The following is a 144,179-nucleotide window of genomic DNA, read 5'->3' as shown; positions in this document are numbered from 1 at the left end:
GGTATGAGTAAAATGCCAACTGTTTAAATTATATTTTTTTTCGAGTTTAGGATTTTTTATTAGATATGTATATGCGAAAATGAACTGATGAAAGTGGGAAATATTTTCAGGATAATTATGTAAGAAATGAAATGTATTTTCAGTATATAAACATTAAATGTTGGTTGACTTATTTTACAGGCAGTGTATGAATTTTATTACTAAATTGTGTGGCATGAGTAAATAGAATGCTGTGTGGAAATATATGTTAAATGTATGAGATGCAGGTTAAGTAAGTAAAGCAATGAGAATAAAATATGATATGGACAATGTTGTCTATGTATGTTAAATGCAACCATGTAAAGCTAAAAGCCGGGTTAGCAGATTCTAGCGCATTTCTATGTGGATTAACTGATGACAGCTAAAAGGAACTGTGTTAGCAGATTCTAGCGCATTTCTATGTGGACTAACAAATGACGGCTAAAGAGCGGCTGTAGTACAAAGGAATGAAATGAAAATGTTATGAAATGAAATGATAAGGAATGACAATGTAATGAAATTAAATGTGAAATGTGAATGATACAAATGGGAAAGAGTCACTTAAAGTGAAACGAAATGCAAAGTTAAGTTATGAACAGGAATGAATGTGCATAAATGTATAATGACAGAAAAGAATGATGTATTATGATATTAGAAGTATATATGTACGTAGAACATGTTATGATTGGGCGAGGTGTACCTTTCACCTGAGGGCTTGCTGAGTAAGGCGAGTGCACTAGTAGCTACAGATATGGTAGTAGCTGCATAATGTACTAGGGCAGAGGGAACCTACTTGTATGAGCGGGTAGATTTCTCTATCCTTAGGGCCTTTACCGGTAAACTTTTGTATGAACTGTGTGAGTACGAGATCAATTTATCAATTGAGGGCTTACTGAGTAAGGTGAGTGCCCTGGTATGCTTTAGTTGTGACCTTTGGGTTGTCAAATGTATCAGAGCAGAGGGGTGCTACTTGTATGGGCAGGTAATCACCCCTATCCTCGGGTAATCTCATGGATTAAATATTTGCATGTGTTTGATTAGGATGAGGGAATGATTTCGGAAATTATGTTAAGAATTTTCAAATGTTAAATATTATGTTATATATAAACTCATGTTGGCCACACATATGTTATATATAAACTCATGTTGGCCACACACTATTTTAATATATGGTTTCTTCCCTTACTGAGATGTGTCTCACCCGAATATGAATTTATCTTTTTCAGGATATCCTCAAGATCGAGCTTTAAGAGCTCAAGGTTTTTATAGTATTATTGGGGAATAGAAAAAGAAAATGGTATATTTTTATGCTAATTTTGGGATGTATAAAATTTATATTTTATGTCTTTATGTTTTAAGCCAGTTATGAAAGGAATATTTGTGAACATACTAAAATATTTTGGAGATGTATGTATGTATGGAAATGCAGGTGATGGTTGATTTATTATGGATTATAGTTAGAATTAGTAAACTCTGGTATTATGGTATATGTTATATGAAGATTATGGTTTATGTTTTTCGCTGCGTATATGTTGATTATGGATTATTAGGTATAATGCACCGGACCCGAATTTAAGGGTTTGGGGCGTTACACACACCCAATGAGTAAAAAATATGGTTTGACGTGTTGCACTCTCACTTCTTCTTTTTTATTAATGATATACATTGAGATTAATATTCTTAGGTCAGTTTTCTTACCGTATTCACTTTTTATTTTATGTAGATATGTGAGTCTTTCTATGAAATACTATGTGCATATGTAGTATGAATAATGTAGGAAATGCATTTTCATGTAGGTGTATGCATGTATTTAGTGTAAAAAGTATGTTTTGTATAAGTTAATATATTAGCAAGTTAATATGCAAATATAAGTGTACACATGTGTTTAAGTTTTCACAATGGTAGTATGTGTACAAATGTAGAATAATGTGTGTTTACATGAGTAAATGTGTTTATATATGCAAGGTTTCATCAATAATGGCATGTGTTAAACGCATGATAGGACGTAATTATTTGCATAAAATTTGTAGAAATACAGAGTTCCATGTCAGTCAACCACCACCAGATGGGGGTTGATCGGTTTTGACAGAAGCCTCAAGTGGTCGACCATCCCCTAAGGTTTGATCGATCGACCATAATAGAAATGGACATGTTGGTTCTTTTCTCGATTTTTGTGTAATTGCATGTTTAGATACTTTTTTATTTGTTTATATACATTTGTTCTTGTTTGCTTATGTTAGCATATATAATAGGTTTTTACAAGATAGACATGTGTGTGTTTATGTGATTTGTATTTGTTTTTGTACATGTATTTATTGAGCTTCGTAATGTTCTTTTCTTAAAAATCTAGAAAAAAGTATTTTGCGTTTTCATAATGAAAACTTTAGAAAATTGTTTTTTTTTTAATTTTAAAAAATTAGTCCTCTTTGAATTTCCCAAAATTATTTTTCCCAAATTTGGCTTTCCTAATTTAAAAGTATTGTTATCTAAATTTAAGAAATTTTTTTTCTAAACTTCTAAAAATGTTGCCTAAATTGAAAATTAGTCCTTTTGGATTCCATAAAATTTGCTTTCCCAACTTGGTTTTCACAAATTCAAAGGATATTTTTTCAGGATTTAGAAGAGCTTATAAAAAGATAATGTAAAATTGAAGAGGTGTTTTTTCTTTTTTTAGAAAATAAATTAACTCTATTTGGCTTTCTCCCAAAACGTTGGCTTTCTTCCAAAGAGGATTGTTTTTTTAAATTTGAAAATTGTTTATTTTAAATAAATATTTATTTTTTTTCGATTTCTAGGAAGCTGGTTTTTCCAAATTTGATTTTTCCAATTAAATATTATTTTCATAACTTCGTGGATATTTTTGAAATTTAGAAAAAAAAAATGTTTTCAAGGAATGAAACTTAGTCCTTTCTTTCATATTTCCCCAACTAGGCTTTCCCAGTTTAAAATGTTGGTTTCAAATTTAGGAAATCTAAAAACATAATTTTTTCTTTTGAAAATTCTAGAAATTTTAGTGGGACTTTCGTATAGGTTTAACAAATTTTTAAAGGAAAATATATAAAAAAATTGGAGACAAATACAGACATGTAAACACAATAAACATTCTTTGAATGAGTGTCATTAGTGGTGTTAATTGAGTAATTATCCTTTATGTGGTTATTCAATTGCCTTCCCTATACATAAATATACTTTTGAACTCAATAATCTCATTTTTTTTATTATTAGGTTATTTATTTATTTATTGTCTTTTTAAATTAAAAAATAAAGTGACAACTCCATTTATTTCAAATTAAAAAAAAAATCTGGCAAAATGCTCAGGCGGTCAATTGCCCTCAAAGGGCCAATGGACCAGCTTTGGCAAAAAGGTGGTCCAATCATCTAGAACCCCTAGGGTGGTCCATCGACTTTCCTCTTTTTGCCTTTCTTTTGAAATAATCATCTCCTGTCAACATACTAGCTTGAAATTCAACATTGACAATGATTAAAAACAAATATCTCAAAATGTTGCCATAATTTTAGAACTTATGCATCAACTCAACTTGTCAATCCAAAACATATAATATTCAATCATCAAAATGTCACACCAATTATAGCATAGATAAAATACAATATTGGCCTCAGTATAATACAAAAAGGTATGATCATTAACATAATATAAACTAAATTTCACTCATTCTTCTTAGCAACAAAAAGTAAATAGGGATACATAGCCGGCATGTAAAGATGTATATACATTCCTATAAAATGTTTAAAATTCTTTGAACAAAATTTAGAAAAAATGAGCATCACTCCTATAGAAGGCTTGAGATTGGAACAAAGCTTTATTTTGCCTTAGTTTTTTTAGTATACTACCTCCAAATGTACTACTCTTATAGCCAAGAAATCTTTCTTCTCCATCACATACATTTTTCTTTGAATATCCTAGATATAAGCAAAAATGTATTGGTGAATTGCAAAGGATGATCTAGTAGATGGTATAGGCTTTTTAGATTCTTCTTTTCTATCCAACTAGAATTAGTTTTTACAAACCTCCTTAAAATGAGATAGTGAGCATTAACTCTGACTCTCCTAAAATCAACTTTCATTTCTTTGAGCATCTTGGTGATCAAATGTCCATAAGGCAATGTGGAATATTTCTTAGTAATAGCAAATGTCAAATGATTCAACATAAAAACCCTGAAGCCATCTTGTTACTATCTATAGAATCATTCTCAACAAACTATTTCTCTATATTTTCAGTAAGAACATGAGGTTAAATCTATTGAGATTAAGGAATTTCGACCGAATTCTCATTTTTTTTCCATAAGTGATTTATTGGAAATTTTAACAATACTAGCATTTCGTCTTTTAGACAATCCTTCTCCCAAAGATCTACTTCTCATGATTTTCCACCTCTTACTTTAAGAGCCATTTCAAAATATGAAGAACGAAGAGAGGAGTTGAACTATTAGGGTTCAAGTGAGAGAGATGGAGTAAAAGACGTTTGTTGGCGCTAACTTCTTCGAAGATTGCCTACATTCTCTCTCTTTTAACTATCTCATTTCCAAAATTTCCCTTTTTAATTAAGGTAGCACATTCCAAATTCTCCATGGATTTTTGTAAACTTTTCTTCTAATAACACCTTATTGAAAATGCCTGCCAACTAAATTTGAGTATTCACATACTCTCTAATGATATTTCCATTGGAAATATGTCCTCTTACCTCGTTTGTAAACTTTTCTTCTGATAATGCCTCAGTGAAAATGTTTGCCAACTAATTTTGAGTATTCACACATTCTTTAGTGATATTTCCATTACTTCAGTCTATACTCAATTTATGTCCGCAACTATTCAAATTTAAATTGTTTTACTAATGATGTTTCAGTCTATACTCGCAACTTAAATTTGTATATAATCTTTTTTCTAAACTAATGATTTAAAGTTGTCATTAGGAGATTTTTGAGGCATTGTTTTCCTTCATTATTTTCTATTGATATTGGTGCATGGGCTCTTTTAGTGGAATTGATTTTCCTTCCTCATTGTCAAATGAGCCGTTTTAGTGTGCCTGAAACAACTATAACTCTTTTGTGATTTCATGATTTTTTATTATTGCATTTTTGTGTGTGAATGTGTTCTTCGCAAGTTGAAAATAGAGGATTTTTCTAGCTCATTGAAATAATGTTGGGAGGAACACTGCACATTTGATGATTATCTTTTTTCATTTTATGTAATCTCAAATGCTAGCACATATATAATGGTACGTCAATTGCTAATAATAATTTCTTGGATTTGCTATAAAAGAGGATTTAACAAACATCATTTTACATATTTGATTTAAGATATCAAATGTGAATCACTGACTGACTTTAATTGTGACTTTTTTAGATTGGTTTGACACTTTAAATTATTTGCTATGTTTAGAAGCTTTGAGTATCAATTTTTAAAAATCGAATTATTATTATTATTACTACTACTACCACTATTATTATCATTACACAATTACTAATAGTAAATAGATAATATATAAAATTATATTTTAAATCAAAATGCCTTTTCTATCTAAAATTATGATTTTTTAATAAGTTTTAAATTTTTTATTTTTTAGTAATTTTATTGTCGAGTATTAGGTTTAAAAAGTAATTATATAGGCAAGGGCACTAGTTGCCAAATTATCTCTATTTTAGTTTTTGCTAGAGTCTTTCATGCTAATAAAATTAAGGGTAAAATATACTGATCTTTCTTGGGATTTGACAAAATGATAATGATATTTTTTGAGATTTCAAAAATTTTTCATAAAATTTTAAAAATATCATGAACTTCCCTTTAAATTTGTTAAAAAGATATAAACATCCCTTTGTATTAATTTACAAAATAATAATTTTTTTAAAGAAAGTATTTGTATGTTTCTACAAATCTAGGTCTATAACATTTTAAACATTTTGAAAATAGTTTATGCCGTTTTTAATAAACTTTTGGATAGATTTTTAAAAATTTTAAAATCTACCCCTCTCTTTGTCAAACCTAATCTCTCTTCCAAGAATTAAAATCCAATTCCAACCAACAGTTCACTCCCAACGCAGCTCCCCGCGTCCATCTCACGTGACAGAAATGACGACTTCGGAAACTTTTCAATGCAAATCCTCTTTTTCCACGAGTATCGCCTGAAGCCGCTGCGCTGTTAGGGTTTGGCGGTCACTCCAAAAGTGAAAGGGGGCCAAGCCAGTTGAAGCCGCAGCCCGAGGGAAGGTCTCCGCATCTCTTATCCCTTTCTCTTCTTCCCTCTCTCATCCTTTTTGTTTTGCGAAGACCAAGACGCCTGTCGGTGGTCAGCTCGGCTCAGCTCGCGGCGGTCCCAACCCACCCGCGACCTACGCACAGCAGTCTCTGAACCGGACTCCATTGTTGGACATTGAGATTCCGTCATGTGAATAGTGCTCAGAAGGAGCAAGGTGCCCTTTGGCTTTTGCATTCCTGCGGAATCCAGAGGGATGGCATGAACTCACTGCCAAAAGAGGGACGGAATCGTTGAGAGTCCAGTCTCCTGCTTTTCTCTGAGTTGCTTTTGTGGAAACTTGCATGTGAAGCGATCTCTTCTTCACCGCGTATTGGTTTGGAATTCAATAATAAATATTTTCATGAGGGCTTCTATCTGTTGATCTGTTTGCTTCTTCCTCTAGATCTTCCCTCTTACGCCCGCTTTTGCAGCTCAGATTCCGTGAATTGTATCTGTCTCATTTAAGCTTCGGTCATGTCTCCTGTTGATGCGGTGGCCTTAAATCTCTGGACATTTAGAGAGTTTCCAATTCTAATTGATGCTTATCGATAGCTAGTGGCCTCTTTAAAGCTCTTTGATTTTAACTTTCATACTGACTGCTTAAGCAGAGTGGGTAGTTTGTTTGCTCGATGCTAGTGTAGTGTTAGCTGCTTTTAATGATGGAGGATATAGGGCTGTTCAAGCAGGGTTGGAAATGGGTATGCTCTCAGAAACACGCATACTCGGGTGCTCGAACTGCCCTCAGCTGGTCCAGAGACAAACTTGCAGCATTTGTAGAGCGTCATTGGCCCACAGTGTGCAGTGGTTGTGCAAGACTGGGAGAGTTTCTACTGTTGTTGTTATGTCATTGGAGAGACTGCATTGTTCGAGGTTCCCAGTCATTTGTTGGGCTGGGTTCGGCAGCATTGCTTGTTGTAATGTGGAGTTGCTTTCTTAGTCTGACTTCATTGTCTTGCATTTTCTATGTACTCCTTAGCATGGTATGCCTTTTCATTTCACATTATTGGTTGTTTACTTTTTTCATATTCATTGATTTCTTGCTCTGTGATTCTTTAAAATTCCATGATCACTTTACTTCCTTATCAGCAATATTGAGATTACAGTTTGAATTCAGTTTAAGATGTTCATTGTTCTACAATATTCTTAAACCCCTGATGATCTACAATTTATTCTCTCAATGTTTTTGAGTTTGATGGACTTACATACCATCAGAGTTCTGCATATTTTCTTTTCTCTTTTTTTTTTTTTTTTGGGGGGGGGGGGGGGGGGGGGGTGGGAGGCAGTGGGGGTTGGGGGTGGGAGGAGGTTGGATTGGATAGGGGTAGGGTTGGAATATGGTGGCTATGTATGGGTTTGATTGGCATAGGTTTGCAAATTCATAATAGGGTTTGATCTGTCTGGGCATCATATATAGAACTATTAGAACCCTGCCGACTTACTTCTGCAAGGCTCCACTGACTCCTTGGAAATTCAAAGTTTGCACATTATATCCTGTGGGGCATATGGTGATTAAAAAAAATTGGAGGCTTAGTCATCTCCTCTGCCCCTTTTTTTTAGAGTGTATGGTATTCTTCTTCTTCTTCTTCTTCTTCTTCTTCTTCTTTTGGTGTGCTTTCCAGTACTATACTAGTGTTGTTGGAAAGGTGATTCAATGTTGAAGTTTGTTGATTCGTAAGCTTGGGCTGGTTGTCTGGAACATGTGCATCAGGAAACATAATGTTCTGACTTCAGCTTCACTCATGCCTTGGGCCAGCTTTTCAAGAATGATGGTTTTGGAGTCCTCTCGTAGTTCATACAATAATTGTGGATAAGGGTGTTTGCCTGCGGCCAGCATTATTCCCTTCGATTAAGGTGTAGGATTGAAGTTTACTATGCTCATATAATTTTGTGTTCGTGGAATTCCAAGCTTTGCCAGCATTGGCATGTCATTGAGGATAACTTCTCAAATTCTTTGCTTCAATGGATTAGCTAAATTGAAGTACTGCAATCCAAGAGTAGAACTGCTATCCAGTCCTTGTATCCTCCTACAAAGTTCTGAACAAATTTTATTATTAATGATAATTGTTAAGTAATCTCCATGCATTTTTATGCTTTACAATGGAGCTCCTAGAGACGTTTGACGAGTTAAGTTTTTATCATATTTCAAGTGCTTTCAAGTTCTAAGAATAATTAAAACTAAGTACATCTTAATGAGTAACATATCCAGTGTGTGGCTTTAATAAAGGGAAGGCAAAAGTGAACCAATATAATCTTATTGGGCATGGTTGTTTTTTGAGAGTTTTTGAGGATGGCTGTTAGTGGATGAACGTAGGGTTGGTATTAGTTGGTTAGGTGGATACTCAACCTTTAAGCTTGATTTATATTGTGTAGTGTTTCATGCATTTGTAAATTCCCATTAATTTCTGTTTCTGTTTCGGGGTCATTAGCTATATTTGTGACAATTGTTGTCTGTAATTCTTTTTATGGTGTAGCACATTGTTTTTGAAAACTAGAGACTAAACATTAAGATATATATATTTGTTGCGACATGGGGGGTGGTTTTGAGGTTATGTCATTTTTGCTGGGTAGAAGAAATGTTGCTAGTGTTACCACTAATGATGTTGAGATTCATTAACAACTTGTACAATTTGGTTGGGGGCTTGATTCTTTAAAATTTGTGTATTTATGAATGACCCTATGCCTGCCTACCCTGATGTAGATAAAGTAAGGGCAGTGGGAGCAGGTTGTGTGGTTTGCCAAAGAGGACTCAAAAAGTAAAGATATACTGTCACTGAACCTCGAGGGCAAGGGTGGTGAGGACTTAGTCGAACACGTGAAAATAGATCCTATGACTGTCGCAACATGGAGAAATTATAACATTGCGCAGCAGTGGATGTTGGCAAGGATTGTAGATCAATCCACAGATTACTGAAAATGGGAAGTGAGAGAAATTACTGCCAAGAATTGGTTGACCAATCCAGAGATTATGGCTGATTGGAAATGGAGAAATCTAGTGATTTTTAGACAATGGTCTTGCATAAGCATAATACTGAGCTTAAGATTTAGCTAGTGGACAAGCAATTCTCTAGCTGTAATTCTATTTATTGGCAGAACCAGTGCCATGATTATGGCTATGTTATGCTATTGAAAGAGGGTTCATTATTGTTGCCTAGCAAAAATTCTCATAATATGTAGGTAATTGATATTTTCCAAGATATGAGATTTATGTTTATAATATCATTAATTGCTATACTCCCTTCCCCAACTTTGTTTCTTGGAACCACATTCTTTGGAGGGCTAAGGTCCCTAGGAAGATTTGGGCTTTTAGTTTGACTGTGATCCTGGAAAGGATTACCACGTAGGTTTGCTTTAGAGGAGAAGGCCTCATAAAGCTCTCAATGCTAACATGTGTTTTATGTGTCATGCAAGCAATGAAACAAATGCCCATCTTTTTGTGCATTGTAGGGTAGCATTGGAGCTTTGGAATGCCTTTTTTTTTTCTCTTGCGGGGAAGAGTGGCTAGCCACAAGAAAGTTGGGAGACTTGTTATTGGTCAACTTTAGGGGTTCTGGAGAGAGAATAGAAACGGAAGAGCTCTTTGGTATGTGGCTGTCTTTGTCATCCTTTGGACCTTGTGGGTTTGAGAGGGATGTATGATTTTTATGGTTGCTTACGCCAATCACGGTGTCTTTGGGATAGGGTGACTTCCTCGCATGCCTTTAGTTGTAGTCTCGTGGATTTTCTTGGTGATTGCTATTGTTTGTCTTCCTGAGAGATTGGAGCTTGTAATTGATACTTGTTCTGTTTTTTGTGATTCTTTTAGTAGTTTATAGTTTTTGTATCTTTTGTTGTCCAAGGAGGACTCTTTGTCCTCCATTATTTAATTTGTTTCTTAGTTAATAAAATTGTGTTCTATCCAAAAAAAAGTGTCTAATATCCATGTGGACAAAGCCTTTGCTCTTCCATTGTGAAATCATTATTATAATATACTTGAAGTTGTGAATATTGTGTGCTTGTTATGGTTGTCATACATTAAATCTAAAAGAAGAAAGATGCTTGAGGCAATTGATTCAATTTTCTTTTAGCATGCATAACAAGATTGTGACTTCATGGTCACTATGGGGTGTAATCACTTGCATGATGCCTTGGACAATGGTAGGAGTTCGTTTTGGGTTCCTTGAACTTTACATACAATGTACACTTATTTATCCGCAGTCTCTCCATTGCACTATTGATTTGAAGCAGGAGCAGGATTGTGGCAGCTCCCTTCATTGAAGATTTGGTGTCCTTGCTATGATAGGGATCAAACTAACAAACAATCAATTCGATATCAATCCAAAATCATGACTAGTCATGGTCAACCCCAAAACATCAATGTGGTAGTGGGCCTTGGTTGGCTTTGGTACTGTTGAAGTATTGGCAAAATTGGAATAATAGGTCTCTCCCACTCTTTATAATAAGTGTTAGGTATATAGCCATGACCATATTATCCCTGCCAATTCACACACTTAACTCACGCTTACTAACAATAACTCATAGCAGTAATATTACATAACTATAGGACTAGTAACACACACCAAGTTGGAGTAGGGGTGTGCAATTGGTCGGTTCGGCCAATTTGGCCAATTAACCTAATTAACTGATTTTTTTTCGATTTACCCTACCCCATAACCGAACCGACCGAATTGAGCTCTTTAACCGAACCGTACCTGACTGAACCGAATTGTTGGGTAATTCGGTTAACCGAATAAAATTAAAATTAATTATAAAAAAGAATTATGAATGTATAATTTGAATGCCGAAATGGGAATGTCGAGATGGAGATGGGAATGCCGAAATTCAAAAAAATATGAATGTATAATTTGTATGCCGAAATTAAAATTAAAATTAAAATTAAAATTAAAATTAAAATTAAAATTCGGGTATTTCGTTTAACCGAATTACATTTTCCCCATAACCGAACCGAAAACCGAATACCTGAATTTACCCCATTCTGAAACCGAACTGAGCTGAACCGAACCGAACTACAAATTAATTGAACTGAACTGACCGAATTCGGTCGGTATTCGGTTAAAACCGAATTATGCTCACCCCTGAGTTGGAGCATAGATATCAAATGTTCCAACTTGTTACAAAAGGATTTAATTTGATTATCCCCATGGCGTTAGTGAATAAAAGTTGGAATTCAGACTTCAGTCATTGTAATGGCTTTTGCAAAAATTCCTTTAAAACAAGTGACAATCAACTTCAATGTGTTTTGTATGCTTATAAATAATTGGTTGGAGGTAGTATGAGTTACAATTTGATCACCACAAATCGGTTCTATAGGTCGAGAATGTGGAAAACCTTGTTCTTATGGCATGTTCTTTTGCTAAAGCAGCTCATATGAAGTGTGAGACTTGACCCAAAACTTTGACTTAACAGTCGACTGAGCCACCTCAATTTTTTTCTTAGTTTTCTAGGATACCAAGTTACCACCAACATAAACACAATACCTAGTTGTGGATTTCTATTAGAAGGTGATTGCGTCTAATTTGCACCTGATATCCCTGAATATAAGTGTGACTTTGATGTTGATATAAGAGTTCTCTCCTAATTGCCCTTTGAGGTGTCTCAAGATATGAATGACTGCATCCGACAACTTGCTCTTAAGAGTATCAAAAAATTGGCTCAAAAGACTTGTTAAGAAAGATACATCGGGTTGAGTGATTGTGAGATAGTTCAATTTTCCAACAACCATTGTCCTCTGGTGTCAGTCAACAAATCATCCACATTTGGCACTATTTTGCTGCTATGATCCGTGTGTGTATCAAAAGGTTTGGATGCATCTCATCTAAAAGGTCTAGGACATACTTCATATGCAGTAAAACGGTCCCCTACGAGATTTGGATACTTTTACCCAAGAAATAGTTCAATGGCCTATAATCCATTGTTTTGAATTTAGTTTGTAGAAAATGCTTCATGTGTTGAATAATACCTCCATCATCATCACCAATAATCACAATATCATCAACATATGCAATGGCCAGAATCTTACTATATGCAGTAAAGTGACAAAATATAGGGTGATCTACTATTCATCGTTAATGTCCAAACTCAAATACTATGGCATTGAATCAATCAAACCATGATTTGGGAGAGTGCTTTAGACCACGCAAGGATTTCTTGAGATGACACACTAATTGTGACTCCCTTTGTGTAACAAATCCATGTGGTTGCTCCATATAGACTTCTTGAAGATCACTAGAAGCTAATGACACGTGGTGGCGATGGAGATGAACAAGCAAACTGAGGCAAGATCTGCGATTGGGGAGAATGTTTAGAGTAATCCAAACATAAGATCCGCGATTGGGGAGAATGTTTAGAGTAATCCAAACATATTACAGACACTTGAATGTATTCCTTAGCAGCAAATAAGGCCTTGAAATGAGCCATGGAACCATCTGGTTGACTTTCATGGTATACATCGAGCAACAACCAATCACATACTTATTAAGAGGAAGTACTAATTTCCAAGTATCTGTAATGTATGCATCTCTTCAGCCATTGTATTCCTCCACCCAAAATGGGATAAGGCTTTAGAAATTGATTTTGCAAGAGCAACAAAAGATGGGGTAGGGGTGAAAAGAAAAAGTTAGAGATTAAATGCTAGGTACAAGTGCATCTACCTTTTGGAACAACAATAAAAAGATCAACATATTTGGACATAGGATCAATAGATGAGGGAACTAAAGGCATAGAAATAGAAGCTACAGGAGGTTGTCCTCCCTTGAGTTGCCATTGTGCACAAATGCAAATTAGGATGATCTAAATGGCGAGAAGGACTTGGATGAAGATACAAGAGGACTGGCACGATAGGATAGGCGAAGAAAGGACTCATCAAGATTGACTTAAGGAATTGAAGTAGTATGACATAGACTCAAAGAAGGTGAGACAAAAAATCAATGTAAAGTAGGGCTATAATATTGATATCTCTTTTGAGTACCAAGTAGCCTAGAAAAATAAACTAGCGTGAGGATCCAATTGATCATTCCTATAGCCACATACATGAGGAGGAAGTGTGAACAAACGAGCCTTTGTGAAGATTATTGAATACGAGGTTTTACCACCAAGTAAAGAGGATGACATTTTATTGATGGGAGAGCAAGTAATGATCACAACATCATTCCAATAAGCTTTGGGGACGACCACAACATCACTCCGATAAGCTTTGGGGATATTCATTTGATACAATAGGGTATGGGTGACATCGAGTAAATGTTTCTTTTTCTGCTTTGCAACTCCATTTTGTTGTGGAGTGGGCACGAGAATTGGGTATTGAAGTACTTACCATTATCACTATGAAGTATCCTAACTCTTACACCAGAATGAGTGCTTATTAAGAACAGAAGGCACAAACTATATTAAACAAATCTTTCATTAAATGCCACCAAGTCATCATGTAGTAGTCATCAACAAATGTAACAAAGTATCAACAACAAACAACAACAGCAGCAAGAAGCCTTAAGTCCCACTATGTGGGGTCGGCTACTACATGCCTCTTCCATTTCTGAGCATCCTGTTTTCCCATAGTTCATTGTACATTCCAAGCGCTTTAATTCCTTATTGATATCCAACTTTCTGGTATTGTCTTTAGGTCTTTTGTGATTACTTCTCATTTCCTCTCTTCTCTTTCTTTCTATATCCTCAAACAATTGTAAGGCTCTGTCCTCAAAACCCTTCGAAGGTCATCCCTATGGTTTTGCTTACCAATTTCAACTTTCGAAGAACCCAAACAGATGCTTGATTCTTGAAGTGAGAGCTGTTTGAGTTCACGTCATTCAAAGTTTCAAAATTGGGTCTATCAATCAAATCCTCAAAGTTAGGATTGACTCACAAAGTTAGCCAATATAAGGGGCTGGGACAAGGGCTAGTCTTCTAGTATCATTAAGAGAATTAGGGGGTTTTTGCTCCAAAACCATCTTCTTTTGAGTTGCAGCTCCTGTGAGGGGAGGTCGTATAGTGCGATAGCCTTGCCAAAGTGGACTAATGTTTTGGTAGCTCCAGAAGGACCATCATGTAGCTTAAAGGGAGACAAGAGTTGGGATTGCACTTTGAGTAGTCAAGTGAGATTGCAAGGTCGAAATGATCCCTGTATCTGTAGCTCCAAGGCCAAGTTAAGGCCACTTTGACATCCTAAAACGAGATGAAGGCTTTGGACTGCCTTTATAATGCTTATGGAAATCCAAGGAGTTGCTTGCTGCACTATTCTTCTCATCCACAACACTTGCGAAGGATCACATTTGTTTATTGTCTTCCCCGCTACCTGTGTGTTGGGTGTCAAGACACCACTCAGTAATAGATTCAAAGGCTTGCCATAATAAGAGCAAGGGCACAAGGGAGCCGATTGGTTGAGAATCGGGTTCAAATCCATTTGGGAGGCCGTCGGCTTCTCCTCCACATGTTGAACGACTGAAAATGTTGAGCCTTTATTTGTGGGGGAAAAAATATGGTGCCCCTGCTCGACTGTTGAGGAGGAGATCCTCACCCATCCCTTGGATTCAAACCCCCCAAATGCAAGGGTTCTAGAATCACCACTGTTTGTCTCCATAAGGGCAAGGCAGTTCCCAAACTTGTTTGAGTTCAATTTCAAAGTCTGGGTTCTATCCTTCTTCCTTGTTCAACAAAACCAAGAATTTGCTTGGGGTACGGATATTTTTAGAGCCTATAATTCCTCCCAAGATTCAAGAAACCATATGAATTCAACCATCTCTAGGGAGATGGAGATCCTTCTTCCCCTGCGGTATTCTGTGATTCTAAGACCAGGTCAAATGACTTCCTCTCGACCACCACAATGCTTCCCATCTCTCGACATCGCGTTAATACATAAAACAAATAGAGAACCAAGTTTGCGAGAAAGTGAAAGGACCACTAGAGAAAACGCCTTCCAACGAACAGCTAGAGGCCAACTTTGAACAGGAGGAACAAGGAGAATGTCGAACAAGAGGAACATGGAGATTGTGAACTAGAAAAGCTTGTGAACCATGAGAAAGCTTGCTAATCTAAGGAAACTAGTCATAGAATCGACCAGTGGGGATCAAGCTAGTACCAAAAAAATTACAGAGAAAGGTTGAAGAGGAAGGCCTAGAGTGAGAGGAACGACATTGAAGAGGTCTGCTCGGACTAGGACTTACGGAAGGAAGATGATTGCTCGAGTTAGAGGGGAGTCTCGGTCAAAAGGTTTGGTCGAGGAAATAGTTGGATATGGAGGCCTAGAGCGTGACAAATGACACCGAAGAAGATTGCTTGAATTAGGGCTTGTGGCAAGAGGATAAGGAGAGGACTGCTCAAGCTAGAGAGGAGTCGAGGTCGAGTGGGTTCTCCACTTTAGGATGAAACACGAACAAAGAACCTCCATTCCAGAGAACCAGTCCCTTTGCCTAGTAGATGTCTATTACTCTCTCTTTATTCCTTGACTCCCATTTAGAACAAATTCTTCTTATAGTTTTCTTTTCTGCATCAATATTCTTTGTATCACATCCGACGAACAATCTAAAAATCACTGTAATAGCCAGAATTGTTAACGTTCCTTATTTTTTTTATTTCAAAAAATATTACTTTTTGTGCCGCTGTAGCAGTTATTATAATGCAATCTTGTTCAAGTTAATCCAGCAGACTTTTTTAGGGCCTTTTTGTTTTTTCAGATATTTTCTTTAGGTTATTTTGGATGGTTGAGTTCTAATTTATGTAAAGTGGTAGTTGATATTTTTTGTTTTCCCTGGTTTTAAAATCCAGAGGGCCAGTCTCTTTGCCGAGTATTTGATGTCTATTACTCTCTCTTTATTCCTTTATTCCCATTTAGAACAAATTTTTCTTACAGTTTGCTTTTGCGCATCAATATTCATTGTATCACAGCTGACGAACAATCTAAAAATCACTGTAATGACCAGAATTGTGAGAGTTCCTTCTTTTTTCCTTACAAAAAATTACTATCTATGGCACTGTAGCAGTTATTGTAATGCAACCTTTTTCATGTTAATGCAGCAGAATTTTTTAGGGGCTTTTTGTCTTTTTCAGCCTTTTTTTTTATTTTTTATTTATTTTACATTGGATGGTTGAGATTTATCTTCCTATTAGAGTTTTATGCTATAAAGTATTCTAATTTATGTAATGGGTAGTCAATATTTTTCGTTTTCCCTGGTTTTAAAATCCAGAGGGCCAGTCCCTTTGGCAAGTATTTGATATCTATTACTCTCTCTTTATTCCTTTACCCCCATTTAGAACAAATTCTTCTTACAGTTTGCTTTTCTGCATCATTATTCTTTGTGTCACATCTGACGAACAACCTAAAAATCACCATAGTAGCCAGAATTGTGAGAGTTCCTATGGGTTGAACAAGCCCAAAAATCCCATTTCACTCATTTACTGGCTATATGCAGACATGTGACATCTATATTATCATTTTCAAATATTATTCGGTAATTGAATGTTTTTGTGTGTGTACTTCTCCTTGGGTTAAATGGAAATCTTTTTGATAGTGAATGCTCATTGACAGCTTTTAGTTTACCTACATAGGAATAAAAAAAACAAAAAGACTTTCTTTCTTTTGCTATCTGTGCAAATATGTGGTATTTTGAATTTTTGCTGCCTTGTTGTTTTGCAGACGTATTTCATACCTAAAGCAGGCAATGTAGCCTGGTCATCCTCCTTTGCTTCTGCAAAGTTTCTTGAATTTTTTATTCATAATTTCCTACTGTTTTCGTATTAAACCATACTATATTTGGTTTCTTAAAAGATCCTGGAGTTTCTGAATACCATTGAATCTCAGCATGTGTATTTTCCATTATATAGTGAATATGATCTCCTTAAAGTTCAGTTTTGATGTGAGTCTGCTTGTCAGTTGATGTTTTAATGGAGTGTAATTGCTGAGCAAGAAGTTTCAGATTTAGTTTTTAAGAAATATTTTTTGAATCATAGAATCATGCAGGCTAGGGATGATGGATTCTTGGGATAACATTTTTTTTTTTTGGGGGGGGGGGTATGTCATTATCATTGGTATATTTATGTATCTTCATCCTGACTGGAGGCCTATATCAGATTGGCTTGTTTCTTTTATCTTTTTCTCCTTTTCTGGTGCGTATAATGTGTTAAGACATGAAGAGTTGATATCATAGGATGCTTTCTTTCTCTATTTGTTTAGGGTGGAAACATTGTGGAAAAAAAAATTGAGGTAGATGCTTAACACATTTAAATGGTGATATTTTGAAAAGAATAGAAAATCAGAAATTCTTTATCTAGAACCCAAATCTCATAAAATACACATGTTTGAAAATCTGGATATTCTGATTTCATTGCTTGCCGGTTCTTTATACAATCTTTAATTATGTTTGATCAGTTAAAAATTTTTCAGTCTTTAACTTGGATTTGGAGGAAAATTTTAAAGGCTAGTGATGAGATCTTTCCTTGTTTTATGATCTACGTGGGAAATGGAAAGGATGCTTTCTTGTTTTTTAATAATGGCATCCCACTGGGTCTTCGTTGCAGAATTATGAACTTCCAATTGTTCAGGATCATGGGCCCCCCACAGAAGTTAAGGTAACTAATGGCTGTGCTACAATAATATACTCCTCATCCTATGTCCTTAAAGATTTTTATTCCTAGTTGCCAGCTGAGCTTCTCCCTATTGTGAGTGCAAAGGATCAGGTCTTTTGGGAGATGCTTGAGGTGTTTTTACTGTAAAATCTGCCTGGAATCATTTAAGGGCTGAGGCTCTGCTAACTCATTGGAGGAATGCTATTTGGTTTCAAGAGGGCATTCATAAGCATGCTTTTGTATGATCTCAAGCAATTCTAAATACTAAATAGTATACCCACTCTTGAGAAGCTCGTTAAATGGGGTTTAAGGAGTACTTATGTCTGCATTCATAAGGGTCTGTATTTATTGTTTTGTGGTTAAGAGGGATAATTTACGGGAAGCTGATCCACAATGGATTATTGAGATTAGTTCCAACTGTACTTGTCATTATTATGTTTGCAGACTTGTTTGGGTTGCTACTATACCATATTTGGAGGACAAGAAATCTCATACTTCATGAAAAATGCTCAACCTGATGCTGAGACTACTGTTAGTGGAATCCTGGTTGATGACAAGGTTAGGGTATTGGGTTCTAGGATAACTGGGTGTAATATTAGGGTTTTGGCTAAATGCCTGTTAATTGTGTTGTACCTGCCTGATTATCTCTTTGTACTTCTTTTGAGTTCTTTCCTTGTGCTACTGTATTCTTACTGCCTGCCTCCACAACACAACCCCCCTCCCCACCCCCCCAAAAAAATAAAAAAAAAACAGAAGGTGTTATTCGCAGAGCTAAGCTATGTTTGGTTGAGAACTAGGAACTAATTTGTTTTGCTTGGATGTTTGTCACCTTGTTTTGCATGTGCAAGAGGTTTTTTGCAATGGGCTGTTGGCTGCTGATTCCATAATTTTCTTAAATAAATGAAAGTGCAAGAAAATGATTAATTGATTCAAGAATATAGCTTCTATGGTGAGTAGATTTGAGGATGAAGAACAAATAAAATTAGATTAAACAAGTAAGCCTGTCCGTCGTGTTTCTATGATTGGTTTCTTTGGTTTTGGCTCTTATTATTGTCTGTTTGCACATAAGCTTTTCCTTGGTAATGTAGATGGGAACATTCCTGTGGTTATTGTTTTTCTCAAAATGACCTTTTTTTTTTTTTTTTTTCTGTGGTTTTGAACTAAAATAGCAGAAGCTTATCTTAAAATTTTAAATTTCCCTCAACAAAATTTTAGAATAATGCCACTAATGGTTGGTTCCATCACTACAGGGAGCTGCTGGAGCTGCTGTTCAGTACTTGGGTTACACATCTGGTCTTTTTATTGTAGGGTTGTTTGCAATATTGGTTCTATGGATGTATGCTAACTTTTGGATAGCAGGGACGTTGTTCATAGTTGGAGGTATGACATGGTTTCTTTCCCTTTTAATTCAAGTACAAGAGATATGATGGTTCTCATATATTTTACTTTCTTTCTGCCCTCTATTCCCAATAAAATAAATTTTTTATTATTTGCTCTGGAATCATTTGCTGATATAACCAAGTTAGTTTATCTAGCAAATGAACTTTGTGGAAGTGGATGAGTTATGAAGTTATGGTGGAAATAGAATTATGATCCAAGAACTAATTAATAAATTAACTTTCTACTTTAGACACTTTCTTTTAAACTAAAGAGAATTGGAGATGTTATGCAGGAAGAAGGGCAAAATATGACTGAGAAAGTCAAATATTTTAAGTTCTTAGAGGGGATTTGCACTATGGGAAGACCATGGGTTAGGATTTACAAGGGAAACCACATATTATGTTTCATTTTCATATATAAATTCCCATAATTTAAATTTAATGTTTGTTTGCCTTACAGATTGCTTTTTGCAGTATTGGCCACTTATTGGTTGTCATTTGTTTAGACCCTTCTAAACATTCAGCATCCACCACTGAAGTCTTCCTTTAAGAGAGATGCTGCGTTGAACTTGATGGATGCCCTCCTGAGTATCTGGGTCAAGTATTAACTGGAGTCTTTTTTAACAATTATGATGGCCCAGTTAATTTTATTGTCTCTAGGCTGCCTGGGGTTGGAGAAAGTTGTAAACTTTAGTTTTTGCGATTGGGTGTCCTTTTGGAGTGGTCATTGAGGATTCTCTACCAAGTTGGGGATAAGGGCTTGTGCTAATGTCAATTCCTGGTTTAAAACATATGCCATTTTTTTTTCTTTCTTTTTCAACAATATATATGCCCACATTTCCAGTGGGGAAATGGTTGAGGTTTCCCTTAGAAACAAACTCTCTAGGCAAGGTCATACGAGTAAATGTGGTCTTTGTCTTAATTGGTGGCATGTCAGAGTAAGTATTTATGATGCTTCTGCAAGTCCTTGGTAAATTTTCTTTCAGATATGTCACTTGTTTTTTTCCCTCATACTCTGCAAAAGATTGGTAATAGTAATACTCTGCACAAGGTTGGAGAAACTTCTTTGTCAGCCCAAGCTCGTTGTCTTTTCATGCTTCCTTCCTTGCATAATGTTCCTAATGCTTATTTTTGTCCTTTGTAGGGTGGCTTTCTTTCATAGGAATTTCATTTTTTTAGAATCTTAATGAAAGAGAAGTAAATTGAGTTTGTAAATCTATTTTATGTTCTAGATTCTTTTGTCCCACAGTTAAGGTGTGACACTTGTAGTTGGCTTGGGGAAAGTTCTGAAAAATTATCCACTAAATTCTTCTTTTTAAGTTCTAATGTATTCATTGAAATGTCTGACTCCTTCTCATTTCCCTATGAAGAATGCAGTCTGAAGGTTCTTTCTGATATCAGGGCGGGCATTTGCTTGGGCTGTACTAACTACTCATAATACTTGTTTTGCGAGATGACCATGTTGTCTCTGGCTTCAACTGGGAGAATTGAGCATGTTTTCTGTCATTGCCGGGAAGCTAGGTAGCTTTGGAGTAGGCTCTTTTCCTTGGGTAGTGTGGAATCAGGCAGTGTATGACATGATAAAATTTTGGGGGTTTAGTGAAAGCAAGAATTGAAAATACTGTGAATTGCACCTTGAATGCTATTGTTTAACCTTATGAATGGAGAGGAATGTTAGGACTTTAAGCGATCAGGTCACGCCTTCCAATTTGCTACTGGATTGTGTTGCCTTTCTTGCTTCTCTCTGGCCATTAGCTTCTGGGATGTTTTGGGGGGTTTCATTGGCTGAGTTGCTGATGGATTGATGCCTGCCCTTTTTTGATTGTTAATATAGCTCAAAATAATTCTTCTTCTTAGAAATTATTGACTATGACATCATTGTTTGCGAAACCCCTTTTCCTCTCCTTCCTACGATAGATGGTGCATGATGCTTCAGCCTGTAGTGATGATGACTGTAGTCCATGAAGGTAGAAGGTATCAGAAGATCAGCTCAGAATGAAGGTTTTGCCTTGGATCTGAGACTGGACAGAGTGGGTAAAGGTGAGTTTTTATTTGTGCCCTAGTGTCACCCAAGGTCTTAAATTTCAATTTCGACTAAAATTCAGAGCTCCAAAAGTACAGAAATTTTAACGGAAATTTTGATTTCGATGTCATTTTCGAATTCAATTTGGAAAAATAATGGAAGTCAGTAGTAAAGCATGGAATTCTTTTATGAAGCTTTAGAAATGATTAATAGACATACTAATGTAAGTTTTAGGACTAATATATTACAAATAAATACATCTATGCTGTGTATGAGGTGGAGAAGTTGTAATATAATATGTGTATCAAACATATTTGTAAGATAATGTACATTAAGCATATTTAGTGATCAATTAATACAAATGAAATTCATAAATCATTTAAATAATACTTATTATACAAATAATGATAATTTAGACATGAATGGTTAAATAAAATGTTGTTGTAGGTTTATTTTTTCATATAATTTCAAAATCACTTGTAATAATATTTTGTTTTGATAAAAATAAATAAAATAATTTAAGAGAAATTTCACTTCACACCTAAATCTCTCATTTGAATTTCGAGGAAATTTCATTGCATAATTCAAATTTTAACAAGTTTTGCTAAAATTTTGAGATTTCAATAAATTTCGAATGATTCATTGAGATTTCAATGGAAATTATGCAAGACAAAAATCGACTGCCATTTCAATTTCGAGGGTCAGAGAAACCGGAAATTTTGACCGAAATTTTGTCATTTTCGTGTAAATTTAAGACCATGACTGTAACCCAAATCAGAATCAATGGGTGAGCTTGTCTTCATCATTGGTGCAATGGTTTGTGGAGGGCATTTGGGAGGCGGGAAAAGGGTTATGGAAGCATGCTGATTGGTAGTGTCAGGTATTGGCCTGTGATTCAGTTAATGAAGACGGGGACTTCTTGGAGTTAGGGTTGGATGGAAAGATAAAATCTTTTCGGTTTTTGTTCCTGGTGAACCTAAAGGAGATGGGTGGCAAATGTTTGTACACGAATTTTATGCGTTGGCTAAGGAATTTACTCTGATGGCAAAGGATTTTGATTAAAGCGGCGTTGGTGAGGGACTGCAGATCAATATTTGACTGTGGAACCAGGTTGTGACAGCAGGAAGGAACTAGGTATGTGACTGATGTGGCTGTGCGATGCAGCTGATGCTGCTCATGACATCATCTCTTGCTACGTGTTTGGAGGGGATGATGATCACTCCAGAGGCAGCTAGGGTTTCTGTGGAGAGTGGCTTTGTGAAGAAGATGGAGTGGAATGATCAGCATTCATCTTTGAATGAGGTATAGGATGATAACAAAGATCCTAAGCTGTGCTCCTCTTCAAACAACATCCTTAGTGGGCATCAGGAGGGATGTTCCAGTAACAGCAAAGAGCAGGCGATGGAAGTAGGAAATCAAGCTGTTTCCCTTGGCAGGAGAAGAATGATAACAGGGGAAGTTTCAGGGCTGAAGGGGGGGATTATGGTTCTAAGAATCTTAATTCTTGGGAGTTTGAAAACCAGTACTTCATGTTTGGGTCAGTTGGAAATATTGATGGTAGGGGAGTCAGTTTGGTTAATATGGGAATTGGAAAGGTTTATGCCTGTCGTAAGGAAGTGCAAATTGGTTTTGAAGAGGACACATAATGGAGATATGCGAGATTTGTCAGGGGAGAAAACACGTAAAATTATTAAGAGAGATTTCAAAGGTGTTCTAAGTATAGTGGAGGAGCCAATTGGTGAGAGGGCCAAATGGTGCAAGATAATAAGAGATGGGGAGATGTTGCAGATGAGGATAATGTAGGGAGTTGTGATTTTGAATGCGAAAAAAGGTTTACTTTTCGACTCCGGGATCAATATGGATGTTCCTCTGATTCTTCTATTGATCGCCTTGGGGATTTATCTTATTCATGCCTCCTCCTTTAGAAGGCTTAGAGGGAATAAATATGTTTGGCGATGAGGTTAGTAAAGTTGAACATAGGGTTAAGGATGGAATTCTGCCTACTCCAGTCCAAGAAATCTCTTGGAAAGACGGTGAAACTCAGTGTTTGTTGGATGATTTGGGCCTTAAGTTGTCTGATCAAGGAGGAAATGAAGTTAGTCTTGATGGGGGAAAATTGAAGGTGAAGAAGGGTTAAAGGGAACTAGTTAATTTGAAGTGTTCAGTGAACTATGATGGGAAGGATTAAAGAGGGGTTTCCTGGGCTGATAATTTTCTTTTGTTTTGCTTTTATTTTTTCTTATTCTTTTTTTTTGAGTTTTATTTTGTTTTTTCTCTTTTTTTTTTAGAGGATTTAGTATCCTCGTTATTTATGTACATCATCTTTCTTAATATATTTTCTTTTGTTAGTAAAAAGAATGAATTGGGCCTTGCAAAAAGTGGGCCAAGTGAGTTCAAGGGGAATGACATGGGCTTGTAATGGGGTGGGCTGGGTATTATTAATATTGTGTTGCATTAGAGTCTGATCTTGGGTATTTAAAAGATTCTTTTATGGGTCATGGGCAGGTTTTGGTCAGCCCAGCTCATACAGGACTGGTGGACATACTGCCTGCTATTTCCAATAGTGTTCAAGCCCATAATAAGACTAAGCAGCTGAGTTTAAATATGCAGATGATTGAAAGACTTAACCCCTCTAATAAGGTAGCTCCTCTTGCTTTGCAGATGAATTGCAATTCAATTCTTCCTAAAAAGGGTGCTATGCAATTGGTGAAAGAAATTTGTTACAGCTTCTTCAAAAGGGAGGGACAATGGGTCCGTGGGTCTTGGTTGGAAGATTTCAGTAAAAGAAAGGAACGGCTCAGGGAAATCTGGAAATTCTGCTGATGTATCTGCTTCTGTAGTGGGTGAAAATTGTGATCTTGATGAGAGATTTGCTGATGTGCATGCTTCATTCTAGCGTTGAGCCTAGGGATACAAAGGTTAAGGTGGTTTGTGGGGATGATGACCAGATTAAGCAGGAGTAAGGGAGTCAGCTTTTGTAAAAGAAGGGGCAGCAAGGTTTATTCTTGTTGGGCAGCATTGCAGGTGGATGTAAATAGTCAAAAGAAGGATTCGAATGAAAAAGTTCGTGTAAATAGAAAAAACAATCAGAGGCTTGTTGGAGGATGAGAGTGTTGGTGACGGTGAATTTGCTGTCATGACAGTTTGTTGTTGGATGAATTTTGGGAACTAGTGGGTATATGTCTGAATCATTTGATTTACTTGTGGACCTGTGGTATGTGCCTCCATGTCCGATGGAGTGATTGGAGGGAACTCCTATTTTAGAGGAAGATGGCCTGGGTAAAGAGCGGCAATGTAAGGATGGGATTTGGGCTATTATTGTGGAGGAAATTACTGGGAAGGATGTAGAAGCCCAACAATTATTGTATAAGATGGGATCTTGGTCTTTAATTTCCTCAAAATTTTCCAAATTTCTGTTTTTCGTCACCCATGAAATCGAAATGGCAGTCGATTTCTATCTTAAATAATTCCCTTCGAAATCTCGACAAATTATCTGAAATTTATCAAGATTCGAAATTTTAACTATAGAATGAAATTTCTTTGGAATTCAAATGAGAGATTTACGAGTGAAGTGAAATTTCTCAATTTATTTTGTTTTATTTTTTATCAAAACAAAAGTTTATTATGACCGCTTTTGAAATTATATGAAAAAATAAACTTAAAACAACATTTTATTTAACTAGTCATGTCTAAATTATCATTATTTGTATAAATAAAATTTAAATGATTTATTAATTTCGTTTCATTTGTATTAATTGAATATGTTTAATGCAAATTATCTTATAAATATGTTTGATACAAAAACAACAACAACAACAACAACAACAACAACATCAACATCAAAACCAAGTCTTAAGTCCTACTAGGTGGGGTCGGCTATATGAATCCTTTTCTGCCAATTTATGCGATCATTGACCATTTTTTTTGACAGATTCAGGGATATTAAATCATTACTCACTATCTCCTCTCAAGTTATTTTAGGTCTACCCCTATCCCTTCTACTGCCCCCCACAATAACCAACTCATCCTCACTGGTGCACTATATGGCATACGCTGTAAGTGTCCATACCATCCGAGTCGTCCCTCCCTTATCTTATCCTCTATAGGAGCTACACCTAACTTACTGTGAATATGTTCATTCCTTAATTTATCTTTCAATGTTAGTCCATGCATCTATCTAAGCATTCTCATATCAGCAGTTGACTTTTTGAGTTCTATCCCGTTTTGGTAATAACAAATCACATGTATCTCATTTTTGCATTTAGTGAATGAACATGTTTAAGTTTTAGAGCACAAATGAAAGATGCAATATGGAAGCCATGAAGCAATTAATCGAGAGCAAATCCTTGGCGTATTCCATGGGAATTCAGAAGAGCAAAGCTTGAAGACTTGTAATTTTTGAGTTGTAATGTTTATAGGTTTAATTTGTTCATGCATATCTTATGATTTAAATTGAAGCTCAATACCGTCCTTAGATTGACCTTAGACACTCTATATTTTATGGAAAATCATTTTACAAATGTGCAAAAATTATTTCAAGTTAACTTCCAGCAGTGAATTATCATGGCAGGGATTTAAATGGCGGGTTTTCTTATTTAGATTTTGTTACTTCTTTTTTTCTTCTTTGCCTTTTTCTTTATTTCTTTTGGCCTTTTTCTTTTTGAGGGTTTCTTGCCTTCTCTTAGGTAGTAAATTCTCTTTCTTCTTACCTAATACATATTTTTTTTTCTATCAATATATAAATATATACGTATGCGCGCGCGCGCGCGCGTGCAACAAAAACAAAATCAACAACAACAACAACAATCCGTAAGTCCCATTAGGTGGGTTGGTTATATGAACCCTTTTTCGCCAATTCACCTTATGAAGGGCACTTTTCCTGCTAGCTTAAGAGCTATAAGATCCTTTCTCACGACCTCATTCCAAGTTATTTTAGGTCTATTTATGCCCTTTCTAGAACCACTAACAATAACTAACTCCTCACTAGAGCACTACTTGGCCTACTCTTGAAATGCCCAAACCATCTAAGTTGCCCTTCTCTTATCTTATCTTCTACTGGAGCTATGTCTACCTTATTGCGAGTAGGTTCATTCCTTAATTTATCCTTTAAAGTTTCACCACTCAATCACTCACCCACCTTAGTATTCACATTTATGCAACTTTTACTTTTTGGGTATGTTGTTTCTTAGTTGTCCAACAATATGATCCATATAGCATGATTGGTATTATAGCCGTCCTATAAAAATTTCCTTTTAATTATAAGGGTATTTTGATCCATATAGCATGACTGGTATTATAGCTATCCTATAAAAATTTCCTTTTAATTATAAGGGTATTCTATGATCTCATAACATGCTTGAAGTGTCCCTCCATTTTAGCCAACTTGCTCGAACTCTATGTATTGCATCCTCTTTTGATCTCTCCCTGCACTTGCATGATAGATCCAAGGTATCGAAATCTATTAGTGTTATTAATTTCTTGATTATCAATTATAATCTCATCTACAATATTCCCCCTTACTTGGCTAAGGTTACATTCCATATATTCTATCTTATTTCTACTTATTTTAAAGCCTCTAGACACTAAAGTTTTTCTCCAAAGTTCTGATTTGTGTTCTACTCCATTTCTACTTTCATCAATTAGAACAATATCATCTGCAAACAGCATAGGTCAAGGGATCTAATTTTTGATATTCCTAGTGAGTTCATCAATCACTAAATATATATGCATGTATGTGTGTGTATATATAGCTTCATTTGTTGAACACCTTTTCCTCTAGCCTTTTCATTGAATTATTTATTTTTTCAAAATGGATTCATAGATAAACCCGCTCACTTATGAACTCTTTAGCCAAAATGGGGCTTTAGGGCCTATTCAGTAGCCATTTTGTTTTTTGTTCACCTTTACAAAAATGGAAAAAGGAGCTGAGTATTGAAACAGTGGATAAAACATGTCTTTTATGCCATTGTTGAAAGTTCTTTCCCCTGAACATATTTGAGGAAAAAGATCATTTCAAGAAACGATAATGAGTGATGAACTGTTGAAAACAATCCAAAAGTGGAGGTGTCCTGCCACTTTTTAATTATATCCAATTTTTTGAATTAAAAATGAACTCTGAAGAGTCTGAACAAAATGAGCCCTTAATTTAGATAGTTCTTGTTATGCTTGGTTAATTTGTAGTCCCTTGGATTGGTTTTGTTTTCTGTCTTTCTTTGTATTTTTGTCATTATGCTTGATATCAGGCAAATTTACTTGAATCAATCAACTAGTTATTTATTTATTGATATATTTTATCATAAAAATAGTATCCTTTCTACCATGCAGGGCATGATTCTAACTCATTTGCCTGACTGTCAACTGACAGAAAGTTTGAAGTTTTATTAGTTGGATCATGTTCTGAAAGTATTATTTGTTGCATCGAGGCTGAGCTCCATAGGCATTTTTTCTGATTTTGAAGCTCCAAAGATCATGTTTTGATTTATTTAACCTTATATTACATCATTTCTTGTTTGCAATAAACTCCTAGGTATGTGTACATCTAGATGAACCTACAGTAAATTTTTTAATCAAGTAATTCTACTGACAAATATGGGAGTCTGCTGCTTTTCTCTAAGTTAAATATTTTAATCAAGTAATTTATTTATGAGTGCAGGTTATATATTCTCCCTAAATCATGCGCGGTTGGTGATATTCATGGCAACTATGTATTCCATTTATTGTGTCAAAGTACGAGTTGGGTGGCATGGAGTTTTTATCTCAATAAACCTTGCATTCCTTTCAAATGATGTATTAAATTACTTTCTCCAATGGTGTGACAATGTGAGTGTGAGCTCACATGCTGAAGAACCCAAGAAATCAGAATCAGTAACAGATGATGACTTTTCTGGAGAGTGTGAGTGCACCATGCCGACTGATGAAGATGACAAGTTGTTTTCCTGTAAATCATCAAGTAAAGCATCTGTGACGTCATCTGTTGTTAACAACAAAACTGTCTCTTCTGTGAGAAAGGTGTTCAAAGAAGACACAAGTTCAGTGGTTGAGATGAATAGGATATTAAAGTGCATTGATCATTACGAAGCCCTGGGATTTCCTCGCAGTAAGAAAGTTGATGCAATAATGCTGAAAAAAGAATATCGAAAGAAGGTGTGGAAATTTGGTTGTATGCATGGTGTGGTTTTTATTAACGATTCCCCCATTTAAAAATTACTGCATTAAAATTGTATAACAATTTAGCTTTGTTGCTGCCAAAAATTTTGGAGGCCTACCACTTAGATAATTGCTCCTGTTTGTGCATCCCAAATAATACAGGGAAAATGTGGTATCTATGGTTAGATCAGTGCACAATCTGTTCATTAATTCAAGTGTAGGAGAGTAAACTATGTGCTGGCGATTAGGCATCGGTCGCCAAAGGAAAATATTATGGGACAACTGAAGCATTTTTCTTTTTTGTTGAGGGGCGCCTGGGGGTGGGGAAGGATTTTTTGTTTTTCTTGCATTCAAAAGATATGACAATGCCAATTACATCTGCGTCTGTACCTTGAAGTGAAATGATTAGGACTGATGATATCCTGTAGGGTATATCCATTAAACAATCAATGAACTGGAGTGATTACATTTTAATCAAGAGGCGTGGCTTATATTATATTGTTTTTTAGATTATATTAACTTGTATTTTTTCCATATTTCTTATCTAGTAGTTTGTCTTCATAATGCCATCGGTTTAGTTATCTTTCTTTTTTCTGTCCCTGAAATGTTTATTGCTCTCCTTTTTTGTGCAGGCAATGCTTGTGCATCCTGATAAAAATAGGGGAAGTCCACTTGCAAGTGAATCATTTAAAAAACTTCAATGTGCATTTGAGGTATTCATAAAAATTTAGTTTTTCCTCTAGTTAAAATGTTGATGTGGCCCTGTCTGCAACATATAATGCTTAAAATTTTTAGGTCCTTTCCGACTCTACAAAGAAGAGAGATTATGATGAGCAATTGAGAAAGGAGGAAGAATCTAAGACCGTTTGTCAGAAAGCTCATGCTGCTTCTCAAAAGGTATTGTTGTCTCATTCTGTAGCTGATATATTATGGTTCATCACCAATTCTTCTGGGGTAATTTTATAATTACTGATACCATGATTATGCTAAATAGGAGAGAATGATGAGGAACATATATGAACTTAAAAAGAAAGTGTTTCTCTTGGAAATGTGCAATCTTTGTTTTTGATTTTTCTTTTCACATCATTGACATCTTTGTCTGGACTTGTTTGTCTACCGATACGAATCCTTTTCTGTTTCATGGTCCTATTCAATGATTTTGTGCTAGTTTTGCAACATGTGGGTCTGACACAAAGAATTTAGTTTGTATTTATGCATTCCAATTTAGAAATATTATTTTATGAGTGAAGTATAATTAACTGGGTTAGGATATGGAGGTTGACTTTTTCTTAAAAAAAAAATAGGAAAAAAGAAATTTAAGGAAATAAAGTACCATAAAGGATGAGTAGTCCACCAAAAAAAAAGCGCAGACAACAACCAGAGTGGAAACAGATGGGAAAACTAATTAAAAAACCAGAGCTTTACAGTTGTATATGAACCCTGAAAAAACACCTGTGTGGAAGACCTCAATTATCCAAAGAACACTACTCTCCTTTAACAATTGACAAAGTTAGGATCAAACTCGTCACTGAATATCCTGGCATTTCCTTCCAGTAAAATACACATGACAATAGCTAATAAAGCACATTCCACTAGATCTTAGACGTCACCTATTGGCCAAGACTGTAATGGAAACTGAACCACCAGCATGCTAAACCAAAAACTTCGTAACCTCTAAATAATTTTGCAGGAAGCCAATGCAAGCAGAATAACAAAACTAATTCCCGTATTTTTTGAAGCAAAATAGAAGCATTGGTCTCATTTTTGTATAATACACATGCAGAAAAAGGATGGGCCTTGCAAGAAGAATAATGAAACTAATGTCCATACTTCCACTGAAATAATTTTCTCAAATTTCATTATTCTGCTAGCAATTTTCCTTTTTTCCCTTTGGTGGAATTTCAACATAAGAAACCTTTGTAGCAACCGTTTCATTAGACTTGTATTCTTTTATTTTTCAATGCATTTACATGTTTCATTAATGGAAATATTTTGATGTGGTGAGCAGTAGGCACTGGTTCACTGTTCAAGCAATCTTATTTGGGCGGTTCATACAGTTCATGCATACTATTTTGATCTGCAATTTGATTTATTCAGTGTTTTGGAAATAGCAAAGTTGTTATTGCCTTTCCACATATCATCATGTGTACCATTCTCACACTTGCACAGATACTGTTCACGTGAATTGCCTTAATGGTAGACAAAAATGGGGCATGCCCCTAAGAGGATGAATTCATGCACTCCATTCCTCTCCTACTTTTATTTTTGAAAATCCTATCTGTAGCTTTAAGGTAGGTATGGTGGCAAAGAGCAGAGAGGTACTATGCGTACTTTATGGAAACCTACTCCATGGTTTCATTTGATGTCCCAGTGAGGCATGCTAATGTGGTATTATATGTTTCCTTTAATCAATTCTTTAGCTGGCATGAAGTTCTAATCCATTTAACTGAATTCATTTATGATGAGTGATAAATGAATTCTTTAACATGAATGTACCTTTACAATAAGCAGGATAATTCTGATTACTGCTCCGAAGAGTCAAGGTGTATTCATTGCACGAAGTGTGGGAATTCACATATATGGGTGTGCACCAACAGGTCTAAGGCCAAGGCAAGATGGTGTCAGGTTTGTCTTATGAACGTGTTAGTTCTCTCTCTCTCTCTCTCTCTCACACACACACACACACACACACACACACACACAAGCACACATATGCACACATACCCACCCAGACATTCTTAATTATGAGACTAGTTTTGGCATCAGGACTGTTGTCAATATCATCAAGCAAAGGATGGTGATGGATGGGTTGAATACAAAGGCTCATTGGTTTTTGAGAGGCCTCAAAAGGTAGTTCCTGTTTTAGATTAATGAACTTAAAATTTTATGTGGTTTCTTTGACCAATTCATTTATATAATTTAATTTATCAAATGGTTCATTTGGTGATTTGTCTCGTCTGGTTAAGGAAATGTGCTGTTTCCAGTAATGTTTGGTTTGGAAAATATTTAGTGATCTGATTGCTGTCTAGACCAGTTTACTGCGTGATTTTGCAATTTTCTTAGACATTATGCTCAATACAGCAAACAAAAGAGAACATAGAGTACTTGTTTTCTTCAAGCAGTTAAAGGTTCGCATTGAAAATGCTAGAAGTCTTTTTTTTTTGGTTACCATTGTTGGGTTGGTCGCAGCCATGGGGGATGGGGCACAACTTACTCAAGTGATAAAATAAAATAATGATAAAAAAGAAAAGGGACATGGGTGTTTGGAAGTTTTGAAGCTTGCACGGGGAATGCATAAATGACTTTAATATTTGGTTGACATGGGCATGATTTCTGTGCGAAGCAGGTTTTCAAGATCAGTTATGCATTAGTTGGGGCTTGTCTTTAAGGCATGCATGGTTGGCTTTCGTTGCTCAGTGTTTCTTATTTGAGGACTCCTAGTGGGATGATGTGCACGTCTACCTTTCCCAAGCGTGCAAGAGTATATCTTTTCAAAACCATGGGCTGAGCACTTCGCAACTTGTGATGGGCCTTGCGTTTCTTGTTGTAGGCTAGTACTCTTGCTTAACTAGTCAACCAAAAGTATATTGCGGTTTCACCTCATAAACAATTTCTCGAACATCGATTACAAAGTTAAGTGGAAGGATTAAACATGTATGAAAGTAGACAAGAGTCATGCGATAAACATAAAGCAACATAATTCATCATTAATACCTTTTTAGGCTATATATATTTAGGAGGGAGGCAAATAGGCCTAACATGTTTACAAAAGCTAGTGAGTTTTACAATGATTGATGAACACTCGCCTTCCCTTGAAGAGCTGTCTAAGCTATTCTATCTTTGGTACTAGGAAATATTAAATTGATTGGGGAGTCATACTCCCATTTTACACTAAAGCATTATCCTACTCAAAGAATATGACCAACACTGCTATTTATATGATGGTTATCCATCCCTTGTACACAAGACATGTGGTCACAAGCAACCATAATGCCTTGAACAAGCTTCGCTCGTGACAGCATGTGGGTTGTGTGTCTTGTGGAGTAAGTTCTAGTTAGAAGAGAGTGAATTTGGAAAAGGGTTCATCTTGGGTTCTTCCTCCTTCACATTTCTTTTCTTGGGTTAGGAAAGGGATATGAGCTTCTCTATACCTAGATAATAATTGAGCTTCTGTCGGATTGCTTGTGGACGTGGGCCAAGTTCCAAACCACGTTAACTTCTTGTGTTGTTGTTGTTCAATTTTCTTTTATTTCTTGCAATTTTGTCTTGCCTCTTTGTGAATGGTAGTGTGGGTTATTCTTGTGGCCTATCAAGTTGGGATAAAAGTTGTGGTTTTTATTAGCGAGGAGTTTGAAAAAATTGCTTGGAAGGAAAAGATTGACAAGGTTGTGAGCAATCTATTTGATGTGAATAAATTTGATGACGAAATAACTTTGAACTATGGAACTTAGAGGTCCATGACTTGTTGGTACACCTTACGCGATACAAAGCCTTGCTCAGTGAGGGAAAAAAATCCAAAAAAGATATTTGATGACGATTGAGTAGAAATGGACATGAAAATGACTGTTACAATTTGTTTGTTTCTATCAGATGATATCTTTTTCAATATAAAGCTAAGAAAATGACAGCATATTTGTTGGTAAGATTGGAATGTCTATATCAATCTAAATCTCTCTTCATTCAAATTATCTTGAAGGGGAAGCTCTATTCCTTGAAGATGAGTGAAGGTGGGGAATTCTTGAATCACTTGAATGTTTTCCATGACATATTAAGTCAATTGGAAAGCATTGTGTGGTATTGCAAAATGAAGACAAGTCCGTGACTTTGCTTTCTTTGTTGCTGGATAGTTTTGATGGTCTTGTCATGAACTTTAGTTGATTCAAGGAAAACCAACACAAATGGGAAGATGTGACGACCACATTATTGGCCAATGAACTTTAGAGGAATGCAATTGTAGAAAGTTTTGGGTTCAGCAGAAATGAAGCTCTTGTTCTAGAGGATGGTTGAGTGAACATAGAACATCGTCAAGAAGTTATTGAAAAACTCGGAATGGTTGACTTGTGTGTTGACATTTTGGAAAGAAAGGACATGTCTAAGAAGGAACGTGGAGTGAATGTCAAGAAAGAAAGCTGGTATTGAAAGAATCAAGACAACAAAACAAATCAAGTATGAGAGTTTGATACCTCATGAAAGCTGGATTCTTTATTTATTTTAGATAGTAAAATAAGGTATATTAGATTGAGAAAGAGAAGTTACAACATAAGGGGACAAGTGCTCCACCTAAAAAAATAAAAAATAGAAAAAAAAACAAAAAATAATAATAAATATGAAAATTATAAATAACAAATAAAAAATAAAATTAAATATAAATAACCCGAAAAGCACTCTGATCCAAGAAAACCACTTTTCAATCCCTTTTAGTCATAATTCACTGAGCACTTTAAATTTGCATGCTCCCTTTGACCCTTCTTCGCTTTGTTCTTTGCCCCCATCAAAGTGCACTTCAATTTCACTGGCATCACACATTTTAAAATCCAATTTATCCATTATATCTTGTGTTTCTAGATCCTTCCTAGAAATCACCTCCACTCGTGTAGGTAAAATTCGATAATTGCACTGCATTTCATTATCCAACCCATCGTTCTCAAAAAGACGAACGCCCTCCAATCCTCGAGAACATCACAAAAGTAAGAAAACATGTCCATGTTGTTCGCAAACCTCATCCAACAACAAACTACCACCACAGTCAAACTTGCTGATGTCATCACTATTGTTATTTGAAAAATCCCACCATTTCTTAGCCTCCTTTCCTTTGCTAACTCCATAATTTGCTATATCCTTCATCTTAGCAAGTGTATCTTCCACAATGCTCAACTCTCCTTCAGAATATCTCCTTATAATCTTTAGCTTTATCTCACTGGAATGTTTTCTTTCTACTTCAAATAATTTCTACATTTTTGCACCCATCATTGTAGCCTTTTGACGAGCATACACCTTAGGACCCTTAGATTTTTCAAAATTAAATCTTGAAACACCAGATTTCCTTCCCAATCCAGCTTCTTTTTTATTAATCTCGTCGATACCAACCTCTAATCCCTCTTCAAAATCAGAAACAACATCCAACCTGAAACTTCTATTATTATCTTTACTTTCTTCACAAACTGAATTCAAAACCAAATTAAAATCATCTTTATTACACTCTAAATGTTGATCCATTCTACTCTTATTTTGGAGAGCTGGAGAAAGATTTTGTATTTCATTAACATCTTGTTGAATACTCACCTCACTCGTATGTAAATTTTGGCTAGGAAAATGTGCTTGTTTAGAAATAGGGTTGTGCAAGGGAAGGGCCTGAACACCCATATCCTTCCCCTGGGCCTTTTTAGAAACGGGGCCTATTTATGAAAGCCCCTGTTTATAAGAGATTTCTTTTGAATCCAGAGAAAGTCCCAAAGAATTCTTGTCAAAACATTGGGCCCATTCTATTAAATGGCCCAACTTTGTTAAAAAGGAAGCCCCACCTTTGTGAAAAACTAGGCCCAAATCTAGGATGAGTACTAGACGACTAGGCCTAGACTTCGACCTCTCATTGTCCCCTTTCGAGGCCTTAGGCACCTTTGCAAGATTAGTAGCAACCACCAAAACCCTAGTTCCCTGCACCTTATGGATATTCACCTCTGATTGAGCGGTGTTGTAATCTGGTAACGACACCCCCGATTCCTTCATTCGTAGATAAGCCCCGCAACTAAAGTACAATTTTTTTGATTGTAGACTACTTGAGCAACCTTCAGCTATCTTTCCTACCATCACCAACTTACTCCATGATCTAGTTATTGGAGTGCTTGCAACTTGCTCCTTCAAAATTGTGCCTTATTTTGTTTTCAAATTAGCCGAACTCTTTCGCGAAGCTTTGCCATCCAATTCCTTTTCACTTCTTGAAATGAACATTGAAAAATTCTTACTTTTCCCCTCTCAACTCTAATTCTAAAGATTTCCCCACCCTCGTCCACCTAATTGCCATCCATTGATGGAAGTTTTGCTTGTGAATGCTTCTGGAGCCCCTTTCCAATTGAACTAAAGCATATAGGCCATAAGAGAGCTAGAAAGTTGCCTCCTTCGTGAAGTTAACCCACCTATTTTGGGAAACGTTATTCTCGAGCACGAACAATAAAGGGGTCTCCTCCTCCTTTTACAATCTTAATCGAAGGATTTTCCTTTGATCTGCACTTAACGCTTTAACATCACCTCTTGCTAACTCAACCATGTTCATGTTTGCATGAGGGTGAGAGAGTTGTTACGCGAGAGACAAAGAGACCCATCCTTCTAAGGCTTAAAGAGGATTAAAGCCTTCCATGAAATGACATCTGGCGATGGAGGCTGCATCGTTGTACTGCCGGCACTGGCTAGGGTTTGAAGGCTACAATGTACAGCAATGGCTAGGGTTTGAAGGTCGTGCTAGTTCAAAGTTGGATTCTTGATAGTGATGCAACTTATCATATATGTTCTCATAGATCATGGTTTTGTTCTTATGATATATGTGAGGATGGTTTTGTGACAATGGGAAACAACTCCAAATCCAATGTGGTAGGAATTGGTTGTATTCACATAAAGATGTATGGTGGTGTTGTGAGAACTCTTCAAATTGTTATACACATAATGAACTTGAAAGAAAACTTGATTTCGCTCCACAAATTAGATTCGAGAGGGTATAAGTTCACCAGTCAAGGTAGATGTGTCAAAATAATGAAGGGTGCACTTGTGGTGATGAAGGCATCTTGAGTAAGAAACTCGTACAAGCATTAGTACCATATTAATGAAAAAAGTGGGTGGTTCAAGTGCATGGAAAAAGGAATTGCTTTCCAAGGAAGTGAAAGGTAGTGGAAGCAACAAACTAAAGTCTAGTTCAAGAAAAGGTAGAGGTATTTCCAATAGAAAAGGATAGGTGTCACGGTCCAACTATTTTCACACCCTTGTGAAGGGCCGTGCGGCGCTAGCTAAAGCACTCTTACTTAACTAGCTAGCCTATTGTTTACCAACATTCATTCACGAAGTACTTTCATTAACATTCATTCAAATAGTAGCGGAAACAATTATCAAATCATGAAAGCTGTGGCAAGCAAGCTGTAAACATTGACGCAAACATAATTCATTAACAACACCTTCGTTGACATGGTGTGTTTAGTGAGGGAGGCAAGTAGGCTAAACATGTTGACAATAGCTAGTGAGTTTTACAATGACTGATGAACACTCATCCTCCCCTAAAGAGGTTTTTATGTAATTATCATCCTGGCACTAAGAAATATCAAAGTGATCGAGGAGTCATACTGCCTTATTTGGCATACAAAGACTACTAGCAGAAAATAACCCTACACTAGTATTTACATGATAGAAAGCCATCCCAAGCACATGAGATAAGCGGTCACAGGCAAGCATAATGCCCTGAACAAGCTTAGCTCGTGGCATTCTCCCCCACTTATGCAGTTGACGTTCTCGGAGACTTTGGTGGTAGGTACAACGGTTGACTATCTTTCGTAGAAATCCAGCTGATTTCTTTGTCATCAAGACATTTCCACTTCACTAGGAACTTCTGCCGCTTCTTCCTTGAGGATATGGACTTTCTATCTGCAAGGATCTCTTCAACTTCACGTCTGTCAGGTTGCACTATCTTCAACCCTGCTCTGTTTGGCTGACTTCTGCTCAGGTCATTGGTGTTGGCGTTGAACGGCTTGAGGCAGTTGACATGAAACTACGGTCTTCTCCCCTGATCTGCCCACTTCTTCATCTGCTTAAAAGCTTTTTCCATATGGGTTTGGGCAAACTCTACATTCTGTCTCCATTCACTGGTGAAGATGTACGCCCTGGGACTTTTTCGTCTGTATGGCTCGCCCACTGTGTGAGGTAACAACGGCAGCTGGCCTGTAACAAGCTAAAAAAGACTCTTCTTGGTTGTTGAGCTTCTTTGGGCATTGCCACAGAAGGGAGCCACATCAAGTAGTTGCACGCCATTCTTTTGGTTGTCGTTGACTAAATGGCACGAGTACTTTTAGTAGCTCTATGAATCTCTTCATCTGTTCGCCTGTCTGTCGTTGATAACTCGAAGAGGTGTCAAGGTGTGACCTGAATATCCTGAAAATTTTTATCAAGAAGTTGTCAGTGAACATTAAATCTCGGTCACAAATAATAACTTGAGGAACACCCCAATGTTTCACAACTGTCACAAGGAACAATTGTGTCGTCTCCTCTGCCGACCAATACTTTGGTGCCGCCATGAAAGTACCATACTCTTTCTGCTCCCCCTTGTCTTGTTGGCAAGTGAGACAAGTTTTGGTATAATCAACCACATCATCCCACGTGTGCGGCCAATAATACCTCCCCAGTAGTCCTGTCATTGGAGTCATTTTTCGCGAATACCCCTCAACGAACTTCCTGCAATATTTAGTAAAGCCAAGAAAGGAACGCAACTCTTTCACTGTCGTGGGGATCTTCCGTTCTTGAATCATCTTTACCTTCTCCATACCCCTTTGGATACGACCTTGTTCAACCACATGATCGAGGAATTTGTTGCTCCGTAGAGCGAAAGAGCACTTCTCTTTCTTCACATTTAGACTATTTTCTCTCAGCCTCTTGAATACCTTCCGTAGATGCTCTTCATGTTTCTTTGAAACAACACCGATGCTCCCAACGGTGTTTTGGAAAGGCGAACACATCTCGGCTCCAATTCATCAAGTTGTTTCCCCAACTCTACTATCTCTCGAGGCACAATCCGACATGGCCCTTTAGCAAGTGGTTTCACTCTTGATAACAACTTGATCTCATACTCTACAGTCCATCGTGAAGGCAAATTGTGAGATAGCTTATCCAGCAACACCTCCTTATCCTCATCCAACACCTCTTGGATGCTCGTAGGCTTCAGCTCTTGGCCTACTTCTTTGTCTACCACCACCGTGGCTAGACGTGTTTGCTCACCCTGACCCAATCCCTCGTTGAGTTTTATGGCTGAAAGTGACTTCCCGTCGTCTCCTTTCATCGCAATGACTTGCACCATGCACGAGTGATCTCCCATCAGACACAGGGAACCAGCCGAAGGCATCAGCACTGCCGTCGTCCCCCGTAGGAACTCCATTCCTAGAATGACTGGAAAGTCATCCAATGGCACCGCTGTGAAATTCGCATGACCTTTCCACTGTTGAAGTTTTACAGCCACTTGCTTGGCTACTCCCAGAGTAAGCTGGGCTACAGAGTTAACTGCTTTCATGCATCCTGTATCCTTCTCTAAGGATAAGTTGAGTCTCCATGCTTCCAACTGCGAAACAAAATTATGAGTAGCCCTTGTATCCACAAACATTAACCCTTTTGCTCATGTAACTTTCAGTGTTTTTGCCTGCTTTTCCAATGCGCTCACCAGCCGCATTGAACCCACCCTCGAGGCATTATCCTCTTCCTTGCTTTCCAACTCTTTTCCCGAAGTGGAAGCTTGTAAGGCATTAAGTAATCTCTTGTGTTGACACTCACTCACTTTGTGAGATCCACCACATAAGTAGCACGAAATTTTACTCTTCCCCTTTCTATTGGGTGTGTTGAACCCTTGAGACGACGAAGCTTTCTTTGAGGTTGATGATTTAGAGTCGGCTCCCCCACTCTTGGGTTTGGCTTTCTTGAAAGACTTTCCACTGTTTCCCTCTCCGTCAAACTGTTTGGACAAGGTGGTATCATCACCAGTGTAGTCAGTCAAGCGTTCTGCAGCAGCTTGTGCAGTTGACAAGTCTTGAACCCTTTGCCTATGAAGTTCAGTTCTTGCCCACAGTTTCATCCCCTCGAGAAAGTAGAACAACTTGTCCTTCTCTGACATATCCTGAATATCCAACATTAAAGCAGAAAATTGTGTTACATATTCCCTAACCGACCCCATATGCTTGAGATCTCTTAGTTTTCTCCTTGCATTATACTCAACATTCTCAGGAAAGAATTGGGTCTTGAGCTCTCTCTTCAAGTTTGCCCAATTATCGATTACACAGCTTTCATTTTCCATTTTCAATCTCTTGGTACTTGGTACGCCACCATAGTTTGGCATCACCAACCAAGTACATGGTCGCAGTATTCACCTTTGCCTGTTCTGAGGCCATCCTCATAGCGCGAAAGACTGCTCCACATTAAATAAGAAGTTCTCCAACTCCTTGGCATCTCGGGCACCCCCATACGTCCTGGGTTCTGGTACCTTGGTCTTGCTAACTCCCGGAGTGTTGGAGTTCCCCATAGCAAGAACCATCAGATTCACCTTTGCATCCAGATCACCCATCCCCGACTGCAAAGTTTCAACTGTGTGGCGAAAGTCCTCTGACATGTCGCCTATCAAACCTGCTTGATGTTTTTGTGATCCCATCACTTCATCAACCAGTTCTCTCATCTGGGCCACCTCTGCGGTCATAGTGTTGGTTGTTGTCTCAACTTGTGCTTCCAGCATGTTGATCCTCTCAGCATTGTTTGGTGCCATGGTCACTTACCAAAGCTTTCCAAATCCAACAACGAAGGCAATCGAATTCACGTAGCAACTCAACCTTGGGCTTTGACCAAGTGTCACCGACTTGGTTCTGATACCAAATGTCACGGTCCGACTATTTTCATACCCTTGTGAAGGGCCGTGCAGTGCTAGTTAAAGCACTCTTGCTTAACTAGCCAGCCTATCGTTTACCAACATTCATCCACGAAGCACTTTCATTAACATTCATTCAAATAGCAGTGGAAACAGTAATCAAATCATGAAAGTCGTGGCAAGCAAGCAGTAAACATTGAAGCAAACATAATTCATTAACAACACCTCCGTTGACATGGTGTGTTTAGTGAGGGAGGCAAGTAGGCTAAATAGGCTAAACACGTTGACAATAGCTAGTGAGTTTTACAATGACTGATGAACACTTACCCTCCCCTAAAGAGGTTTTTATGTAATTATCATCTTGACACTAGGAAACATCAAAGTGACCGAGGAGTCATACTGCCTTATTTGACATACAAAGACTCGACTAGTAGAAAATAACCCTACGCTAGTATTTACACGATGGAAACCCATCCCAAGCACACGAGATAAGCGGTCATAGGCAAGCATAATGCCCTGAACAAGTTTAGTTCGTGACAATAGGCCATGCGAAACTTCTCTATGTTTCAAGCCAAGGTGAATTTGGTGGTATTGGTGGCTGGCAAGTGGTGGTTTTTATCAAGGTGGAGGTTATAAGCTTTGTGATAGCCCCACATTTGCATGAGTTGGAGATTTGTTGGTTTGGTCCTTGAGTTGGACCCAATTTATTCAATGACAAAATAAAATAAAATAATATAAAAGGGAGAAGGTGTTTGAATTTGAACCATGTATTGGAAATGCATAAATGACTGCATTATTTGGTTGACATGGGCACAATTTCCATGCCAAGCATGTATTCAGGACCAATTAAATAGCCTTGGGTTTGTTTATGCATTACGGGCTTGCCTTTTTAAGGCATGCATGGTTGACCTTTGTAGCTTGGTGGGTTCTTCTTTGAAGGACTCCTTGTGGATAATGTGCATGGCTACTCATCCCAAGCTTGCAAGAGCATATCTTTCCAATGTCATGTCTTGGTGTTGGGGACAATTCATTGATATTGTAACGTGGTTATTGTTTGGTGGTTGATTATTACATGCATGTGGGGTCTATATAAAGAGTGGGGTCTCATGGGCATGTGAGGTGTGTCTTGTGGAGTGTAAGTTCCAGCCAAAGAGAGTGAGTTTGTAAAGGGTTCACTTTGGGTTCTTCCTCCCAACACATTTCTTTTCTTGGGTTAGGAAAGGGTGTGGGTTTTTTGTTTTTATAATTATTGGGAGAGGAGTAATAAACTCTTCTTATATTTATCTCTACACCTTGATACTAATTGAAGTCTTATTTTGCTGTCTATGGACATTGGCCTAGTGTAAATCCACATTTAACTTCTTGTTTTTTTGTTGTTCAATTTTCTTTTATTTCTCACAGTTTTATATTCTCTTTGCCAATTGTGCTGTGAGTGATCCTTGTGGCCCAACAGCTATTCTTTCTTATAAACTACTCAGTCATCTTGAATTGTTGAAGATTCTTAAAAAGAGGTCAATCATATTTTATTCATGTGCTACTATCACAGTTGTTACCTAACATGAATCAAATTGGCTACTGAAGTGGGGCACTTTGGGACTGTTAGGGTATATTGACTTGTTCCAAACTTTGTACTCACTGTGAAATTTTTTTCCGCTTTTTGGAATGAGGTTCAATTTGATTTGGAAAATATATGCCTAAAGATGACTGCATTGAAACAGCTGTTACTAAATTGGCTTCCACTTGTATGTAATATGGTGAAGTGTGAGTCCCCTGCCCGGTCCACACTTTACCTAGAAGTTGATTAGTCCCATACATACATCCAAAATAATGATTTGTAGCCCTTAAATTTTAAGAACTAGCACAAGAAATCTAAAGTAGAAAGGGTGTGACGCACGCTATTTAACTTAGATAGGTGTTACTTATCAAAACATTTTGGAGAATTTTTATTTCCCTCTCTTTAGCTCTGTTATGTTATGCTGCGCTTATTCTTGAGCATGTATGGTTTAGAGATGAAAATACTTGATTTATCACATTGCATATTTATTAAAGTAATGTTGTCCATCCCTTTTGTATTTATCCTTATGCACTGGATGACATGTTTGTGTCTCTCTATCATGTTTCCTTTTGTCATGCAACAAGTTCATGTTCATTTTTCTGAACTGTTTAGTGTTTTGCGTTTTAGGTTGAAATACCACGTGCTTTTGTTTGTGCCGAGAGCAAGATTTTTGATGTGTCAGAATGGGCTATTTGTCAGGTTTGTGATTTCTTTTCAACACATCATCTGAATTTTACAATAAAATTATGCGAGAAGTGCTGGGATCAGTTTAACTTGTTAAAGAATGGAGATGGTTTTAAATAAAGGCCGTGACCGTTACATAACGCCGTTACGTAACATTTTTTTGGATTACCAATACCGTTACACACCAGGAAGTCAGTGGGAAGAAAAATCACAGCTGTAGAGGCCGTTACGGACCTTGACCGTTACGTAAAGGTCGCTACAGCCGTTACGTAACCGCTACAGGACTGTTATGCTAGAAAAAATATTTTATTTTTTACTTTTTCCTCTCACATTTTCCCTCCATAATCATTCTCAATATATACCATGTGGCGAGAGGGCGAAAAGATTATAATGAGGATGACAATGATACAAAATTTACTATTTCTTTAAATGCTCACAAGAGATGCATTAATTAACAATTTGAAAATACTAACTTGTTGGGAAAATATTTTATTTTGATAATATTAGTAAGGTGATATTTATGTTCTATATTTTTCAACTTCAACCTTATTTGTTTTCTAGTTTTTTTTTTATATTTGTATTATTTATATATCCTATATATCTAATAGATTAATGGAGCGTATAATGTATTTTGTTTTATTAATTAATTTAGCACACATAAGAATTTATCATAAATAAGAACAATTAGAAGTATAAATACGCATACACACGTAATTTTTCTATTAATAGTGGTTTAAAATAAATGTAAACTTGTTGCTCTAACCAAATAATTTAGTTAGTCGAACTAAAGGATTCAAAATACACTAAAACTCTTTCTACAAAGGGCTAAAAGCTTAAAACATGCAAATGCGCTAATATGCACAAGTTTGTGTGTGCTTCAAAAAAATTCTCGGCCGTTACACCCGCTTTCCGTTATGTAACATCTGCTACTCCCGCTTCCTGTTACACCCGTTACCGTTACCTCACCTGCTACCGCAATTTAAAACCATGAATTGGAGAGAGCAAATGGTCATAAGGGTGCGGGCTAAGGACTTATAGGTTTCTCAGGCGAAAGCTGTGCTGAAGGGATGAAAGGAAAATCATTTGATAAAAGAAAGGTGTTGTAGCCCAAGCAGTTGTGTAATTAAGGTACTTCCAGCAATTAGGAACACGGCTCTTCAACTTGCCATTGCAGCAACTGTTTTGAGTTCTTGATCAATATTCTGAATGATTAGTGTTAAAGGTAGTGTTAGAGGTTATTTATCTCTTTTAGTATTATTATTATTGGGTGTGTTAGTATGTTAATTATTGAGAGTTAGTAAGGGTATTATTGTCATTAGAATGTATTTAATTTGTATTATAAATAGAGGGAAGGACCTATCTTCAAGTGAGGTCATTCATTTTAATCAAATCTTAACACAATATCAAAGCATGATCCAACCTAAACTCCATTCCCCTCAGCCGTCGCCGGAAAACACCATTCTTGCTGATGTCCTTCCCAAATCCACCTCCATCCCACCATATTATTTCCCAAAATCAACCATACACCCATAAACAAACCCCAACACCACCACCCCCCCGCGGCCCCAAAACCCCATTGCTGGAGGACCCCCCACACGCTGGCCAAATGCCAACAGGGCCAACCCCACGCGTTGGCACGTGAGTGAAGTTCCAGCCACTTGTTTTTTTGCCTCTGCCATGCTCTGATTCCTTCTCTAGACTATATTATCAAACTGTTAGGCTAGTTCTTTGCCAAAAAATTCATCCTTATTCAACTATGCGCTCGGGGCATTTTGTTAATTTTTATTCAAGGTTTGTGAAGGGTTCTTTGTGAATTTTTTGGAACCATGGCAGCATTCATATGTTTAGTTGTGAGGCTGTGGCAGTGCTATATCCGTCAGTAAGTTGTTCACCTCATCCGTGGTTGTGTTAATGCTTCACATAGTTTGTGATTGTCATGATTAATTTTGATTGTTTTTTTTTTTTTTTCCGGTTCGGTATGGTTGTTGATTTGTGAGCATTGGGATGGAATCTATGAATCCCAAAAAATTGTTTCCTACATCGCTGCCACAAAAGTTGGATGGAAAGAACTATGCTCAATGGTCTAAGGCTGTTCGTATTTATTTAGCAGGATTAGGGAAATTTGAGCTCTTGCTCCAATCTAATCCTTTTGATGCGAAGAGAAAAGATGTGTGGGTTCAAGAAGATGCCTTAATTGTTTCCTTTTTATGGAATTCGATGGAGCCATAGATTGCACGGATGTAGATGCATCTGGACACATGCAAGGACATTTGGGATTATGTCAATCTTTTACACTTCAGTAACATTACACATATGTATGATTTATCCCAGGAGAAAAGACGTGTGGGTTCAAGAAGATGCCTCGTTTGTTTCCTTTTTATGGAATTCAATGGAGCCATGCATTGCATTAGTGTATATGCATCTAGATACATGCAAGGAGATTTGGGATTATGTCAAACTTCTATACTCTAGTAACATTACATGTATGTATGATTTATCACAGGAGAAAAGATGCGTGGGTTCAAAAGATGCCTTGATTGTTCCCCTTTTATGGAATTTGATGGAATCGCAGATTGCACAGATGTATATGCATCTATATGTGCAAGGAGATTTGGGATTATGTCAAACTTCTATACTCCAGTAACATTATATGTATGCATGAATTATCCAAGGAGTGCTTTAGTTACAACAAGGAGATAGGCAGATTATTTTGGAGAGATGAAGTGTACTCATGAGGAGCTTAATGTCGTGCAACATATAACTTTCAACGTTCCTGAGGAGCAGATGAGAGGACAATTTTTGTTGTACAGGGTGATTCTAGTTCTCTACCAAACAACTGCAAAAATTATCGCAGTGGTTCAAGTGGTCGTACTGGTAGAGATGAACGAGGTAGAGGTACTCCTCACAAGTGCACTCAATGTGGATGGAGTTATCATACTATTGAATAGTGTTGGGATCTTTATGACAGACCTTCACCTGCTGCCAATGCAGCCACCACTGACTTCACACCCTTGAGGGCAGCCAATGTAGCCACCATCGACTCCTTGCCCTTGGGGTCGAGTGGGGGCCAATGTATTGTATCCATGTCAGAGGAAGAGTATTCCAAATTTCAGCAATATCAAGCATCACAACAAGCTTCAATTCCCATTGCATCTCTTGCCCAAATAGGTAATCACATAGTATGCCTGTCATCTAGTACTTCTCGCCCTAGCCCTTTGGTCATAGACACCGCTGCCATTAATCATCACATGTATACCTAGCTTTTTCTCCACTCTTCAAACAACATAAAGCGAGGGATCTCATTTTGAATATTTCTAGTGAGTTCATCAATCACTGAAGCAAAAAATAAGTGCTTAATGTAGAATGTTGACGTACGCCTATTGTGAGTGGAAATTCTCTGGTCTCCTCCTACAATCCTAATGCCAGTCGCTACTCTCTCGTACATTTCCTTAATGACCTTAGTATATCTATTGCATACTACTTTTTTTTCTAAAACCACCAAATAACTTCCCTAGATACTTCATCATAAGCTTTTTCTAATTCAATAAAAAACCGAATGAAAGTCCCTCTTCTTTTCCCTAAATTTTGCCGTTAATATTTTTAAAAGATAAATAGCTTCAAGTGTCAATTTTTTAGGCATAAAACCAAATTAATTCTTTGAAATCCTTGTTTCTAGTCCTGTTCTTTATTCAATTACCCTTTCCAGAGTTTCATCATATGACTCATAATCTTAATTTTGTAGTAGTTATTACAATTTTGAATATGAATTTTGTTTTTGTATAAAGGTATTAACGTGTTTTTCATTTATTCCTTTGGCATTTTCTTGGTTTTTATAGTTGTGTTGGATAGATTAGCTAACCATGTACTTCCTTTAACCCTTTAACATTCCAAGCTTCAATTGGGATGTTGTTCTCTTTGATATATTTCCCACTTTTCATATTGTTTAAAGCCATCTTAGCTTTAGTGACTCTAATTTTGTGAATAAATATCTTATTTTTTAATCTTTTCCTCATTTGCCATTTTCAAGTTTAAGCTTTCAATTTAATTTTCATTGATCAACTTATTGAAGTATCATTGCTCCCTCTCTTTGCTGTCATCTTCTTTAGTTAAGACGTTATCATTATCGTCCATTATACATTTTATGTTACCTAAATCTTTGCACTTTCTTTCTCTAACTCTAGAAAGGTTATATATGCCTCTTCTCCTTCTTTTGTATCTAATCCAGTATATAAAATATCATAAACTCTATGTTTAGCTTCACTAATGACCTTTTTTTATATTAGTTTCTTTTTGTCTTTATGACTTTTTGGACATCTTGATCCCAGCACCAACTTTCCTTATTGCTAGAGTATCTTCCTCTGGATTCATTTGAAATATCTTTTGCTATATATATATATTTATAGAGTTAGCCATCTATTCCACATAATGTTTGCATCTACCTTATCCACTATTGTTCAAACACTCTTTGTGATAATTTTATCTTTGAATATTATTATATTTTCTCCCTTCAAGCTCCACCACCTTCTTTCCTTGTGTTTGATTCATGTTGCTCTTAGGGTCTATGTGATAACTTTACAACCCTTACATGATGGACGACCCCTCTTCTTAGTTAAGAAGGAATCTATTGGTTTTCATTTGCCCACTCTTTAAAGTTACTAACTGTTCTTCTGTTTTTATAAAGTAGATATTCAATATAACCAAAATGTAAGACATGGAAAAATATAAAATTGCATCACCAACTTCATTTTACCTCCATATCCATGGCTTCCGTGTAACCTCTCATAAACTATATTGTATTTCCCAATGTGTCGATTCAAATCAGCTCCTATGAATGTTTTCTTTTTTTTTTTTTCCGTAAAATTTTTAATTTTTCTAGGGCCTAGCATCCTTTATGTAACACTATCCATATCTTCCCAAAATTTCCTTTTTAAGGTTTTGCGAGGCCTAGTTGGGGAGCATACACACTAATGACATTTATCATCTGATCCTATCTCTTATTCTTTTAACATTTACTACACTGTTTTTCAGGTCATTATCTACAATGACTCCCAACCTGTTTTTTTGTTTTTCTTTTCCTATGTACCAAAGTTTAATACCAATTTTTCAATTTCTCTAAAGTCAAGTGAAGTTAATTTTCCTTATCATTGTATCCATGATTTCCATTGTCTTTCCCATAAATTTTCCTATATTATGAGTTGTTAATCTAATCCTAGTTTCATGTGCTAACTTCTTAACCTTCTCCCATTTAGAATGACTTGTTCTAGTCCACCCTTGTCCATTTTTCCCCGCATCCTAGTGGTATAACTGCAATGTGTTGCTTGTTGGGGATGACCTGGTGAATATTTAGTAAAGATTCATGTCATAAGGATTTGACAAGTTTTATGCTGGCCTTTAGCTACTTAACACAACCCTGCTCTTTTATCCGGGTTTGCCACCTGCTGTGTGAAAAAATATAGGCAAATAGTGTGACACAATCCTCAATCATGGATGCTGTCTTCAAGATCTATTCCACATTTTGTAGCGATAGAACCAGTAAAAAACAAGAAAATATCTGTGTATCCCCGTGGTTATTTCCATTAAATACTAATGTATAACTTTAGATCTTAAGGATACTTGATGGATCAAGAAATAATCAGTCTGTCTTTGGAGTTTTCTTTTGCTGTAAGTTGAAGTCATCCTTCATTTTCAAAGGAGTATCAAAGTATTGTTCCAGACAAGGCAGTACAGAGTAAGGTGTCTCATTTCAAAAAGAGATGGCTCACTTCAAAATGGACTCGTATCAACGTCAGTTTCAGGAAGGAGGGGATATCTCTCAATTGCAGAGAACATTTCGCTTGAAATACCACTGTTGGTTTATTCTTGTAGTGTTCCTGTTATTGGAGGTGCGGATGAGGTGCTGCTAGGGTTACCTGAAAAAGATAAAGTGCTGCCAGGGCTCTGTTGGCAGACGTGTAGCTTTACATTGCAAACAAGGCCTCTGCCCAACATAAAAAAAGGGTGAAAGTGAGAAAAAGAAAAAAGAAAAAGAAAAAAAACAAGAAAAACAAAAACAAACTGAAAATAAGAATAGAAGATATTTATTATTTTTTCGGTTAGCTTTATCATTATATATCTTTGATTGTTCAGTTTCATATTTTGTATACATTTCAAATTTGTTGTGTACAGGGAATGGCTTGTAGGCCTAACACCCATCGGCCGAGCTTCCACGTGAACATGGTTGGATTGGAGAAGACTCAAAGATCCAACTCAAGGAGGTTTCCCTGGGATTTGGATGCCGAAATGATTGACGAAGAGGAGGAGTTTGAGCTGTGGCTGCAGCAGGCGCTAGCATCTGGCCTCTTCTGTGAGACATCCAAACGTAGAAAGAGCTGGAGCCCCTTCAAGCTGCAGCAAAAGAATGGGAAGAAGAAATGGCGAATGTCAACTTGATGACAAAGTGGAGGCTTGTTACTCTCCCACAACGGATTACCCACCCCTTGAAAGAGACTGAAATTGTACATTATTGACCAGTGTAATTGTACATTATTGACCAGAGGTTCCAGTCTCATCTAAAGGCAAGATGAGATGAGAAAAGGTTGGGTGGTGGTTGAGGGAGAAATCGAGTTTCCTTTAGTTTTCTTGTCTGTAAATAAGAACCGACTACTTCTTTCAGTTCTGCCCTATTCCGTAGTCCTTTCCCTTTTGGGAATTCTAGTTTTGAGGTTCATCGTTGGGGGAACAAGACTCACTTAAATACCACATGGATGTCACGGTTGCACAGGAACTTGCTGCCCGGCGGCAATAAAACGGGAAAGTCTTCTGTAATGCATTCACCAAAGGTCTGTCCATCTCCCTCAGCCTGAAGTTGTGGATGATGCCACGTGTTTTGTACACGTTTATGTATTACGTTTATGCTTATTAACTTGCCATGTAGGGCGTTCTCTTCCTGAATTGACACAATTAACTTAAAACACAACTTGTATCTTTTGTGTGAAAAAAAAAAGCAGCGAGTTTAATCGGTGTTGTTATTAGTTTCGCACCCCTCAAGTCTTCGTTCCAGAGGACTTTTAAAAATAGAAATAAAATACTCGTATCATTTAAAATAAATTTGTGCATAGAGTTATTCGGTATGTTGGTATTGATTATAGCTGATTATATTTTAAAACTTCACTAACAATTATAGATGGGTTTATGCCACCTTTTTAGGTGTTATTGTTATACTTTTAATTTGACCGACAAATTAACTTTTATGAAAAATGAAGCCTTAAATCCTACTTAGGGCTACCTAAATGAATTTTTTCTTGTTCATTTAAATTATTTTAGGTAATTTCTTAGAGCAATACAAGAAATATTAAATTTTTATTTATTATCTCATTTTAAGTTTTTTTAGATTCATTAGTACTATTAATAATAGTGAGTTCACTCACTTCTGTACTCATTTATCTTCTATAAATGTATGCATAATTTATTATGAGTATGTTTATTTTTTAATTAGTTTTTTGATGTTATTCATTTACCTTGACATTTTCATTTTGTCAACTTTTATGTAGATGGATTGTTTTTTAGTCATCTAATGTGATGAATGAAACTTTCCTTTGATTTTAAGAATATTCTACTTTTGATAACGCCTTTAGTACTTCATTTTACTCAACTTGCTTTTATTATATATTAATATCGATAGACATTGAAATCTACTAATTTTATTAATTTGACCTTTCTCAAATATTCTTTGTACCACGATTGAAATTGTATTTCATATTTTGTCTTATTTGTATGAAGCTTCTCTTCATAATAAATTGGTAGACGCAAATTCGTAAACTGATAATATATTTTTTTAATTAACAATGCATAAATCTTGTTTAAATCTTGGGAGTCATATATTTTTAAGAATTTTTAATATAGTTCATTTGTTTTCACCTATATGTTATCAAAATATGTAAATTAATTTTAAAAAGACGTTACCCAAAGATTTTATATAAGTGTTTTAAAAATAAGTTAAATATTTAATTGTGCATCATTTATACTTAAAATTATTATTTAATAACAAAGTATATCTAACGATAATTTAATATATTATTATAACAACATTTAGTTTACTAAATTATATAAATAAAATTTATACATAAATTTATTTAATTAAAAAAAAGAATTGTAAATTATATTGTAGTAATTTTACAATTTATATATTTTAAAATCAAATCAATAACATATTGTTATAATTAAATCATACGCTTTAGTGAATTATATAATTAAATTTAATAGGTAACTAATTGTAAGAATTAAAATTAAAATTAAAATAATTCATATATTTTTAATCACATATAATTGCACTTAACTAGTATCTCTTAAAATTTTTTATAAATTTTTATATTTGTGTATGAGACTCGCAATTTGTTAAAGGAAGAAATATATGAAAATTTATTTAAAATTTCTACTTATTATAAACAATGGGAATTAAGTATTGCTTATTTTACAAATATTCATAATCAGTATTTATCTTTCGACAAAACAAAACAATACTTGTAACTTTCAACACATATCTAATTTAATATTTGCTATCAATATTTTTTTTTAAAAAAATTTAACACTAGCAAGTAATTCAATCCCTAATTTTTTTTGTCCTATTGTACCTTCATATTCTTGTGGTATTGGTATAGTAGGCTAAACTTTATCTTCAATTCTTATGTTACAGTAGTCAATTTCATATTACCATTTTGGGGCAATTTTTGTGAAAGCATATTATTATTTCCTATAGTTATATATATATATAAAGAAATTTTTGGTAGGAAAATAATAAATGCTCATTAGATTGCTCAGACTTGGGAGAATAATAATTTTCCCCATGTGCCTAATGTTGGTGATTAATTCATGCTGAACTCTTATGTGCTATTACAAATTCACGTGCTTACTATATGATGGAAGCAACTAATTTCAGCTTGAAATTTTGTAACAATCAATATGAATTTTAATTCCATAAATCTTCAATTATATTTCTAGCAATTAACTAGTATCTCTAGTAATAAAAAAAAAAAATGGGCATCCATAAATCTCCAATTATATTTCTAGCAATTAAGTAGTATCTCTAAAATTTAAAAAATGGGCATGCATTAATTTAATGACAGTCGTATGACAATACAAGGAATGAAACAAGAAAAATAAAGAGTATGATGTCATGTGTGTTCTAAGTGTAAATTTATAAAATTATTCCTGAAGTTGAATGCAAATCACAATTTAGCCTTCACAATTTTACTAACCCATATTCAAAAGAAGATAAGAATACTGAGCTTCGATTTGACCTCATGTTCTTAGGTTCCCTCCTCATGGGCTTGTTTGGTATCATTTTTATTTTTGATTTTCTATTTTCGTAATTATGAAAATGAGTTTGTTTACAATGTTAATTTTCTATTTTTGTTGACAATTTTATTCTATTTTAAAAAACTAAAAAAAACAAATTTTATGATTTTTAGTTGTTTTGTCAACCTCTTATCAAAATATTTAATTTTAAAAATTAACTTTTTTGGATTAAAATATTCATTTTTATTCATAATTTTTTTATTAAATTAAAATAAAAATATTATATGAATTGGGCGTACTCCCAGAAGGGAGACGATTAACAAATCCTGGGTTAAATGCACCCATGATCACTAAATTTTTAACTAAAATTTTCGATAGCACTAAACTTTATTTTGGTGCACTAAGGTCTTCAATTACAAATTCATTATAAATTTTTTTTTTTTGTCCAATTTAAATGACTCTCCATTCTCGTCTCTCTCTCTCTCTCTCTCTCTCTCTAGATTTCTCGGCTGTCTCTCGGCCAAATCGAAAAACAAACACCACTACGGGGTCCTAGCGACAATCCTTAACAAGTTAGCCAGAGTGAAATCGTTATTTGGAGATCCTAAGCATCACTCCAAGGCTAAAATAAGAGAAATTTATTATGTCGGTTGTTTTCAAAGATTAACCGTTTAAATTGAAAAATATAATTATATGAATATTATGTTGATTTTAATATGAGTATATGAGATTAATTAAAGTATGAATTATTGTTTAAAATGTGTGGCATGAGATTAATTCAGTTTATTGTATAAATTAAACTTGTTGGGATTTTCACGGTATGGTATTGGTTATAGTAAGATTTTATGAAATGATATTTTATTATATATCTATGGCAATTACGTTATGGTGATAAACTGGTTTTTGGGAAATGAAGAAAAAAATGCATTATATGGTTTAAGAACCCTGATGGATCATATCAGTATCAGTGCAGCCGCACTATTCAAAACAGTGTTGGTATGGAAAGTCGGTTTGGCCAGCGAAAGGGGTTAAGTATGTTCCTGGTATACAAGGCAGGTTTGGTAGGCAAATCAAACTAACAGATGAGTTACTTTGACTTAGCATTGATGTACCAAACTAAGTCTAACATTCGGACTGCACAATCTGTCATGGGGGTTACACACGTCGGTCATTCATGCAGGGAGGTTCTTTTACTCATATTTGCAGATTTAATGGGAAGCATGTATTTTCAATTATGAGTGTGAGTTACCGTTATAAAATGCAGTTTCATTTAAAGTTATATTAATAGGTATATTTGTTTCCACAAAAACTCATTTGCCACACATTGATAATAATTTATTCCGTTTTACTAATAGGTGTCTCACCCCATCATTATTCAATATTTTTTGGATGCCATCAGTGTAGTAACACAATATATATATATATATATATATATATATTGGAGGAGATAAATAAATAAATAAATAAATAAATAAATATAATAATAAATATCTCGGAGGAGATATTTTTAGATATTTATAGATATTTATATATATAAATATTTTGAAGGAGATATTTTTAGATATTTATATATAAATATCTTGGAAGAGATATTTATAGTTACTTTAGAGTTAAGTTATGTATTTTTTATATAACTCTCAACTCTCTCTTCCTCTCTCTCTAAAATTAGGGATTTCGATTTTCTCTCACTCTCTAGTTGTGGGAACTCTCCGTTAGTGCTCCTCTGTTCTCTCTCCCTTCCCCCAGCTCATAGGATCTCATTGTTCTGTCGGTTCAAAAAGCTAGGGTTTCCAGTTTTCGTTTGTTTCGAGTCATTTTTCAGGAAATAGGTAAGGGGATTAGTTTACATCAGTTATTTTTGAAATCTAAATCGGTATAACTGTAATTTAGGTTTATATGTATGATATGATTGCTTATTTGGAAAATTTCACAGGATAGAATTGCTGGTTTTTCGATTTTACAGTTTTGGTAAAAACTAGGGTTTTGAGTGTTGACCTTATAGGTTATACCTGGTTTTGATAATGACAAATACTTAGGTATTTAATGTCTATCAAGTTTGTGTGTAGGTCTATATGAGCAGATCACTTGATGACATATGAAAACTTAAAGACTAAAGACCCAGAAGATTCATTTTTGTTGTAATTTACATTATGCTTTATTCGGGTTTGTAATAGTAATATAGGGAATGGCCTGTAATAATTAATGTGCATCATGCATGTAGGAACTATTAAGCTCAAATGAAAATAGACAGACTTCGGTTGACTGACACTAAGTTTTTAGGCTTAATTGAAAAGCGTAGACCTTACAGAGACCCTAGGTCCCTACACTTACACTTAGGTTAGTCCCCAATATCACATACACTATCAGGGGAATTAATTGAAGTAAAACTGGATTTTTAGGGCAAAATTGTGAGGTTTCGGGGACCAAACCCCTAGTGTTCAAAACACTTTGGGTGACTGAACCTTTGACCAGTCCAAGTGTTAACTTGGTTTCGGGTGACCGAACCATTACTCTGACTTTTCCCACCAACTCGGCAGCCCGAACTTCACGTTCAAATTTGCCTTAGGCTACCAAATACATGAGTTCAAAAAATCGAACTCAGAACCGGGCGATCGAACTGTTGTCTTTTGAAATCGCCTTCGGTTCAGCAAATCGAGCCCATATTCGGGGCACCCAAACATTCAAAAATGACTTTTTCTGTTGTGTTTGTTCGGGCGACCGAACTTCAGGTTAGGCACCCGAAACTCTTGGGTTGCTTAATTTTTAACACAGTAACTCGAGTTAATTACGGGTAAAATGGTTTAAAATAAATTTAATTATCCCCTCTATGTCCTAACGGTCATATTTTTGGTAGAGGCTATATATATATACCCACATTTGCAATAATTAGTATGTGATTAGGAATTTTAATAAGAAAAAATTTCTTTGAATTTTAAAGGGCCCTATTCCTTCATACAAACGCCATACACTCATATACTATCCTTCTCTTGAGAAATCAAAGCCTTGTGAGTGTTTATATATTGTTCTACATTGCTAGAAACTCTCATTACATTTGTTGATATTTGATTTTCATATTGAGAGTTAAGCAAAAATTTTTCCACTGATTTAATTTGATAAATTTGAGTGTGGGAAAAATCTTATAGTTAGGTGGGTCTTTGCATTGTTATTGCAAGACTCATTTGGGCTTGTATTTTTGGTTATGCAAAAATATTTTTACAAGATTATTTTTGAATATCTCCTCGTGCGTGAATTGTAATAACTAGAGGAATTTTTTAGCATCTCGTCGACGAACACAGGGGATTCGTTGACGAGGATATAAAAGGAGCTCGTCGACGAGGACATGTTTCGTCGACGAGAAAATACCGAGAGAGATTTTTGGGCCAGTCTGAAATTCATCGATGAGGGAGAAAGTTCATCGACGAAATTCCTTAAGGACCCGTTGACGAGATGGCATGTCTCGTCGACAAATTTGGGGTTAGAAATAGTGAAAACCCGAATTTTTCAGCAGAAAATTGGCGCAAAAACTTCCTCACACACTCTCTCTAAAACATCTCCCACTCCTTCTCTCTTCGATTTGGGGTTCGTTGCTCATCGAATTGAAGATCTAAGGCCACCACGAAGCTCCTGACAAAGTTCTCACAAGTCTGCTAGAGTTGATCGTTGGTGGAGTTAGTTTGGAATTCATCCCAAACTCGAGGTAATATGTTTTATTTAGAATATGCTTTCCCTGCAGTTATAGGAAATGTTGTATGTAGGAAAATACTGATATTTTGTTATGGGGGATGTTATTTTTAGGGTATTGAGTGGAGAACCCTGCGGGTGTAGGGCCAGAGTTCAATGAAGGCTTTTCAAAAACTAGGTAAGGGAAATATACTATGCTAGGAAATTTGAATATATTAATAGAAATTTTACAAAAATGCATGTATACCAGTATTTATGTAGTTTTACAGAATATCTGATTTTAAAGTATGTATGGCCTGAGTAGATATTATTTGATATGGAGTTTTATACAGTTTTTTAGTATATCAAGTTGTATAAATATAGTTAGATATTTATAAATTTTATACAGATAGAGTGTGTATACATATACAGTTTTTATTCAAATGATTACATAGATATATATACATATATATATGACAGTATACAAATGTTTATTCAGATCAGTATATATAGTATTTACAGAATGTTATGTTTTTCCTAAATGCCATAACACTCAAAGTATATAGACAGATTATACAGTTATAGCATCAAGATGCTAAAGATATTACATTATTTACAGTATAGAATTATAGTGTTATGGTTATTTTGGAAATATGATGAAAATAGTAAATATATATATATATATATATATAAATATATAGTATCGGATCCCTGTGAAAAGATTATAGACAGATACAGATGTAGAATACACAGCACGGTATCGTTGCTAATGCAGATAGAGTGCAACCACATATCTCAGATAGTGTATGGGTACCGTAAACTATGCTCGGAGAGTATGCAGCTCCCCAGTTCGTTGGGTTGAGGGGGCCAATTTGAAGAGGTAGCAATCAGTCCCGTGCCTAGGAGAGTATGCAGTTTGGTCGGGTTGAAGTGGTGTAGAGTATAGTAACTTTCCTAGAGGGCCGACCAGGTTAAGTCCCGCCTACGGCCGCTTAACCCTGTCATGAGGAGTCGAATCATGACATACAGAGTTCTAGGGATAAAACATAGTTATGTATATGTATACAGTTTTACGGTATTTGATAAATATAGTATGATATTAGCAGTATGATGTATACAGTTTTACGGTATTTGATAAATATAGTATGATATTAGCAGTATGAAAAGTAGAAAAACTCAGATAATACAGTTGAGTTTTAAACTGCGAAAAATGTAAGATATGCTTTATAGATTTATCATTTTATTACAGCTTAGATTTTATTTAAAGTATATATATGTAACTTAGTCGCCACACACTAGTAATAGCATATTTCCACTTATTGAGTGTCGACTCACCCTATTATTCCAACATTTTTCAGGTGAGTTAATTAGGCGAGCGGATCAGGCTTGCGGATAGAGATTTCTTGGTTACCCTAGTTACAGGGTAAGATGGTGTATAGTTTTGTATTTTTTTTTGAGATAGATTTTACTGGGGGGAGATGTATTTTATGACTATGTGATGGAAATACTGTGTTCTGGTATTGTATGGTATATGTCGTTGTATGATTTATATTTCTGCTGCGTAGGTATGATTTTTGTATATAGGATTACCCTAGTACCTTCTGAGGCTTGAGTTTCATAGCAGGGGGTATTAGAATAGTTCAGATGTAAAAAAAAAAAAAATGATATAAATTTTGAGGTCGTTACATTTTTGGTATAAGAGCCTAGATTGTTAGGTTCCGCAGAAACAAGTGTGTAGCGGGAAATAATACTATAGGAAAAAGGATTTGAGGTTTTGTTCTATGATCTGGATACATGATTTCGTGGTGGTTTCTGTGTTTTTCCTGGGGTGACGATTTTAGGAAAGCCATAGTAAACTATCAATGAGTTGTGTGTTTGGGTTGCAGGATTGGATTTTGGGATTAGGATCAAGAGGGATGATTAATAGAGGATTTGAAGTTTTAGTTAAATGGAATAAGTTAGGTCTATATGGGAAATAGGATTCTGAAATGGTGTTCTACATATTTGCAGGATGGACCCAGGAGGCGGTAGCGCTCACGCCAGTGGTGATAATGGAGCGGGTCCTTCTGGCGCAAGGGGTGGAGATTCAGATGCTGTGCTATGTAGTGTGGCTTAGAAAGTTATGGTTGAGATAGCACAAAGTTCTAGAGAGCAGGGAGGTCCATCTCTAGTTTAGGGATGTACCATAGAGAAATTTATGAAGATGAACCCTCTAGCGTTCTCTAGAGTAGCTAACTTTGCAGTTGCAGAGAATTGGTTGTAGGAAATGGAGAAGATTGTGACAGTACTTCACTGCACCGATGAGCAGAGAGTCTTATATGTTATGTATAGGCTGACGGGGGAGGTCGAGATATGGTGGTCAGCCACCAGACTGTTGGAGGAGTAGAGGGCGATTCCAATACCGATGACCTGGGCACGATTCAGGGACGTGTTCTTCGATAGATATTATCCTGCCTCAATCAGAGAGGCTCAAGTACAGGAGTTTTTGAGTCTGTCCCAGGGATCATTAACTGTCCAATAGTATGCTGCAAGATTTATCGAGCTATCGCGTTTCTGCCCCTATATTGTCCCATATGAAGTGAAGAAGGTGAGAATGTTCGAAAGGAGCTTGAGGCAAGATATTTACAAGCAGGTGGCAGTACTGAGGATCCAGGATTTCTCATAGTTGGTTGTCAGGGCTATTATAGCAGAAGAAAGTTTGCTGAGGGGGACTGAGATGTAGAGTTAGAAGAAGAGGATCGCACCCTCTAATTTTTAGGCAGGTCCTAGTCGAGGCCCTTGGAGAGGAGGTAGATCTGGCGGAGGCCAAAGACAGATGGTAGAGCACGGCGGATTTCAGGGCCGACAGTTTCTTGCCATTTGTCCTAGATGTGGACAGAGACACCCAGGTGAGTGCCGGCTGGGGAAGAATGTCTGTTATCATTGTGGGAGGCTTGGACATATGGTTCGATCATGTCAAATGCCGTCGAATTATGTACTGGCTCCTAGGCCGTTTTCGAGGCGGATATCAGGCACCCTGCAAAGGTCAGTAGAGAAATGCCACGCCAATGAGGGTTTATGCGTTATTGCCGGGAGACACCGAGATGGCTAGAGACGTGGTCATAGGTACCCTTACTGCTTTACCATATAAAATTATTGTTTTTTTTGATACAGGTGCCACCCACTCTTTTATATCGGTGTGCTATCTTAGAATAAATGGGATAAAGACCCAGCTATTAGATGTAGAATTATCTGTGGGTATGCCAATGGGATCAGTGGTAAAATGCAGGAAGGTGCTTCGAAATTTTCCAGTAAGTATTTAGGAGAGAGCATTATCAGTTGATCTCATGGTCCTAGATATGCAGGGGTTTGATATGATACTGGGTATGGACTGGCTAGCTACTTATCATGCTAGCATTGATTGCCATCAGAAAGAAGTGATTTTTAGACCCTCGAGTGAGTTAGAATACAGATATGTAGGATCACGCGTACGTGCCTCACCACAGTTGGTGTCAGCTATTCAGGTGAGGAGGTTGCTTTAGGATGGTTGCCAGGGGTATGTTGCATACATAAAAGAATTGCTGAAAGAAGAATTGAGACAAGCTGATATACTAGTAGTGAGAGAATTCCCAGATGTCTTTCCAGAAGAATTGCCTGGTTTGCCGCTTGACCGTGAGATTGAGTTTACTATAGATCTGTTGCTGGGATCTGCACTAGTATCTAAAGCACCATATTGTATGGCTTCGGTTGAACTAAAAGAATTGAAAGATCAGTTACAGGAATTGCTAGATAAAGGGTTTATCAGACCCAGTGTGTTGCCTTGGGGAGCGCCAGTTTTGTTCGTGAAAAAGAAAGATGGAACCATGAGATTGTGCATCGATTATAGGGAGATTAACAAATTGACAGTCAAGAATAAATATCATCTCCCTAGGATTGACGATTTATTTGATCAACTCCAGGGGACCCAGGTTTATTCTAAAATTGACCTGCGATTGGGTTACCATCAAGTGAAGGTTAAAGTAGAAGACATATCAAAGACCGCATTCCGTACCAGATATGGGCATTTCAAGTTTCTAGTGATGCCATTTGGGTTGACTAATGCACCAGCAGTATTCATGGATTTGATGAATCGAGTGTTCCATTCGTATTTGGACCAGTTTGTAGTTGTATTTATTGATGATATACTGGTCTACTCGAAGACTTTTGAGGATCATGAACATAATTTGAGGCTGGTGTTGTAGATATTGAGAGAGAGAAAATTACATGCAAAATTCAAGAAATGTGAGTTCTGGTTAAGGCAGGCTACTTTTCTCGGCCATGTGATCTCTAAAAATGGAGTATCAGTTGATCTGAATAAGATAGAGGCTGTGGTGAGTTGGGAAAGGCCAGAAAGTATTCAAGAAGTCAGAAGTTTTCTGGGATTGGCAGACTATTACCGATGCTTCTTGGATGGCTTCTCCAGGTTGTCTAGTCTGTTAGCATGACTTACAAGGAAAAATGTAAAATTTAATTGGACTGATGATTGTGAACAGAGTTTTCAAGAGTTAAAGTGGCGGGTTAGTTTCAGTTTCGGTATTAGTTATTCCATCAGGAGAGGATAGGTTTGTAATATATAGTGATGCGTCATTGAAGGGTCTTGGGTGCATATTGATGCGACACGACAGGGTTATTGTGTATACATCTAGACAAATTAAAGAATATGAGAAGAATTATCCTGTACATGATTTGGAGTTAGCTGCTATGGTATACGCTCTCAAGATCTGGATGGATTAGCTATATGGTGGAAAGTGTGAGATTTTTATGGATCACAAGAGCCTGAAATATTTCTTCACCCAGAAAGAGCTGAATATAAGGCAAAGAAGGTGATTAGAATTCATTAAAGACTATGAATACACCATTAGTTATAACATAGGGAAAGCGAATGTGGTAGCAGATGCTTTGAGCAGGAAATTAGTAGGACCCGTACTGACAGCTATGGAGATTCAGCATTCAATTTTGGTGGATTTGGAGCAGCTTAGCATAGAGTTAATAGAGGAGAGTCCTCGGGCAGTCATTTCCAGTCTAGTGGTTAAGCCTACACTATACGAGAAAATTAAAACAACTTAGGGCGATGATGCAAAGTTGGCAGAGGTAATGGCTAGGGTACGAGATGATTAGGGTGAGGAATTCAACATATCATATGGCTGAGCCCTGTGGTTCCATACTAGGTTGTGTTCCTGCTGATACCGAGATCAGGAGAAATATATTAGAGGAGGCTCATAGATCCCTATACACCGTACATCCAGGTAGCATTAAAATGTATCGGGATCTGCGGGAGTACTTCTAGTGGAGTGAAATAAAGATAGAGATAACTGAATTTATACAGCAGTGTTTGACGTGCTAGCGAGTTAAAGATGAGCACTAGAGACTAGCAGGACAGTTGTAGCTATTGTTTATTCTAGAATGGAAATGGGATCACGTTTCGATGAATTTTGTTACGGGATTACCACCAGCATGACGGAGGTTGAATGTGATTTGGGTAATTGTTGATCGTTTGACGAAGACCGCTTATTTCATTCTGATTAAATTCGGTTATTCCATAGAAAAATTGGCAGAAATATATATATATATAAATATATATATATATATATATATTTAGGAGATAGTTTGCGTTCTTGGTGTGCCGGTATCTATAGTCTCCGACTAAGATCCTCGGTTTACTTCACAATTTTGGAAGAGTTTTCAGGAAGTTATGGGTACACAGTTAGCATTTAGCACTGCGTTTCACCCCCAGACAGATGGACAGACCGAGAGAACAATTCAGACCCTAGAAGATATGCTTCGTGCTTGTGTGTTTGATTTTGGAGGTAGTTGGATTCAGTTTATGCCATTAGTTGAATTTTCTTATAATAATAGCTATCAAACTAGCATCGACATGGAACCTTACGAGGCATTGTATGGTAGGAGATGTCGTTCTCCTCTCTTATAGGATGAAGTAGGTGAAAGGCAAGTGTTGGGTCCAGAGATTGTACAGCAGGAGTGTGATAAGGTCCAACTGATTAGAGAAAGAATTAATACTGCGCAAAGTTGGTAGAAAATTTATGCAGACTCACGTTGTCGAGAATTGGAATTTAAAGTGGGGGACCGGGTATTTTTGAAAGTAGCTCCCCTAAAAAGAATCATGAGATTTGGGAAGAAGGGCAAGTTGAGCTCTAGGTATATTGGTCCTTTCGAGATACTAGAAAGAATAAAGGTCAATTGCCTATAGGCTAGCTTTGCCGCCAGCTCTGGTTAGAATTCATGACATGTTTCATGTTGCTATGTTAAGGAAATATGTCCCAGACCCGTCCCATATAATCAGCTATGCAGATATAGAGCTTAAAGATTCACTAGCTTATGAAGAATCGCCAGTACAGATTTTAGACAGAAAGACTTCGAAACTGTGCACGAAAGAGATTCAGTTAGTAAACATTTTGTGGAAAAATCTTGATATAAAGGAAGCTTCTTGGGAGCTCGAGGAGCAGATCAGACAGAGATACCCGTAGTTGTTCCAAGAGGATGGTGATAGCAGGTAAAGTATAAATAATTAGGTAAAGTTTCTTTTGCAAGTACATGTATTAAGTTGGTTAGTGGGTAGTCTTTTAGTTTCATATGTGTAATCTCCCAGAACTTAGATTGTAACCATGGTATTCCTCCGCCATAAGTGAGGGTAAGTAATAAAATAAGTAGACTCTTTACCTTTATGAGATGGTAAAGTGTATAATGGTGTTCAATCAAGATGGTAAATTTCGAGGACAAACTTTTATAAAGAGGGGAGAATGTAATAACCCGAGGAATTTTTTAGCATCTCGTCGATGAACACAGGGGATTCGTCAACGAGGATATAAGAGGAGCTCGTCGATGAAGATAGGTTTCGTTCTACGAGAAAATACCGAGAGAGGTTTTTGGGGCAGTTTGAAATTTGTCAACGAGGGAGGAAGCTCGTCGACAAAATTCCTTAAGGACTCGTCAACGAGATGACATGTCTTGTCAACGAATCCGGGGCTATAAATAGTGACAACCCAAATTTTTCAGCAGAAAATTGATGCAAAAACTTCCTCGCTCTTTCTTTAAAACGTCTCCCACTCTTTCTCTCTTCGATTCTGGGTCTGCTGCTCGCTGGATCGAAGATCTAAGGCCACCACGACGCTTTTGACGAAATTCTCTACAAGCGTGCTAGAGTTGATTGTTGGTGGAGTTAGTTTGAAATTCATCCTAAACTTATGATAAGATGTTTTATTTAGCATATGCTTTCCCTGCAGTTATAGGAAATGTTGTATGCAGAAAAATACTGATGTTTTGTTATGAGAGATGTTGTTTTTCAAGGTATTGAGTGGAGAATCCTGCGGGTGTAGAGCTAGAGTTTAGTGAAGGTTTTTCAAAACCTAGGTAAGAGAAATATGCTATTCTAGGAAATTTGAATATATTAATAGAAATTTTACAAACATGCATGTATACCGATATTTATGTAGTTTTACAGAATATGTGATTTTAAAGTATGCGTGACCTAAGTAGATATTATTTGATATGGAGTTTTATATAGTTTTTAAGTATATCAAGTTGTACAGATATAGTTAGATATTTATAGATTTTATATAGACAGAGTGTGTATACATATACAGTTTTTATTCAAATGATTACACAGACAGATATATATATATATATATATATATATATATATATATATATGATACTATACAAATGTTTATTCTGATCAATATATATAGTATTTACAGAATGTTATGTTTTTCCTAAATGCCATAACACTCAGAGTATACAGACAGATTATACAGTTATAGCATCAAGATGCTACATCTATTACAGTATTTACAGTACAAAATTATAATGTTATAGTTATTTTGAAAACATGATGAAAACAGTAAAAGAGTATATATATAAATATATAGTATCGGATCCCAGTGAAAAGATTACAGACAGATATAGATACAGAATACAAAGTATGGTACCGTTGCTAATACAGATAGAGTGCAACCACATATCTCAGATAGTGTGTAGGTACCGTCAACTGTGCTCGGAGAGTATGCGGCTCCCTAGTTCGCTGGGTTGAAGGGGCCAGTTTGACGAGGTAGTAACTAGTCCCGCGCCTAGGAGAGTATGCAGTTTGGCCGGGCTGAGGTAGTGTAGAGTATAGTGACTTTCCTGGAGGGCCGACTAGGTTAAGTTCTGCCTACGGACCGCACAACCCTATCATGAGGGGTCAAATCATGACATACAGTTTCAGGGATAAAGCACAGTTATGTATATATATATATATATATATATATATATATATATATATAGTTTTACGGTATTTGATAAATATAGTATGATATTAGTAGTATGAAAAGTAGAAAAACTCAGATAATACAATTGTGTTTTAAACTGCGAAAAATGTAAGATATGCTTTACAAATTTATCATTTTATTACAGCTTAGATGTTATTTAAAGTATATATGTAACTTAGTCACCACACACTAGTAATAGCATATTTCCACTTACTGAGCGTTGACTCACCCTATTATTCCAACATTTTTCAGGTAAGCTAGTTAGGCGAGCGAATCAAGCTCGCGGATAGAGATTTCTTGGTTACTCTAGTTACAGGGTAAGATGGTGTATAGTTTTGTATTTTTTTTTAGAAAGATTTTACTGGGGAGAGATGTATTTTATGATTATGTGATGGAAATACTGAGTTCTGGTATTGTATGGTATATGTGATTGTATGATTTATGTTTCTACTGTGTAGGTATAATTTTTGTATACAGGATTACACCAGTACCTTCTGAGGCCCGAGTTTCATAGCAGGGGGTATCATAATAGTTCATATGTAAAAAAAAAAAATGATATAAATTTTGAGGTCGTTACATGAATATTGAGAAAATATTGTTTAGAGATATGTAGAATACTCTTGGTAGAAATCTTTGAAACCGTTAGCTTGTTATTGAGATATATTTTTATACAAAGTTCCAAAGATTAGCTTGTTGATGCACTCTTGGGCTTGATTAAACATTGATATTAGATTGAGTGTTTTTGCACACGTATTGCACTAACCTTATAGTTTCTATCTGTTTGAGGTGCATTGATTACTGCTTGTGCTAAATCAGTACATAGTTTGCTTTGTGTAGAAGCATATTTCTGTGTACACAAATTTTTTTATCTGTTGTATTCCAGTCGTGGGCCTGAAGAGGGAGACTACGTAGAGACCTAAAGAATTATTACAATTAAATAATAAAAGGAATGAGAGAAAAATAAATTTCTAGGGGGACTCAGTAGGGTCTCGTTGACGAGCGCAGAGCGTTCATCGATGAGCAATCTTCTTGGGCATATCGATGGGGACACATGTCTCGTCGATGGGAACTTACTGAGAGGGCTGATTTCAAGGCCTGAGATTCGTTGACAAGGGTTATTTGTTCATCCACGAACCTCTTTCTTGGACTTGTCGACGAGGTGTCATGACTCCTCGACGAGGCCATGTGACCAGCCACCTATATATAGCCAAAAATTCATTTTCATCGAGAAAAACCCATCTCTCTCTCTCTCTCTCTCTCTCTCTAGAAAACGAATCTTCTACCTTCTCTCTAGATTTTCAGCTCCATTTCTCCCTGGTTCAATGATAAAAAGCTACCACAGTCATCCTGAGAAGATTTTCTACAACCTAACCGAAACTGAATGTTGATTTGAGAAGTTTGGGCACCACCCTAATTTTAGGGTAAGTATATTATTTGGTATTTCCAGTATTACCAGGTTTAACTGAGGTCAGATTTTGTGTTATATGAGAATATACTGATTTTTTGTGAAGTAAAAATTAGGGTGTTATGATTTCAGGGTTAAGGTGTTTTGGGACCTTACAGACATGGTGTAATGACCCAAAAAATTTTAATGATTAAGTAATTAGGAAAATGATAGATGGAATGGAAAAATAAGGAATAAAGGGAAAGGCGAAATTTTGGAAGAAGGGAACAGCAGACCTCATCGACGAGATTCATGTCCTCGTCGATAAGTTTCATGTCCTCGTCGATGAGTGTTTTTCTAAAGATCGTCGAGAAAGTTCAATTCCTCGTTGACGAGAAGATCTCGAATGAGCAAATTTTAGATTTTAAGACTCGTCGATGAATGAATCTCCTTGTGGATGAGGTTCCTTCTGTGACTCATCGACAAATCCTCTCTACTCATCAACAAGGCCACGTGGCAAAATCGAGTATAAAAAGGATTTGGAAAGCTTCTTGGCGAAGGAAATTTTTTTTTCTAAATTTCTATCTTTAAACATCTCTCTGCATTCTCTCTAACACTTTGGCCCAAATTCAGCCCGAACCAATGATTGGAGACCGTTACGGTGTTCTAAGGAAGATTCTTTGCACATCTAGCGGAGCAATTTTCTAAACTGGACTTTTCGAGAAACGCTCCTAAGTTGAGGTAAGGGTTAGGATTCTTACTTTTTGGTTTTTGAAGGTTTATTTAAGGTTTATAAGATGAGAAAATGTAGAAATAGTAGTTTAATTGGGGTTTATAATTAAACTAGGGTTTTTAAATCCGGGTCTGGTGAGCGTCACAGTCATCTTTTGGGGATTCTTGTTGGCGTAGATCAAGAAAACAGGTAAAGGCGATATATATAATCAGATTTTTATGAATTAATTGGAAAATGAAGTATGCTATGAATATATATATATATATATATATATATATATATATATATATATGCATAAGTTTTCTTATGGGTTAAAAATGCCAACCGTTTAAATTATGATTTATGAGCCTAGGGTTGTTTTATTAGATATGTATTTGAGAAAATGGAGTGATGAAAGTGAAAGATTTTTCAGGATAATTATGTAAGAAATTAAAGTTATAATTTCAGTATAAGAATAATAAATGAGGGTTGGCTTATTTTACAAAACATATTTAAAATATACTGCTAAATTGTGTGGCATGAGTAAAATGGAAATTACGTGATGAATTATGATATGTACATTTATGAGATGTTGGAAATACTGAAATGTGATAAAAATATGTGTTGCATGTGTATTGTTTGATATGACATGAGATCCACGTGATGTGGACTTTACACGAGATCCACGCAATGTGGATTGTTACAGATGATGTATGTGACATGAGACCTACGTAATGTGGAATTTACATGAGACTGACGTAAGGTGGACTTTATACAAGATCCATGTAATCTGGACTGTTATATGAGATCCACGTAATGTGGACTGTTATATGAGATCCACGTAGGTTGGACTTTACATGAGATCCATGCAAAGTGGACTTTCTATGAGTTTTATATAATGTGAATTATGAAAGTAAACTACGTAATATGAACTATCGAGAACATGAAAAGATGTATATAAAGAGATAATAGATACCGAGTAAAGTAAGAATGAATTGTATATTGCAATATCAGTATTCATGCTATTATGATATATATTTATATGAGCAGGGCAAACTCTTTTGCCGGGGACTTGCTGAGAAAGGAAAGTGCCCTAGTAGGTATTAGATGTAGCATTAGGTTACATAACATACTAGGGTAGAGAGAAACTACTTGTATGGGCGGGTAGATTTCCTTATTCTCAAGAGCCTTTGCTGGTAAACCATTGTATGAATTGTGTGAGTACGAGATTACTTCTTCACCCGAGGGCTTACCGAGTAAGGTGAGTGCCCTGGTATGCTTCAGTTGTGACCTTCGAGTTGCCTAAAGTATCAGAGGAGATGGGTGCTACTTGTATGGGCGGGTAATCATCCAAATCCTTAGAAAATCTCATTGGTAAAATACCTTGCATGTGTTTGATCAGGTTCAAGAAAGGATTTTAGAAATTATGATTAAATGTAAATGATGATTTTTATATGTTATTTATAAATATCATGTTGGCCATACGCTGATTTAATATATTGTTTCTTCCTTTACTGATATGTGTCTCATCCGAATACAAATTATTCTTTTTCATGACCTCCACGGGATCAAGCTTAGAAAGCTCGAGGTTAATATAACATTTTTGAGTTAGAGAAAGGAAGAAGAAGGGTATAAACTTGATGATATTTTGGGTTGTATAAATTTATGTTTTATGTTTTATATTTTAAGTCATTTGAGAAATGGATGAATGTGAATACTGGAAGTTGTGATTTATGTTTTTGGAGTTATGAATATATGTGGATACAGGTAGATGTATGATTTATGTTGGAATGTAGATAGATGTAGAAAACTATGGTATTATACTGATTGAGGACTATAGTTATGTTTTCCGCTGCGTAAATATTAATGGTATAATAGGTACGGGAAAATAAATGACGTGGGACTCGGGTTCCACAAGGCGGGTTCAGGGGGTCACAAAGCATGATTAATTAGGTATAACGCACCAGACCAGGTTTTTGGGTTCAAGACATTACAATTTGGTATCAGAGCAATAGATTTTTGGTTTTGCGAACTTGGGGATGAGTTATACTAGAGTATAGGAATTAGTTAGGATAAGGATACTAGGTGGATAGGTTAGGTGTTAAGACGTATAAGATTTTGTTTTGTAGTTTAGAGGTAGAAATACGTCGACGATTTCCTGTGATTTTTATGAAGCAGTCGACGGCCTCAGAAAAGCCACGGTAAACCTTACATGATTTCATTTTTGAGCTGTGAGATTGGTCCTTAAATGGAGAACTTGGATGTATATTAGATTTAAATTATATAATTGTGTTGTTGGGGTTATGATATGGAATTCTTATCTCTTTCCTGACCTATTTTTAGGATGGATCCTAGAGATGAGGATGTAGAGGCAGAAGGAAGACATGATTTGGTGGCTTCAAGTGACGAGGAAATTGATACCTCCACGATGTTGCAGGGTATAGCCTGTCGGGTTTGGGCAAAAATGAGGAAGGAGCCTAAAGAGCAGAACTGTCAAGTTGCAGATTAGGGCAGTGGCATCAAAGAGTTCATGAGGTTGAACCCTCTGATGTTTGAGGGAGGACCTGATCCAGTGACTTTAGAGAATTTGATTCAGTAAATTGAAGAAATAATGGAAGTACTTGGCTGCACGGATGAATAGAAGGTCCTCTTTGCTGCATTTAAGATGACTAGAGACACGAAATGCTGGTGGCTTTCTATGAAGCTGCTTGAGGGACAGAAGCCTAGGGCAAGTTCAAAAGTCAAAAAGGGTGGGGGGGGGGGATATGGGGCAGTGTCCCTATGTGTATAGGTCCCTCAAAACATCACTCATAAATGTTCTTAATTATTTACCTTTACCCCCCGCCCCACATAAGGCCTTTTTTGATTTAGGATTCTCTCAATTAATGCCCTAAAGTTTTGAATGCTTGACAACAATTGCAAGTGCCCGCATGCATGAACATGCCTTCAGCGAGCTAGAGTGGGAAAGTTACAATATTACCACAAGCACAAACCCCTTTTTATAATTATGAAAAGAGAGAGAGAGAGAGAGAGAGAGAGAGAGAGAGAGAGAGAGAGAGATGAATGATGGCACAACACAACAATTTGGAAAATAAACGAAGCTTGCCTGCTCATCACCATCCAAACTCCCATTGTTTATGATTTCTTCTTTAACCCACGCAAATCTTGCACGTGACTCTCGTATGCTACCAGTCTAGCATGCTACCTACGCTCCCCCACTTGTGGGTTTAGTGGATCATGGCGCAAGATTTTTTCTTCTTTTTCCTTTTATGCTGCGAACATGAATTTCCATTCTTGAATTTAGAATTGGATATATTAACAATGCATTACAGTTCGACACAGAAGTAAAACCGTCGACAGTTTAGTACGGTTACACCAAACTATTGACGGTTATACCAAACTGTTGACGGTCATATTTGTCCGCTGCAAATTTAAATGATGAAGATTCAAGGAAAATTATCATAATAAAGACTAGGGAGCGTCAAAGATTCAAAGTCAATGTCTGAGGGTCATATATGCTAATAAATCAGAGCATATTGATTAAAAAAAGAGGATATATGGCAACAAAATAGATTTTATCTCAAATCATGGGATTTATAATTATTACCTATATCATATAATAGTATATAAATACCCTTACTTGTATTCTCTCTAAAGTATGTAGTGTTCATGACTCAGTTGTTTGAATAAAATATCGTTGTTCTTCGTGTTTCAATTTTTTCTTTATGATATGGAAAATTTTTAATGCAATTTTATATTATATCTTATTTAAATTTAATACAAATTCAAATCCAAATTTAAGACCTCTCCAAACATAGGGTTTTTTTAAATTCTTTTTAACGCTAATTAGAAAAAAAAAAAACTTACATTTAAAACATATAAACTTACGTGATTTGGTTGGCAAGTCAAGGCTTGTTCATCAAATATTATTGTTAACATTTTGATTAAGCGAGATCTTTGATCAAATTAAGGGTTAAGTGTTAAATTCTGAATGTAACTTCAAAATTGGGAATTGGGTTTTGAAATATAAAAAGATTAATTTCTAAATGTAAACGTTGAATTATTATGATTGTATCGTAAGTAAACTAGATATGCGTGTGTATGAGAGAGAGAGAGAGAGAGAGAGAGAGAGAGAGAGAGAGAGAGAGAGAGATCATGATGATGGATCATATCAGATTATGATGGATCTGGAGAGGCTGGGAGTGGAGGTGGTGGATAAGGATCCACAGGCGTTCATTGCCAATTTAGTTATTCAACCAACTTTGCAGGAGAAAATCAAAGTTGCTCAGAAGGAAGACACAAAACTGGTAGAGGTTATGGAAGGGGTTCAGGATGGTTTAAGATTTCAATATCTCAGATGATGGGTTATTGAGATTCCATATCAGGATTTACATACCAAATGAAGCCAAAATTAGGAGGGTTATTCTAGAGGAGGCGCATTGTTCGCTCTACACAGTACATCCGGGGAGTACGAAGATGTACAGAGATCTCCGAGAATCTTTCTGGTGGTCTAACATGAAAAGAGAGATTACATGTTTCGTAGAGCAGTGCCTTACATGTCAGCAGGCTAAGACAGAACACTAGAGGCCAACGAGACCGTTGCAATCACTTCTTATTTCTAAATGGAAGTGGGAGCACATCTCCATGGATTTTGTCATGAGGTTGCCATCAGCACTCCACGGACAGAATACGATTTGGGTTGTGGTTGACAAATTGACGAAGACAACCCATTTCGTCTCACTGAAATTCAGTTATTCCATGAATAGGCTGGTAGAGCTATATATACAGGAGATTGTACGACTCTACGACATCCTGATTTCTATTGTTTCAGATCGAGACCCACGATTTACCTCTTGTTTCTGGAAGAGTTTGTAAGATGCTTTGGGATCACAACTCACATTCAATACTACATTCCACCCACAGATAGATGGTCAGTCAGAGAGGACCATCTAGATATTAGAATATATGTTACGGGCGAACATACTGGATTTCAAAAGCAGTTGGATCAGATATCTGTCATTGGTTGAGTTTGCCTACAACAACAGTTAATAGGCCAGTATAGAGATGACACCATATAAAGCTTTGTATGGTTTTCGATGTCGGTCTCTATTATATTGGGATGAGGTAGGCGAGCGGCAGATTTTGGGACCAGAACTGATTTAGCAGACCTCAACAAAGGTCGAGCTTATCAGGGAGAGGATCAGAGCAGCTTAGAGTCAACAGAAGAGCTACGCAGATACACGTTAACACAAGCTAGAGTTCAAGGTAGGTGATAATATATTTTTTAGGATTGCTTCGATGAAAGGAGTGATGAGGTTTGGTAGGAATGGCAAGCTGAGTCTTGGGTACGTCAGGCCATTCGAGATTCTAGAAAGAGTCAGTTCGGTGGCGTACAAGATAGTATTACCTCCCATTTTGTCTAGGATTCACAACGTGTTCCATGTGTCCATGATTAGGAGGTATATACCAGATCCTTCGCATGTGATCAGTTACAAGTCATTAGAACTCGGGGACACGTTAGTATATGAGGAGATACCAGTTAGGATCCTAGATCACAGAGAGTAGGAGTTACGTACGAAAAGGATTCCTCTAGTAAAGGTACTGTGGTGTAATCACACAGTAGAAGAGGCCTCATGAGAGTTAGAGTCAGAGATACGTCAAAAGTATCCTCATCTTTTTAGAGACGCTCAGAGCTAGTCAGATAAGTAGAGTAGCAGGTAAGTGGTTTTATGTATGTATGTATGTTTTGTTCATATTTAGAGTATGTATGGTCTCTGGGAGAGTTTTGTGTGAATATTGTAATCTCCTGAGGCATTATATGTAACCATGGTATTCCTCCGCCATAAGTGAGGGTAGGTAATAAACTTGGGATGGGGCTACTATGTGGGTGGCCACTGACTCTTCCTAAAGTCGGCTCAGTAGATCAATAGTAATCTATTGGATGTAATTGGAGTTAGTCAGCAAATTTCGGGGATGAAATTTTTAAAATTGGAGTTAGTCGGCTCAGGGGATTTTCTTACATTAGTTATTTTTAAAATCTAAATCGGTAGAACTGTAGTTTAGGTTTATATGTATGATATGATTACTTATTTGGAAAATTTCACCAGGTAAAATTGCCATATTTTGGGGTATGGTCTCCATTCTTCTTAAAACTCCTTTATTTGTATTAAAATTAAAGTAGGAGATGCTTGAAACCCTTATTTTCAATTTAAATGATATTTTACGAACTATTTACTATACTTTTGCATATTAAACCAAATGAGTGTGACATGAGATATTAAATGTAAGTATACTGAACTGAGAAATATGAGTATGAGATAAAGGAACTGGAGTTCCAATTTGTTATCAGGAAATTAATAAAAGAGATACCGATTAATCACCGAAAGATGTATTGCAGGGTTAAACTGAGAGTTGTGTGTGCTAGTTTATACCAAAGAAAGAAAGAAAGAAAGAATGAATGAATGAATAAAGTTGTGAAAAATACTGGAATTGCTTAAATGCTTTATGGAATGAAAACTAGTTACAATGCTTTTGTTATAAATTATATGTATGATATATGAACCGCCTTAGAAAGCTTGTACTAAGAGAGCACAATACCGTTGCTAGAAAGAGAGATACAGTGCAACCACATGTTATTCTTGAGTGTGGATATCTATGTGTAGTCCATTGGTGTGATGGACCACTGGTTACGTATCGGGATGGTGAAGGCCAAGTTGGGCTGGAGGAAAAGTACGTGACTAGTGTGGTGGCCACCAGGGCTAGTCAGGTTCTACGGACCGCACAACCCTTGTCATGGGAGAAGTAAATGACGTTGTTATGATGTTTCAAAGCTAGGATGAGTTCAATATGCATATACATAATTTAGAAACTAAAATGGGCAAAGTCATAGTGACAAGTACTGAGTAGAGGGTTTGTACAGTGTATGGGCCTGTACCTTACCCTGACCTCAGGAACTCTCGCTTGTAATGAGCCGAACTATCTTTAGCAGGAATTGTATATATATATCCTATAGTACAGGATTGAGAATGATTTAAATGTATAACTGTTTTCTAATGGAACAAACTCATGTAGTCAGACACTGATGTAATATGATCTACCTTATTGAGAAGTGTCTCACCCCAATATACAAATATTGTTTCAGGTCCTGCAGGAAACCTGTCCTAGACTGCTAGAGGGATTCGGGGGTATAGTGTTTTGATAGTTTATGTAAGTTCATATATATGTATTGGGCTTTGGCCAGGTTACCTTTTTGGGGTTGTAATAACATATTATGTTTTTAGTATGTATGGATGTATAGAGGAAACAGTTAGAAACTCTAGTAAGTTTGTAATAGATGTTTATGTTTTTCCGCTATGTATGATTATGCAGATCAGTATGGAACACTTGATTCTCCCTTAATTGGGCGGGTTGTATATGTATGGTATCAGAGATATGCATATTATGTATGTATAGTAGCACTTCGGGCCCACCTAGAGGGTCGATGCGTTACAATGAGGATTATAACAGTAATTGGAGTGCGCAGTGGAAGCGTGGGTGGGACTAGATAGAGAGGTTTAGATTAATTGTTAATCGTGTTATTCTAGTTTATCTTGAAATTCCTAGGGATGTATTAAATTGATATTGGAGATATTGTTGATATTTTATTTATGTTTTTGATAAGTTCAGATGTAGAGACCTAGAAAATATAATAATAAAATATATAAGAAAAAGAGAAGAAGGAAAAAGGAATTATATTAAAGGAGCATCAACAGACATTCGTTGACGAACCCAGAGTTCTCGTCGATGAACATCCTTCTAGATCTCATTGACGAAATACATGTGTCTCATTGATGAGAAGATACCGAGAGCAGGGAATTCAGACCATTAAGGGTTTGTCGACGAACTCATTATCTTCATCAATGAACACCCTTCTGCGACTCGTTGATGAGTACACGTGTCTCATCAATGAGTACACGTGTCTCGTTGATGAGGCCACGTGGCAAGTAGCCTATATATATAAATATATATATATATATATATGCAGAAATTGGATTTTCAGCATAGGTTTTCAGTTTCTCTCTCATTTTCTCTTTCTAACTTCGGTTTCTCCCCCTTCTCTCCTCCGATCCGGCTCCGTTTTATCCCGTTTCGATGATCAAAAGTTACCATGTTGATCCCGGGGAAATTATCTACAACTTAGTCGGAGCAGAATGCTGATTTGGGGTTCTTGAGCACCATTCCAAAATCAGGGTAAGTAAGTACGTTTAGGGTTTGTGTAGTTATTTGGTATAAGTGAACCTAGGAAAGGTGTTAGACGATAACATAGTGGGGTTTGAGTTGATTAAACTAGGGTTAATGCGATTTCAGGGTTTGGAGTTCTGAACGCCACAAGCGTGATTTAGGGTTTTCTACAGGCTTCTCAGGAAATGAAGCAAGGGAATAGACTAAGTTAGGTATTTTTAGAAAATTTAATGTATATTATACAATATTTGTTCCATAAATTATGTGTATGAAATAATTAGTCTTAGGAATACTGATGTTGAACTAAGAAAAACCTTGATTTCAGATTTAATATTATTTTGTCAGAAAAATATGTTTTCCAAGTCAGATAATATGACCTAGTAGTACTCACTTGTGTGGCGTGAGTATAAATGATTTTACTGCAGACTTATAACATGATTAGAATATTTAATGTTTTCACTGAAAAAGCATGATTTGACCATAGTTTTAGAAAGACAATGATCAGTATGGAAATTAATATATTTTTCAGTATATTATGATAATACAACCAGCGTAGATGTCGTGATATGATAGCCGACGCAGATGCCATGATATGATAGCCAGCACAGATGTCGTGATATGATAGTTGGCGCAGATGCCACTATATGACAACCAACGCAGATGTCGTGATCAATTTTAATATGACAGTTTATTTAGAAATTATGAAATTATAGCTTTTATTCAGAAACATGTAAAAGTCAGAGTTTATTTCAAAAATATGAAAATATTATTTATGAATAGAAATATATTATGTGAAATGTATTATATAGTAACAGAACTCGGATGGTTACGTATGTTAAGAGCATGGTACTGTAGCTAGTTAATCAGATCGGTGTAGCAGGATACCCACTAAGTGCGGATCCCAGAGGTTGGTGAGTAGACTGAGCGGACCAAATTGGGTATAGAAAATCCATTATGATATATTATGAACCTGTTTAAAAGTAGAGATTTTCATGTATTACCAGTTACAGTTTAAGATGCATTACAGTTATATAATTTGCAGTATATGTTTATAGTATAATAAAACTCACATTGCCACACACTGATATTAGTCTATTTCCCTTACTGAGAGGTGTCTCACCCTAACATTACAAGTATTTCAGGAAATCCCGACAGACGAGTGGAGCAAGCTCCGTGATAGAGGAGTTCGTAAGTACTACCCAGTTGCACGGTAAGTAGTCGGGTCATACTCATGATGGATTTTTGGGGTATATATGTGAATATGTAGGAATAGTGAAACACTAGTAATTTATATATGTAAAGTGTATTTTGGTTCCACTGCTTAGGTAATATGTATGTATAAACAAGTATTTTGGTTCCACTGCTTAGGTAATATGTATGTATAAACAAGTAAATCCCCCGTACTTACGGGGCTAGGTTGACTTTGACTGTGTATTATGGTATTAGAGTGCTATTAGAGTAATAATATTTTATGTAAAAAAAATGGTTCCAAAGTCAAGACGTTACCAATAGTATGTGGAAAAATAAAATAAAATAATGTAGCAGAAATTTGGTGTCGTTATATCATAACTTCATTGTGATACTGAGATTTTTATTGAAATAAAGGATGCTTTTTAGGTATTCTAGTTATTGTAATGGAGATCTTCCGCTGTGTATTTATGTGGTATCAAAAATTTATTTACAATAACACTTTGGACCCCAGTTTTGGGTTTGGGGCGTTACAAGGTCCCTCCCACCCACGTTGCAATGGCACTTCATTTCCTTTTAAAAAAAAATATTTTAAATTTTATCATATTATCTTACATTATATTATTTATTTTAAAAATAAATCCTAAAATAATTTCCCCTCCCCTCACTTATTCCTTTTAGTGCACACTTTAAGGCTTCCCCTGCCACGTGCTCCCTTTTGTCCAATGCCACCACCACCAGTAATCGGCTCTGCCTTATCACCTTCAGAACTGGGGACACACACACACACACACACACTCTCTCTCTCTCTCTCTCTCTCTCTCTCTCTCTCTCTCTCTCTCTCTCTCTCTCTGAGTCTTTAAACCACAAAAGCCCAAAGGGTTCCTAAGCTCCCATGGCCACCCGACACCGAATTGCATGTCCTTGTCAACTTCTACCTCCGTCGGTTAGATAAGCCACTTGTGTCATTTAGCACAATGTCCATCCTTGAAGGTGGCTCATATGCTTGGGCTTTGAGAATGGCTTGGTCATCGATTCCTGCAACTGAAGACTGGAGCTTGGTCTCTTTTATATTGCAAAACTCGTAAAGGCAAAAGTAACAAAGTGTTAAGGAATATAGTACAAATATATTAAAAAGAAATTTAAAATAAAAAATGATTCAGAACTAGGCTTAGAACGAATATCTGATTCTCTTTAAAGAGATTCAAGCCCTCTGGATTTTTTTTTTTTCGGCTTAGCCTACGAACCACTGTAGCATAACTTTTCTTTGACTTGTCTATCACAAGGTTCAACAACTTGCTTTGAATGTATGAGTCTTTCCAATTTTGCACAAATGTAAGAATCCAAAGCTCCACAAAGAGCACCTTTCTTAAGTTGTTGAACTCTTTATTCATGGATGGTAGAATAGTATGATAAAGAGTGATGTGAAGGGAATTGTATGTAGATATTATATTTTAGAGCCAATGCTTTGCAGTATTTATAAAGGTACAAAACCTAAAAATAAGGTACACTAAATATATTAAATTTAAGAAACACAAAAATCAAAACTTAAATAATTAGATATCTTACTATAATGTATGTGCTCTATCCAAACACACAATTGAATAAGTGTCTAACTTCAAGGTACACACTCGTTCCAAAGACTCAAATAAATAAAAATCTAACAACAAGATATATGCCCTTTCCAAAGACTCAAATAAATTATAATCAAACTCTGAAATATATGCCATCTCCAAGATGTTTAATAAACTTTGATAATATAATATTAAAATAAACTAACAAATCCCCCTAACCTTATTTTAATATTATGTATGCAACATGCTTGTAAATAGTTTAACAACCAATAAGGGATAATTATACATAATGAAGGCGTGCTCTGCATTGAACCTTCACTTAGTAAATAAACAATAATCTTTACTCCAGAGTCAGTAGTGATCTCAAACTTGAACTATGACTGCTTAAGAAAAATAGAGTATTACTGCTCCCAGATTATGATCTAGATGTTGATATGAGCTTTAACAATCAGCACGTTTTGGATACCCACTGTGTTACTAACCCGTTAGAGCTTTGACGGTGTAGTAGGATGGGTAGGCCATGATGGGTGGGCAATCGTGCATAGATATGTTATATTTGACTTAACCTAGTAGGCCAACCAGTATTAAGTCCAGCCTATGGGCCGCACAACCCAAATCAAGAGGGGTGAATCCATGATATACAAATTTACATCCAGGGTATAATTCAAGTAATATACAAATTTAACAAATGATTTAAATGATACGATAATTCATTATGATATAGTAAGATTATGTTTATAAGTACAGATTTTCATGCATTACCAGTTACAACTTAAGTTATACTACAATTATATTATTTGCAGTATATGTTTATAATATGATAAAACTCACGTTGCCACACACTGATATTAGTATTTTTCCCTTACTGAGAGGTGTCTCACCCCAGCATTGCAAATATTTCAGGAAATCCCAACAGGCAAGTGGAGCGAGCTTCGTGATAGAGGAGTTCGTTGGTATTACCCCAGTTGCAGGGTAAGTTTTTGTGTTGGGGCCATGATGGATTTTTGGGATATATGCGTGAGTATGTAGAATAGTGAATCTCTGGTATTGTATATAAGTTGAGTATGTTTTAGTTTCGCTGCTTAGATGACTTGTATGTATAAACAGGTAAATCCTCGGTACCTATGGATTCTGGTTGACTTTGACTATGTTTTATGTTATTAGAATAATAATAGTGTGGAGACTCGAAAAAATTTAAATTATGAAATTAATAAAGGAAAAAAAAAGAAAATTTTAAGGGGAAACTATAGGGTTTTGTTGATGAGTGCCCTAAGCTCAACGAACTGCCTTCTTTAACCTGTCGATGACCTGCCTTCTTTGACCCGTTGACGAGGACACATCTCTCATCGACGAAGAGATATAGGTTGCAGGGTTTTAGAACTTTTAGGTTTGATGACGAGGTTCATGGGTTTGTTGACGAACTCCTTTTTTCGGTTCATCAACAAGTCGACGTGTCTCATCAATGAAGCCACATGGCCATCCGTCTATAAATACGCAAAACTCACATTTTCAGCGAGGGTTTCAAGATTTTACTTTTTCTCTCACTAAAATTTCGGTGCTCCTACCTTCTCTCTTCAAATTCGGCTCAGTTCGTCCCCATTTCGATGATCAGAAGTTTCCACAATGATCTCAGGGAGATTCTCTACAACTTAAACGAAGTAGAATGTTGATTTGAGTATCTTGGGCATCATCCCAAAATCAGGGTAAGTAAGTAATTTTAGGGTTTATGTGCTTATTTGGAAATTTTGGAACCCAGAAAATGTGTTAGATGTTAATATACTAGGGTTTGAGGTAAGTGAACTGGGGTGAATGTGATTTCAGGGTTTGGAGTTTGGAATGTCGTAGGTGTGTTTCAGGGCTTTAACAAGCTTCGTAGGAATCAGGTAAGGGAATAGATTAAGTCAGGTATTTTTAGGAATTTATTTATAAATTAGTGTATTTTTCAGAATACTAGTGTTGAACAGAGGAAATAGGTTTTATAGCATATTATAGTATAATACAGAATAGTGCTCACTTGTGTTGTATGAGTATAAATTTAATGTAATATCAGTATGTCAGAAATGTTATTATTTTAAAGAATATGTATGGTTTTTCAGTAATTTTTAGAAGATCACAGACAGTACATATGATAAAGATATTTCCAATATATTATGATATGATAGCCAGTGCAGATGCTGAGATATGATAACCAGCGCAGATGCCAAGATATGATACCCGGCGCAGATGTCGAGATATGATAGCCGGTGCAGCTGCCGTGAACAATTTTATTATGATGATTTATTCAGAAATTATGAAATGACAATTTTTATTCAAAAATAATTTAAAAGACATTTTATTACAGAAATATGAAAATGTTATTTATGAATAGAAATATATTATGTGAAATGTATTATCTAGTAACAAAACCCAGATGGTTATGTATATTAAGAACGCGGTACTGTAGCTAGTTAATTAGATCGGTATAGTAGGATACCCACTGAGTACTAACCCCCAAAGGTTGTTGGTAAGTAGGCTGGGCGGACCAAATTGGGAATAGGCTATAGTGCAACCACACTGTTTAGGAAGTGTGGGTTGGTAGCCAATTAGCTCGGAAGTGTAGGCGGTGTAGTAGGATACCCACTGTGTTATTGAACCCTAGAGGTTGTCAGTGTAGTAGGCTAGGCAGGCCAGGTTGGGTGGGCAATCGTGCAAAGTTATGTTATGTTTGACTTAACCTAGTAGGCCAACCAGCGTTAAGTTTAGCCTATGAGCCGCACAACTCGGATCATGAGGGGTGGAGTCATGATACACAGATTTACATCCAGTGTATAATTTTAGTGAAATACAGATTTAACAAGTGATTTTTAAAGATATGAAAATCCATTATGATATAGTATAAACCTGTTTAAAAGTAGAGATTTTCATGTATTACCAGTTATAGTTTAAGATGTATTATAGTTATATAATTTGCAGTATATGTTTATAGTATGATAAAACTCACATTGCCTCACACTAGTATTAGTCTATTTCCATTACTGAGAGGTGTCTCACCCTAACATTACAAATATTTTAGGAAATCCCGACAGACGAGTGGAGCGAGCTCCGTGATAGAGGAGTTCGTAGGTACTACCCAGTTGCAGGGTAAGTAGTCCGGTCAGACTCATGATGGATTTTTGGGGTATATATGTGTATATGTATGAACAGTGAAACTTTGGTAATGTATATATGTAAAGAGTATTTTGGTTCAACTACTTAGGTAATATGTATGTATAAACAGGTAAATCGCCGATACTTATGGGTCCAAATTGAGTTTGACAGTGTATTATGGTATTAGAGTATTATTAGAGTAATAATATTTTATGTAAAAAAAAAAATGGTTCTAAAGTCAGGGCGCTACATTTTGGTATCAGAACTTAGGTTGTAAGGTTTTGTGGACTTTAGTGTGTAGTGGAAATAATACCAGAGTATAAGAATAGATCAGGAATTTAGAGAGTCCATGTTGGGAAATTAAGATGAGTATTTAGGATTTTGTTTCGTAATCGGGAAGTAGGATTTTCATAGTGGTTTTTGTGTTTTTTCCTGGGGTTACGATTTCAGGAAAGTCATAGTAAACTATTGTTGGGTTGTGTTGCTCAATTGTTGGTCTAAATCTTAAATTGAAAGGACGTTAAATTAAATTGATGACATGAGATTTTAGTTAAATAAATATGTTAGTTATGTTACGCACACATGGTCCTCAGACTATGTTTATCTTCTTTTCAGGATGGACGGTGGGGGTAGCAGCACTCACGCTAGTGGTGATGATGGTGCAGGTCTCTCTAGTGCGGGTGGTGGTGATTCAGATGTAGTTCTGAGTAGTGTGGCTCAACAGGTTATGGCTAAGATTACACGGAACTCTAGGGAGCAGGGAGGACTAGTTGCAGACTAGGGCTGCACTATAGAGAAGTTTGCTAAAATGAATCCTCCAGTGTTTTCAGGAGGAGTTGATCCTACAGTTACTAAAAAATGGATGTAGGAGATTGAGAAAATACTCATGGTGCTTCATTGCCACGATGAACAGAGGGTCCTATATGTCACATATAAGTTGACAGGTGCGGTTGAGAGATGGTGGACAGCCCTAAAATTGCTTGAGGAGCAGAGACATGTACCAATAGTCATGTCATGGAACCAATTCAAAGAAATTTTCTTTGATCGTTATTTTCCTCCTACTGCTAGAGAAACTAAGATAACTGAATTTATGAATCTAAGACAAGGGCAACTGATGGTTCAGCAAAATGCAGCAAAATTTATCGAGCTGTCACGCTTTGCTCCCTACATCGTTCCAGATGAGGTGAAGAAGGCAAGAATGTTTGAGAAGGGTCTAAGACATGACATTCATAGATAGGTGGTAGTACTAAAGGTGCAAGATTTCTTTAAATTAGTTGATAGGGCCACAGTGGCAGAAGCGAGTAGCCAGAGGGATATGGAGACGTCGAGTTAGGGGAAGAGGCCCATGCCTCCAGGATTCCAAGCAGGGTCTAGCCGAAGCCCTTAGAGGGGAGACAGATCCGACAGAGCTCTGAGGCAGGAGACAGGGAGACAGGAGGTTCAGGGTGAGCAGACATATCTAGTTTGTCTTACATGGGGAAAGAGACATAAAGGAGAATGCCGAGTAAGGAGGAATGTCTGCTACTGATGTGTTGGACCACGTCATGTAGCACGACACTATCGTATGCAGTATCGTATTGCTCCTGCTCCTAGACCATTTGGAAGGAATATCCAAGAACCTAGGGGTGGCGGACAGCAAAGGAACACAACTCTGGTGAGAGTCTATGCGTTAACATTAGGAGATGTTGAGGCTGTAGGCGACGTCGTGACATGTATGATTATTACTTTATCATATAAAGCTGTTGTTTTATTTGACTCAAGTGCCACCCATTCATTTGTGTCATTTGGGTATGTCAAATCAATTGGAGTTACAACACAGTATTAAATACTAATTTGTTAGTAGCCATGCCAATTGGATTCGTAGTGAGATGTGGAAGGGTGCTTAGAAACTATCCAGTGGCCATTCAGAAAATATTACCAGCCGATCTTGTAGTATTGGACATGCAAGGATTCGATATAATATTGGGTATGGACTGGCTGATAGTTAACTACGCCAGCATTGATTGCCATCAAAAGAAGGTAATTTTTAAACCCTCGGGAGAACAGGAATTCAAATTTGTGGGTTCGTGTGTGCGAGTCTCGCCATAGGTAGTGTAATGACCCGAAGAATAATGATATTTAAATAATAAAGAGGGAGAGAAATGGAAATAGAAACAGAAGGACGCAGCAGGCTTTGTCGACAACATTGCACTTTGAATATAATAACTCAGAAGATTTTTGCACAGGGCCTTGTCAACGAACACAGAGTTCATCGACGAGCGCATAAGTAGGCCTCGTCGAAGAAGCCATGCCTCGTCTATGAGAAAATACCGAGTGGTTTTTGGGGCAGTTTGAAATTCGTCGATGAGGGGAGAAGTTCGTCAACAAAATTCTTTAAAGACTTGTCAACGAGATAACGTGTCTCGTTGACGATTTCGATTCTATAAATTGCTAAAACTCAAATTTTGGATAGAATTTAAGTGCAAATCTTTCTTCTCTCTCTTTAAAACGCACCCCTCTCCTTCTCGCTTTGATCCCGACCCCGTTCACACCGTATCGACGATCTGAAACCACCACGATGCTCCTAGCGAAGTTCTCTGCAAGTCTGCCGGAGTAGATCGTCGGTGAAAGAGGTTTGGAATTCATCCCAAATCCACGGTAAGGTATTTTATTCAAATTATGTCTTCCTTGTAGTTATAAGACATGTCATAGGTAAGAAAATACTGATATTTTGTTCTGGAAGATATTGTTTTCAGGGTGTTAAGTGGAGAACCCCTCGGGTGTAGGGTTAGAGTTCAGTGAGAGGCTTTTCAGATTTAAGGTAAGGGAAATATGTTATACTAGGAGATTCATTTATTTTATTAGAAATTTTATACATTTATATATATGCATGTATACCAGTTATATTACAAAATATAAATTTTTAAAGTATGTGTGGCCAAAGTAAATATTACCTAATATGAAGTTTTGTACAGTTTTCAGTACAGCAAGCTATACAGATATAGTTAGATATTTTACATATTTTTATATAGACAGAATATGTATACATATACAATTTTACTTAGATGATTACACAGAAAAATATTTAACAGTATACAAATAGAACAGTATATATGGTGTATATAGAAAGTTATGTTTTCCTAAATGCCATAACACCCTGAGAGTACAGACAGATTATATAGATAGAAAGTACAGACAGATTATATAGATAGAAAGTACAGACAGAGTATACAGTTATAGCATCAAGATGCTACAGATATTACAGAATTTACAGTACATAATTATGATGTTATGGTTATTTTGGAAACATAATGAAAACAGTATAAAAAGTATAGTATATATATATATATATATGATATCAGATCCCTGTGAAAAGATTATAGACAGATACAGTACAAATACAGAATACAGAGCATGGTACTGTTGCTAATACAGATAAAAATCAACCACATATCTCAGATAGTGAGTGGGTACCATCAACCGTGCTCGGAGAGTATGCAGCTCCCCAGTTTGTTGGGTTAAGGGGGCCGGTTTGACGAGGTAGCAGTCATTCCTGCACTTAGGAGACTATGCAATTTGGCTGGGCTGAGATAGTATAGAGTATAGTGACTTACTTGGAGGGCTGACCAGGTTAAGTCTCGCCTACGGGCCGCACAACCCTGTCATGAGGGGTCAAATCATGACATACAGAGTTCTACGGATAAAGCACAGTTATGTATATGTATACAGTTTTACACCTTTTGTTGTATATAGTATGATATTAGCAGTATGAATGATAGAAAGTTCAAATGATACATATATTTTAAACTACTGTACATGTGATATATGAGTTTTACAGATTTACCAGATCATGCAGTATTACATACTATTATTATAGTTTTGCGACTTGGCTGTCACACACTAGTAATAGCATATTTTCACTTACTGAGCATCGTCTCACCCCATTACTTTATCATTTTTCAGGTGAGCCAGCTAGGCGAGCATATCAAGCTCACAGATAGGGAGTTTATTTGATTACCCTAGTTGTAGGGTGAGTTTTTGATAGAGTTTTGTATTTTTGAGGTAGATGATACTGGACGGAATTATTTTGTATGGTTATGGTCTATATATATTGGATTTTGGTATTGTATAGTATATATGGTTATATGATTTATGTTTCCGCTGCGTAGGTATGAATACTGTATAGAGGATTACCCCGGTGCCTACTAAGGCCCGAGTTTCATAGCAGAGGGTATCAGAACAGTTAATATATATATATATATATATATATATATAATAAGGAAAAAAATGATGATCATGATGTAAATTTTGAGGTCATTACAGGTAGTGTTAGCTATTCAAGCGGGGAGGCTACTTTAGTATGGTTGCTAGGGGTATGTGGCTTATATAAAAGAGACATCAGAGAAAGAAATGAAACTTACTGACATTCCAGTAGTCAAGGAATTTTTAGATGTGTTTCCAAAGGAGTTACATGGTTTACCACCAGATTGGGAGATTGAGTTTGCTGTGGATTTACTTCCAAGAACAGCAGCGATATCTAAGGCACCCTACAAGATAGCCCCAGTCGAGTTAAAGGAGCTGAAAGGCCAATTGCAGGAGCTGTTAGATAAAGGGCTCATCAGATCTAGTGTGTCGCCTTGGGGTGCACCAGTGCTATTTGTAAATAAGAAAGATACGACGCCAAGAATGTGCATCGATTATAGGGAGAAAAATAAAGTGACGATCAAGAATAAATATCCTTTTCTTAGAATTGATGATTTATTTGATCAGCTTCAGGGAACCCAAGTCTACTCCAAGATTGACCTTCGGTCAGGATATCACCAGGTGAAAGTTAATACAAAGGATGTTTTGAAGACATTTTTCCAAACTAGGTATGGGCACTACGAGTTCTTGGTAATGCTATTCGGATTAACTAATGCACCGGCAGTATTTATGGACCTAATGAATCGGGTGTTCCATCAGTACTTATATCAGTTTTTTTTTTTTTTTACCTTTATTAATAATATACTAGTTTACTCGAAGAGTTTTGAAGAGCACGAAGATCATCTAATACTGGTACTGCAGGTACTGAGAAAAAAGAAGCTATATGCCAAGTTCAAGAAATCTGAATTCTGGCTAAGGCTGGTCACTTTCCTTGGGCATATGATCTCTGAGGATGGCACATCAGTAGATCCAATCAAATAGAAGCAGTGGTGAATTGGGTGAGACCGGGAAATATTCAGGAGGTCAGGAGTTTCCTTGGTCTAGTAGGGTATTATCAACATTTTGTGGATGGTTTTTTTTTTCATAATATCGGGTCCATTGACATGACTCACCAAGAAAAATATGAAATTTGAGTGGACCAACAAGAATGAGCAAAGCTTCCAAGAGTTGAAACAGCGGTTTGTCGCTGCACCGGTATTATCTATTCCATCAAGAGAAGATGGATTTGTTATATATAGTGATGTGTCCCAGAAAGGACTCAGATGTGTGTTGATGTAGTAGAGGAGGGTTATTGCTTATGCTTCTCGGCAGCTTAAGGAGTATGAAAAGAACTACCTAGTACATGATTTAGAGTTGGCTGCAGTGGTGTATGCTCTAAAGATCTGGAGGCATTATCTTTATGGTGGGAGATGTCAGATCTTTATTGACCATAAAAGTTTGAAGTATTTCTTTACCTAGAAAGAATTGAATATGAGACAGAGGAGATGATGGATATAGTGTAAAGCAGACAGGGGGAGGAGTTTAATATTTTAGATGATGGAACTCTGAGATTTCGAACCAAGTTATGTATATCTGCAAATACTGAAATTAAGAGGACCATTCTAGAGGAGGTGCACAGATCTCTTTACACAGTATATCCTGGGAGCACTAAGATGTATCGGGACCTCCAAGAGTATTTTTGGTGGAGCGGTATAAAGAGAGAGATAGCAGAGTTTGTGAAGCAGTGTTTGACATGCCAGTAGCTAAAAGCTGAGCACCAAAGACCGGTGGGACAGTTGCAGCCACTCCACATTCTTGAGTGGAAGTGGGATCATATAACCATGGATTTCGTTATAGGGTTACCACCGGCGTTGCATGGGTAGAATGCCATTTGAGTGGTTGTAGACTAGCTGACAAGGACTGTTCATTTTCTTCCTATTAAAGTCAACTATACCATAAGTAGGCTGGTGGAACAATATATTTAGGAAATAGTTCGATCTCATGGTGTGCCGGTATCTATAGTATCATATCGAGACACACGATTCAGGTCAAGATTTTGGAAAAATTTGTAGGAGGCTTTGGGGTCTCAGTTATCATTCAGCACTGCATTTCATCCTCAAACAAATGGACAGATGGAGAGGCAATCCAGATACTAGAAGATATGCTCCAAGCATGCATGTTGGATTTCGAGGGTAGTTAGACCTAGTATATGTCACTGGTTGAATTTGCGTATAATAACAACTACCATATCAGCATCGGAATGGTACCTTACGAGGCATTGTATGGTAGGAGATGTCGTTCTCCACTATACTGGGATGAAGTGGGTGAAAGGTGAGTTTTGGGGCTAGAGTTAGTGCAACAGACATATGATAAAGTCTAACTTATCAAAGATAGAATCAGTGCGGCCTAGAGCTGGCAAAAAAACTACACTGATACTCATCGCCGGAAATTGGGGTTTGATGTGGGAGACTATGGATTGTTGAGAGTAGCACCATTGAGAGGAGTTGTGAGGTTTGGGAGGAAGAGTAAGCTGAACCCTAGGTACATTGGCCTATTTGAAATACTTGAGAGAGTGGGTCCAGTTGCCTATAGGTTAGCTCAACCATCAGTACTATTCATGATTCATGATGTATTTCATGTTTCTATATTAAGGAAATACTTCTTATATCCCTCCCACGTGATCAGCTATGAGGAGTTGGAGCTTAGAGATACTTTAGCATATAAAGAAGTACCAATACAGATTCTAGATAGGAAAGAACATGGGTTGCGCACTAAGAAAATTTTACTAGTGAAAGTGTTGTGGAGAAATCATGCAATGGAGGAAGCTTCGTGGGAGCTAGAGGAGGAGATACGACAGAAGTACCCATATCTATTTAGGTAAGAAATCATGCTAGTAAATAGAATTTGAATTTTGTGTAGGTTAATCAGTAATATGTAATAAATTTTCTATTTTGGGTTGGTTTTGGGAGAATTTTTGGTTGGTTATTGTAATCTCCTAGAACCGTAAATGTAACCACGGTATTCCTCCGCCATAAGTGAGGGTAATTAATGAAATAAGTAGCGAATTTTTCTTCAGAGGATGGTGTATAACATAGATGACAAATTTCGAGGACGAAATTTTTATAAGAAAGGGAGAAAGTAGAAACCCAAAAAATTTAAATTATGAAATTAATAAAGGAAAAAAAAAAGAAATTTTTAAAAGGAAACAACAAGGCTTTGTCGACGAGTGCCCTGAGCTCGTCGACGAATTGCCTTATTTGACCCGTCGATGAGGACACATCTCTCGTCGATGAAGAGATATAGAGAGCAGGGTTTCAGAACTTTCAGGTTCAGTGACGAGGTTCATGGGTTCATTGACGAACTCTCTTCTTCGGTTTGTCGATGAGTCCATGTGTCTCGTCGACGAAGCCATGTGGCCATCCGTCTATAAATATGCAAAAATCACATTTTTAGCAAGGGTTTCACGATTTTATTGTTTCTCTCTCTAAAATTTCCGTTCTCCCTCCTTCTCTCTTCAGATTGGGCTCCGTTCTTCACCATTTCGATGATCAAAAGTTGCCACAATGATCCCACGGAGATTCTTTACAACTTAACTGGAGCAGAATGTTGATTTGAGTATCTTGGGTACCATCCCAAAATCAGGATAAGTAATTTTAGGATTTATGTGCTTATTTGGAAATTTCGGAACCTAGAAAACGTGTTAGATGTTAATATACTAGGGTTTGAGTTGAGTGAACTGGGGTGAATGTGATTTCAGGGTTTGGATTTTGGAACGCCGTAGGCGTGATTCAGGGCTTTTAACAAGCTTCGCAGGAATTAGGTAAGGGAATAGATTAAGTTAGGTATTTTAAGGAATTTATTTATGAATTAATATATTTTTAGGAATACTGGTGTTGAACAGAGGAAACAGGTTTTATAACCTATTATAGTACAATACAAAATAATACTCATTCATGTGGCATGAGTATAAATTTAATGTAATATTAGTATGTTATAAATGTTATTATTTCAAAGAACATGTATGGTTTTTCAGTTTTTTAGAAGATCATAGACAATATAGATGATAAAGATATTTTCAATATATTATGATATGATAGCCAGCGCAGATGCCGAGATATGATAGCTGGCACAGATGCCAAGATATGATAGCCAGTGCAGACTGTGAACAGTTTTATTATGATGATTCATTCAGAAATTATGAAATGACAGTTTTTATTCAAAAAATATGTAAAAGCCAAACTTTATTATAGAAATATGAAAATGTTATTTACGAACATAAATATATTATGTGAAATGTATTATCTAGTACCAGAACCCAGATGGTTACGTATATTAAGAGCATAGTACTGTAACTAGTTAATCAGATCGGTGTAGTATGCTACCCACCGAGTGCTGACCCTCAAAAGTTGTCGGTGAGTAGGCTGGGCGGACCAAATTCGGTATAGTCGACAGTGCAACCACACTATTCAGGAAGTGTCGGTCTGTGGCCATTAGCCTGAAAGTGTAGGCGGGGTAGTAGGATACCCACTGTGTTACTAACCCCTAGAGGTTGTTGGTGTAGTAGGTTGAGTAAGCCAAGTTGGGTGGGAAATCGTGCAAAGTTATGTTATGCTTGACTTAACCTGGTAGGCTAGCCAGCGCTAAGTCCAATCTACAGGCTGCACAACTCGGATCATGAGGGGTGGAGTCATGATACACAAATTTACATCCAGGGTATAATTTTAGTGAAATACAGATTTAACAAGTGATTTTTAAAGATATGAAAATCCATTATGATATAGTATAAACCTGTTTAAAAGTAGAGATTTTCGTGTATTACCAGTTATAGTTTAAGATGTATTATAGTTATATAATTTGCAGTATATGTTTATAGTATGATAAAACTTACATTGCCTCACACTAGTATTAGTCTATTTCCATTACTGAGAGGTGTCTCACCTTAGCATTACAAATATTTTAGGAAATCCCGACAGACGAGTGGAGCAAGCTCCGTGATAGAGGAGTTCGTAGGTACTACCCAGTTGCAGGGTAAGTAGTCGGGTTAGACTCATGATGGATTTTTGGGGTATATATGTGTATATGTATGAACAGTGAAACTATGGTAATGTATATATGTAAAGAGTATTTTGGTTCAACTGCTTAGGTAATATGTATGTATAAATAGGTAAATCGCCGATACTTATGAGTCCAAATTGAGTTTGACAGTGTATTTTGGTATTAGAGTATTATTAGAGTAATAATATTTTATGTAAAAAATTAAGGTAAGTGAGTTATTTTGAAATTTTCTTAACGAATATTGTCATCTGGAACTTAAGAAATATTAAATGGGTATTTTTATAGGATTTGAGTAAGTTGGGGTTTTTGGAATACAAGGTTCGGGTAAGCATCACAATCATCTTTTGGGGATTTCTATTGACGTAATTCAAGGATTTAGGTAAGAGAAAATTTATATATTAAATCACGTTTTCATGAATTAAATGATAAGGGGCTATGTTATATATATGTATATATGTTTTCATTTGAGTATAAAATGTCAACCATGTAAATTATGTTTTCTGAACTTAGGACTACTTATTTAGCTATATATATATATATATGAAAATGAACTGATATAAGTGAATAATATTTTCAAGATAATTATGTAAGAAAAGAAAGGTATATTTTTGGTATATGAACGTTAAATGTAGGTTGTTGACTCTACGAGTCTAATCTTGTTTTGATAATGACAAATCACTTGGTATTTGATCTATGCATGAAGTTTGTGAACAGGACTTACATTAAGCATACATGGAAAGATAACGAGTCATGCAAGCCTTCAAGTAAAGCTTACAAATCTTAGCAAAATCCATGGAACTCAAAGAGTACGAGAATCGAGATGCAAGTGGCAAAGTTTAAGAACATCTTGGGAATGGGTATTTAGAAATCATGTATTTACATTGTCATATGATTTAATTTGAGACTCAACACAACTTAGAATGATTTTAGGATTCATGCATTTCATGTACATCATTAAGGAACTTCCATGAACTTAGAAATGTTTTTAAAATCATGAAAAATTTGTTTTATAAAAGACTCAAGAAAAGAAGTAAAGCAGAATTTTAAACTGGAAATGAATAATTGAGAAAAAGGGAACTTCGGTAGTCTGAACTCAACCTCAGTCGCCTGAAGAATTTCTTCGATTGCCTGAAGATTAAGTTCGGTAGCTTGAAAAATTAAATGGGAAACACAGAACCTAGCAGAGGTACTTCGGTTGCTTGACCCTAGAACCTCAGGCGCCTAAAGTGACCACTTCGGTTGCCTGAACCCCACTTTGGTTGTCTGAAGTTGCGGGATAGTCTAAAAATCAGAATTTTATTAAAAGGACTCGCGAGCTATTTTATTGATCCAATAGTTGAGATCAATCCTAAGGGTAATATACTATATATTCTGAATATCTAAACTCTAGAACACAAAAGATAGACACATAAGAAAGAGAAGAACACACCTTGTTGAAAGAACGTTGAAAATCTACTCCTAATGCTATACGATTTCCTACACTTCAATCTCTAATCTTTGAGCTTGGGCAAATCAACTCAGGTTCTCAAAGGAAACTTGTTACTCAACTGTATTTTAATCTAGTATTGAGGTTTGATCTTTCAAGTTATCATTTTTAAGAACTTCTCATCTTATCTTATCACGTGTTGTTTGAATATCATTAGAAAAATTTTGATCTTGGGTGTGCGTAAACCTATAAAAATTGATTGTTGAAAAGATCATTACTTGAGAACATTTTTTGTTAGATCAGCTGATTGTTTTTTGATTCAAGGATATATAAATATACATATATATTTTTCATAGACCTTATTATTGAAAAACCTATTTTGATTAAAAAATTGATCTTGAAAGTGCCTTTACATATACATTGTTATTCTAAATAAGATCATTATTTGATTTAGGATGTGTGATTGATTGAAAGGTTTGATTCAAGTGTGTGTTTGCTAAAGGATCTATATTTTAGATATATTAATGTTTTATTAAATATCCTTAAAACTTATAACTATACATTTTATTGAAGGATATTTTATGAAAAATAATATACTCAATTTGTGATTGAATACTTGAGATAAAACTTTGTAATTTTGATTCAGTTAATATTCAAGACAAAGTTTTTGTTAATAAGTTCACATCAAACATACTTGTGTATTTTTGCAAAGTGAACCAAGAACCCTAATTTACTCCAAAACATTTGAATATATCTTTACTTGAGAGTTTTGGTTAAATAGGAATTTGTGTGTTGAAGCATATCGTACATAAAACGATTGTATCGTTTTCATATATTCCTGAGCTTCAAGTTATATCATATATTAATGTATTAGGAAATTAAATTGTACTCACCAGCTTTTTTTTTTTCAGAAACATTGTTTTGAGTGTTAATTTTCAGATTCTATTGTATACATGGTTTGGTATGTGAACCGATGTGAGAAGAGAGAATTGTATCTTTTGTAAGCAGTGGAGTAGGAGGAAGTTGTGTCTCTTGTAAGTAGCGGATTGTAAGGGAAGCTTCATCCCACTTTAAGGAGCAAGGTTTTACTGAATCCTTTAGTGGATGCTCAAGGCGAGGACGTAGGCCAAGTTGGCTGAATCTCGTAAAACTGTGTTTTTCTTTTCTCTTCCCTTTACTCTTTATGTTTCAGCACTGCATTTAAATTGTGTATATTGCATGTATAGATTGGATAGCCTTACACATACATAATTAAGTAACAAGAAGTTTTGGTAAATATATAAAACAAGTTTAAGAAGTAAATAAGTGCCAAAGAATTTTTTAAATGCCCAATTCACCCCTCCCCCCTTTGGGGATTATAGCTGATTCAACATAGGTTGACCTATTTTATGAGGAATATATATATATATATATATATATATGAGTTTCACTGTAAAATTGTGTGACATGAGTAAATGTAAATTCTATGAAAATATATGTTATATGTATGAGATGCAAGCTATGTAAGAAATGCACTGAGAATGAAAATGTTATAAGAATCATGTTACTTGTGTTTGATAATGCAACTATGTATACAATGACATCTAAAAAGAGTTGTAAACTAATTGATGACAGCTAAAAGGAGTTGTGTTAGCAGGCTAGCACATATCTATGTGGACTAACTAATATACAGATAAAATGAGTTGTAGTACGAATGAATGAAATGAAAATGAAAATGAAAATGAAATGAAATGGAAATGTGAATGAAATTGATATGAAATGTGAAATGTGAACGATGTAAAATGTAAAGGGTTACGTAAAGTGAAATGCTATGAAATGTTAAAGTTGAGAACATGAACAGATGTGAATTACTGAAATAACAGACAGAATAATGTATTATGGTATTATCAGTATTTATTCTAGTAAAACATGTTATGTTTGGGCAGGGCAAACTTTTCGTTCGAGAACTTACTAAGAAAGGCGAGTGCGATAGTAGTACCAAATGTAGCAGTAGGCTACATAACGCACTAAGGTAAAGGAAAACTATTTATATGGGCGGGTAGATTTTCCTATTCTCGGGGGCCTTCGTTGGTAAACTTTTGTATGAACTGTGTGAGTACGAGATTTATCTATCACTTTAAGGCTTAGAAAGTAAGGTGAGTGCCCTAATATGCTTCAATTGTGATCTTTGGGTTACCTAGAGTATCAGAGCAGAGGAGTGCTACTTGTATGGGCGGGTAATCACCTCTATCCTTGGATAGTCTCGTGGGTAAATATTTTACATATGTATGATCAGGTTCAGAAAATGATTTTAGGATTTATGTTAATGGTTTGCAAATGATATTAATAGGTTATTTATAAATCTCATGTTGATCACACACTGTTTTAATATATTATTTTTTCCCTTACTGAGATGTGTCTCACCCAAATATGAACTTATCTTTTTCAGGACCTACACGAGATCGAGCTTAGAAAGCTCAAGGCTGAGAGCATTTTTGGGTTATAGAAGGAGAAAGGGTATAATTTTGTTCACACTTTTGGGATATATAAAGCTATGTTTTATGTTTTATATTTTTAAGTCTTCTAAGGGATGGATAGTTGTGAATACTGGATCTTTTTGGATATATGTATATATGTAAATACAAGTGGATGAATAGTTATTCTGGATTATAGATAGATATAGTAAACTCTGACATTTTTATGATTGAGGATTATAATTATGTTTTTTGCTACGTATTTATTTATGGATTATCAGGATTTTTTCAAGTATAACGCATCAGACTGGATTTAAAGGTTCAGGGAGTTACATTTGGTATTAGAGCAATATATTTTGGGTTCTGTAAACCTAGGAATGATTTATACCAAAGTATAGGAATTAGTTAGGATAAAGATACTGGATGAATAGGTTAGGTGTTGAGAAATAAGTTTGATGTTGAGAAGTATAAGATTTTGTTTTGTAGTTTAGAGGCAGAAATACGTCAACGATTTCCAATGATTTTTCTGGAGTAGTCGACAGCCTCAAAAAAGCCACGATAAACCTTAGATGATTTCGTTTCTGAGTTGTGAAATTGGTCCTTATATGGAGAACTCGGATGTATATTGGATTTAACTTTAATGACTGTGTTGAGTAGGATATGATAATGGAATTCTTATCCCTTTTTTGTTCAATTTTCAAGATGGACCCTAGAGATAAGGATATAGAGGCTGAAGGAAGGGAAGGTTCAGATACTTCCAGTAAAGATGACATTGATACCTCCAAGATGCTGCGAGGTATAGCCCGCCAGGTTAGGATAGATATGAAGAATTATCCAAAAGAACAGAACTGTCCACCTGCAGGTCAGGGCTGCAGTATTAAGGAGCTTATGAGAATGAATCCTCTAGCTTTCGTAGGAGGACCTAATCCAATGGTTGCAAAGAATTGGGCACATGAAATAGAGGAGATCATTGATGTACTTGACTGCATGGACGAACAGAAGGTCCGTTATGCCACTTCCAAGATAACCGAGGAGGCGAAACGCTGGTGGCTTTCTGCAAAGCTACTAGAGGAACAGAAATTGGTAAAGATAACTCTTACCTAGGAGAGATTCAAAGAGTTGTTCTTTGACAGATATTTTTCTTCATCTGTCAGAGAGAAAAAGATTGAGGAGTTTACTAATCTGACCCAGGGGGATATAACTGTTGCGAAGTATGCAGCAAAATTTGTGTAGTTTTCTTGTTTCGCACCATTTTTGATCCCGAATGAGGCAAGGAAGGCCAAGAAATTTGAAAAAGGCCTTAGGCGCAAAATTTATGAGCTAGTGGTGGGGTTTCAGGTTCAGAATTTCTTAGATCTAATTGATAAGTTTTTGGTGCTAGAAAAGAGTATCCAGAGCAACACAGAGCCTTTAAAGCAGAAGAAGAAGTCTGCACCATCTAGTTTTCAATCTAATGTCAATCATGGGTCAGGAAAGAAAGAAAAAGATGTTGTGGACTCTGTATGCTAGAAATGTAATAAAAGGTATAGGGGCAAATGATGGTTTGACACTCCAAATTATTTTAGATGCGGTAAGACAAGGCATATTAAGAAAATTTTTCAGGAATCGTTGCCTACAGTATCGGCTCAGAACCAGGATCAGGGAAAAGAGCAGGTACCACTTGGAAGATGTGCACCAGCACGAGTATACTCATTGATTCAGGCTGAAGCTAATTCCATAAGGGATTCATGTATGAGATTATATTTAAAATAATGATAATTTTATTTAATTATAGATGATGTAAAGTTTTATATGGTTATATATACATTGAACTGTATGAGTTAATGAATTCTAATGATGTGAAAAGATGAAGAGTAGGTAAAATTTCGAGGACGAAATTCTTTAAGGAGGGAAGAATGTAACAACCCAGAGAATTTTAACTATTTAAAATAATAAGAAAGATAATAAAAGAAAAAGGGAAAATAGAAGAAAGGGAAAAGAAATTTTAAAAGGGTAACAAGTAGGTGCTCGTCGACGAGAGATCTTCTGAGCCTCGTCGCCGAGCATGCATGTCTCATCAACAAGGATTAATTGAGAGGGTTTGAGATGTTCTGAAACTTGTCAACGAGCTCATGACCTTGTCGACGAGTGTTCTTCTTAGGATTGACGACAAGTCCACATGTCTCATCGACGAGACCCTACCTATAAATAGAGTTGCTTTCATTTTTTCAGCGAGAAATTTTCGGATACTCACTCACTCTCTCTCTAGAAAACAAACCTTTAGACTTCTTTCTTTGATTTCGAGCTGGATTTGACTCGATTTAACGATCTGGAACTACCACGAGGTTAGTAAGATCTTTCTCTACAAAGTTGTGAGAGCTGATCGTTGATTTAAAAGGTTTAGGAAACATCCCAAAATCAAGATAAGTGAGTTATTTTAAAATTTTTTTAACGAATATTGTTATCTGAAACTTAGGAAGTATTAAATGGGTATTTTTCTAGGATATAAGTAAGTTGGGATTTTTGGAATACAGGGTTCGGGTGAGCGTCACAGGCATCTTTTGGGGATTCCTATTGACGTAATTCAAGGATTCAGGTAAGGGAAAATTTATATATTATATTAGGTTTTCATGAATTAAATGATAATGGACTATGTTATATATATGTATATGTGTTTTTGTGAGGACCTGCTTAATTTCCACATCTTTTTATAATAAAATTAATATCACAAATCCCAACTCAGCAGATTATAATTCGCCTGAACTTATGAGTACCAGGGATACATCAAAACACATAACGAAAGCCTAAGCAGCAGGAAATATACAATCATATTATTATGAATACGAAAATATTTATCACATTACCATAAATACCAGAGTCATTATATCCACTGTAATTCAGTATGTACATTTCAAAAATAAAATCTAGAGACATTTCTCACAAAATCCAACTGTCACTACTAAAACTTACCCTTCAAAGAGGGCAGACAGACGACACTAGATCAGCGGGGCTTTTCCCGCTCTTCTATCTGGGGCTCCTGAAAAGTTTATAAAATTTTGGGATAAGATACCTCTCAGTAAGGGAAATAAACTAATACCAGTGTGTGTCAACATGAGTATTCCGTGTTATACATATATCAAACAAAACATATTCAGTAACTGTTTTGTCAAATTTGGGAAATCATATATATCATCAAAACATGACAGAACATACTACATTTTCATAAACATATTTCATCTTATGTAATAATAATAATACAAAAATATTTTTAGTATGTTAACTGACTGTTGTCATGTATTACCCCCACATAATTAGGTTGTGTGGCCCGAAGGCAGGACCTGACAATGGTTGGCCGACCACTACCAAGTCAAAAGTACAGTCTGTAAGTCTGATGGGTTTACCAGACCTGATCCGTACACCAGGGGCGCTCACACACTTCTTAAAAACCACATCAACCATCTAATCTCACACCACTTCGTACAGTGGCATTAATACAGATATCATGATCATGAAAACTATAGACACATAGTAACGGAACCGTGCAAGTGTTAGCCTAGATCAAGCCAACCAGGTTCTGATATCATATAACATATACTGAAACTGTGATACATGGATATTTCATATCATTAATTATCAAATCAATTATATCATTTTGCATATATACTTATATCATGAAAATCATCAACTTGTAGGTCGATATTACACATTTTACCATAACTTGGCCCGTACGTCGGTAAATCATAGCATAACACAACTCGTACCCTGACAAATCACATTCATAACTCGGTCCATACGCCGACAAATCATACACATAGTCAGCTCGTACGCTGACAAATCACATCCATAGCACGGCTCGTACGTTGGCAAAATATATTCATAACTCAGCCCTTACACTGTCAAATCATACACATAGCACGACCCGTACGCCGGCAAAACATATAAAAATTTCGACCCATACGCCAGTTTTCCATTATAAAAATCTATATCATTCACACATTTCCAGAAAACAGTATTTCATAATAATTTTTACTTATGCCACACTAACAAGTTTTTCGCATATTCAACATACCATCATTTTCAACAGTATTTTCTCAAATATATATCATATATAAATATATTTATTTTCCTAAAATCAAATGCTATAACAATATACATATTTTCATAAAATACTAGTTTAGTTTATCCCCTTACCTGATTCTTGAAAAGCCCATAAGAAAATCTGTCTCGCACCTGCAGGGTTCCCAACTCAACACCTTGAAAATAACATTCCCCAGAACTAAAGTTCAGTATTTCTATGTTTATAACATTTTCTACAACTGTCAAATAATCAAATACTGAGTAGAAAGTCTTACCTTAAATTTGGGATGGTTTCTAATTTAACCCCACCGACGATCCGCTCCGACAGATTTGGAGAGAACTTCCCTAGGAGCGTCGTAATGGTTTCAAATCCTCGAATCGGCAAAAATTCAACCCGAAATCGAAAGGAGAAGAGGAGGGAGTCGAAGGGGGAGAGAGATGTGAGAAGTTGCTTAATTTTGAAGTAAAAACCCGAGTTTTTGATATTTACAGAACTAGATTTGTTGACGAGTCACATCATCTTGTCGACGAGTTCTTTAATAATTTCGTTTACGAAACCCACTCCTCGTCGATGAAATTCAGACTGCTCAAAACCTCTATCGGTATTTCCTCGTCGACGAATCCCCTGTGTTCGTCAACAAAGTCAACTGCCTCATTTTGCTTCCGATTTCCATTTCTCTTTCTTTTATTATTTAAATATTATTATCTTCGGGTCGTTATAGTTTTCATGTGGGTATAAAATGCTAATCATGTAAATTATGTTTTCTGAACATAGGGCTACTTATTTAGCTATAAAATGAACTAATGTAAGTGAATAATATTTTCAGGATAATTATGTAAAAAAGAAAGGTATATTTTCAATATATGAACGCTAAATGTAAGTTGACCTATTTTACGAGGAATATATATATAAGTTTCACTGTAAAATTGTGTAGCATGAGTAAATGTAAATTCTATGAAAATATATGTTATATGTATGAGATGCAGGTTATATAAGAAATGCACTGAGAATGAAAATGTTATAAGGATTATGCTGCTTGTATTTGATAATGCAACCATGTATACAATGACAGCTAAAAGGAGTTGTAAGCTAATTGATGACCGCTAAAAGGATCTGTGTTAGTAAGCGAGCGCATATCTATCTGGACTAACTGATGTATAGCTAAAAGAAGTTGTAGTACGAATGAATGAAATGAAATATAAATGTGAATAAAATGGATATGAAATGTGAAATGTGAACGATGTAAAATGTGAAGGGTTACGTAAAATGAAATGCTATGAAATGTTAAAGTTGAAAATATGAACATATGTGAATTACTGAAATAATAAATAGAATAATGTATTATGCTATTATCAGTATTTATGCTAATAGAACATGTTACGTTTAAACTCTTTACCCGAGAGCTTGTTGAGAAAGGCGAGTGCGCTAGTAGTATCAAAGCTAGCAGTAGGTTACATAATGCACTAAGGCAAAGGAAAACTATTTGTATTAGTAGGTAAATTTCCCTATTCTTGGGGACCTTCGCTGGTAAACTTTTGTATGAACTGTGTGAGTACGAGATTTATCTATTACTTGAGGGTTTACTGAGTAAGGTAAATGTTATGGTATGCTTCAGTTGTGACTTTTGGGTTACCTAGAGTATCAGAGCAGAAAAGTGCTACTTGTATAGGCGGGTAATCATCCCTATCCTTGGGTAGTCTCGTGGGTAAATATTTTACATGTGTATGATCAGGTTTACAAAATGATTTCAAGATTTATGTTAATGATTTGCAAATGATATTAATAGGTTCTTTATAAATTTCATGTTGGTCATACACTATTTTAATAAAATATTTCTTCCCTTATTGAGATGCGTCTCATCCGAATATGAACTTATCATTTTCAGGACCTCCACAAGATCAAGTTTAGAAAGCTTGAGGCTAATAGCATGTTTGGGTTATAAAAGGAGAAAGGGTATAATTTTGTTCACACTTTTGAGATGTATAAAGTTATATTTTATGTTTTATACTTTAAGTCTTCTAAGAGATGGATATTTGTGAATACTGAATGTTTTTGGAAATATGTATATATGTGAATACAGGCGGATGAATAGTTATTCTGGATTATAGATAGATATAGTAAACTCTGATATTTTTATGATTAAGGATCATAATTATGTTTTCCACTATGTATTTATTTATGGATTATCAGGATTTTTATCAGGTATAACGCATCGGATCAGATTTAAGGATTTAGGGCGTCACAACGTGAATGCAATCAAACTAAGAAAGTAGCAACTAAAATTTCAGTACTTGTGAAAACCACATGTCATAACGTTTTATTAGTATTCAAGCAAGTCAAAAACTAAGAAAACTACCAAACCCTATCTACCTACTCTTTCGCGAGAAACATAGTTGCATTTACCAAATGCAACAAGGCTTTAAACCCATAAGTTGATCCTAGTGGACGAGTTGTAGTCTCATGAGGGTTTCTAGGGTAATACCCACAAACACCAATTCCAATAAATATTAAATGAATGTGCATGCAACACAAATATACCATTTCACATATAGGAATATCACCAGATTACACACAAGCTCATTCATACATAATTCACGCACTTCGAAGTAAGTCACTCATGCAAGTTTCATTACTATATAACCATTAAGAACAATATACTCACATAGAGTTAACCAGCAATTACAATTCAGAGTTAATATAACAATATAAATTTGAGTATAAATAGGTGAAATTTCGAGGCATGTGTAATGTTTATGACTCGTTACACCTAGGATACTAGTAGACACCTACAAAACGGTCCTTTTGACTCGGCGGCCTAACTAGTATACCCTTAAAAACACTAAAAAAATATGAGTTCACTCGTCATATGTGAGGAGGAGTGTCGCGATCAAACATCTCACATATTGTAAAGAACAAACGCTAAATGTATGGAGTGGACTAATCTGAAAAGGATCCAGCCTATTTGTGAAGTGTCTGGTCCTTCACCCTAGCATCTTCTCACCTACTAGCCATATCCAACCAAAACCACCATAAATCAACTTATTCACAAACCAAACATGAATACATCTGAGGCATTAAGGCGTTGAAGAGTCTTCATATGTGGAGAACATGTGTCGTATCCCTGACTTTTGTTGTATGTGTGGAGCAGGTATTAATTTTTCTTCACCTCGTTCTGATGCATTTATATTTCTTTTGTTTTTTTTTTTTTCTTCTACTCATTCTTCGGTTTCTGTTTTTTCATTGTCAATTAGGACAATCATTACACTTTTTTTGTTGTCTTCATATCACCTGTGTGAATTAAGTTCGAACAGTAGTCTATGAAATAAGTTTATTTCTAGGGGTGACTCGGCCTTCATATCTTGAGTAGACTACAAGACTTTGGTTTTTATCTTCTCACTAGATGTCACCTCTAGGCTAGGAAGTCAAAAGTCAAGACTAGTGTACAAAGAGTATCCAGAAAAGACGGGAAAGTTGAGTTTCATGAACTTTGAGTTGACGTCAAAAACTCACAAGAATGTTAAATGACTCAATAGTACCTCACAAGGTGTCATAGTCGTCACGGGTACTCTCTCAATGCTCACAAGGAACCCTAAGTATTATGAATCACGTGAATGTGCATATTTAGCCTCATGAAATACCATGTAAATACAATAGTTTATATAGTCAAATTAATACGAATGAACTACTAGTCGACCTACACAGAGTTACAATTCCTAAATTAGCCATATAAAGAGAAACTACACATAATAACCCACTATATAGCTTAAGTATGTAACTCTTAGGTTATATGCAAGTATGTAAAGGGTATAAATCAGTGTTAATCATAGTCTAATCATCCATATTCAAATTTTTTTTTCAATATATTTTCTTATTCCCCCCAACTAAACTGGAATATTGTCCTCAATGTGAAAGCATAAGGGAAGTAGAGCGTACCTGGGTGGAGAAGTAAAGGAAAAAAAAAAAACTAAAATTAAGGAAAAATGTACCATAAAATTAATTAAAAATAAAATAAGATAAAAAAATAAAAAAAAAATAAAGGAAAGAAAAACATAACAATCTATTCGACGAAGGCTCTAGAGGAATTTCATCTGGTGGGTGCAGGTCTATAAATTGAACCGGCGAGTCTCCAAATTTGAGTTGTCACAATGAATCAATATTGTTACTTGCACAAAAGTTAGTCTCAAATAAATCAATACGTTTTAAGGTGTCAGACAAAACATGTGCAGACCGTTTTCCTTATTTTAACAAGAAATGATCTTTATTCAACATATTTTCTAGAAAATTTACTTTTTTAAGAACCGGTCTTTGAGGTAAAGATGTCAGAGCAGTTACCTTTGATTCTTCAGAAGCATCAATATTAAGATTTTTACCTGATTCCTTGAAAATTAAACGTTCACCATTCTGTTTACCCTCTTTATCGGGTATACCCATCACCGTACCACTACAGGGATCTGCTTCAGCATTGCACTCTATAACATTTACTCCAGTAGGGAGTGTTGGTTCCACGACTTTCAATCTCTGAGGGTAATATAAAATAGATTGGTACTCTTTACTAGTCTCGATCTCCTCATTAACCGACTTCTTCACTTATAGACTCGCTTCCTCTGATTTTTCTTTGATTTCATCTGTTTCAGTCATAACTTCAGGTGTCGAGATAACTGTTTGTCTGACGATGAGTATCTCAAGTTGGGAAACTTCTTTTCCACTTCTCAAAATAATAACATTGCTGTCTCAAGAGAAACATTATGTATTTGTTGCTATTAGTACTTGTATTCTTGAGAATTAAGCTGAGGTTCTACCGAAAATTTCCCTTTTTTCTAAGATATTCAACTGTGTGTTCATCTCATTAATGGTGTCTCGCAATTCATTTATAACCTGAGTGTACTAATTGTTAATTGTGACTTTAATCTGCATGAACTGCTGAAAGGCATCCTCAAGAGACTTCTTTAGTGGAGCAGGTGCTGCATTAAATTAAAATCCTGAAGGTGCATAGTTTTGAGAGATCTGTTGTGGTTGATACTGATGTTGAAAGGCTATATGATGACGACTGATAAGGGAGTTCATAGGATTAGGAAGGTTAATTCCAAAGTTACTATGTACTATTCTTTTTTTTTTCATCTCCATAGACTCCACTCTTCTGATAAGTTCAGTCATATGTGCCTCAACATAAAAATCATCTTTCAGTTCATACCACTCTCCACCATCTACTACTTTCAATGGTTGAACTGGAATTGATCTTCTGTCAATCCTAGTGTTCCATTGTTAAACATAGTCAACTAAATGATCCAAAGAATTTAATGCTTCATCAGGCTCCTTATCGAAAAAATATCCTGAACGCATAGTATGAACAAACTGTTTTAATTCAGAAGTCAACGTAGTGTAGAAATAGTTGATCAGACACCACGATTCAAATCCATGGTGAGGACAAATGTTAACCAGATCTCTAAATCTCTCCCAACTTTCATGAAATATCTCATCAGCTCCTTACATGAATCGACTGATCTGTTCTTACAAAAATTGAATTCACTGTAAAGGAAAAAATTTATGTAAAAATTTATTTTGCATATCAGTCCAATTAGAGATAGAATTAGACCTAAGAGAATTAAATCACATCTTAACTTTTTCTTTCAATGAAAAAGAAAATAGATATAATCTAATTGTCTGATTAATAACAGTTTCATCTATGAATGTAACACATGCAAGCTCAAAATCAGTTAAATGCTAATACGGATTTTCATACTTCATCTCATAAAATTGAGGTATCACAGATATCATTTTAGGTCTAACGTTAAAGTTCTATACATTCTCAAACAATATGATGTAAGATGGTTGTATGGTTCGTATGAACTGCAAAATATTTATAAGCATACGTGATGTAGGTGCAGCTATTTTTTCTTCAAAACTCATTTTTTTTTTCTTTTTCTTTTTCATGAGAAAAATAAAAATTACATGAAAAATATTAATTTAAAACTAAAACTGACATTCTCCGGTAACGGCGCCAAAAACTTGATTCACTCGAAAAATGAGTAGTTCGAAAGCTATCCCAAGTATAGGAGTTCAGTCGTATAATAATCAGCCCAAATGCCAGGTTGTCTCCTCAGGGAATGCAAACTAATTCCAAATTTTACGTAATTCTAAAGAAAATAAGAAAAGAAATTTTTATTGTACATAGTTCAAATTCAATTCATGGGATTTTTGAAATTTTTGCAATAAAATTTAAAACAACGTAAATTCTAACTAGAAATTTATCATGCATATAAATAAGTACATAAATGACACATCCAATGCCAAAATAATGAAAGAAACAAACCCTACAATCATTCTATTAAATAAAAATACTAATTTTAAACATAAACTCAAACAAAATAAACTCTAACTAAATAAAAACACTAACTTTAATAGTAAAAATATCCAAAGAAAATATTTAAATGCTAACAAAGACTCCAATTAAGAAAAACGAACTAAATAATGACTCAAACAAATATTAAAAATTCAACGCAAGACTTTTAAAAAAACAATTTAAAGTAAATAATTCAAACCAAAATAAAATTTCAACATTTTTTTATTAAAAAAAATAAACTAAAGAAAAGAAGTAGAAGAGAGAGAAAGATTCAATCTAAAACTAATTGTCAATATTTAAATAACAAGAAAATCAAACTAACTTTTTAATAATAAAAATAGATCCACCAATTATTTAAAATTCAAATGAGAGAAAGAGAGAGAGTTGGCCTTATTTCGCAACAAAGCTGCTGCTATGTCTGCACTCACGGCCTCCTAGCCTCCTTCCCACAAAGCACCTCTAAAAGAAAATAATATAAAACCCTACCTCTAGTTACCCCCTTTGACTTGTCAAAATAAAACTAATAAATCCCTCCAGCTAATTGAAGACCCAAAACACTTGAAGACCCAGCGCCTCTTGCGTCAACTTGCATGGTCGAGTCACATCAAGATCCGGCCTACTTTATTTTTTTTATTTTCTTTTTTTGTTTCTTCTTCTTTTCTTTTTTGTTTCCTAGCAAACAAGTCTGAGTTTGACCCTTTTAAAGCTCGTATCTCTCAAAACTCGAAACATAAAAGTCATAAAGCACTCCCTTAGCTTTCCTCAAAATTTTGAATCGTCTCGATTGGAGTTCGAACAAGAAAGTTACGCTCAAAATACGAAATAGTGTCGATTTTTGCTTCCAAAAATTGTCATGCGATAAAAAAAATACCAAAAATTCATAAATTACTCAATAAAACTCAAATATTATAAATAGAATACAATGTTAAAATATTGAGAGTAATTAAACATTTAATTAAAAATATATTTTTTAATGCATGAATTTAAATGTTTAATTACGCAATTTAGGCGTGTAATCAAATAAGTTAAAGTAGAAAACGAGAGGCCAGCAGGACCGTTGCAACCACTCCTTATTTCTAAATGGAAGTGGGAGCACATCTCCATGAATTTTGTCATGGGATTACCATCAGCACTCCACGAATAGAATGCGATTTAGGTTGTGGCTGACAGATTGACAAAGACAGCCCATTTCGTTCCAGTAAAAGTCAGTTATTCCATGAATAGGCTGACAGAACTATATGTAAAAGAGATTGTACGACTCCATGGTATCCCGATTTCTATCGTTTTAGATCGAGACCCACGATTTACCTCTCATTTCTAGAAGAGTTTGCAGGATGTTTTGGGATCGCAACTCACATTTGGTACTGCACTTCACCCACAGACAGATGGTTAGTCAAAAAGGACTATCCAGATATTAGAAGATATGTTACAGACATGCGTACTGGATTTTGGTAGCAGTTGGATTAGATATCTGTCATTGGTTGAGTTCGCCTACAACAGCAGTTATCAGGTTAGTATAAAGATGGTACCATATGAGGTTTTGCATGGTCGTTGGTGTTAGTCTTCGTTATATTAGGATAAGGTGGGTGAGCGGCAAATTTTGAGACTGGAACTGATTCAGAAGACCTCTGCAAAGGTCGAGCTTATTAAGGAGAGGATCAAAGCATCTCAAAATCGATAGAAGAGCTACGTAGATACACGCCGACGGGAGCTAGAATTCAAGGTAGGTGATGCGATATTCTTGAAAATTACTCTAATGAAAGAGTGAGGAGGTTTGGTAGAAAGGGCAAGCTGAGCCCTAGGTACATCGGGTCATTCGAGATTTTGGAAAGACTCAGTTCGGTGGTGTACAAGATAGCATTACCTCCCGCATTATCTAGGATTCACAACGTGTTCCACATGTTCATACTTAGGAAGTATATACCAGATCCTTCGCATGTGATTAGTTACGAGTCGTTGGAACTCGGGGACACGTTAGTATATAAGGAGATACTAGTTCAGATCCTAAATCATAGAGAGCAGGAGTTATAGGAAGTATCATGGGAGTTAGTGTCAGAGATACATCAGAAGTATCCTCATCTTTTTAGAGACGCTCAGAGCTAGTTGGATAAGTAGAGCAGTAGGTAAGTGGTTTTATGTATGTATGTTTTGTTCATGTTTAGAGTATGTATGGTATCCGAGAGAGTTTTTTATGAATATTATAATCTCTTGAGACATGGTATGTAACCACGGTATTCCTTCGTCATAAGTGAGGGTAAGTAATAAATTTGAGACGAGACTACTATGTGGGTGGCAACCGGCTCTTACTAAAGTCAACCCAACAAATCAACAGTAATCCAGTGGATGTAATGAGAGTCAGTCAGCAAATTTCGAGGAAGAAATTTTTATAAAGAGGGGAGAATGTAGTAACCTGAACAAAATAAAATAAAATAAAATAAAATAATAAATAAATAAATATAATAATAAATATCTTAGAGGAGATGTTTTTAGATATTTATATATAAATATCTTGGAGGAGATATTTTAGTTACTTAAGAGGTAAGTTATGTATTTTTTTTATATAACTCTCTCTCTCTCTCTCTCTCTCTCTTTGATCTTTCGCCGATCGTTGCCCGTTTTAACGATTGGAAGTTACCACGAGAATCAGGGAGTGAATATCTACAAGTCTAGCGAAGTGGATTATCGAACTCGAGAAAAAGCTAGGGTTCGATTTTCGAGCTTCTCGGATTGTTTTTTAGGAAATAGGTAAGGGGATCTAGTTAAATCAGTTTTTTTAATGATTTTGAATCGTATGAAATATTTATGGAGTAAGTATATTTATATTTTCAGTTGACGTTTCAAAAATCGATCGTTCAAAAGGTCATTTTTCAAACCTATGATATATGGTATCCTACTTTAAGTACAAATAATCAGTGGGAAGGCTGGTTTTATGTTTTTAAACCATAAATACTATGTTTTCATGGTTGTCTACGAGTTATGTTTAAAGGACAGGAGATTGTGTGGCAGGTGAATAGTATGTATGTATTATGTTATAACCAAAATGATGAATGTTTTTGAAATACTGAACTATTTGTGAAATATATTGAAACTGCTTGTGAAAATACTGGATAATGTATATGGCCGTGAGAACCAAGTATATGTTTAACGGCTGTAAGCCGGGTATAATATGATGGTCAAGGGCCAAAAGTTACATGTCAAATTTTATATGAAATGATTATGAAATATGATTTTATTACTTAAATTACACGATATGCTTTAGAAACCCCGATGGACCATTATGTCAGGAGCATAGTACCGTTTCTAGGATTTATATATGTGATCATATGCGCCACACTATACTTCGAGAGTGATGTGGTGGTCTATGCCAATTAGCCTTGGTAGACGGTGTGCCATACTTGGAAGACCGAACTTTCAGGAAATGGTAGGGCAATCGGGGCATGCAAGTACGTTGCGGATGCCTACGTAGTCGAAGTTATGACACGGATGAATGTTGACTTTGTCTAGGTTGTTCACCCTAGGCTTAGTCCAGCCTTCGGCCAACACAACCCTGACCACAGGGGTTTATACATGGCGTTAGTCCCAGGAGGTGTCTTTTATGCATAACTATATATTTATGTAAATAATGATGTTATGAAATGAATGAAGTGTTTATGTCAGGAAAACGAAACGAGTATTTCCAACTGTATATGTATGTATGATTTTAAGATAGTTATTTTCAATTATATGAAAAATGAATATTTTCTGTAAACACTAAAAGCATGTTGTCTATACACTGATATTAACTTGATCACCCTTAATGAAAAGTGTCTCGCCCCAATATACAAATTATCTTTTCAAGAAACTACAGGTAACGTGCTTAGCAAGATCAGGGGGTGAAAGTTAGATTAGTTCCTTTTTGAGAGTGTTGGTAAGAACTTTGGCGTATATAAGTTATGTTGTCAAGCTCAAAGCTTGTATTATAGTCGTATGGACCGAACTAGTTGTCCAGTTTTGGTCGAATTAAAATATGGATGCATGAAAACCTTTATGTATGAACGAACTTAGAACTCTGGTAATGTATGTATGAATAACGTTTCATTACTTCCGCTGCATTATTGTTTATGATTATGGTATCAGGTACGCAGATGTCACTTTAGTAGCACCCCGGGCCTACGTGACGAGTCAGGGCGTGACAAGAACTCTAACCTACATGTCTATAAGAAGTTCAATCTCTTTGGGAATGATAGAAAGATCCTCCTCAACAAATATTAATCGTGTAATGAACACTCCAAATGTAAGTTGAGAGAATGTCTCCTTGAAACTTGGTCAAGATATTATCTTTTTGGCAGAAAGTTGAAGGTTCCCTTCATCACTATATTTATCTCCTTGCTATCATCATTCTTGTTGACATTGTGGGAGGCCCCATCAACTTCTCTCTAAAAATCTCCAACATAAGCATCATCTATGTTAACAAAAATATTCTACTCTAATATGTTCCCATTTTCTTTATATGTCTTTCCTTGGAAATAATACAAGTCCACCTCCCACACTAGCATCATCTATGTTATCTTAAATATTCCACTCTAATACGCTCCCGTTTTCTTTATTCTCTCCAAGGAAAGAATATCAATCGTCCGTCCCTCCCTCTCTATCAATGTATGACAAGAAATGCTCCAGCAAGTCATATTGTTTTGCCACATCATGTCTTTATTTGATTAATTTTCAATTAAGCACTTAAAAGAATGACATCCAACATTCTTACTTGTCTCAATCTCTCCTCGCAACAAGGATTCTAAATAATACATTGCACCCAATTTTTCTAATCAACATACATAGTTCATGGCATATTGAACTTCATGATAGAGAGCAAAAAGTTCCCCTCTAGCCCTTGCCTTATTGGCCTGCCTATATCCTGTATTCTTATTCATCTTCGCCCAAAGAGAATCGCTCAAGATTGTAGGATCTCGCCAAATTTCTTTCTTTGAAGCAATTAGAAAATAGTCATATTCCATTATCACACATTGTGGTTTCTTAAACATGAAAGCTTCCCTACATAGCAAACTTCATGTTTGGAAGATGATTTCTCAATGCTAGAATCTCCTTGCTAGGTTTATATCATATGCACAACCATTCTCTTTTATTCTTCCAGTTTTCTTATGCATTAACTTTCCCATGTGCCATCTCCATGAATGCTACAAATTCTACAATCAGAAATGATGAGAAGAAAAATGTTAATCCAATCAACTGAAACAAAAAGAAGATGCTAAAGGAAGTTCAAAATCTATCATGATTTAGGGATTTTTTTTTCATTCGAAAAAAATATTGGAAAAAACACTCAGAAAAAAATCAAGTCTGCAATGAAAAAAACACCTTCTGTGATTTTTCCAAATATATATATGTAATTTCCAAGAATATGAATCCTCTTTGATTGAATTTTTTTAAATAAAAAAAAAATTCCTTGAGGCACAAACTCTCTACGTTCTCCCAAAAAAAAAAAAATTGTTGGTACCTTGCAAAGTCAATCTTATTGGAAACGCCAGCATCATGGGAGTTTGACCCTTGTAGGAGTGGAGTCCCTGCACAGACGAATCCTAAGGGACTTATTTTCAAGACATTATTTTGCATAATGGTACCCTTGTAGGAGTGTCAGTTGAATTCGAAAGCAAAGACATGGTACCTATCACCACGTTCTCAGCGTGTTCTGCATCCACTGAAGTCGGTGAATATACCCTCGCCGTAGCCGTGGTTGTCTTGTAGTTCCCTCGAGGCATCTGATTACTCCCACGGTTCTGGCTCTATGCAGGCATATCTCCCCTTGGTGCTTGGCAGCTCCGTGACATATGGCTCGACTTGCCACAGTTGTAGTAGTTACCCCAGAACGACTGACACTCCCCATCGTGCCATTTATGGCATTTGGCGCATAGTGCGGAAGATGGATCCCCCTAATAACTCTGTCGCTCGGTATTATGCCGATAACTTGAACTGTAGTTCTTCTTCTTCTTCCACTGTCCCTATCGAGAACCAAACTGAGAACCAGAAGAAACTGGCCTCTTCCTTTGTTCCTGCACCACCTCATCACCCCGAAGATCAATCTCAACTATGGTGGCTTTATCCACCAAGGCAGAGAACTCACGGATCTGCAACATCCCCACAAGATGGAGGATGTCTTTCCTCAGACCCCTCTCAAACCTCCGAGCCTTCTCGTGCTCATTTGGAACCAAGTACAGCACAAACCAAGATAACTCGATAAATCTGGCGGCATACCTCTGCACCATTAGAGTTCCCTGCGTTAGACTCGAGAACTCATCAACCTTCGCATCCCGAGTGGAGACCGAAAAGTATCTCTCGAAAAATACCTCCTTGAAGTGACCCCACATCATACCAGATGGACTAGCTCTCTGCCTCTCAAGCAAACTCACCGCAGTCCACCAATGCCCTACCTCCCTAGTCAGCTGGAAGGTAACGTACAAGACCTTTTGCTTCTCAGTGCAGTAGAGGACTTCAAAAATCCTCTGGGTCTTCTCGACCCAGTCCTCTGCCACAATCGGATCGGGTCCTCCCGTAAATGTCGGAGGGTGCATGCATGTCAACCTCTCGATGGTACACCCCGCATCAGTAGGAGAGCATTCACGTCTCCTAACACTCTGCCCGATCTCTTGGATAACTAACCTCGCCAAACCACGAGACACAAAAGGAGACTCATTGCTCGCCGTCTCCTCAAATCCACTCTCCAAGTTATTATCTTTGGGCTCCATTTTGAAAACAATAAGAATCGGTTAGAATTCCTATATCGTACACAGTTAACACAATCAAACACCTAATCATGTTAACTACCAATCCCACGGGTCTAAGCCTGTCCCGTCATACTGACACGAATCCATCAATGGTTTGCCGTGATCTTTCTGAAATCGTCATTCCACGAAGGACACAAAACACCGTCAATGAGTCCCCATCTAGCAACAACACAAACCTCGACCTACACTACCCATTTCCTACATCCTATACTCTGGTATGTACACATCAATACACCTAACCAAGTCTACAAGACCTAACAACCTGGTTAACTACGATACAAACTTGTCACACCCCGAACCCGCAGATGTGTCCCAAGTGTGAATATGGTAATCTAACATGTCTCTGTATCAAATAAGACATATATGATACAACACCAAAAGAGGGTCCGACCCTGTGGGGTACGGCAATGCCCTTACAATCATAACATACGCATCAATACTCATCAAATACACAGCGAAATACGATCTTTCCATACATGTACAGTACCATACCAGAGTCTATACAAACTAGGATATACAATCCCAAAATTACAAAACATACCCCGAGTGTCTACAAAAACCATCACGACAACCCAGTTACAAAACTCGTACCTAAATAGGCACTAACAGCAGCTAACGACACCCTCGCTTCCAACTTCTAGAATGTTAATTACGGCTACCGAATGGATCTGAAAAATATTTGTACGTACATTTGGGGTGAGACACATCTCAGTAAGAAAGAAAGCAGGTTATATCAGTGTGAGACATACCAGTGTTATTTTACGTAAAATATAATATCATAAAATATGATATAGTTCAAAACATTTCATACAGTTCCATACAGTTCCAGTATTTTCACAATTCCATTCCAATACATACGATACCCAAAACATACGGTCAGTGTCGTCACACTTATACGCAACTACGCTATGAAACCCGAAACTTCACAGCGATTACATTGCCAATACGATGTAACTCACACTAATACGCAACTACTCCATGAAACCCGAAGCTTTACAGTGATTACATTGTCAATACAGTGTAGCTCACACACCTCGGTAACCAACCGGGATACAATTGATATTTCACACTCTCGGATATAAAACTAGACATTCTTGCCCACGATTTTGACACCAGTACATGGCAAAGCATACAGTAATTAGCCGCCACATAGCTGTTTCGGCGTACAGTAATTAGCCGCCCCTAGCCGATTTCACAAAACCTGGAATCATTTTGGAACTCACGTTCCTATACTCATCAGCGTACGATAATTAGCCGCCACATAACTGTTTTACAAAATACCTGGAACAATTACATACAATCATACATACCATATTTGGTTTACGGTAAATCATATCGTTTTCCAAATTCAAGTATACAGTTTTATACAAATATGAATAACAGTCATCTCAATAATACCGTTTAAACAAAACAAACAGTTTTCCAAACAAAACACAGATGATACCCAAAATTCTCAAATTTCGAAAACTATAACCCAAAAATCCCGTATTTTACCCGATAAAATTTCCTCAAATAAGTTACCAAAACATATATACGATCGTAGCTTACAAGCTTATCGATCCCGATTTTGAAAAGTAACTGATATAAGCTGAATCCCCTTACCTTAACCCAAATTCCAACTAAGAACTCTACAGTTCCCCAAAACTACGAACTAAGACTCCAAAACCTACAAACCATAGTACGATACATGCTTACAATCCTTACTACTATACATATTCTGAAACAGAAATGAAAACTGAGTCTTATCTCGATTTTGGCCCGAAACCCGAAACTGCTAGAAACAAGATTCTGATCCTCTAAAAACGTAGAGAATCCTTCCCAGATCCTCGCAGTAACGTTGGATTTATGAATCAGGCGACAACCGGAGAATAAAGCAAAAGAGAGAGAGCTTCGAGTTCTAGAGAGAGAGGGAGAGATTTTTAAGCTAACTTGACTTGGAAACAACTCACTTGAATATTTATAGCCCTTTGACTCGGGTGGATTCGTTAACGAATTGGCGTCCTCATCGACAAGTCCGCCATTACCTTTGACGACGAGACGGTGGCCTCGTCGATGAGCCGTGGTTCTAGATTTTCTAAAAATCCCTCGGGATCTCCTCGTCAAAGAGACACTGAATTTCGTCGTCGAGAACAGAAGATACTTTGTCGACGAACTCTAACTTCGTCGACGAAGCTTGCCCAAATTACTACTTTACCCATTTTTCGAATATTAAATCCATATATCATGGTTCGCGTTCTTACAGAAGATCTTGAGGTTGATGTTGAATTTATCTTATCAGAACAAAAAGAAATAACTGAGGAAACTATCCTTGTTTACACTAATTCAGAAGAGTCTGATTATGAAGAATCTTGTTCAAAAAAGATTTTTAATGTTCAAACTTTGCTCACTTTAAACAATCTCAGATAAGTCTTCATGTCAAAATCCAGCTTCTCACTGAAAAATATGGTAAACCTATATCTGCCAATGCATATATTGATATTGGTTCTCATAAGACCATGGTTGACCCTAGAATCTTACCTTCTAATTGTTGGTCTCGCCACACTCAATTTTTCAGAGTTGCAAATGATCAGATTTTGAACACTTCTCTGATTTCCAAAAAGAAAATTGGGATTAAACTTCTTCCTAATTATATCATTTGGACACATGTTATTGGCAGTCCACTTCCTCAAAAAGATGTTCTTCTCAAATGAGATGTCTACTGTCTTTCAAAATCCCTAAGGATTCTCCCTTCAGAGATCAAATTCAAAAGAGAATACAAACCCTTCACTCCGATAAACAAAATTTATTCTCTTTTTTATTCCTCTCTAGATTTTCGACACATCCAAGAAAAGTTTTTGAGATTATGTGCTAAAAGACATGATCAGTTCATCCATGATCATCATCTCCTCGAAAATTCATACTTTTTTATTCACATACCTTTTAAACTAAATGAAGATGTTAGTCCAACTAAAGCCACTCATCTGGGGATGACTCCTTCAGACCTTAAGCTCGCCAGAGAAGAATGTCAATTTTTACTTAAACAATGATTGATTGAGCCAACTAGCTCATCTTGGGCTTGTTGAGATTTTTATGTTGAAAAAAGGTCAGAAAAGGTTAGAGGAATGAAACGATTGGTTATTGATTATAAACCTCTTTAACACTTTCATTAGGGATGATAAGTTTCCTATTCCAAAAGCTAGAACACAGTTTGTTCATCTTGCTGAAGCAACAATATTCTCCAAGTTTGATCTAAAAGGTGTTTTTTGGCAACTTGGGATCCATTCGAATGACAGATACAAAACTACCTTCTGCATTCTGAATGAACAGTTTCAATGGACTGTATTACCCTTCGGCTTGAAGATTGCTCCATCACTGTTTCAGAAAGCAATGACTAGAATTTTTAACCCTATTTTTCACAGTACTCTGATATACATTGATGATATTTTATTATTCTCAAAGTCTCAGGCTGATCATTATCATCTCTTTCAGCATTTCCAACAACTAGCATCACAATACAGGATAATGCTTTCAGAAAAGAAAAGCATGATTGGCCAATGTGAGATTGATTTTCTAGGAATGGAAATATCACACGACACCATCCGTCCACGACCTCACCTTACCAGAGAATTATTGCAATTTCCTAATGACAGTCTATCAGTAAAGCAAATCCAGCAGTTTCTTGACATAATCAACTATGTCAGAAATTTTATCCCACATGCTAGTCACTTTACCAGTACCCTGTCAAGGCTTTTGAAAAAAAAGTCGCCCCCATGGGGCCCTAACCAGAAAAAGGTTGTCCAACATCTGAAAAAAGTTGCAGAAAACCCACCACCCTTGACTATTCCATCCATGGGGAATCTTATCCTCCAGACCGATGCCAGTGACCATTACTAGGGAGCATTATTACTTGAAGAAAAAGAAAAAAGAAGGTTATATTATGGACATGCCAGTGGGGAATTCAAGGATTCACAGAAGTACTATCACAGAGTCTTCAAATAAATTCTTACAATAAAAAATAGGATTCAAAAATTCGACTTTTATGTCAAAACTAAACATTTCGCCATTGAAATGGACAGTTCATCTTTTTCCTGGCATGTTTGAATTCAAAAATAAGATTCTTCCTGATCCACAAAATCTCAGGTCAAAGGATTGGTTTTCCAAATATGATTTCTCTGTGAAACATATAAACAACGACCACAATGTTCTATCTGACATGCTCTCTCGCCCCTAGAAAACTTATTTCCTAATCTCAAGCCACCAAGCCATCTTGATGGCCTTGGTGTATTCCTAAGAGGAGGGTAAATTGTGTATTTAAAAATTAATCCCCTGGATTCAATTAATCTAGTAAGCAGTATTTCATAAACCTAAGATCTTTCTATGCATTCAAAATCTCAATCAAATATTTAAACGATAAACATAAACATACAGAAAGTAAATTGCGAAAAATAAAATCAATACCAGATATATTATCGGGGTTCGGCCAACTATGCCTACGTCCCCGCCTCTAACTCGCAAGCTCGAGGATTCCACTAATGCTCACTTAACGGGTGGAGCGACACCTAATACGACCAAGTCAATTAGCACAGAACTGACCTCAATCTTTACAAATTCTCCTTGCGGGACGGAGAAGACCCTAACAATCCTTACGAACCGGATAACCACCCCCTCAGACCACGCCTAAAATACAACAATATTTTTCACAACATAACTAGTACAGTGATTATGCTTCTCAAGTAAAGCAAATATGTACCTAATATAATCTATCAGATGCACATCAACAGTATGGGTAATGTAAGCTCAGTGATGTGAATATACATGCAAATAACACTCAACAAGATACAATCACAATAATGTTCAAGAGTATTCTAAACAAGTTGTATCTTTGAAACAAGCCAAATGAAATCTCAATAGCAAATCAGGGTTTCAAAGATGTTATTCAAATATTCAAACTTAACTCAAAATATTTTCCTTTAATGTAATGAGCACGAGAATAGTTTGAAAATATTTTAACTTGTAGAAAAAAGTTTTTACACAACAAAAACAAAGCTAAGAGAATCTTACAATGACAATGCAAAGATCCCTAAACTTATTAGTTTATTCCAACACAAGATTTATAATATTGAAATCTGTGAGATCAACTCCCCAAAAATGAATCAAACAATAAATGTAACAAATGAGAGTATTAGCACTATCTAACAAACACAAGAACAATCAATAAACTCTCACAATATCAAGATGTATTAAGGGAATAAATATTTGAGAGTATTTTGAGCAAAATGAGATTTTGAGATAGAGAGGATTTTTGCTAATTATTTTTGGCTAATCGCTCCTTAATCTTCACAAATGAACTCATATTTATAGACAAGGTCAAAACTATAACCGTTTGGGACCAATTAGGTATTCTTAGAAAAATCTAAAATGCTTAGGAAATATTAATCTCAAATTAACCCATGTTTACCTTAGGTAAATTAATTTTAACCTAAGAAGGTTCGGGTGGCTAAATCGAGGTTCGGTCGCCCGAACAGACTCATTTTTTAAAAACTCTTTAAAATAATTCGGCAACCCAAATCCTAGTTTGGTAGCCCGAACAAAAGTCAGTAGCATCTATTCGTGAATTTGGGTGCCCGGTCAATGGGTCAGTAGCCCGAACTTAGAGGTTCGGTCGCCCGGGCCTGTTTTCAACTGCTTTCCTCAGCAGCCCGAGTTGGTGAGGGGTCCTTTTCAAAGGGTTCGAGCACCCGGGGAAGGTATGGTCAAAATGTGTTCGGTCGCCCAAAGTATGGTCTAATTGTTGATTTCTTAACAGTTTGGGCGCCTAAGGTAATTTGTTCACTTGGGGTTCGGTCGCCCAAGCTCTCTCATACTTTCCCTATTTTGTCCAAATTATTTCAATTTTTCCCCTGATAATGTAAGTGATTATGAGGACTTTGTGCACAATGTGTAAGAACTTAAGGTCTTTTCAAGTACACCATAAAACCTGGCGTTGGTTGACCGAAGGGTGCCCTAAGGTCATTCGGTCCCTATAGTCAATCTACAGTCATGTTGAGCTTACAATTACCTACATGCATGACATGCAGAGATTATTACAGACCGATATAAATTATAACAGACCAAATTTAAAACATAAATGCATTTACAATAGGAATCTTCTTCTTCTTTCTTCTCCTTTTCGGATTCTACATGGAGTATGTCAGGAGTATGATCTTTAAATCTTTCAGGCTTCCAACAATCATTTCTCATGTGTGTGTACTGAAATAATGACTTGTTCAAGTACTAGGCACACACATTAGTAATATGTAATTTGTCATAATCAAAACTAGGGATCGGACTCAAAAAGTCAACACATCCCTTTGATCTTCATGGCCTCCTCCTCAACCTCAGAAATCCTTTATCTAAGTGCCTCTACTCAAATGTTTTTCCCTTCTAAAATCCCTTCACGGAATCTAAACTCAACCTAGTTAAAAACTCTGGCCATGACCCACTTCAAATCTTATGTCGTTCTATCTTATCATTTCCTTAATCCATACATCATCAAGCCTTCGTCTTTTGATACTAATGTTATATGGTATATATGGTATCTTTCTGTTTTACAGGTTCTTGTTGTATTCATACCTCTACAGGAAACCTATGCTCATCTCCATGATCCAGCTAATCAAGGTTCTCTGCTATGGACTTTTTTTACAATGGTTCAACCCACTTCTCACCTGGAGGAAAAAGTTGACCAAACTCATGGGAAATCGCAACCTTTGGAAGCTTGAACCATAGATCGCGTCCATTGTTCATAGTGTCTTCATCCTACACAGACCATATTTCTACAACTCGGCAAGAAAACTCCTTTGGTCATAGAACAGTGCATATGAATGGAATACTTTACATGATTTTCCCAACTCATGGCCCAATTATAAGCTCCCACTCATCAATTTTCTCTGTGAAATGAATGATTTTAATTTCTATCCTAAGATCCTCTATGCCATTTCAAACATATTACCAACTCTTAGGCCACCACCTTACCCTTTGCCAGATTCTTAGGATCCAATGGAAACAGATGATGACCCCTTCATCACACCCACGTATCATCATCTCATACATGGAGAAATAATTGATGAAGATTACATTAATCTCAATCTATCTCCATCACATCACATGTAACTTGTAGCTACTTTGTGAAAAGTTGTACACCTCTAAATCAAAAGTTGTTGGATGATTGTAAGTTGTATGTCTTTATGTCAAAAGTGTGTGCCTCTAAGTCAAAAGTTGTTGGCTGAATGTAAGTTGTGTCAAAAGTGTGTCCCTAAGTCAAATTTGTATGTCTTTTACGCCGAAAGGTGATGGGAAACCGCACAAATGTAGCCATCCATGTAATGTCACCTTTTGCGCTGTCCTTATGTCATTAGACTGCTTTTATCTTTTATCTGTTCATGAGAAAGCAAGGGACCTGATGCTTATCTTTGAACCTTTATATAAGAGACTGCCTTCCAAATTTGTAAGACAGAGGAAGTTGAAGAAAAAATAAAAGCTTTGTGTTTTCTCCTCTAATGGCTTTCTAAAACCTCTCTTTCCCTGACACTATTTGTCCAAAGAGCTTCTAAGCTTTACTTCTATAAGCTTATAATGTTATGGTTTCATGAGGGATAACTTTACAGTGGATACCCATAACCTAGCCTTTGAGGCTTAAACTCAGGTTTAACAAAACTATAATGGCTACCTCTGATGATCATGTCATGGCTTCGAGTATGTTCTGTGCTTGCCTCTGAGAAGGATCCTGCACATCAGAAAGATTGAACGGTCCCCATTGATCTTCTTTGGTAAAACATTGATTGAAGACCAAGTTCTCCATTTGAAATCCATGGGAAGGATTGTGTTGGAGAAAGGGTCCTAAGATTGGTTGCTTTCATTGAAGGATCAAGGGGCTCCCGACCTTGTGTGGTATCAGAGCATGCGGCCATTGGAACTTCGCTTACCACTTTTCAAGCTGGTAGCGTTTGTCTCACCTTTTTCCCCAATTTTAATATTCCTCAAAGAGACAAGAATCTGAGGAATTGTATAAAGGTTTAGCTTCAGATTACCGGTGCTCCGCAGGTTTCTTCAGCTTACATGGCGACTCTTCATCAACTGCATGATCTTAAGTCTATAGATCAGCTGATGATGAAGAGTTGTCATGTAGGCTGAAGAAACCTACGAAGCACCGGTAATCTGAAGCTGAACCTTTATACAATACCTCAAATTCTTGTCTCTTATAGGAATATTAAAATTGGGAAAAAAGGTGAGACAAACACTGCCAGCTTAAAGAGTGGTAAGCGAAGTTCCAATGGTCGCATGCTCATACTAAGTATAGGTAATATTAAGAAGGGTAATCCTAACTGTAACAGGGAATCCTTTACGGCCATGAAGAGTAAGAAGAAGTCGAACAACTCCAAAGTGAAAGTGAGTATAACCTTCTCTGGTCCATTAATTGATCAGATCCTAGTCAAGCTCAAGATCAACATACTGCTATTTGGAGGAAGCTGGGATAAGACATTTATCAAGGGTTGTAGTTTGGACATGCTCTTTAACCTGGGATCTATTGTGAGAAATAAGGAGAGTACAAACTTTACTGGCTAAAGATTTCTTTTTTCAGAAAGATGAACAAATTGTGTTTAGACCTTTGGAATAAACAAAAGGTCAAGAATGAAGGTTTGATTCTGTGTATGACCTTGGTTCCAAGGGAGGAAAATGTTTGTCATATGGGGAAGCCATGAAATAGGGAATTCACACAGGGTCAAGAGCCCCTTGATCCTTCAATGAAAGCAACCAATCTAGGACCCTTTCTCCAACACAATCCTTCCCATGGATTTCAAACGGAGAACTTAGGTCTTCAATCAATGTTTTACCAAAGAAGATCAATGGGGACCGTACAATCTTTCTGATGTGCAGGATCCTCCTCAGAGGCAAGCACAAAGCATACTCGAAGTCATGTCATCATCATCAGAGATACCCATTACAGTTTCGTCAAACCTGAGTTTAAACCTCAAAGGCTAGGTTACGGGTATCCATTGTAAAGTTATCCCTCATGAAACCATAACAACATTACAAGCTTATAGAAGTGAAGCTTAAAAGCTCTTTGGACAAATAGTGTCAAGGAAAGAGAGGTTTTAGAGAGCCATTAGAGGAGAAAACAAAGCTTTTATTTCTTCTTCAACTTCCTCTGCCTTATAAATCCGGAAGGCAGTCCCTTATATAGAGGTTCAAAGATAAGCATCAGGTCCTTTGCTTTCTCATGAACGGACAAAAGATAAAAGCAGTCTAATGACATAAGGACAGCGCAAAAGGTGACAGCACATGGGCGGCTGCATTTGTGCAGTTTCCCACCACTTTTCGGCGTAAAAGACATACAACTTTGACTTAGGGGCACACACTTTTGACAACTTACAATCAGCCAACAACTTTTGACTTAGAGGCACACAACTTTTCCTAGAGTAGTTACAGGTTACATGTGATGTGATAGAAATAGATTGAGATTGATGTAATCTTCATCGGTTATATCTTCATGTATGGGATGATGATACGTGGGTGTGATAAAAGGGTCATCATCCATTTTCATCGGATCTTGAGAATCTGGCAAAGGGTAAGGAAGTAGCCTAGGAGCTGGTAATATATTTGAAATGGCATAGAGGATCTTAGGACAGAACTTAAAATCATTCATTTCACAGAGGAAATTGAGGAGTGGGAGCTTGTAATTGGGCCATGAATTGCGAAAATCATATAGTGTCCCATTCATATGCATTGTTCTGTGACCAAAGAAGATTCCTTGCTGAGTTGTAGAAATATGGTCTGTGTAGGATGAAGACACTATAAACAGTGGATGCGATCTATGGTTCAAGCTTCCAAAAGTTGTGATTTTCCATGAGATTGGTCAACTTTTTTCCTCCAGGTGAGAAGTGGGTCGAACCATTGTAAAGAAGTCCATAGCAAAGAGCCTTGATTAGCTGGATTATGGAGATGAGCGTAAGTTTCCTGTAGAGGTATGAATACAGCATAGACCTGTAAAACAGAAATATATTACATATATCATATATCATTAGTATCAAAAGATGAAGGTTTGATGATGTATGGATTGAGGAAAGGATAAGATGGAAAGGTGAGATGGTGACTTATCTTATCAGCATAAGATTTGGAGTGGGTCATAGCAAGAGTTTTTAACTGGGCCGAGTTTAGATTCTGTGAAGGGATTTCAGGAGGGAAAAACATTTGAGTAGGGGCACTTAGATAAAGGATTTCTAAGGTAGAGAAGGCGGCCATGAAGATCAAAGGGATGGCTTGGTGCCTTGAGATTAGGAAAGAAGTTTTTCGGGAGCGAGAGAGCATGTCAGATAGAACATTGTGGTCGCCTTTTATATGTTTCACAAAGAAATCATATCTGAAAAACCAATCTTTGAATCTGAGAATTTGTGGATCAGGAAGAATCTTCGTTTTGAATTCAAGCATGCCGGGAAAAGATGAACTGTCCATTTCAATGGTGAAATGTTTAGTTCTGACATAAAAGTCAAATTTTTGAATCCCATTTTTTACTGCAAGAATTTCTTTGAAGACTGTGTGATAATGCTTCTATGAATCCTTGAATTCCCCACTGGCGTATCCATAATAGAACTTTTTTTCTTTTTCTTCAAGCAATAATGCTCCCCAGTAATGGTCACTGAAATCAGACTGGAGGATAAGATTTCCCATGGACAAAATAGTCAAGGGCGATGGGTTTTCGGCAGTTTTTTCAGATGTTGGACAACCTTAGTCTGGTCAGGGCCCCATGGGGGCGGCTTTTTCTTCAAAAGCCTTGACAGGGTACTCGTAAAGTGACTAGAATGTGGGATAAAATATCTGACATAGTTGATTATGCCAAGAAACTGTTGGATCTGCTTCCCCAATAGACCGTCATCAAGAAATTGCAAAAAATTTCTGGTAAGGTGGGTTCTGGACGGATGGTGTCGTGTGATATTTCAATTCCCAGAAAATCAATCTCACATTGGCCAATCATGCTTTTCTTTTCTGAAAGCATCATCCCGTATTGTGATGCCTGCTATTGGAAATGCTGAAGGAGATGATAAAACAGTCTATTGAAATTGTTCATTCGGAATGTAGAAGGCAATTTTGTATCTGTCGTCTGAATGGATCCCAAGTTGTCAAAAAGCACCTTTTAGATCAACAAACTGTGTTCTGACCTTTGAATAGGGAACTTATCATCTCTAATGAAAGTGTCAAGAGGTTTATAATCAATAACCAATCATTTCTTTCCTCTAACCTTTTCTGACCTTTTTTCAACATAAAAAACTTGACAAACCCAAAATGAGGTAGTTGGCTCAATCAATCCTTGTTTAAGTAAAGGTTGACATTCTTCTCTAGCGAGCTTAAGGTCTGAAGGAGTCATCCTCGGATAAGTGGCCTTAGTTGGACTGACATCTTCATTTAGCTTAAAAGGAATGTGGATAAAAAAATCTGGATTTTTCTAGAGATGATGATCATAGATGAACGAATCATGTCTTTCAGCACATAATCTCAAAAGCTTTTCTTGGATGGGTTGAAAATCTAAAGAGGAATAAGAAAGAGAATAAATTTTGTTTATCGGAGTGAAGGGTTTGTATTCTCTTTTGAATTTGATCCCTGAATGGAGAATTCTTAGGAATTTTGAAAGACAGTAGACATCCCATCCAAGAAGAACATCTTTTTTAGGAAGTGTGCTACCAATAACATGCGTCCAAATGATGCAATTAGGAAAGAGTTTAATCTCAATTTTATTTTTAAAAATCAGAGAAGTGCTAAAAATCTGATCATTTGTAGCTCTGAAAAATTGAGTGTGGGGAGACCAACAATCAGAAGGTAAGACTTTTCAAATCAACCATGGTCTTATGAGAACCAGTATCAATATATGCAATGGCAGATATATTACCATATTTTTTGGTGAGAAGCTGGATTTTGACATGAGAACTTATCTGAGATTGTTTAGAAGTGAGCAAAGTTTGAACATTAAAAATCTCTTCTAAATAAGATTCTTCTGAATCAGTGAGAACAAGGATAGTTTCCTCAGTCATTTCTTCTTGTTCTGATAAGATAGATTCAACATCAGCCTCAAGATCTTCAGATTGCAATTGTTGGGCCAATTTTGCAGATTTTACTCTATTTTCAGGACATTATTTTGCATAATGACCTTTCTTCTTGCAAATAAAACATCAAGGAGATTTGTTATTACCCTGTTTTGGCTTTTTCTTGAAAAACCTGAATTGCTTTGATTTCCTCAAACCCATTTTGGATTTATCAAAGCTATTTCTTTGAAATGCTTTTTCTTCTTGGGACTGCAAATGCAATCTTTTTCTTTACATTTGATTTGCAGATAAGGCCTTTTGTATTGTTTTGTAAACTTATGATTCTGCTTCAACATCTTTGAGAACAACCGATGTGTATCACATAGTTTTTCAAGAGCAGAAAGGGCTAACTAGTAAATTTCTCCAATAGAGATTTCTTTGAGTGATCGTGAGAGAGATGAAATCTTTCTTTGCAGTTCTGACTGGATATCTTTTGATACAGAATTAATATAAACTTGTCTGAGATTTTTATCATTAAAACCACCAAGAAGATAATATCGCCTGAACATTCTTTGATAATGGAAATCAAAATCTTTTCTCTTCAAGGAGCAGCATCTCATTTCAAAATACTCTAGTCTAACCTCGTTAGCATGAGCATCAGGGTCTCCAATAAACTCTTGATAAAGAGTTCCCAAAGCATAGGAGGGAGTTCGGGATTTAATGAATTGTATATGTCTGTAATCACCAAGACTTTGAAACCAGTCTCTTAATGTTCTAGTAAATCTGGATGTAAATTCAATAAGAATTGTTTCTAAAGTATTCCCATATTTAGAGAGCTGAAGATCAATCCATGCACCAAATTCACCAATCCGATCTCTCCATTTAATTAGAGGCAATCCTTCAAAAGAGAACCAAGAACCATTGGTAGGATTTTGAGGAATAAAATGTTGAGTACTTGAATTAGCCTCATTAGGTTCTTCCACAATAGGAATTGTGGTGTCAGATTCCTCATGAAATTCTTGGGTTTTAGATGATCTAGGATCAATAGGAGAAGTCATCAACATATGGGTGAGATCAGTAATCTCTTACTTTAAGGAAGACAATGTTTCAATGGAAACATCACTATTACTGTCATCATCTAAAGGTAATTCAAGAATGAATGCAAGCAGAGATGGAGTCAGGTCAAGAGGTGAAAATGGCTTTTTAAGTTTTTTATCAATAGACTTGGAGGGCAAAGGTTTTGCTAGGATTGGAGATTTTGAAGAAATAGGTTTTGGTGGGATAAGAGAGTGTCTCTCAAAGAATTCGGCCGTAGATTTGAAATGCTTGGAATAATCTGGTAGGTACAATGGAGATAGAGGTGACTGAGAAATCAAAGAGTAAGGAGGAGTGTAGGGAAAAGCTTTAGGAATAAAGGTAGATGGTAAGGATAGATGATGATCTTACCCTATCTGAGATAACTGGTCTTTAAGCCTTTTGATTCTACTTCTTTTTCATCAAATATACAAAATATAAACATATCTAAGAACCCACAACACCAATCTACTTTTCCTAGATCAAAACCTATCCCTCCTAGCGGGGTAGTACCGTACTAACTCAACGGCAGCCTCGATCCGCTGGTCCTTCTAAGTTTCCTGAAAATTATTTAATGTTCGGGGGTGAGACACTTCTCAGTAAGGAAAATAAACTAAATACAATTGTGGCAACATGAATATTTAATGCTAATATAAATATATAGTACATTTTGCATACCAGAAAACATTGTTCATTCAATAACCACATAAACATATATTTTCACATTTCTAATAAATCATACTGTTTATGAACTGTCTGGTATAACTAATGATAATACTGAAAATTTACCCAAAATGTATAGCTAGCTGATGTCATGTATTACCCCCCATGACGGGTTGTGTAACCCGAAGGCGGGACTCGACAATGGCTGGCCAACCACTGCCGAGTCAAAAATATTTGTAAGTACGATGGGTAAGCCACACCCTAGTCCGGACTGCCAGGTGGACGTCTACAACTCTACACTGAAAGTCACATCAACTATCTATTTCTCACCCCCTCGTGGGGCGGTTAGCACAAATATGAACATAGTAATCTGATCTGTATAGCTACGGTACCGTGCTCCTATAACTGAACTAAACTATCATTCGGGTTCTAATAATACATAATACATGATAATATACAGTTTATCAAAAAAAAGTTGATAGCATTTTCTATAATAATGTAAATACATACGACCTTACGCCATTTACTTTCATAATTGTGACCTTGCGCCAAAATCATACATGTACACGGCCCTGCGCCGGCTATCAACCACGGCCTTACGCCATCTCATAAATATCATTTTGAATAAATAATTCATTTATCATGTATTTTGAAACCATAATGTACCGTATTATTTCATAATTTCTAAAACATGTTTTATACGTAAAATAACCATAACATATTATTTTTCATGTAAAATAATATGCATGTCACACAATGCTGAATACACCATACATTCTATTCTAAATTCATAATTTCTGGCATTTCATACATACATATATATATATATATATATATATACATTTCTACATCATAGCAGTATTTTCCCAAATGTGCATTTTCTCAATAATACTCAAATATAATACATGCTTTCCTGAAAATTAATTTACTGACAAATAATAATAATTTGCATGGAAAATAATTGCTTTAATTTATTCCCTTACTTGAAACAGAAAAGAAACTCCCCTAAATGCACTAGTCCCGCACCCGCAGGGTTTCCTATTCAACACCCTAAAAACAACAATCTCCAGAACTAAATTTCAGTATTTTTCCGTGAATAACATTTCCTATAACTACGGTAAGACCAAATTTTGCTTAAAAAGTCTTACCTGAAACCATGGACGAATTTCAATTCTGCCCCACCAACGATCCGCTCCGGTAGATTTGGAGAAAACTTTCCCAATAGCGTCGTGGTGGCCTCAAATCATCGATCCAACGAATGACGGAGCCGAAATCAAAGAGAGAGGAGAGAGAAATCGTAAGGAGGAGAGAGGGAGAGATTTTTTGCCAATTTTCTGTGTAAAATCCGAGGTTTGGACTATTTATAATATGGCCTTTGTCGACGAGTCACGTCATCTTGTCAACGAGATCAAGAGGCAATTCGTCAACGAACTATCACATTTGTCGACGAAATTTAGAATCACCTAAAACATCTCTCAGTATATTCAGTTCGTCGACGAAGCCTGTTACCTCCTTTTGTTTCTGTTTCCCATTTCCCTTTCTCTTTATTATTTAAATATCATTATTCTTCGGGTCATTACACATGATGTATAAGCTTATCAACCTTGTGATCAATTGCAGATAAAGTTGTATTCTAGGACCTGGCATTTTGAGTTTACCAGTTCAAGACTTGTTCAGCCTGTAAGGGAAGTTTTCTGGATCCATCTGGTTGAACTTCAGAAGGTTGAACGAAAGGTCTAGAATGAAGGTTGGATTCTGTGTATGAACTTGGTTCCAAGGGAGGAAAATATTTGTCATATGGGGAAGCCATGAAACAGGGAATTGGTTGTGAATGGGTCTGATTAAAACTAGGGTTTAGAATTGAATTTTCTAGAAGATCTGAAGGAATTAAGTCTTCTTGTTTGAGGATTTCAATAGCTCTATCATATATCTAGAAAGGCTTAGGTTTAGTAGATGATTTTCGAATTCCTATCCATGGACTGTTGGATCATCAGGTCTTTTGTGAACAGTGGGTTCCAATGGCCGCATGCTTATACTAGGTATAGGTAGTATTAAGAAGGGTAATCCTAACTGTAACAGGGAGTCCTTTACGAGAGGTCTGCATGTTGCCCTAGTATCATTTTTATGTGAAGAATGGCAATCACAATCAGGATCACACATGGAAGGATCAACATCCCAAATAAAATGTCCTTCCATTTTGTCAGTGTAGATGGGAGATCCATCTGCTTCAACACTACTTAAAGAAATATCTTCCTCAAAAGTAACTGGTTTTATCATCAAAGATTGGAAAACTAGAGGTGTGCTGGATAAAACCATATCTTTTGGATTAAACACGGTTTTCACCGTTCCATCTGGAAGTCTTTGAAATTTTGGATCTATAAGGTGGATGGGTGTTGATTGCTGGTGAAGTTACTCATAATTGGTAATCCATTCCAGAGGAATAAGTTGTTTTAATTCTTCTCTAAGAATCTGTCATGGACTCTGAAGGATGGTGGGAACATCATCTTCTCTTTCAACAGTAATCAAAATTGTGTCTTTAGATTGTCATGGGAGGAGAAGATCAACTGCATGATCTTGAAGTCTATAGATCAGTTGATGATGAAGAGTTGCCATGTAGGCTGAAGAAACCTGCGGAGCACCGGTAATCTGAAGCTAAACCTTTATACAATTCCTCAAATTCTTGTCTCTTAGAGGGCTATAAAATTGGAGGAAAATGTGAGACAAACGCTACCAGCTTGAAGAGTGGTAAGCGAAGAGCCGACTACAAAATCAAATTGAAAATCCTATCCCAAAGCATAGACCAAGGCATTCATTTCCCAGTAAATTTTTGGGCATTCCTTTCCAACCAAATATCCCACGAAAACAAAGAAAAAACCACACATTAACAACATCAAACCATCTCAATTCCAACCAAATGCTATATAGGAAATTGCCAACAACTCCACTAATTCCAAACAAATCCAAGTCTCCTTAGAAAACCCATACAACTTCTTGCAAGCTCTCAAAGAAAAGAACAACATAGGAAAAGAAGACATACAAAATATGAATTGTAAAGCATACCTTGGAAGACCTCCTACTTTGCAACAAATTGTTAGTGTTAACTCTATTAAAAGTAACTAACCAAATAAAAGACTTAATTGTATAGGCCACTTAAGGCTTTCAAATGTTACATAAGTGAAAAGGTTATGTTATCATGAGTCAACTGCTCAAAAAATGATTCAAAAGATTAGGAAAATTAAAATCCTAATTATGCACAACATTGAAGAAAAAATGAAAATCCAAAATAGGGAAGGAGCTTGCGATGCAACCGCGTGTTAAATTAAATTCCCAAATAATTCTAACTTTTAGCTGCCCCAATTAATCAAAAACAACATAGGCCTTTTTCAACTTTTTGAAGTAAAAATTACTTGGGAAAAAGATATTAGTTTATATGGAAGTACACAAGCAATTAGGAAAGAAATAAAGTTGCTATGCAACAGAAATCCAAACTCCCAAATATGATTTAAATTTTTAGATAAATGCTATGTAATATATTCACCTTAATTCAAAGTGAAAAAATTTATGTCTAATAACAAATACATATTGAAAGCATATTAGAAATTAAAGAGTGTATACACACAAGAAATTTCCCTGTAACTAAAACTGACACAATACATATAACAACAAACCAAACCTTAAGTCTTATTAGATGGGATCAACAAGAGACACTTATTAGATGGGATCAACAAGAGACACATAACATAGCAACATAAAAAATAAAAAATAAAAATGTTAGACTACCACTTTATCCAAAATCTGAAGTTAGTTTGTGGGCCAGCAATGGATATTGGGTTTTAACACTCCCCTGCACATGTAGCCCAACAGTTTGTGAAGAGATAAAACAAACAATGAAAAACACCCATATTGGGGGCACAATAATTTTTTTAACAAACTTACATTAAATGCAAACAATAAGACTAGATCCCTAACAACCATAACTCTAATATCATGTAAGATTATCACTTTATTTAAAAAAGGTTGTGGGCTAACAATATATATTAGGTCTCAACAAAAAAATAAACATACACTTGCACTAGGGGAATATATCAAATGATTTCACTGCAAACCAAACGAAAATTATTATCATGACTGCAATGCATCATAATTATTTGAAATATACTCTAGGTAAGTCAATCAATGCTTCAAATTGGCCATTATTTGGATATTTTGAACAACTTGGAGCTATCTTTATTTTTTAAGGTGATTTTTACGTTGTTTAATGACAAAGTCTTTCTAGGCACAACCAATGTCGAGTTCATGTGAAGTAAGAATTTTCTGTTAGGTAATTGATGCCCAATGTTGTTTGTGTAACAATTAAGAAGTATATGGTTGATAGACATTACAGCTATCTTGTAGAAATAAACAAATTAACGCTCATGACAACACTTGATAGAACTAGTTGGAGCCCAACCGATTGGCTAAAACAATGGGGGAAAAACATTTCTTAGTGTAATTGAGAAATGCCTTGCAAGAAACATAGAGTAAAATAGCAATGCTTATTCCATGGGATAAGAAAAGTTATGAACTTTATATTCTTAACTTCAAAGAATTTTATATTACCAAACCTAGAAAGTCATTCACATACTTTAAACTAGACTAATACATGCAAAACTTTTTGGGCTCAAAAGAGCAAATGAAGACAAGTTTTAAAGGTGTCTCATAGCAATATCATAACATTCAACATTTCATTTTGAGATTAAATTCCTACTATCATTCTTGCTCATTTTGCCTTGCCAATCTCATCTCACTGTTTGTTCTTTCCAAGTTAGGATAACATTAAAATTTGCATACAAACCATCATTTATGATTTATATATAGTATAGATAGGCTCTCATTTTAACCAACTTAAAGGTTCAGCAGGAAGAGGATGCTTAATTCAATCATATGAATACACAAATAAAGCAACTTCATTTCTAATTGCTTTCTCTTTGGTGGTTATAGAATTCCAAAAATAGAAAATCTTCATAAGCTGGAGGATGGGCTGGTGGCCAGATGCTGATTACCCCTGGCGTAGCTCAAATTTCCTTTTGGGGAAGATGTGTAAATAAGCATGCCTGTCCACATTAATGCGGTATCAAGGCATGTGAACTTAATGCATAAATTACCCCACACAACATGATTTAAAATTTTAACAAGGATTATTATCAAAAGGCAACCTCATGCACTATCAAACAGGAAGCACAAAACTTTCTCCAAAAATGCATTTTGTAAGGTCCAAAAATACATATTTTCAGCACATATAAAAATTTGCAAATGTAATACTCAATGAAAATGTCAACACTTACCTTTGATGACCAGTGCTTGCAAGTGTGCGTAGATTTTCACAATTATTGCTAATGATGGAATCAAATCACAGATCATTGGAACCCAGCATAATCATATGCTAGGTTATGTCCCAGAAGCTGCCTTCAGATTAATATTTGAGGATATTCCTAGTTTCTCTGGGTCAAATACGGAATCCAGTCACAAATCGCTTGATACCAGCAAAATCTGGTACCATGTTGATGTTGCAGAAGCTACCTACAGATTCTTTTGTCATGTAATCTACAAGAAACATGCACTGCTTCTCACCATTCGTCTGCAGAAAGAATGCAAGAAGAAATGAAAGGTAGCAATTCAATTCATACTAACAACTCAAAACAATAACTTAAAGGTATGAAACACTAGAAAAATTAGTTCTTTTAATCCTCTAAATATTTTTCCTCAGTAAATCTGTATAGTTTTCAAATCTGCTACTTAATATTTAGCATAGATCCGCTGGGTTGGAATAAATTAAAGACAAGATGATTTTTAAGTGGAAACAAAATTCCAACCCATTCATTATCAAGTAAAATTTCTAATTAGAAAATTTAAAATAGATTTAACTAGTTCAGATGACAGAAAAACATTTTTAATATACTAATCCAGTTGACTTTATTGCAAGTCCAGAGATCCAGCCAAATTGGGTTTAAAACCTCCATAAAAAATCTTTCTTTTCTATGGCTGGTCTATGATCCTTCTTCTCTAGGGATTTCATTGGACAAATGGATGGTAAGAACCACTCAACATAAGACCCTAGCTAGACCATAGTTACCCAGATCATGGTGTGTTTTGGGTTGTGGTACGAGCACAGAAAGGAGATAAGATACTTCACTGGTACACAATTATGGGAAAATATACTAAACTAATGATAACAAAATTGTATGTTATTTTTTTCAAAGAAAAAATACAACAGCATAGCTACATCACGATTATCATTATTCAATTACATTGTACAAAGAGTAGACAACAATCAATTTCTAAACTAATTTTTTTTTTCTTTCGATACGAACAATCAATTTCTGAACTAATTTTTTTTCCTTTCGATATGAATTAATGTACAACTTTTTAATGATTACAATGAATATAAAAAAAAATGAGCAGCTGCTGAACTTTTTAAGTCAGCAGTAAATCAATATTACAGAAAGTGGAGTCCATCTATAATTCAATACTGTGCCATTCCCAAAAGCAAATTTCCTTTTTCTATATTCCTAGTTGTTTTACAGCTATATTACACACACATTGGATATGCTCAGAAAACCATTCTAGTGCAGCTTGAGAAGGGTAGATCTGGTGCTATCTTCTTTCTTCATGTACCATGATAATAAATGACGGCCACAATGGAGAAGAATCTTCAGCAATTTGTACATATCAAGCGGAAATCCTTCAACCTAGGACTAGAAAGGGCGAGGTTAGGAGGTTTAGTGGTTTTGACTTGGAAGAACATGACAAGAAATCAATGAGTAAGGACATTTGTGTTGGTGGTACAATGGATCTCGCAGAGTTTGATGTCAGTGCGATATTGTTTGAGCAAGTTTGTTCAGAGAAAGAATTATAGTTGATTTGATTGTGTTACGGTGATTATGCTAACTAAGATGAGTAGATTTGTTGAGTTGGGAATCCAATATTATGAGGAGCTTTCAATTTTTGTTCCTGAAGCATTAAAAGAGGTAATTGGAGAAGTTCCATGAAAGGTTTTCAGGACTTAGTCAGGGGAAAGGATTCAAATGGCTCTGATCTTTGTAGGGTTAGTATCAAAGAGGCAAAAGCTGAAAAGGACTAAGAGTCAGTGAAGTAAGGTTGTAAAGGGAGGTTTTGCTTGCGAGTTGTTTGTTCATGGCTGGAGGTGTGCAAGATGTGGGAAAAATGAAGGTTTCCCTCAGGGAGGCAGTTCGGCAGCAGTGGCTCAGTGTAATCAAAGAGAAAAGGTGGCAGCAGTGGCAGTTCAGCAAGATGTAGATCCAATCTTTCCTGCAAGCAAGCCATCAAAGAACAAGATGATATGGTTGAGCCAAAGATTAGTCAGCCTTCTGGTCCACTAACACCATAGTTAATGGGTAATGGATCTAATCTGGTTATTGGGCCTATGAACAGAAGATTGCAGATAAGTGGGCCTGTGAGTTATGAAAATGCTGCTGGAAGAGGAAGGGAATTGTTTTAGAAGTTATCATATACTTACTTGGCCCTGTCAATGAATTGTTGTCGCTCATTTGTTATGAGGGCTTATAGGTAAAGTAGGCGGAGGAGTCTATCAGTTTGGAGCTCAATTTTGAAAAGGAAGCAGCAAGAGTTGGAAAGTCCTGAGCACAACACTGGGAGGTTCTCTTGAAGCGCAGGGTCAAAAATAGGGTTTCTAGGATGAAGGGGGCTTGCTTTGACAATATGGATGCTGCACAAATGGAGAAGGGGGCTCTTTCTTTTTTTCCAAACAACGCAGGTCATTTTCCAGAAGTTCCTTCCCAAAATCAGATGGATGGAACATTTGGAGTGGGTAGAGGCCAATAGATCATGAATAAATAATGATCTGAAGATTGGAAGATCATAGTGCTCATGTTATGGAGCTGTCTAAGAATTTTCCTACATTGAATAAAGTGGATAATGATTTGGGAGTTAGCAGTTGCAGGAATTGGGTTACAGTCATGATTATCAGATTTGTTCTGAAAAGATGGATACTCAAGATGGTGGGAATAAGCTTGTTAGTTGTTGGGAAAAGCTTGATATGGATGGTCTGTTAAAATGTACTACACTCGCTGGGCAGCCAAAAAAAAAAAGAGAATTATTGAGAACTCTGTGGTAATTGAAGTAATTCTAAGGTGCAGGTAGTTAAATCCTTAAAGAAGAACATGGATGGTCATTTTTATATGGTGAAACTCCAACGGTGTTCACGATAAAACCAGGTGAGAAGGATCGCGATAGTGATCAAACCAAGGATAAAAAGAAAATGGGGTGACGGGTCCAATAATGAGAGTGTCTTGATAGATATTTTGCATGTGATGGTGGCTTACTATTAGAGAAATTTGGTGAACATTGAAGGTATGTTTAAGACTCTTCAGATTTGGTTACAGATATTTCGCATGTGCAGGCAAATCTGCTTGAAGGCCTTGAAGGTGTTATCTCTTTGAAGATGACAGTAAGGATTTAAGGCAGCACACAAATGAACAGGCTGGGGACGGAATTTCGTTTATCACTATTTCTCCTGAAGGGAGATCGATGGAAAGGATATTGAAGCTGCACAATTGCTGGAAAAGATGGGTTATGGTTGACTGATCCTCGAGGAGAAGAAGTTTGCTCAGCTTGTGGTAAAAGCAAGGGGAGTAAAAAGGACAGCTTGAGTTAGCTAATTTGAAGTCCTCTATTATACGATTTATGATGGTAAGGGGCTTTCTTAGTTAGCTTCCATTAGGTTTTCTTATTTTTCTTTTATGTATTTATTAATTTACTTTCTTTTTTTCTTGAAGCCTTCTGGTCCTTATTTTTAGCTTGTAACTCTTTTTCTTTCTCTCTTAATATATTTTTTTCTTATCAATAAATACACACACACACTAGCCATGGGTGCACACTAGGACTTTTTTAATTCCTTGGTAACTATGACTTTAATTACAAATATGAATCTTAAAAAAATTTACTGCATATGGCATATGACAAGATCACTAAGATTGTTACATTACTCATTATATAGTGAGATAAAAGTAGGACAAAAGAATGTTGAGTTACATTTCATGTAAGCAACAGGAACAATAAATATCTGACATCATCTGTATATTATTGTCCCATTTTAGAATTTCTCAAAGTAATACTATAACTTCTTAAGCTGTGTAAGTGTGTGTGTGACATCAATAAATCCAATGCAATCATCTATATTTTGAGATGTAAACATAAATATCTAACATCAATGTCTAAGTTCTCGATGGCGTTTTGTCAAGGAAAAGGATTATTATTATTATTCTTTTAAGGCAATATTAAGTGGTTCAACAAATAGAGTAAGCAGAAGCGTAGCATATTCTAACTTCATGGAATGTACCTCAAAAGCGAAAAATCCACCAGGTTTCAACATTGAAGCAGCCTGACGGCAGAGATGTAGAAGATCATCCATGCCATTCACACCACCATCTAGTGCGAGCCTCGGTTCATGCTTGCCAACTTCAGCTTGTAGCCCATAGATATGATCACTTGGTATATACGGTGGATTACTCACAAGACCAGCGAGTTTCCCTTCAACATCCTTCAAAGGTTCAAACCAGGATCCTTGCCTAATATCAATGATGTCCTGATGATAACCACATCATGGAAATACATTTTGATGAACACTAACATTGGTGAAAAGAATAGGGTGACAGTGATTAAAGTGAAAATATCTTCTCCTTTCCATTATAAATATGTTTTTCTTGTTCGAACTCTCATTGTGTGTGTGTGTGTGTGTGTTGTGAATGGCTGCCTAGCAGGTACTCATGTAAAGGCATGAACATGGCCAAAACTTGCTTCATTGGATTGCTGTGAAAAAAAAAAAAAAGAGTACTAATGATCACTACAGGAATATGATTTCTACTAAGAGAGAATATTCATACAGTTTTTTTAAGAACACGCATCATCAATGATTATCTCTAAGATTTTTGACTAATTAGTTTACTGCAGGGCTCTGACATTTATTTCTGTTTTACCATAACTTAATTATATATTATTTTTTTTAATACATTTTTTCTTTTTCCTTTCAATTTAATTTTATATAAAGTTTTTTTATTAAAAAAAAAAAAGAAAAAAAAAACAAAGAAAAAAACTAAAACAAAACAAAAAGGGTAATGCATGTCACGAGCTAAGCTTGTTCAGGGCATTATGCTTGCCTGTGACCGCTTGTCTCGTGTGCTTAAGATGAGTTTCCATCATGTAAATACAAATGTAGGGTTATTTTCTACTAGTAGTATCTTTGTATGCCAAATATGGCAGTATGACTCCTCGGTCACTTTGACGTTTCCTAGTGCCAGGATGATAATTACATAAAAACCTCTTTAGGTGAGGGTAAGTGTTCATCAGTCATTGTAAAACTCACTAGCTATTGTCAACGTATTTAGCCTACTTGCCTCTCTTGCTAAACACACATTGTCAATGGAGGTATTGTTATTGAATTGCATAGATTCAATGTTTACTGCTTGTTTGCCACTACTTTCATGAATGCTTACTGTTTCCGCTGTCATTTGATTGAATGTTAATGAAAGTATTTCGTGGATGAATATTGGTAAACGATAGACTGACTAGTTAAACAAGAGTGTTTTAGCTAGCGCCACACAGCCCTTTCACAACGATGTGAAAATAGTCGGACCGTGACACTTGGTATCAGAGCCCAAGGTTGAGTTGTTACGTGAATTCGATTGCCTTCGTTGTCGGATTTGGATAGCATTGGTAAGTGACCATGGCACCAAACAATGCTGAGAGTATCAACGTGCTGGAAGCACAGGTTGAAGCAACAACCAAAACTGTGGCCACAAAGGTGGTCCAGATGAGAAAACTTGTTGATGAAGTGATGGGATCACAAAAGCATCAAGCAAATTTTCTAGGTGAGATGTCAGAGGACTTTCGCCATACAGTGGAAACTTTGCAATCTCGGATGGTGGATCTAGATGCAAAGCTGAATTTGATGGTTCTAGCTATGGGGAATTCCAACACTTCAGGAGTTAGCAAAACCAAGGTACCAGAACCTAGGACGTATAGGGGTGCCCGTGATGCCAAGGAGTTAGAGAACATCTTGTTTGATGTGAAACAATACTTTCACGCTGTGAGGATGGCCTCAAAAGAGGCAAAGGTGAATACTACGACCATGTACTTGGTTGGTGATGCAAAACTATGGTGGCATACCAAGTACCAAGAGATTGAAACTGGACACTGTGTAATTGATAGCATAGTAGTCAGAGGCGCGAGGCGAGCCGAGGCGCAAAGGGTCTTTGAAGCCGAGGCGCGAGGCGAAGGCGCGCGCCTCACGAAGGTGAGGCGCACAATTATTAAAATGGTGTAAAATATCTATTTGGGGTAATTTATATATGAACATATGAATATCTAGTCATATTAGAATTTAAAATGTCAAAACATTCAATAAAAAAATTGGAAATTTAATAAAATTGCCAAGACAAAGCCCAAAAGCCTCAACAATTCAACATAGTTCAACATCAAAAGAAAAGAGTACAATAAAAGATTTCAAAATATAAAATCTAAAAATCCTCCTCAATCATCACTCATCACTCATCATCAACTAGGTCAGTGAAGATATCATCATCTTCCTCTTCATCATTAGAACTGTTTTCTCCAACATCTTTTTCCTCTTCCGTCTCCTCTACACTATCCACTTGGATTTCATCCTCATCTACAAGTTCCAACATTGTGGTCCAACCCCTAGCAGTGGTTGCACTACTAGATGAAGCCCTTTCTCTTCCTTTAGACGATGATGGCATATTTGTACTTATTCTTGATCTAGTGTGATGCGGGGGGTTATTTAGTCCAGCGGCTCTAGCAACAGAATCCCAAGTCAAATTATCATCTTCAAACACAAGTTCATCATCCTCATCAGAATCACCATCCATCCTACCAATCAACCACTCATTACTATCATCAATGTCCTTCAGGAGGATGGGATCAATGGTGTCACGTTTGTCGTATCGACGCCTCAAAGTTCGATTATATTTCACAAATACCAAATCATTCAAGCGTTGCTGGGATAGCCTATTTCTCCTTTTGCTAGAAGCTGCAAAAAGTTTAAAGTAATATGGTTAATAATGATTCTAAAAAGTAGTAGATTGGTAGTTCTTGTTCTTTAATAATTAATCCATGATATACTAATGACTTACATGTTGGAATATGCTCCAATTTCTTTCGCAGCCAGTAGCACTACACGTGAGGCTAAGAATTTTCACAGCAAACTTTTGCAAGTTTGGAGTTGTTGATCCATATGCCATCCACCATTGCGCTGTTATAAAATAAATTTTAAATGAATAACTACTAGGTAAATAGCAAAAATAATTTTCAAAAATGAAGAGGTAGTACAAATGCCACTTTACCTGGTGCTTTTGTCTTCCTTTGTCTCACTGCCAAACTAATTCCAAAGACGCCACTAGCAGCATTGTATTTTTCCAACTCATTTGAAACTTTATCTTGCATTTCAATAGTTGGCACTAACCTTCCAACACATTTGTACAAACCCGTCATAATTTCTTCATCTTGCAAAATGTTGGGGTTTGAATAGAAAAATTCTGGATTCAAGTAGTGTGCAGCTGCATGCAACGGTTGATGGAGTTGGCATCCCCACCTCGTATCAATAATTTCAAATGCCTCCTTGAATTTATCCTCTCTCTCACCAAAAGCCTTAGCTATGGCTTCCTTAGCCCTATCCATTGCTTCATAAATATATCCCATTGCAGGCTTCTTTTCCCCATCAACCAAACGGAGTACACGAACAAGTGGACATGTTAACTTAAGAGCATAGACGATGGTACTCCAAAAAGTAGGCATCAAAACAATAGTAGCTGCTCTTTTGCCAGCCGCCTCCTTTGCCCATTTAGTAGTATTTCAATCTTCAGAAGTAAACATCTTCCTCAAGTTATTCTTTTGAAGATGGATTGAACGAAGAGTGATGAAGGCAGTTGCAAATCTTGTAACTGCAGGTCTTAGCAACTCCTTTCCTCCAGTGAATTGTCTCATCAAGTTGACAACGCCAACACGATTATAGATATAGCCATTCAAAAAAATTGCCCTTTTCAAAGTTGCATGAATTGAAGGCATCTTCCCAATATCCTCCAAAATTAAATCAATGCAATGAGCAGCACACGGTGTCCAATATAAATGTGGCCTCTTTGCTTCCAACAATCTCCCTGTTGAAAAATCAAGGAATGAAGCCATTAAAATATTAAAATAAACAATATATACACTATAGAAAGTAGTTCTAAAAATAAGTTCTTACCTGCTGCAACATAGTTTGACGCATTGTCAGTTACCACTTGAATCACATTTGATTCTCCAATTTCTTCGACCATCTCATCAAGTAATCTATACATTCTATCTGCATTCTTGACAATATTAGAAGCATCAATAGACTTGATGAATACTGATCCCCTTGGAGAGTTTACTAAAAAGTTGATTATGTCCTTATTAGCAACTGAATCTCTCCAACCATCAGACATAATTGAGCAGCCATATTTTGTCAATTCCTCCTTATGGACCTTCAACAACTCTTTCATTCGACTGACTTCCTCCTTTAGATAAGGAACTCTCACTTCATGATAGCTAAGTGGCTTTATTCCAGGACCATATTGTCCAATCGATTCAAGTGCCACTGCAAAGCTGCTCAAACGTACAGCATTAAATGGTATCCCAGCATCATACATCCACCTAGCAAAATCTCCAATTGCCTTTTTTCTAAGATCTTTTTTGCACGCTTCATTTATTGATGTTTGCTTCATCTTCCCTTCTTTCCTAGCTTGAATCGCTTTCTTTGGATCGGGAGTAAAAAACAAGTCTATAGGCCCCTTCTGTTTTGGTTTCTTCAAGTTGGATTGGTATGATCTTTTACTTCCATCACTAGTAAACACTCTCTTGCCACGAATGTCAATTTCTTGAACTTCATCTTCTTCATCTTCACCGTAATGATCTATATCATCAAAGTCGGGCAATAACTCATTTTCCTCCTTTTCCATATCTTTCTTCAACATATACTCTTTAATCTCCTCACGTACATAAGTAGGGCACTTAGAGCATTCTTTCACATTTCGAAATCCTCCGACAATGTGTTGTTTTGCTCGAAATATTCCTCCCCTTGTGACTTTAGCACAAAAATTGCAAGTCAAATTATTTCTATTTTTTTGATCCTCCAAATGTGCATACTTCCATGCAGGATCTTTCTTTGACGAGGCCTCACATCCAGAACTAGAATCCATTTAAGATTTTAGACTTGGTATCCCGTATCCTAACTGAAAAAACAATGCATCATATATTTATAATTTAAGACTTACATAATGCATTTCCAAACAAATTAAAAAACAGCACCTAAATTTCAATAAAAAGAATAAATATTATGTATTAGTTATAATTTATAAACTTACATTAATTAAACTAAATATTATAAATTAAAAAACAGTAGCTAAATTTCTGTAAAAAAAATAAATATTATGTATTAGTTATAATTTGTAAGCTTACATTAATTAAACTTAATATTATAAATTAAAAAACAGCAGCTAAATTTCTGTAAAAAAATATACATATTATGTATTAGTTATAAATTGTAAGCTTACATTAATTGAACTTAATATTATAAATTAAAAAACAGTAGCTAAATTTCTGTGAAAAAAATAAATATTATGTTATTAGTTATAATTTATAAGCTTACATTAATTAAACTAAATATTATAAATTAAAAAACAATAAGCTTACATATAAAGAAGAAGAAGAAGAAAAAAAAAAGCAGGCAGCAGTCAGCAGTCAGCAGCACGCAGCAAGCATGCAGTAGGAAGAAGAAGAAGAAGAAGAAGAGAAGAGAAGCAGCAGGCAGCGGGACGCAAGCAGCAGCAGCAGCAGAAGAAGAAGAAGACTTACAAAGGTTCGAAGTGTTGAAGGCGACGTGACGAACTCACGTCGTGCTCGAAGGCAGTCAGACGAACTCACGACTGCTTCGAAGGCAGGCAGACGAACTCGCAAGGGCTCCAGCTGGTTCGAAACGAAGTTGCGCAGGTCGTGCTTCTTCAAAATGTCGAAGATGAACTCACGATCCTGGTCGAAGCTCGAAGACGAAGTCGCGAAGGCTTCCGGCTGGTTCAAAGGCTCGCAAACGAACTCACGAAGGGCTTCGAAGGGTCGAAAGGGGCTAGGGCTCTGTTCGTTTGAGTCGAATAAGGGATACGAGTTGGCTTGGGCTATTTGTCTCCTTTAAATGGCTTAAAAATACACAAGGCGCGCCTCACTGCGCCTCGCGCTTCACTGCGCCTCGTCTCGCCTGGGGTCGCCTCTTGCAGGTCGCCTCGCCCCACCTGGTATGAGGCGGCGGACTCATCGCCTCACTGCGCCTTGCGCCTAGGCGCGCTTTTAACTACTATGATTGATAGTTGGGCAGACTTGAAGAGAGAGCTCAAGGCCCAATTCTTTCTTGAGAATGTTGAGTATAATACAAGAAGAAAGCTAAGAGATCTCAAGCATATAGGGTTAATCAAGGAATATGTGAAACAATTTTCTGCTTTGATGTTGGATATTCGGGATATATCGGAGAATGACAAATTGTTCTATTTTCTAGAAGGGATGAAACCATGGGCAAGAACTGAACTTCATAGGCAAAGAGTTCAAGACTTGTCTACTGCACAAGCTGTTGCGGAATGCTTGACTAACTACGCTAGTGATGATACCGCTTCGTCCAAACGGTTTAGCAGAGAGGGAAACAGTGGAAAGTCATTCAAGAAACGCAAAGAGTGGGGAAGCCGACTCTAAATCATCAACCTCAAAGGAAGTTTCGTTGTCTTCAAGTTTCAACACACCCAATGGAAAGGGGGAGAGGAAAATTTCGTGCTACTTGTGTAGAGGACCTCACAGAGTGAGTGAATGTCAACACAAGGGATTACTCAATGTCTTACAAGCTTCCACTTCGGGAAAAATGGTGGAAAGCGAGGAGGAAGAGGATGATGCCCCGAGGGTAGGTTCAGTGCGGCTGGTGAGCGCATTAGAAAAGCAGGCGAAAACACCAAAAGTTACACGAGCAAGAGGGTTAATGTTTGTGGACTTGAGGATAAATGGGAAGAGTACCCGCGCTATGGTGGATACGGGGGTTACTCATAATTTTGTTTCGCAGCTAGAAGCATAGAGACTCGACTTATCCTTAAAGAAGGATACAGGATGCATGAAAGTAATTAATTTTGTAGTCCAGCCTACTCTGGGAGTAGCCAAGCAAGTGACTGAAGCTTGCACAGTGGGAAGGTCATGCGAATTTCACAACGGTCCCATTGGATGACTTTCCAGTCATTTTAGGAATGGAGTTCCTAAGGGAGACGAGGGCAATGCTGATGCCTTCGGCTGGTTCCCTATGTCTAATGGAAGATCACTCGTGCATGGTGCAAGTCGTTGCAATGAAAGGAGACACCGGGAAGTCCCGTTCAGCCATACAACTCAATGAAAGATTGGGTCAGAGTGAGCAGACACGTCTAGCCACGGTGTTGGTAGATAAAGAAGTAGGCCAAGAGGTATAGCCTACGACCATCCAAGCGGTATTGGATGAGTACAACGAGGTGTTGTCGGATAAGCTGCCTCACAATTTGCTTTCACGACGGACTTGTGGAGCATGAGATCGAGTTGTTATCAGGACTGAAACCACTTGCAAAAGGGCTATGTCGGATGGCGCCTCCAGAGATAGTAGAGTTGGGGAAACAACTTAATGAATTGGATGTGGGATGTGTTCACCCTTCCAAAGCACCGTTGGGAGCATCGGTGTTGTTTCAGAGAAAACATGAAGAGCATCTACGGAAGGTGTTCAACAGGTTGAAGGGAAACAGTCTATATGTGAAGAAAGGGAAGTTCTCTTTCGCTCAGTGGAGCAACAAATTCTTTGGTCATGTGGTTGAACAAGGTTGTATCCGGAAAGGTATGGAGAAGGTAAGGATGATTCAAGAACGGAAGATACCCACGACAGTGAAGAAGTTACGTTCCCGTCTTGGCCTTACTAGATATTGCAGGAAGTTCGTTGAGAGATATTCGCGGAGAATAACTCCAATGACAGGGCTACTGGGGAGGTATTGTTGGCTGCACACGCGAGATGATGTGGTTGATTATACCAAAACTTGTCTCACTTGCCAACAAGACAAGGGAGAGCGGAAGAAGTATGGTGCTTTCATGACCCCACCAAAGTATTGTTCAGCAAGGGAGACGACACAATTGTTCCTTGTGACTGTTGTGAAACATTGGGGTGTTCCCCAAGTTATTATTTGTGACCGGGATTTAATGTTCACTGACAACTTCTTGACAGAATTTTTCAAGATATTCAGGTCACATCTTGACATCTTTTCGAGTTATCACCAACAGATAGACGGACAGATGAAGAGATTCAGAGAGCTACTAGAAGAGTACTTGCGCCATTTTGTCAACGAGAACCAGGAGAATGGCATGCAACTAATTGATGTGGCTCCGTTCTGTGACAATGCCCAAATGAGCTCAACAACCAACAAGAGCCCTTTTGAACTTGTTACAGGCCAACAACCGTTGTTACCTCTCACCGTGGGCAAGCCATACAGACAAAAGAATCCTAGGGCGTACATCTTCACCAGAGAATGGAGACAAAATGCAGAATTTACCCGAATCTATTTGGAGAAAGCTTCTAAACAGATGAAGAAGTGGGTAGATCAGGAGAGAAGAAGACCGGGGCACTTCAACCGAATGAAAGTGCATTATGTGTTTCATGTCTGTTGCCTCAAGCCGTTCAACGCCGACACCGACGATCTGAGCATAAGTCAGTCAAACAGAGCAGAGTTGAAGACAGTGCCACCTGATAAACATGAAGTTGAAGAGATCCTTGTAGCCAAAAAGTTCATATCCCCAAGGAAGAAGCGGCAAAAGTTCCTACTGAAATGGAAATGCCTTGATGATAAAGAAATTAGCTAGATTTCGGCAGAAGATATGCAACCATTCGTGGACAAAGTTAAAGTGTACCTACCGCCAAAGTTTACGAGGACGTCGACCACATAAGTGGGGGAGAATGTCACGAGCTAAGCTTGTTCAAGGCATTATGCTTGCCTGTGACCGCTTATCTCGTGTGCTTGGGATGGGTTTCCATCATATAAATACTAGTGTAAGGTTATTTTTTACTAGTAATGTCTTTGTATGCCAAATATGGCAGTATGACTCCTCGGTCACTTTGATGTTTCCTAGTGTCAGGATGATATTTACATAAAAACTTCTTTAGGAGAGGGTGAGTGTTTATCAGTCATTGCAAAACTCACTAACTATTGTCAACGTGTTTAGCCTATTTGCCTCTCTCGCTGAACACAAATTATCAACGGAGGTGTTGTTAATGAATTGCGTAGATTCAATGTTTACTACTTGCTTGTCACTGCTTTCATGAATGCTTACTATTTCCACTGTCATTTGATTGAATGCTAATGAAAGTATTTCATGAATGAATATTGATAAACAAAACGATAGGCTGGCTAGTTAAACAAGAGTGGTTTAGCTAGTGCCGCACAGCCCTTTCGCAACGGTGTGTCACATAGGGCAAAATAGCAAACAAATCAAGAAGTTGGGGGATGGGAAGACCACTAACCTGCAAACCATACCTCTGCACATTAAAAAAAGAGACTGCAACAGCAGCAGGGCTCAAATCCGTGGCAATGACCTTCCCGCGAGGCCCCAGAATCCTCCCAATCCCAATCGCAATTGCCCCACTCCCAGTCCCCAAATCTGCCCACAGTCCATCTCTCAATCCTTCATTTCTTCCCAAAACATCACCCACCAAATCAACAATCAGTTCCGTCTCAGGCCGCGGGATCAAAACCCCCTCCTGAACACATAGCACCATGTCCCTCCAGTGCTCACACCCCACCACATACTGAAACGGTCTCCTCTCCTCAATCCTCTGCTTCCACAGAACATAGAGCTCATCCAAACTTGCCCTCACCCTTATTGGTCTCTCCTCGTCATTCCCAGCAGTACTGAGTTGCGGATACAGTGAGGGGCGTTCCAGTGCGTCCTCTAAGAGCCATTTGAGCTCTCTGTGCAATTGGGCGGAGTCGGGGCCATTGTCGGAGGCCACGAAGGTCGAGCCCACGGCGGCGGCCAGACATTTGGCCCAGAGGTGCCACTTTCGGAGGTCTGAGAAGGTTGTGGAGTGCGTTGATGGCCTGAGAAAGAGCGGCGTTCGGGGGTGCAGCGGAGAGGGAGGAGATGAAGTGCAGCATGATGATGATGTTGATAAAGATCGTTGGAGGTTGAGAAGAAGGGTTGATTTGGGAGATTTATTATGGAAGATTGGCGATAATATACAGGCAGAAGGCGTACGCGTTAGCTTTGGCTTCATACCTCTGCCCACTACGAAGAAGAGAAGATGGGTAGAGACGCTTCCGGTTCGGTCCAGGTTTTAGCCCCTTCGTGCCAATGTGTATTCTGGTTTTGATCTTATTTTGCCCTTGCAAATTTTTATTTATTTATTTATTTGCATCTAGCCTTCGCATTTCCAAGCGTGCGCCAAGAAAGTTGTTAGGAAACCCTCAGGGTGTGATTCAAGTGGTAGTGCGGGCTGCGGGAGTGCTTTTTACGAGATCAGGTGTTCAAACCCTTTCGGACTTGTTTCCGTCCCTGGACTCCTGAATTTATCCTCCCTTAGAAGTTGTGGGGTCAATTTTAAGGAACGCAAGATTAGTCACGTGGACTGTAAAACGAACGCGTGGATACCTAATGCGTATTCCAAAAAAAAAAAGAAAAGTGTTGGGAAGCCTCAGGCATGGGCTCTCCTCTAGTGGGCAGGTGGAGTGCTAAGCCTCGTTTGGTTCGTGGAATTAAGTTCAAGTCAAAAAAGAATTTAACAAATAGAAATAAAATTACTTCTAGAATGTAATTAGTTTTAAAATCTATTTTTTTTTATTTTTTTTTTCAATATTTGGCATTATTTTAATGATTTCTATAATAAAATTAAAATAATGTCATCTTTTATTAAAAAAAACCCTATTACATAATTATTTAATTTTATATTATTAATTTTTATTTATAATAGTAATTTTTATTAGTTTTAATATTATTTGTTACTGTTATTATTTTTATTTTTATACTAAATATTATCCTTAAAATAATTATTATTATTATTTTTTCCTTTTTATTACAATTATTATTATTGTTGTTGTTGTTTTTTATATTATTATATGGTAATAGTTATTATTATGATTGTAATTATTACTAGTCATTATTATTTTTTCCTATTTTGGTAATAAATATTATCCTTAAAACAGTAATAATTACTATTATTTTTAGCAATTTTAATTATTGTTGTTCTTTTTGTCATTATTATTTTAATAGTAGTAAATAGTATTATTAGTAGTTATTATTATTATTGTCATTGTAATTATTATAAATTTTTTTTATAATAATAATAACAATTAATATTATTATTCTTTGTTGTTGTTTTTGTTTGATTACTATTTTTATTATTTTCATAATAATGGTTATTATTAGCATAATAATTATTATTTTTTTCTTGTTGT

At 36.4% G+C, this 144,179-nt stretch overlaps 3 protein-coding genes across 10 annotated transcripts; 1 reads left to right on the top strand and 2 right to left on the bottom strand.

Moving 5' to 3' along the window:
- Positions 1–6,066: 6,066 nt before the first annotated feature.
- On the top strand, positions 6,067–49,208 carry LOC131144415 (uncharacterized). Its single transcript, XM_058093049.1, has 9 exons — positions 6,067–7,251; positions 19,072–19,201; positions 27,876–28,366; positions 29,002–29,082; positions 29,165–29,266; positions 30,881–30,994; positions 31,136–31,219; positions 42,142–42,213; positions 48,364–49,208. Exons 1-9 carry the CDS (start codon positions 6,928–6,930, stop codon positions 48,625–48,627), a joined length of 1,662 nt encoding a protein of 553 aa, XP_057949032.1. The 5' UTR covers positions 6,067–6,927; the 3' UTR covers positions 48,628–49,208.
- A 46,291-nt stretch (positions 49,209–95,499) lies between these two features.
- LOC131145031 (uncharacterized) lies at positions 95,500–143,102 on the bottom strand. 8 transcript variants are annotated; one of them, XR_009133952.1, is made up of 4 exons: positions 142,250–143,100; positions 133,007–133,252; positions 128,973–129,265; positions 95,500–95,728 (listed from the first exon to the last, which is right to left on the bottom strand). XR_009133952.1 is itself a non-coding variant. In XM_058094060.1 (3 exons), exons 1-3 carry the CDS (start codon positions 143,000–143,002, stop codon positions 129,134–129,136), a joined length of 1,131 nt encoding a protein of 376 aa, XP_057950043.1. In that variant the 5' UTR covers positions 143,003–143,102; the 3' UTR covers positions 128,376–129,133. The 8 variants fall into 8 exon arrangements, 1 of the variants encoding a protein (XP_057950043.1); XR_009133950.1 differs by lacking the exon at positions 95,500–95,728 and adding an exon at positions 110,331–110,550 and having other exon boundaries at positions 142,250–143,078; XR_009133948.1 differs by lacking the exon at positions 95,500–95,728 and adding an exon at positions 110,693–111,163 and having other exon boundaries at positions 142,250–143,102.
- On the bottom strand, positions 134,968–137,930 carry LOC131145030 (uncharacterized). Its single transcript, XM_058094059.1, has 4 exons — positions 136,925–137,930; positions 136,026–136,835; positions 135,816–135,934; positions 134,968–135,712 (listed from the first exon to the last, which is right to left on the bottom strand). Exons 1-2 carry the CDS (start codon positions 137,895–137,897, stop codon positions 136,534–136,536), a joined length of 1,275 nt encoding a protein of 424 aa, XP_057950042.1. The 5' UTR covers positions 137,898–137,930; the 3' UTR covers positions 134,968–135,712; positions 135,816–135,934; positions 136,026–136,533.
- Positions 143,103–144,179: the final 1,077 nt, after the last annotated feature.

This window comes from Malania oleifera, chromosome 12 (genome assembly GCF_029873635.1).
Source record: "Malania oleifera isolate guangnan ecotype guangnan chromosome 12, ASM2987363v1, whole genome shotgun sequence".
NCBI classification, from domain to species: Eukaryota; Viridiplantae; Streptophyta; class Magnoliopsida; order Santalales; family Ximeniaceae; genus Malania; species Malania oleifera.
Note: the sequence above shows the minus strand (reverse complement) of the source record. Positions and strands in the feature narration are given on the sequence as shown.

Excerpts from the sequence above, each read along its gene's own strand:
- LOC131144415 (XM_058093049.1), top strand. The coding sequence starts at position 6,928 with ATGATGGAGGATATAGGGCTGTTCAAGCAGGGTTGGAAATGGGTATGC. Across the intron at positions 19,202-27,875 it reads GACGTTGTTCATAGTTGGAG|GTTATATATTCTCCCTAAAT; the intron begins GTATGACATGGT and ends TTATGAGTGCAG. Across the intron at positions 31,220-42,141 it reads TTTTTGAGAGGCCTCAAAAG|GTTGAAATACCACGTGCTTT; the intron begins GTAGTTCCTGTT and ends TTTGCGTTTTAG.
- LOC131145030 (XM_058094059.1), bottom strand. The coding sequence starts at position 137,897 with ATGGATTCTAGTTCTGGATGTGAGGCCTCGTCAAAGAAAGATCCTGCA. Across the intron at positions 136,836-136,924 it reads GTCAAACTATGTTGCAGCAG|GGAGATTGTTGGAAGCAAAG; the intron begins GTAAGAACTTAT and ends ATTTTTCAACAG.
- LOC131145031 (XM_058094060.1), bottom strand. The coding sequence starts at position 143,002 with ATGAAGCCAAAGCTAACGCGTACGCCTTCTGCCTGTATATTATCGCCA. Across the intron at positions 133,253-142,249 it reads TGCAGAGGTATGGTTTGCAG|GACATCATTGATATTAGGCA; the intron begins GTTAGTGGTCTT and ends GGTTATCATCAG. Across the intron at positions 129,266-133,006 it reads GTGGATTTTTCGCTTTTGAG|ACGAATGGTGAGAAGCAGTG; the intron begins GTACATTCCATG and ends TTCTTTCTGCAG.